Here is a 144,179-nt window from a genome sequence, read left to right on the forward strand (position 1 = left end):
TGGCCACATCATGCTTAATAAGGTCTCCAGTATAGATCGGCTGCTGTCCTAATGTGGTTAATGCAATAAAACAGAAAATATAATCTAAAAGAAAATGGTGTTAAAACCAATTCAACATTTATTCTTAATTAGCCTTTGTCTAAGGGAAGAAATAAATGTGTTGTGTTTGGGAAACTCACCTTCATTCAAGCTTCAAACTTTGATCTTCCTAATTTTGTTAATATTTATTTTGTCAATTTTCCCCCTCAAATTTACACTTGTTTCTCAGTCTGTGCTTTTCTCTGTGAATTAGGATCACTCTATTTTTATCACCAGGTTTTTGTTCTGTTATACAACTAAAAGGCAAGTTGTATTTTTTATCCCTTTCTTTTTAAACTCCAAAAATGCTTGGCTGTAATGACAAGAGCAATGATGATTTATCTGGTAGTTATTGAATGTCTAAGTTCTTAAAAAACATTCAGTAATCAAAAGAGTTCATCGGCAACCTTTGTATCCAATTTGTTTTCTTGGTACCCTCAATGATGCTGCCTCCAAATAGCTTTCTTTTCATACCATTTGGCTGTAGGCTGCCCAGGCAGAATATGAGGTGTTGTTCTTTTAGCTTGACTTCATCATGACAGTGAAGAAGGCCAAGGACAAATATGTCAGTGTGGGAATGGGAAGGGAAACTGAAATAAATACAATCAGTAGTTTAGGATGGCTGTTGGGAACAGAGCACAATCCCATAGATTTAACAACTGAATCTTGCTTTACAATTTTCAACAATGAGATTCTGTGACAATATACCTCGATCTTTTATCCACTTTACTCAACATAAAAGAAAATAAATCTCTAATGTAAGGTAAGTGTGATTAGAACCCAAATTGAAGATAACCTACTCCTCTCTTAAACACGAAGAAGTCTGCAGATGCTGAAAATCCAAAGCAACACATATAAAAAGCTAGAGGAATTCAACAGATCAGACAGCATCTATAGAAATGAATAAACAGTCAACGTTTTGGGTTGAGACACTTCTTCAGGACTGATAAGGAAGGAAGAAGATGCCAGGATAAAAAGGAGGGGAGGGGGCAGAAAGAGGATAGCTGGAAGGTGATAAGCAAAGTCAGGTGGGTATGAAAGGTAAAGGGCTGGAAAGGAAGGATTCTGAGAGGAGAAAGGGAAGGAGGAGGGGACCCATGGGGAGGTTTTAGGCAGATGAGAAGATCTAACAGGTCAGAGCAGGGAAAAGAAGAATAGGGGAGGGGGGGGGAAAAAGACTTTTCTCAGGAAGGAGAAATTGATATGCATGCCATCAGGTTGGAGACTACCCAAATAAAATATAAGGTGTTGCTCCTCCACCAATGTAAAGGTAGTTTCACCTATAGACTGACATGTGGAAACTGGAATTGGAATCGGGATTAAAAAGTTTGGCCATCGGGAAGTTCTGCTTTTGACGGATAGAGTGGAGGTGCTTGATGAAGCGGACCCCAATTTATGACATGTCTCACCAATGTGCAGGAGACTGTATCAGAAGACCTGAACACAATAGATTATGGTGAGGACAATATGAGTGAGGTTGATGTTCTGGAGCATGTTGATATTAAGGGAGAGGAGGTGTTGGAGTTGTTAAAATACATTAGGACAGATAAGTCCCCAGGGCCTGACAGAATATTCCCCAGGCTGCTCCACGAGGTGAGAGAAGAGATTGCTGAGCCTCTGGCTAGGATCTTTATGTCCTTGTTGTCCATGGGAATGGTACCGGAGGATTGGTGGGAGGCGAATGTTGGCCCCTTGTTCAAAAAAGGTAGTAGGGATAGTCCGGGTAATTATAAACCAGTGAGCCTTACGTCTGTGATGGGAAAGCTGTTGGAAAAGATTCTTAGAGATAAGATCTATAGGCATTTAGAGAATCATGGTCTGATCAGGGACAGTCAGCAATTTTGTGAAGGGCAGATCGTGTCCAACAAGCCTGATAGAGTTCTTTGAGGAGGTGACCAGGCATATAGATGAGGGTAGTGCAGTGGATGTGATCTATATGGATTTTAGTAAGGTAATCGACAAGGTTCCACACGGTAGGCTTATTCAGAAAGTTGGAAGGCATGGGATCCAGGGAAGTTTGGCCAGGTGGATTCAGAATTGGCTTGCCTGCAGAAGGCAGGGGGTGGTGGTGGAGCGAGTACATTCAGATTGGAGGATTGTGACTAGTGGTGTCCCACAAGGATCTGTTCTGGGACCTCTACTTTTCGTGATTTTTATTAACGACCTGGATGTTGGGGTAGAAGGGTGGGTTGGCAAGTTTGCAGATGACACATAGGTTGGTGGTGTTGTAGATAGTGTAGAGGATTGTCAAAGATTGCAGAGAGACATTGATAGGATGCAGAAGTGGGCTGAGAAGTGGTAGATGGAGTTCAACCCGGAGAAGTGTGAGGTGGTACACTTTGGAAGGACAAACTCCAAGGTAGAGTACAAAGTAAATGGCAGGATACTTGGTAGTGTGGAGGAGTAGAGGGATCTCAGGGTACATGTCCACAGATCCCTGAAAGTTGCCTCACAGGTGGATAGGGTAGTTAAGAAAGCTTATGGGGTGTTAGCTTTCATAAGTCAAGGGATAGAGTTTAAGAGTCGTGATGTAATGATGCAGCTCTATAAAACTCTGGTTAGGCCACACTTGGAGTACTGTGTCCAGTTCTGGTCACCGCACCATAGTAAGGATGTGGAAGCATTGGAAAGGGTACAGAGGAGATTTACCAGGATGCTGCCTGGTTTAGAAAGTATGCATTATGATCAGAGATTAAGGGAGCTAGGGCTTTACTCTTTGGTGAGCAGGACGATGAGAGGAGACATGATAGAGGTGTACAAGATAATAAGAGGAATAGATAGAGTGGATAGCCAGCGCCTCTTCCCCGGGGCACCACTGCCCAATACAAGAGGACATGGCTACATGGCTTTAAGGAAAGGGGTGGGAAGTTCAAGGGGGATATTAGAGGAAGGTTTTTTACTCAGAGAGTGGTTGGTGCATGGAATGCACCGCCTGAGTCAGTGGTGGAGGCAGATACACTAGTGAAATTTAAGAGACTACTAGACAGGTATATGGAGGAATTTAAGGTGGGGGCTTCTATGGGAGGCAGGGTTTGAGGGTCGGCACAACATTGTGGGCCGAAGTGCCTGTACTGTGCTGTACTATTCTATGTTCTACGTTCTATTACCTCAGTAGATTTACAGGTGAAGTGTTGCCTCACCTGGAAGGACTGTTTGAGTCCCTGAGGTGAGGGAGGATGTGAATGGACTGGCGTAGCAGTTGGGCCTCCTGCAGGGATGAGTGCGGGAGGGAGATTAGTGGGGAGGGACAACTGAACAAGGGAATCATGGAAGGAGCCATGGCTGTGAAAAGTGTAGAGAGTGGGGAGGTAAAGATCTGTTTGGTGGTAGGATTCCTTTGGAAATGGTGGAACTTGTGGAGGATGATGTTTTGGTCGCAGAGGTGGAGAGGGTGGTAGGTAAGGACAAGAGGAACTCTATTACTGTTAAGGCGGGAAGATGAGCCCTTTCTTTATCATCTGGCAAACACAAAATAGAGGTTGAAATGTAAACATGAATATTTCATTTATATTGAGGCCAGCATAAAATTGTGATGTCATAGATTCACTGAGAAATATAGTCTAGATCCAGGCCCTTTAGCTCACTAAGACTGTGCCAACTATCAAATACCCATGTTTACACAAATCCTACCCTAATTCATTTTACTCCCCCGTATTCACTTCAACTTCAACCCTCTCTGCCCCTGAGATTCTACCATTCGTCAACAAAGGATAATTTACAGCAGCCAATTAATCTTCTAAATGATTGGTTACTGGGATCAGGGAAGTTGCTGGAGCCCACACCCCAGGGAGAACCTACAGACTCTGCACTGATAACACCCAAGGTATGAAACTAAACCTTGGTCACTGGAGCAGTGAAACAGCAGCTCGACGAGCTACTTCACTGTGAATGTATGCATCCAGGATCACCTGTCATTGATGAGGAGCTGTGAACACAATTTGGAATATGCAAATCTGGAAGGACAGTAATGAAGTAACCAAAATCAATTATGTTAAATGTCGGGTGAGAGTAAAATGTTGGCCAGGCTTTCTGAGGAATTCTTTGTATAGTGCCATAGGCTATTCTGTATTTATCCAACAGGGCAGATAAAGTCCATTTTAACATACAGATGAAAAATAAGTCACTTTCAACAGTGCAGAATTCCTTTACTAGGTATCGACATGGCACCTTGGGTCATGTCACCACATCATCTAAATGGAATTGGAACTTGATTGAACTCCCAACTCGTTTATGGGAACACAAACTGGCGGTACGGAGACGTGATCCATTGTCGCTGCACAAGAACTTTCAGAAGCATAGTTCTCTTCTGATAACTCTGCAAACAAATATATCAAAACAGACGCCATAAATCCCAATGAAAAGCGAGCCAATAGAATTCAATAGTCAACTGAAGGAGTAGCTGATCAGGACAGAGGTAAGAAATTGGGGACTATATAAACGCAAATACTCCCAGAGAGAAAACCAACACCTGTATACTGAAGATGTCGCCTCTACTGGTGATGAAATTTCTGCAAGCTAAGTGCCAAGCTCGGAGGACACTGCAACATCAACTGGAACCTGATGTCTTTTGACTTTGCAAGTGATGCTGGTTTGCCATCTTACATTATTGCACGTTGACCTTGTGGCTTTCTTGAACTTCTGCACACTTTCTGCAAAGGTATTTCTCCTTCTATCTATTGAGGGAATACTTAGCATTTGCTTTGCGCTGACCCTTCCTGTGGCATTAAACTAGAATGGTTGGGGGGTGGGAATCAAAATAAAGAGGCTAGGCGAGAGGAGGTTAGTTCACTACAGGGGGATGGGAACCAGTGCAGAGAGACAGAGGGGTGTAAAGTGAGGGTAGAAGCAAAAAGTACTAAGGAGAAAAGTAAAAGTGGCAGGCCAACAAATCCTGGGCAAGCATTAAAAAGGGCCACTTTTCAGCATAATTGTATAAGGGCTAAGAGAGTTGTTAAAGAGCGCCTGAAGGCTTTGTGTGTCAATGCAAGGAGCATTCGTAATAAGGTGGATGAATTGAAAGTGCAGATTGTTATTAATGATTATGATATAGTTGGGATCACAGAGACATGGCTCCAGGGTGACCAGGGATGGGAGCTCAACGTTCAGGGATATTCAATATTCAGGAGGGATAGACATGAAGGAAGGGGAGGTGGGGTGGCGTTGCTGGTTAAAGAAGAGATTAACGCAATAGAAAGGAAGGACATAAGCCGGGAAGATGTGGAATCGATATGGGTAGAGCTGCGTAACACTAAGGGGCAGAAGACGCTGGTGGGAGTTGTGTACAGGCCACCTAACAGTAGTAGTGAGGTCGGAGATGGTATTAAACAGGACATTAGAAATGTGTGCGATAAAGGAACAGCAGTTATAATGGGTGACTTCAATCTACATGTAGATTGGGTGAACCAAATTGGTAAAGGTGCTGAGGAAGAGGGTTTCTTGGAATGTATGCAGGATGGTTTTTTGAACCAACATGTCGAGGAACCAACTAGAGAGCAGGCTATTCTGGACTGGGTTCTGAGCAATGAGGAAGGGTTAATTAGCAATCTTGTCGTGAGAGGCCCCTTGGGTAAGAGTGACCATAATATGGTGGAATTCTTCATTAAGATGGAGAGTGACATAGTTAATTCAGAAACAAAGGTTCTGAACTTAAAGAGGGGTAACTTTGAAGGTATGAGACATGAATTAGCTAAGATAGACTGGCAAATGACACTTAAAGGATTGACGGTGGATATGCAATGGCAAGCATTTAAAGGTTGCATGGATGAACTACAACAATTGTTCATCCCAGTTTGGCAAAAGAATAAATCAAGGAAGGTAGTGCACCCGTGGCTGACAAGAGAAATTAGGGATAGTATCAATTCCAAAGAAGAAGCATACAAAATAGCCAGAGAAAGTGGCTCACCTGAGGACTGGGAGAAATTCAGAGTTCAGCAGAGGAGGACAAAGGGCTTAATTAGGAAGGGGAAAAAAGATTATCAGAGAAAACCGGCAGGGAATATAAAAATGGACTGTAAAAGCTTTTATAGATATGTAAAAAGGAAAAGACTGGTAAAGACAAATGTAGGTCCCCTGCAGACAGAAACAGGTGAATTGATTATGGGGAGCAAGGACATGGCAGACCAATTGAATAATTACTTTGGTTCTGTCTTCACTAAGGAGGACATAAATAATCTTCCAGAAATAGTAGGGGACAGAGGGTCCAGTGAGATGGAGGAACTGAGCGAAATACATGTTAGTAGGGAAGTGGTGTTAGGTAAATTGAAGGGATTGAAGGCAGATAAATCCCCAAGGCCAGATGGTCTGCATCCTAGAGTGCTTAAGGAAGTAGCCCAAGAAATAGTGGATGCATTAGTGATAATTTTTCAAAACTCGTTAGATTCTGGACTAGTTCCTGAGGATTGGAGGGTGGCTAATGTAACCCCACTTTTTAAAAAAGGAGGGAGAGAGAAACCGGGGAATTATAGACCGGTTAGCCTAACGTCGGTGGTGGGGAAACTGCTGGAGTCAGTTATCAAGGATGTGATAACAGCACATTTGGAAAGCGGTGAAATGATCGGACAAAGTCAGCATGGATTTGTGAAAGGAAAATCATGTCTGACGAATCTCATAGAATTTTTTGAGGATGTAACTAGTAGAGTGGATAGGGGAGAACCAGTGGATGTGGTATATTTGGATTTTCAAAAGACTTTTGACAAGGTCCCACACAGGAGATTAGTGTGCAAACTTAAAGCACACGGTATTGGGGGTAAGGTATTGGTGTGGGTGGAGAATTGGTTAGCAGACAGGAAGCAAAGAGTGGGAATAAACGGGACCTTTTCAGAATGGCAGGCGGTGACTTGTGGGGTACTGCAAGGCTCAGTGCTGGGACCCCAGTTGTTTACAATATATATTAATGACTTGGATGAGGGAATTAAATGCAGCATCTCCAAGTTTGCGGATGACACGAAGCTGGGTGGCGCTGTTGGCTGTGAGGAGGATGCTAAGAGGATGCAGGGTGACTTGGATAGGTTGGGTGAGTGGGCAAATTCATGGCACATGCAATTTAATGTGGATAAATGTGAAGTTATCCACTTTGGTGGCAAAAATAGGAACACAGATTATTATCTGAATGGTGGTCGATTAGGAAAAGGGGAGGTGCAACGAGACCTGGGTGTCATTATACACCAGTCATTGAAAGTGGGCATGCAGGTACAGCAGGCGGTGAAAAAGGCGAATGGTATGCTGGCATTTATAGCGAGAGGATTCGAGTACAGGAGCAGGGAGGTACTACTGCAGTTGTACAAGGCCTTGGTGAGACCACACCTGGAGTATTGTGTGCAGTTTTGGTCCCCTAATCTGAGGAAAGACATCCTTGCCATAGAGGGAGTACAAAGAAGGTTCACCAGATTGATTCCTGGGATGGCAGGACTTTCATATGAAGAAAGACTGGATGAACTGGGCTTGTACTCGTTGGAATTTAGAAGATTGAGGGGGGATCTGATTGAAACGTATAAAATCCTAAAGGGATTGGACAGGCTAGATGCAGGAAGATTGTTCCCGATGTTGGGGAAGTCCAGAACGAGGGGCCACAGTTTGAGGATAGAGGGGAAGCCTTTTAGGACCGAGATTAGGAAAAACTTCTTCACACAGAGAGTGGTGAATCTGTGGAATTCTCTGCCACAGGAAACAGTTGAGGCCAGTTCATTGGCTATATTTAAGAGGGAGTTAGATATGGCCCTTGTGGCTATGGGGGTCAGGGGGTATGGAGGGAAGGCTGGGGCGGGGTTCTGAGTTGGATGATCAGCCATGATCATAATAAATGGCGGTGCAGGCTCAAAGGGCCGAATGGCCTACTCCTGCACCTATTTTCTATGTTTCTATGTTTCCATGTTACTTCAAACCCTTTCCAGCTACCCATTTCAAGCAAAAGAAAATCTGCAGATGCTGGAAATCCAAGCAATGCACTCACAATGCCGAAGGAACTCAGTAGGCCAGGCAGTGCTGCCGAAGTGTTTTGGCCTGAAACATTGACTGTACTCTTTTCCTAGATGCTGCCTGGCTGGCTGAGTTCTTCCAGCATTTTGTGTGTGTTGCCCAGCCACCAATTTTATCTCTCAAAAGGGATGGTCCCGGTTAGATACTTACCTTGTAGGTAAGTTAAAATCATTTGCTGCCCAATACAGTTAATACTTCGACAACATTTCCCTCTCTGTTTATTTGAATGCTATGAAGAAAAACACTGTGTGTAACTACTCCATTGATACTTGCACTAAGCTTAATTTCAGCTTTCACTAGTTCAATCTATTTTTTGAAGAATGCATTGCACGATGCTCTGAACACATTATGAGTGATGTATCAGGCCATCAGGTGTTTTGGGTCTTTCAACATCAGACACCCTCACTCAGGTGACCCAGATGTGCTTGATCAAGCCACGAATTATGTTCAGGTAGCATGTGCTGTAGATTCTCCAAGGAATTGCTCTCTTCACCGGGACCGGATGAGATGTACCCTAGGCTACAGTGGGAGGCGAGGGAGGAGATTGCAGAGCCTCTGCTGATGATCTTTGCATTATCAATGGGGACGGGAGAGGTTCTGGAGGATTGGAGGGTTGTAAATGTTGATCCATTATTCAAGAAAGAAAGTAGAGATAATCCAGGAAATTATAGACCACTGAGTCTTACTTCAGTGGTTGGTAAATTGATGGAGACGATTCTGAAAGGCAGGATTTATGAACATTTGGAGAGACATAATATGATTAGGAATAGTCAGCACGGCTTTGTCAAAGGCAGGTCATGCCTTACGAGCCTGATTGAATTTTTTGAGGATCTTACTAAACACATTGATGCAGGTAGAGCAGTAGATGTAGTGTATGTGGATTTCAGCAAGGTATTTGACAAGGTACCCCATGCAAGTCTTATTGAGAAAGTAAGGAGGCATGGGATCCAAGGGGACTTTGCTTTGTGGATCCAGAACTGGCTTGCCCACAGAAGGCAAAGGGTGGTTGTAGATGGGTCATATTCTGCATGGAGATCGGTGACCAGTGGTGTGCTTTAGGGATCTGTTCTGGGACCCCTTCTCTTCACAATTTTTATAAATAACCTGGATGAGGAAGTGGAGGGATGGGTTAGTAAATTTGCCGATGACACAAAGGTTTGAGATGTTGTGGATAGTGTGGAGGGCTCTCAGAGGTTACAGATGGACATTGATAGGATGCAAAACTGGGCTGAGAAGTGGCAGACAGAGTTCAACCCGGATGAGTGTGAGGTAGTTCATTTTGGGAGGTCAAATATGATGACAGAATATAGTATTAATGGTAAGACTCTTGGCAGTGTGGAGGATCAGAGGGATCTTGGGGTTTGAGTCCATAGGACATTCAAAGCTGCTGTGCAGGTTGACTCTGTAGTTAAGAAAGCATATGGTGCATTGGCCTTCATCCACTGTGGGATTGTGTTTAGTAGCTGAGAGGTAATGTTGCAGCTATGTAGGACCCTGGTCAGACCCCACTTGGAGTACTGTGCTCAGTTCTAGTCACCTCACTACAGGAAGGATGTGGAAGCCATAGAAATGGTGCAGAGGAAATTTCCAAGGATGCTGCCTGGATTGGGGAGCATGCCTTATGAGAATAGGTTGAGTAAACTTGGCCTTTTTCCCTTGGAGCAACAGAGGATGAGAGGTGACCTGACAGAGGTGTATAAGATGATGAGAGGCATTGATTGTGTGGATAGTCAGAGGCTTTTTCCCAGGGCTGAAATAGTTAGCACGAGAGGGCATAGTTTTAAGGTGCTTGGAAGCAGGTACAGAGTAGATGTCAGGGGCAAGCTTTTTACACAGAGAGTGGTGAGTGTGTGGAATGGACTGCCGGCAATGGTGGTGGAGGCGGATACAATAGGGTCTTTTAAGAGACTCCTGGATAGGTACATGGAGCTCAGAAAAATAGAGGGCTATGGGTAACCCTAGGTAACTTCTAAGGTAAGGACATGCTCGGCACCGCTTTGTGAGTCAAAGGGCCTGTATTGGGCTGCAGGTTTTCTGTGTTTCTCTGTTTCATCTACAGCCATATTGAGGCTTTCTCTGCTGCCTTGGTAATGCTGCCGATGGCCCTCTGCCTCCTTGTACCAGCAATGTCCAATGCACTGAGGGCTCTGTGAAGAGACTGTCTAGCGAAGCCATGGCAGCCCACTTCAGTGGGCACACACCTTGCTTCTATCCCTGCCTTTGACAGTCATTGACCAGTTCCTTGTATCTGGCAATCTTCCTCACATGGGCCTCCTCCTATTGTTCCTCCCATGGCACTATTTTTCATTTCCATGGTTCATTAACCATGGATTAGTCAGTTTGGGATGCTTATCCTCCTACCACCGCCCACCCCCCCAACCTCTGGGGCATATGCTTCCATTAGACGATCTGTGGCTTACTTTGGGTTTCTTCCTCACAGAAAATAAATGTACATTAACTTTTTATTTTCGTTGGTATATAAATCGACATTCTGACTACTTTTGGAACTGGCAAAAGAGTAAGAGCAACTTTTCTATCTTATACAGTACATAGAACTGATAAAATTAGGCTTGACAAAATCGATAGTTTATCTTCCAAAGTAACACTTGCTGATGTCTCTTATTTTTATCTCAAATTTCAAAGTTCAAAGTAAAATGTATGATCAGAGTACATGCAACCCTGGGATTCTTTTTTTCCTGCGGGCATACTCAGCAAATCTATAGAACAATAACTGTAAACAGGATCAATGAAAGACCAAGTAGAGCACACAGAAAATGACAAACTGTGTAAATGCAGATATAAGTAAATAGCAATAAATAACGAGAGCATGAAATAACAAGATAAAGAGGCCTTAAAATGAGATCATTGGTTGCGGGAACATCTCAGTAGATGAGTGTAGTTATCCCCTTTTGATCAAGAGCCTGATGGTTCAGGGGCAGTACCTGTTCTTGAACCTGGTGGCATGAGTCCTGAGACACCTGTACCTTCTACCTAATGGCAGCAGCGAGAAAAGAGCATGGCTTGCATGGTAAGGATCTTTGACGATGGATGCTGCTTTCCTGTAACAGTATTTCATGTAGATGTGCTCAATGGTTGAGAGGGCTTTGATGTACTGGGCCATCTCCACTACATTTTGTATGATTTTCCGTTCAAAAGCATTTGTGCTCCCATACCAGGCCATAGTGCAGCCAGTCAATACACTTTCTACTGCACATCCATAGAAGTTTGGCAAAGTATTTGATGTCATACTAAACCTCCACAGAATCTTACTTGGCACTTTATTAAATTTTACCAGAAACAATGAAATCCCACAATTTAACAGACTGCAATATTTATAGAACAAATAGCATTTCCGTATTTAAATTCATTTTCTTTTCATTATTGCTCTAATGTTTATAGGTGGAAGCTTGAAGTATTCTAGAGCAAGGAAAGGTGGTTTATTAAAACTTTAGTTGCTGGAAAGGTAAGGCGGGGTCATGGTTGGGGAAAGAGGAGCTGGGATTTGTACAACTTGTACCCTAGATCTTCCAGAAATAGAGGCAATGAATAGTATTTTCCACAAAACTTGCCCAATTACTAAACATTTCATTCACTTTCTGGGAATACGTTGACTACCTCTACGCATTTCAAAACGTCTTAGAAATCAGTAGTTGTTGATTAGTCTTTGTAACCCTGCGGCATGTGATATTTATTCTTCTGCAACACAGAGTGAAATTAAATCTGATATCTCCCCAATTCCAATCAACCAAAATAACAACGCTTTAGGTTAAATCAAGTGATTCAGAAACGGATGCCCATGAGTTACTTTTACTTATCAGTATACAACAAACATACCTAGACATTAAAATATATGTTTCACACATTAAAAAAATTGCAATTGCAAAAGTGAAAACATGGTGCAAAAATTGAAAATGTCTGGTTTCTCTGGATCTGATCTTATCACACAATTTTGCATTCTTATTAATTTCGTAAGCCAAAAGAAGATAATTATAGTAATTTTTGAAGCTACAAGGTGCTATTACCATACAGAACAGTGAGCGTGTGACATTATATAATTCTATTAGCTGAAATGTTACAATTGCATGAACTATTTACAAAGGTTGCACTTTCATTGCAGAACCTTACTCAGTTTTATTATAATTGAGCGGAAATGTCACTGTTTATTATTTACACAGTGAAACTTCTGTCAGACTGAATGTTCACAGGAACCACTTCAGCTCATGCAGATGAGTATTCAGATTTGGTACTAGTTATTATATTGCATCGGATCAGAAAAGGTCACAGCAATTCCTCATTGCTGTTATCAGCTCCATCGGCCTCAAAAAGCTGGAAAGTTTGTTACCATTGCGATTTGTGTTCTAATCTCTTGCATTCAAGCTTCTTCCCGAAGTACGATTGAGCTGGATCTGCCTGTTACCTCTCGGTGAACTTTCATGTTGGGATTTGGAGATACTACCTTAGTTGCTAGCATTATTGTTGCCAACTGTTTGACAATGATGTAGCCTGACCCTGATGAAAACAACTGCTCTCTTTTCTCTATCTCTCTGTTGCCAGATTAGAATGTCCAGGAGATACCACTAGGCTATATATTAATCAAAGCATTTAGGCATAGCATATAATGTGGAGCAAATTTGGAATTTCTTTTCTCTGTGAACTGGGCAGAGTTCATGTATGAAAAAGATAATTACAGGGATAAAAAGAAGTTTTTGTTGACTATACAAAGGAGGAAGAAGAGGAGGAGGAGGGGGAGAAGAAGGCAGCCTGACGCAGCGTGCAGTGGCCACTCCGGTGAATGATATCTGTAATCTGTCAAGTAGGGTGCTGAGCACAATCCTGATTTGATGGAGACAGACGTAAAAGTATGGAGGAACATCTGGGGAAACTTCTGAAATGCCTTCTTCGCTGCCGCTGCTACTGTGTGATCCAGAATCTCTGGAGATTCCTCCACATTGCTTGTTGCTCAGCGGCTGGGGCGGGGTCGAAGCACTCGGCAGAGATGGTGTTCGGTGCTCGACGTCGGAGGGCTGGTCGGAGAGTTGAAGTTTTCAGACGGACTTGGAGTCAGCTGTAGTCGGGTGCTTCCAATGCATTGGCAGTTTTCGGCACCTGGAGGTTTATGGCAGGGAGAGTTTCTCCCTTTTGCCGCTTGTTATCGGGACTATCGGGAGTCTATCGGAAATTTGAGACTTTTTTTTAACCATGCCCATGGTCTGCTCTTTATCAAATTATGGTATTGCTTTGCACTGCTGTAACTATATGTTATAATTATGTGGTCTAGTCAGTGTTAGTCTTTGGTTTGCCCTGTTTTTTTTGTGATATCACTCTGGAGGAACATTGTATCATTTCTTAATGCATGAATTTCTAAATGACAATAGACCAGGAAACGAGGACTGAGTGTCCTCATAATCTAATAATCTAATCTAATATAGTATCTACTGTGTCAAAGGTTACTCTAAGTGTGGAGGGGATTATTTGAAAATGTATTCCTACATCATGAATTCTGAAAGAAAATAAACATGTAATTTTACAAAGAGCAAACAATCTAGCCCTTCACAGAGTCATGGAGTCACAGAGCCTCATAAAATGGAAACAGGCTTTTGGGCCCTTTTCATCCATGCTAACTATGTTGGTCAGTGAGCTAGCTCCACCAGCCTGTGTTTGGTACAAAGCTCTCCAAATCTCCCTGCTCCATGCACTTATCTAGATGGCTTTTAAGTGTTGCTAATATGTCCACCTCAACAGCTATTTCTGGCAACTCATTCCAATCACAAATGACCCCTTGCATGAACAGGCTTCCCTTGGTGTCCCTTTGAAATCTCTGACCTCTGATCTTAAACCTCTGCCCTTGTGATTTTGGCACCTCCTCCCTGAGAAAAATATGTCCATTCACCCTGTGATCTGAGATACCTCCCTCAGTCTATCAGGTCACCCTTAAATCTTCATTGTTCTATGAAACGAATTGCTGGCTCTTTCAATGTCTGAAGAATTTTCCATGGAGATTTTTATTATTGAATTGGTGAAAGGCTAAAATTCTTAGCCAGAGCAACTAAGGTGTGTTCTGGATGTCAAGAAAATTCTGACAATCTTTTGCTGACATTTCTACAAAGCAGAAGTGACTGAAGTGACAAGATTGTGGAGCAACAGAAAACAATGTGACAGATCACTCAGTTAAGGGGAAGTTTTAATAGTGTTTAACTCTATCTCATCACTGCCCAAGTTACAAGACTTTGTAAATTATTCCACAGTGAAAAATCTAAGTGACTCACATCTTTCATTATACATTTAATCTACTTCGGTAATCAAATCTGGCATTGATTTGAATAATGAAATTTTATGTAAGAATTGCATGAGGAATTGTGGCACGTGCAATACTGCTGAGAGTTGAACTGAGAGCACAGGAAGCTGCCTTATTGTTAGGACCAGTGTCTCTTTTAAAGGGGAAGCATCGATATTGGTGAAACTTCATTTAACCTTTCTAACTTTGAGAGTTTGTGCTATCCCCATCTAGTTTGTGTAAACAATGTCTCTCCATTGACCAGATAGTTACCGATAACGTTAATGTTTATATCACCATGGCACTATCTGAACTGCAGGCTAGTATGCTCAAGAGCCTGTTACCTGGTGATGCTGTGGATAAGAATAATATAGCAGAACAGCAGTCTAGAGCAGAATGCTAATTGACATGCGTACTAAATTACTGGGTGAATTTTGAGGCTTGTGAAATGTCAAAGAACTGAGGGAGTCCATCTCTAACTTTTCATGTGTGGAATCTGCAAATCAACTTTTGGACAAAGGGACTTGGCCCAAAACGTCGACTGTACCTCTTCCCAGAGATGCTGCCTGGCCTACTGCGTTCACCAGCAATTTTTATGTGTGTTGATTGAAATTCCAGCATCTGCAGATTTCCTCATGTTCACATTTACTTTTGTTGTCTAATTTCCTTGTTATCTACATTGTTTGAACACCAAACATCATATGTGTGCCAGAAATCCTTGCAAATTCATTAGGAATGCTCAATTCGGAGTCAGTTTATTATGTCCTAATTTAGTTTCTTCTCTAGTAGAGAGAGAACAGAATCATGTGTGGCTAAGTATTTTCTTCAAGTTTTGTTTTCATTCTAAGCACAAGACATTCTCCAATAAGTAATTCAAATGCAGGATTGAATATAACCACGGCTCCTATTTTAATCTCAACACATTGTCTATTATCCCTCAATGTTGATTGGCAATTCTACTTTCACAGTATCTGTCTACAAGTGTAAAACAGCCACCAGCTAAGGGGACAGCTTCAATAAACTATAGATTTTTCTTCCTTTTATTTATAATGTGACTTAATTCTAAAGTAGCAACTGCTGAGTTTTAAGATCCTGCTCTATTTATGCTTGCATCTTTCCCAAAGGTCCAAGGAATTAATCAAATAAAATTGTGTAAAACACCTTGGAGGCAATTTAGCCATTTCATACTTCTGTGCACCAGGCAAACTAGAAAGAGAGGAAATCGTTTTCCACAATTTTACAATCATTATCAAGTTATGTTGTATAAATTTCTGATTTATACTTCTGATAAGGATGTCTTCCTGAGTTGAGATGTGTTTCTTAACATTACATCCAGTGACTATCACTGTCAGATCAGCAATTGTGACAGGGAATTGCTGTTTGGTGGAAGTGTAAATGGCACACTGAGATGGAACACTCAGAGTATGTCATTTCTTCGCTGGATGCAAATAAAGATGCAAATTATGGGAATCCCTATTTTACAAGACTTTGATAATGCCTTTGCCTTCTTCTCAAAGGTAATCAAAGATGGCAAATAAGTATTGGCTTTGTGAACAGTTCTGAAAAGAGGAGCATTTATTATGTAACTAAATTTAACCCTTTTTACTATTCCTAGTCAATCAAATAACTCAAAAAGATCTAAATTAATGTTGTTTGCCATTTTCACTGAAGAATTTAGATTTTTTGATAACATGATTATACAAATATACTAGATCATCTAGTCCATCCTTAAATAAAACATTTACCTTATTAAAATGAAGGCCTTCTAAGTCAATGTTGAAACACACAGCCCTCATTCAGTTGCCCTCAGGTTTCAAAAGTGCTAAATAAACTTATTATCAAAATACGTATACATCACCATATACTACCCTGAGATTGTTTTCTTGCAGGTACTTAAAATATTAAAATAAGCACACAAGAAAATAAAGAAATACAATATACTTTATTAACAACTATAAATAAAAAATTACTGAGACCATAATACATAGGAACAGAATTAGGCTATTAGGTCCATTGAGTCTGCTCCACCATTCCATCATGGTTGATTTATTATCCCATTCTCCGGTCTTCTTCCTGTAACCTTTGACACCTTGACTAATCAGGAACCTATCAACATCCGCTTTAAATATACTCAGTGACTAGGCTAATTCCAAAGATTCCCTATACTCTGGCTAAAGAAATTAATCCTCTCTGTTCTAAATGGATGTCTGTTAGACACGTGGGCTATGACCAATGGAAAAAATGGCTGGAGTCACTTGGCAAGGGTGCATATTAGATGTGTCAAAAAGCAAACTTACAAAAATTAATGAAAAGGGTGAAAAGAAAACTACCAATATTCACCAACAGATATCTACCATAATAATTGCTCTGTATAGTATAGTGTGAACTCCCAGCAGAGCCCCAATCTCTCTCTTCTCTCTCTCTCTACCTCTCCCCTCTCTCTCTCTCTCTCTCTCTCTCTCTCTCTCTCTCTCTCTCTCCCTCTCCCTCTCCCTCTCTCTCTCTCTCTCTCTCTCTCTCTCTCTCTCTCTCTTTCTCTCTTAATGAGCACAAAGCGCTTCTTTTTTATTAGGTGCTAGGACATACCATCTTTAATTACCAACAAAGTTAACTTAAGACTACACATAAATAAGAATATAATGCACTCCACAATGTAGTTACAATCATTATTACAAAATAATCAGAAGAATCGACAATGTACAAACAAGATGTACACATTTATGCATCAGCATCATGAAAGAAAATGAACATTCCACCGTGTATGGCAGGAAAGGTACCCTTAAGCCAGCCCCAGCGCACCAGCTCATTTTCGGTCCCATTATGAGAATATGATGGGAAGACATTGAAGTGCGTACACTCAGCATATTGAGAGCAGAATGGCAAGGCAATGTTTTTGTGTGTGTAAATGTAAATGTATAAGAAGTGCATTTATCGAGTGTTCTCCATTACAAAGTCCCCCTATTCTGAGGCTGTGCCCTCTGCTCCCACCATAGGAAATATCCTCTCCATATCCACTCTATCTAGGCCTTTCAATATTTGATAGGTTTCGATGACATCCCCCCCCCATTCTTCTAAACTCCAGCAAGTGTACACCCATAGCCATCAAACTACTCACGGATTAACCCTTTCATTTCAGGAATCATTCTCGTGAACCTCTTCTGAATTCTCTCCAATGCCAGCACATCATTTCCTAGATACAGAGTCCAAAACTACTCACAATACTCTAAAAGTGGTCTGACCAATCCCTCACAAAGCCACAGTGCAACGTCTTTGCTCTCATATCCTAGTCCTCTCCAAACAAATGTTAACATTGCATTTGTCTTCCTTACTACTCAATCCTGCAGTTAATCTTTAGGGAATCCTGCTCAGGGACTCCAAAGTCCTTTTGCACCAGTGGTTTTGGTATTTTCTTCCTGTTCAGAAAATAATCAGTATCTTTATTCCTCCTACCAAATTGCATGACCATCTACTTCCCTACTCTATAATCCAACTGCCATTTCTTTCCCATTCCCCCAATCTGTTTATTTGCTTCTGCAGACTCCCTACTTGAATAAGGCTCTCAATTCTGGCATCCAAACCATTGAGATATATTGTTAAACAAAGTGGCACCAACCCCGATTCCTGCGGGACAACACTGGTCACCAGTAGGCAACCAGGAAAGGCCCCACTTATTCCCATTCTTGGTCTCCTGCCAGTCAGCCAATCTTCTATCCATGCTACACACATAAAAGTTGCTGGTGAACGCAGCAGGCCAGGCAGCATCTCTAGGAAGAGGTACAGTCTCGGGCTGAAATGTTGACTGTACCTCTTCCTAAAGATCCCGCCTGCCCTGCTGCATTCACCAGCAACTTTGATGTGTGTTGCTTAAAAGTCCCACCTCTCTTTATTTTGATCATATGACAGCTCAAATTCATTTGAGGATCCAAAATGACACTGCTTTTGAAGAAATTATGGTGAGTTGAGGGACTGTCTGTGGCTGTGTGTCTAGGTATGATGTATTGCATTGTGAATCAGTATGTATGCTGATATCTGGGTGTTGGTATCAGTGTCTCTGGCTATTTCCTTTGAAATGAAGAAGGCTCAGGCAAGATCTGAAGGCGGTGTGTAAAATAATGTGAGGGCTTTGAGTGAGTAAATTGCAAGCACCTAATTCAGTTCAGGCAAAAAATTGTCAGGAAAGTAAAATTAAGATCAGATCATCCACGACCCTGTTGAAAGACAGGAAATTGTTGAAGGGATACATAGTCTACTCCTGTTCTACTTCCTGTTCCTAGAGGGATATATACATTTCTAGTGGATCATTAAGTATGAAGAGAAGTGCTTCCTTTCATTCTGGCACCTCTCTCTGGTAACAGATTAACAAACAGGAAAGGTTTAATTAAAGGATGCACAAGGCTCAGGCATCAGCTGGAAGGATTCCGCCTTACAAATGGATTCCTTTCTAAATTACAACAGCAGGATAGGTATAGTAGAACTTCACAATGAGGATAGTGGAACAGCGTTCTCAGAGAAAAGGAGCATTGTGAACTGCAGACTAAGTGCATGAGGTAACGTACAGATGAAACTGATGCCAAACCAGAAGCAAGAGGCAAAAGATCCGGTCTCATGTACTGTAACTGCAACTGCATGCCGTACAGTACATGATGGGTCATTATGATTTACACTGCATTCCAAAAATGAGTGCTCAAATATTAGAATGCACAATGTCTTGCCTGTGTTTAATCAAGAATAATCTGTCAGCAATAAGTGTGAATGTGGAGTCATTTCTGATTGAACAGTGCTAATTAACACAAATAAAAAGAATGCAATGATGGCAGGACAGTACATATTTATTCCTATAAGTTATTCAGTACAGATGAGATGAGTAGTAATAGTGATTTACTATATCAGAAATGGCAGGCTTGCCTGAATTCGAGTGTGCCAGTGATAAGGAATACAGAAAATTGTTTCCGACAGATAAGAAGGACGGAAAATTGTTTGTGACAGATTTAGCTCTGCTTTTGATCAATCTAGAAGGGATATCATATCCAAAGGTGGGCGAATAAATCCATAGTTAAATAACCCTGGGCAAAATCAAATTAGATAAGGGATATGGGTAGGCTGGTGTTAAACTAAGCAGTAGCCTGCGTCTGCATGTAGTGCGGTGGCAGAAATGATAACAAGTGCAGAAATGATGAAATAGAATGGGCTGAAGAATATCAGAAGCTAAAATTGACCAAAGAATGACAAACACTATGGAAGTATCTGTGAATTTATTTTAAAGATGGCACATAACCTGATTAAAAGGATGCTGGACTGTTACTTCTTGTGAGACTGTTAGAAAGGGCTGAAGGTTTGTGGCTTTTTATTTAAAAATCCATCTTTAGTTTTCCACACAATTGCTTTTATTGTCAATGTCACTTCCTGCTCAGTTCAGTGAGCTTAAACATTGTTTCACAAACTGATGCAGGAAATCCAAAGCAACACACACAAAATGCTGGAGGAAAATCAGCAGGCCAGGCAACATCTATGGAAAAGAGATGAACAATCCTCTTGTCCGTAGATGCTACTTGGCCTGCTGAGTTCCTCCAGCATTCTGTGTCTGTTGCTTTAAACATTGTTTAATGCTTTACAGTGCTGGCTGGTCTATCAGACAGGAATGATCCCTGCCGTCCAATATGTCTTGAAGATATTGTACCCCGAGGAAGCACTTCAATATACTGAGGAAGGTGTTACAAAACCCTCCAAAGTCACTGGAAGAATAAACGAACCATCACCCAGGTGAACACCTCTAATAATAAGACCCTTTAGCTACACTATATTCACCAAGTTGGGTACTCACACCAAGTTGCCTAACACTGGACTCTTAAAACTGACGCTGTTCTCAGTTCTATTATGACGTGATTAAAATGGAACTAAGCAAAAAGATTCAGGGAAGTGTTCAAAATTTCCATGAGGGAATTCAATTTCATATCTGACTCGTGGGAATGAGAGACTGTCAATGCTACAATGTGGAGAGACAAACAATCTTCTGCAGGAACTCACTGGGCCAAGCAGCAGCTATAGTGGTGGGTGTGGGGTATTGCTGAAGCTTTGGGTCGAAACCCTACGTCAGGACTCCAAAGCAGTCCAGCCAGGAGTGTAAAGCATTAAATAAAGTTTCCCCTCACGAACGGGAACAGAAAATAATGCTGGCAATAAAATCATCCAAATGCAGGAGCATTTGGGATGGTCCTGAGAATGTTACATCCATGATTCAAGAGCACGGATCAGCAGCAAAAGAAGTAGCCTACCTTAAAAGCCACTCAGGGGTCATCCCGTGAAATAACCATATGGCCGATGTTCGGAAGAGTCTGTAGTTGCCAGCTTCGCCATGTCAGAACCCTCAAAATTGGGGACAAAGAAGAGTAAAACCCAAGGCTGATTTTTGACTGGAAGTTTACGGGCCATTTCTCATCAGAGGATCAGAGGTGGAGAGGGTCAGCAACTTTAAATTCCTTGGTGTTATCAATTCAGTGGATCTGTCCTGGACTCAGCACATAAGTGCAATTACAATGAAAACACGGTAGCGCCTCTGCTTCCCACAGACTTTGCAAAGATTGTCATAGCATCGATAACTTTGACTAACTTCAATAGATGTGTGGTGGAGAGTACATTGACTGGATGTGTCACAGCCTGTTATGGAAACACCAATTTCTTTGAACAGAAAATCCTACAAAAAGTAATGGATACCACCCAGTCCATCACGGGTAAATCCCTCCCCAGTATTGAGCACATCTACATGAAGTGTTGTCACAGGAAAGCAGCATGCATTATAGGGGACCCCCACCACCCAGGTTATGCTTTCTTCTCAATGTTGTCACCAGAGGAGCCTCAGGACTCACTCCATCAGGTTAGTAACAGTTATTACCCCTCAACCATCAGTCTCCTAAACCAGAGGAGATAACTTGTTTTATCTGACTGTTGTGTAAATTTTTAAAGTCTATTATTCTTCCTCCTCCTTCTGTCCTAGGTAGCATTAATCTAAGCAAGTTTGAGTGTACACAGTGTTTTCTAAAATTTTCGTTCTTATTTTTCTTTACAAATGTTCCAGAGCAGTTTCAGACCAAGATATACCAAAAGACTATGTTAATATGGGCATAGTGAAAATGTTTATTGTTTTTGTTATATTTTTACTATTGATCTCTGTTTGGCAGATTTTCTTAAGCCCTTAAGTAAACTGTGTCAAAAGTTTTTCCTTTATCAGACTAAGACCTATTTTCTTTGCTCATTGATATCCTAGATACTTATAAGTTTCATATTCATCCATTGGTTTTATTGAATCCTGCTGCTCAGTTTTATATTCTACAAGCTCTATTGCACCTTTCTTTATGTTTTATATTTAATTTGAATGCCTGCCAGAAAATGAATCTCAGGGTTGTATATGGTAACATACATACACTTTGATAATAAATTGATTTTAAACTTAAATGTCCTGACTTTAATTTAGAAAGCAATTTATTGTATAAAGTAATTTCTGCAAGTCATTGCTGTTTTAAGCTGAATTCTTTTCTTACTTGCATAAATGGGCATTACTTGTGAGATACTTGAGGAATTTCTTTGGTTTTAATCTGATACAAACTTATATCTTGGGCTCAACACCTGAGAATACTATGCAGAAGATTGAATTCATAAGCTACTGGTTGTCCGTCAATTTTGATGATGATGATGGAAACTGTGGGAAAGCTTTTAAAGTGGAAAAACTATTGCACTGGGGAGATTACACTCTCTCAGGTGCAGAAACCCTATTTGTGTGGTATGACTGCTCATCACAGCAGGAGACCTCCTTAGTTGGAGCGAATGGCCATGATGTCTTCTGTGTGTCGCCATGCCTTTTGGTTTCCATAGAGCACTGTGGAACTGCATTTCTGGCCGTTGGATCTCACTGGTGATCTCATCCACCCAGTCCACCAGAACTGACTTTGCATACTAGGATAGGCATATCCCTATCTGCAGGGGTGGCGCTAAGGTGGTGCTAGCTCGTGCTATAGCCCCAGCAGAAATTGCAATAGCACCAGCGTAGCACCACCAAGAAATTAACTGAAATTTCACATACAAATTGCAGCTGCTTTGCTTTCTCTGTATAGTTTTGAATACAGCCTGTTTCTCCAGTTGATCTAGTGAAACAGTGCCCCCAGTTACCATAGCACCCACGCAGCAATAAAGTTTTAAACTCTGTCAGATCCACTCTACACTTCTGCTTATTCATTCATTGTCAATGTCTTGCCGTTGCTGTCCTCAGATCAGTTAAACTGATCTCAGGTTACTTAAGGTGGTGATGTCATTCACTCTCACTCACACGAGAGATTGATAGCATACATCCAAGCGCAGATCCATGGTCTTGCGAGACTAACGGATGCCACACGCACACACACACACATTGTGCTTTTACAACTTTTACAAGCTAGCGTCGACCTGGCACGTGCATTATTTTGGCGGCGTGAAAAATGGACCGATTTTTAGTGAGAAAACGACCTCATCCAGAGGAATCAGTGGTGTCTCAGCCGGAGCCTGTCTTAATTGAAAGTGACATGCAGAAAGAAGTAAGTGGGGATGAGGACGACAGCAGTTCATTGAAGGAGTGTGAGGGCGAAGTAGCGGAACAAGAAATTGAGTGAGATTTGGAAGAAAACGTGGGTGAAGCTGCTCTTAGTGCGAGTGGGAATACTGTTAGCGATGTTAGCCAGCAGCCTGAGGAAGGACCCTGTCGGCCAGCATTGAAAAAGTATCCTTCACTGCTCGCAACAGTTTGGCAATCAGCAAAGGAGTTTTATTTGTGGCTGGTTTGACTGACTGGAATATTCAATCACGAAAGATACTACGTTCTGCTTCACGTGCAGGCATTTCCTGTGTGGAGGACATGGGTTCCATTCTGAGTCTACCTTCACTGTCACCGGTTACTGCAACTGGCGGAAAGCTACAACAGCTTTCAAAACCCACCATGTAAGTGCAGCTCATCAGTTTGCTATGGAGATATGGCCGAATTCAGATTGAGAAAACAAAACGGTTCAAGATTGGGAAATATGCTTGATAAAGGACATGCAAAGATTGTCCAAGAAAATCGTGAGTATATGAGAGCTGTGGCTGAGTCTCTAGCAAGGACAGTCAGTGAATGACACAATGGAATTTCTAGCTCCAATGAGATCCTACCGTGATGCATTTATAGATTTATACAAACTAATTTGCATATCACTGACTCTGCCTGTGACATCTGCCTCATGCAAACGGAGTTTCTCTTGCCTCAGGTGCCTCAAAAACTACCTAAGGAATAGCAGCGGTGATGCTCGGAACAGCAACTTGGCTCTGTTGGCCATAAACAGCCAGAGGACCAAAGCACTTGACATCCAGAAAATCATTGATGCTTTCGCCACCAATTACAATAACAGATGGATTGTGCTTCTCTGAAAACATCAATGGTGAGTGCAGTTGATTTTTTTTTAAATTGGGCTAAGACTGATGCTGATTATTATTATTATTATTATGTGGTGGATACCCCATAGTCCTTATGTTTCCTGCAAATCCTAAACTATTACATTTACTGCTATTAAGCCTACTAGTTTTGCTTAGACTTCCAAGCGGTGATTCTGTTGATTTTTGTTTTACATTCAGTAGCCGAATTGAGGTATTACATGGTCAGAGTATGATTTGTCCAACTCCTCGTAAAGCCTTGCATCTGTTGTTTACCTTATTTGACTTTAATAACGGTGTATCTTTTGGCATTGTCTGTCTATGTAATGTGAATAGCAGTGGACATTGTGGGCTAGTGTTGTATTTTTCAGTTGAAAAGCACGCATTTGACGCTGATTGCGGGATTGGTGCGTGATTCACGTTGTGCACTGTGGGTCGGATGTTCTGTGGTTTGTTTGTTTATGCTCTGTGTAGCCCGGGTTGTCTTCGATGCTATTGACACTGTCACAGTTCACTTCTATATTATATTTATCAATTGCTGTTGCTTATGAATCAACAGAGGCATTTATAGTAGGCACATAATGCTTGAAACTGACTTTTGAACGCCATGCGTCTGGCCTTGCGAATGCATATTACCATAGGGTACATCCCTCAGTACCATCATTGAATAATTCAGCCCCACTGTAGCACCAGCAAGAAAAAATCTCTAGTGCCGCCACTGCCAATCTGGCCGGCATTTGAGGCAAACCGGGCTACCCTCAGTCTGGTTTAGCCTGCCTGTTGAAATGGTGCAACAGGGTGTCACATATCAACAGCTATTTGGAGTCACAGATGAGAGCTGAGTGTCAGCTGAGGATCAAAGGTGGATGAGCTGTCCTGAAGGACACACAATAAGCCCTTTCACAAGAGGTGCTACCCCTCCCTGGACACCACATTAACCTCCATAAGCTATTTCAAAGATCAACATTTCTGTGTTGTATACGTACGAATAAGTATTACAATTGCTATTAAGATTCTGCACTGAGATTTGAGATAAAATGGAATTAAAATTTAATTTGGAAACACTGATGTGGATTTAATTTTTTCTTCTAAACATTACCTTGATGCTGTGGAAAATACAAATAAGTTTACAAAAGAAAAAGGTCTGGGTTTTGAAGATTTACAAGTTATATTTACAGGATAGCATTAAGTTCAAATTGAATGATAATTCCAAAACATTCATTTTCATTTGAGTTGAAATAGAAATTGCTTGCTTTTGGGAGTTTGTCTCATAAATATGTGATCTTGTTTATAATCAATTAAAGCATTTCTAAACAACTTGATTCGTTTAGCTTTTATTTTCTTAGTTTAGTTACTTTAAGTTTGAAACCTGATGTTCTGATTAACTGCTTTCTCACCTGTTAAGAGCATGATTAGAAAGTAAATGCAATGTTCAAAGTATATTTATTATCAAAATATGTATGCAGTATAAAACCCTGAGATTTGTCTTCTCCATAGACAGCCACAAAACAAAAAAGAACCATGGAACCCATTCAAAGAAAAACAACAAATCTCCCCACCCACGCAGAAACAGCTACAAAAAAAAAACAAGTGAAAATACAGAATATAAAACACAAAACTGAAATGTAGTAGAGCTCTGGTAATCATGCATACTCACGAATTTGGTGATTTTCCTAAGTATCAGATGTTATATCTTAATAATATTCCAATACACTTCTGTAACTTTCTGTGGGAAGCAGACCTGCCTAAACTTCAAGGAAGCATGGTGAACATGAATTGCAACTGGGAACTAGCACCTCAGTTAGTGAAGGGGAGTGTAGTAACCAATGGCTGATTAACCAGATTTCCAATCATCAGGATTTCCAAATAGTTATATAGTGGATTTTCAATGTTTTACTGCTGTTAGAAGCTATGAGTAAGAAAGGATTTACCAACTTTAGAACTGAATAAGGAAGGAGAAAAGGGAAAATGCCTACCCTTTCCTTACTGCTGCAACTTGCTGGGGTAATTTTAGCTTTCAGTGTTTTTCAAACACCTGTGTAAATGATTTGGAGCCATCAACTGTGTCAGGATCTATTTATTTGACAAAGGACATTCGAAGTTTAGGTCAACCCTTCTCCACTTATATTCTACCATGTTATATTCACGTAGGAAGGTACTTGAACTAAGATGCAATTTCTGATATAGAATCAAAACCTAAGGGGTCAAAGTACATTTATTATTAAAGTATGTATACATTATACAACCTTGAGATTCGTCTCCTTACAGGCAGCCACAAAACAAAGAAACCCCAAAAGAACCTATTCTGAAAAAGACCGTTAAACACCCAATACGCAGAGGTCGAAATAAAATGTGCAACCAATTAAAATAAGCAAATAGCATCCAGAACTGGAGTTTATGAAAGACACAAAGCTAAGCATTACTGTAGCTGGCACAGGCCATAGCCCCAGTTCATTGCAGAGCTGAGTAAACCTTGCAGGGCCACAGGTGCAAAGCCAAGCATCATTGCAGCTGAAGCAGGCCACAACCTCAGTTCAGCACAGAGCTGATCAGAGCCAGGTGGACTTTGCCTATCCCTCTCCTCCAGTCCCAACACCCTGACCTTATTAGTCTGGCCCAGTGCTTAAGTCATCCAAACATCCGATTGTTCCTCACTCTCGGACAGGTCCGCGGCCTTGACCTCGCTTACTACATTTCGGCCCATACCTTACTTTTCCAATTTGACCTGCACTTAGATTGGCCAGATATTGGAACTTTCTTTGCTCCCGTCTCCGCTTGCCTCTGCCATGCCTCGCCTTCACCTTTGCTTTACCCTCCTCCTGCCTCTATTTGTCTAGCTTCACCTCTGCATGCCTTTCTATTGTTAACGGTGAACATTATTCATGAAATGTTAATAATAAACTGTTTAGTAGATTTGTTTATTTTGTATCTTACTGCCGACAAGTAGTTGCTAGTCAAAAACATATTTTTGACTCAATACAAATCCTGTGCTGTTAACGTCAGTGAGTATAAATCTGATCAAAATATTTTGAGTCAATAATATGGTTTTACTTTAGATTAATTTTCTCCCTTCTAAATTGTGCAGCAAAATACAGACCAACAAAATATTGATCTGAAGTAAGTCGAATGCTAACAATCAGTTTTATAACTGATGTTATATTTTTCTGACTATTACTTATAAAAATTTGCACTTTTCAAACTTCAAAGCTTTAAAGTAAACTTATTATTAAAATACATACATGTCACCATATATGACCCTGAGATTCATTTTCTTGTGGACATTCACAATAAATACAAAGAAACACAATAGAATCAATAAAAAATTACACACAAACAAACACAGACAAACAGCCATTGTGCAAATACAAAAGAAGTTGTTGAGAATTTAAGTTGTAGTCCTTCAAAGTAAGTCCACAGGTTGTGGAATCAGTTCAACATTGGGGTGAGTGAAGTTATCCACTCTGATTCAGGAACCTGTTGGTTAAAGTGTAATAAGTTAAGCTGCAAAATGCAGGATTTCCTGGTGGCCACCCATTTCAATTCTATTTCCCCTTCCAATTCCAACATGTCAGTCCGTGCCAGCCTCTACTGCCACAACGAGGCCACGCTCAGACTGGAGGAGCAACACCTTATATTCCATCTGGATAGCCTCTATCCTGATAGCGTGAACACTGATTTCTCAAACTTCCAGCAATTGCCCCTCCCCCTTCATCATTCCCCATTCTTGTTTCCTTCTCACACTTTCTCTTCTTACCTGACCATTACTTCTCTCTGGGGCTTCTCCCCTTTCCCTTTCTTCCATGGTCTTCTGTCCTCTGCTATCAGATTCTCCCTTGTCCAGCCCTTTATCTCTTTCACCAATCGACTTCTCAGCTCTCCACTTCTCCCCTCTCCCTTTTCCTGTCTCACCTATCACTTGCCATCTTGTACATCTTCTTCCCCCTACCCCACACTTCCTTATTCCGACTTTCCCTTCCTTCTAGTCTTGATGAAGATTCTCGGCCCAGAATTTTGACTATTTAGTCTTCCCCATAGATACTGCCTGGCTTGCTGAGTTCCTGCCACATTTTGTATGTGATAACAGTGACATGTGTTTTATCATTTATCATGGGTGGAGTGACCTGAAAGGAGAATATAGGGGGTTAGGAAGGGAGTTAAGAAAAAGGACCGCAAAGGTAGTAATCTCGGGATTACTGCCTGTGTCACGCGACAGTGAGAGTAGAAATGCATTGAGGTGGAGGATAAATGTGTGGCTGAGGGATTGGAGCCGGGGGCAGGGATTCAAGTTTTTGGATCATTGGGACCTCTTTTGGCGCAGGCGTGACCAGTACAAAAAGGACGGGTTACACTTGAATCCTAGGGGGGACCAAGATTCTGGCGGGGAGATTTGCGAGGGCTACTGAGGTGACTTTAAACTAGAATGGTTGGGGGGTGGGAATCAAATTAAAGAGACTAGGTGAGAGGAGGTTAGTTCACAACAGGGGGATGGGAACAAGTGCAGAGAGACAGAGGAGTGTAAAATGAGGGTAGAAGCAAAAAGTAGTAAGGCAAAAAGTAAAAGTGGCAGGCCGGCAAATCCAGGGCAAAAATCAAATAGGGCCACTTTTCAGCATAATTGTATAAGGGCTAAGAGTGTTGTAAAAGCGAGCCTGAAGGCTTTGTGTGTCAATGCAAGGAGCATTCGTAACAAGGTGGATGAATTAAAAGTGCAGATTGTTATTAATGAATATGATATAGTTGGGATCACAGAGACATGGCTCCAGGGTGACCAAGGATGGGAGCTCAACATTCAGGGATATTCAATATTAAGGAGAGATAGACATGAAAGAAAAGAGGTGGGGTGGCATTGCTGGTTAGAGAGGAGATTAATGCAATAGAAAGGAAGGACATTAACCAGGAGGATGTGGAATCGATATGGGTAGATCTGCATAACATTAAGGGGCAGAAGATGATGGTGGGAGTTGTGTACAGGCCACCTAACAGTAGTAGTAAAGTTGGGGATGGTGTTAAACAGAAAATTAGAAATGCATGCAATAAAGGAACAGCAATTAAAAAGGGTGACTTCAATCTACATATAGATTGGGTGAACGAAATTGGTAAGGGTGCTGAGAAAGAGGATTTCTTGGAATGTATGCAGGATGGTTTTTTGAACCAACATGTCAAGGAACCAACTGGAGAGCAGGCTATTCTAGACTGGGTATTGAGCAATGAGGAAGGGTTAATTAGCAATCTTGTCGTGAGAGTCCCCTTGGGTAAGAGTGACCATAATATGGTGGAATTCTTTATTAAGATGGAGAGTGACATAGTTAATTCAGAAACAAAGGTTCTGAACTTAAAGAAGGGTAACTTTGAAGGTATGAGACGTGAATTAGCTAAGATAGACTGGCAAATGACACTTAAAGGGTTGACAGTGGATATGCAATGGCAAGCATTTAAAGATCGCATGGATGAACTCCAACAATTGTTCATCCCAGTTTGGCAAAAGAATAAATCAAGGAAGGTAGTGCACCCGTGGCTGACAAGGGAAATTAGGGATAGTATCAATTCCAAAGAAGAAGCATACAAATTAGCCAGAAAAAGTAGCTCACCTGAGGACTGGGAGAAATTCAGAGTCCAGCAGAGGAGGACAAAGGGCTTAATTAGGAAAGGGAAAAAAGGTTGTGAGAGAAAACTGGCAGGGAATGTAAAAACTGACTGTAAAAGCTTTTATAGATATGTGAAAAGAAAAAGATTGGTTAAGACAAATGTAGGTCCCCTACAGACAGAAACAGGTGAATTGATTATGGGGAGCAAGGACATAGCAGACCAATTGAATAACTACTTTGGTTCTGTCTTCACTAAGGAGGACATAAATAATCTTCCGGAAATAGTAGGGGACAGAGGGTCCAGTGAGATGGAGGAACTGAGGGAAATGCATGTTAGTAGGGAAGTGGTGTTAGGTAAATTGAAGGGATTAAAGGCAGATAAATCCCCAGGGCTAGATGGTCTGCATTCCAGAGTGCTTAAGGAAGTAGCCCAAGAAATAGTGCATGCATTAGTGATAATTTTTCAAAACTCTTTAGATTCTGGACTAGTTCCTGAGGATTGGAGGGTGGCTAATGTAACCCCACTTTTTGAAAAAGGAGGGAGAGAGAAACCGGGGAATTATAGACCGGTTTGCCTAACATCGGTGGTGGGGAAAATGCTAGAATCAGTTATCAAAGATGTGATAACAGCACATTTGGAAAGCGGTGAAATCATCAAAGTCAGCATGGATTTGTGAAAGGAAAATCATGTCTGACGAATCTCATAGAATTTTTTGAGGATGTAACTAGTAGAGTGGATAGGGGAGAACCAGTGGATGTGGTATATTTGGATTTTCAAAAGGCTTTTGACAAGGTCCCACACAGGAGATTAGTGTGCAAACTTAAAGCACACGGTATTGGGGGTAAGGTATTGATGTGGATAGAGAATTGGTTGGTAGACAGGAAACAAAGAGTGGGAATAAATGGGAGCTTTTCAGAATGGCAGGCAGTGACTATTAGGGTACCGCAAGGCTTAGTGCTGGGACCCCAGTTGTTTACAATATATATTAATAACTTAGATGAGGGAATTAAATGCAGCATCTCCAAGTTTGCGGATGACACAAGCTGGGCGGCAGTGTTAGCTGTGAGGAGGATGCTAAGAGGATGCAGGGTGACTTGGATAGGTTAGGTGAGTGGGCAAATTCATGGTAGATGCAATTTAATGTGGATAAATGTGAGGTTATCCACTTTGGTGGCAAAAACAGGAAAACAGATTATTATCTTAATGGTGGCCGATGAGGAAAGGGGAGATGCAACGAGACCTGGGTGTCATTATACACCAGTCATTGAAAGTGGGCATGCAGGTACAGCAGGCAGTGAAAAAGGCGAATGGTATGCTGGCATTCATAACAAGAGGATTCGAGTACAGGAGCAGGGAGGTGCTACTGCAGTTGTACAAGGTCTTGGTGAGACCACATCTGGAGTATTGTGTGCAGTTTTGATCCCCTAATCTGAGGAAAGCCATCCTTGCCATAGAAGGAGTACAAAGAAGGTTCACCAGATTGATTCCTGGGATGGCAGGACTTTCACATGATGAAAGACTGGATCAACTAGGCTTATACTCGTTGGAATTTAGAAGATTGAGGGGGGATCTTATTGAAACATATAAAATCCTAAAGGGGTTGGACAGGCTAGGTGCAGGAAGATTGTTCCCGATGTTGGGAAAATCCAGAACGAGGGGTCACAGTTTGAGGATAAAGGGAAAGCCTTTTAGGACCGAGATTAGTTAAAACTTCTTCACACAGAGAGTGGTGAATCTGTGGAATTCTCTGCCACAGGAAACAGTTGAGGCCGGTTCATTGGCTATATTTAAGAGGGAGTTAGATATGGTCCTTGTGGCTAAAGGGATCAGGGGGTATGGAGGGAAGGCTGGTACGGGGTTCTGAGTTGGATGATCAGCCATGATCATACTGAATGGCGGTGCAGGCTCGAAGGGCCAAATGGCCTACTCCTGCACCTATTTTCTATGTTTCTATACTTGTCTGGTGTCTGCAAATGCAATTTGTTGCATGTGAAGCAACTAATGTGTAGAAATGCCGAGCAAAGATTTGTTGAAAAAATGCAAAATATTTTAAAGGAAGAAAAATGTAAACAAAAGACATTACAAGTACTCAGCAGATCAGGCATTATTTTTTGTAGAAATAAATTAATGTTTCAGTTCAATAACCTTTTGTCAGAACCTAGAAAAATTTGAGATAAAGCTGGTTTTAAAATCCAGAGAAAGGGAGGAAGAAAACAACAGAAGTGTAAATTAGAGAAAATGAGTAATATCTTTAGAAAATAAACTAGAATCACACTTGCTTCATTCAGTTTGGATGAAACCCTTACAGTTTATTCATTATTTTATGGCACTGCTACAGTTCAGTGACTTGGCTAATGAAACAACAAAAGCAACTAAATACTTTCCTATTCACACTTTTTCTGGTAAACAATCACTGCAAACAGTGGCTTGTGGCTTCCCTGTCAGAGTTAATCTGGATTATTTGTATGACCTGGCATTTTTGCGTATGGCTGGGATCTCCTCGAGGCTAGACAGTTACAGCATGTTTGAGCTGGAGTTACTGAAGCAGACCAGGAGGCAATTCAATGCAGCGGAGCCAAGGTGAGGTGAGGTGATGTCGAGGAAAGATCCGAGGTTTGACTGATTTAAGAGTAAGCCGAACTGGAAAGGTCGGGTACTGGCCAAATAGAAACGGTGGTGCCCGAACCTGAGGCTGTACTGAAGTGGCAGAGAGCAAGAAATGACATGAGGTTTGGATGATTTAAGCACCAGACCAGATTGAAATGGTCAAGGTGCTGGGGTTGAAGGCAAGGGACGATACAGTTTGGTTCCTCCTCTGCAGGATTTGCTCGTCTCTGTGCTGGACTGAGGCTGGGCTGTGGCCTGCAACTAGTGGACATCTGGATCAGCTGCCATGATGCCTGGCTTTGTGAACTTCAGCCCTAAATGCTATTTGCTTGTTTTATTGTTTACATGATTTGTTTTCTTTCTCTGCACACTGGAGTGCATTTTCTTGTAACACCAACCAGGGAAAAAAAAACAAATGTTACATCGTTAAAATGCTGATGCAATTACATAGCATATTTTCGATTAAATCCAGCAGTTAAGTCTTACCTGTTCTAAAATCACCAGATTTAAAGGCAGATCAATGTTGAATCATGTCAGACAATTGAATGATTAATGCCATAGATTGGATATATGGCAATCAACAACTAAGCAGTAAAGCAGTACATTTCAGTATCAGACACAGAGATGGTACAGTCCCCTTGAGAGCTACCTTTTTCTTTGAACTGACTAAATCTTGAGAGAGTAAACAAAGACACCCTACAGGAGTTTTCAGCTGAAACAAGTTGACTAATAGACCTTGTAAACTGTGTGCTTTAGTGCAATTGGGTTGTTACGTTACTTGAAGCAGATTGAGTACAGGGAATCATTGGACTAAATCGTTTTCTCTCATGATATACACGGTTTACTTTGTGTTCCAGTAGATTTATCTTTGATTCTTGTAATCTTTACGATCATTGTTCCAAAGACAGAACTTGGTGAGGGAAGCGGTCCCAGCTCACATGCATTAGAAAGACTGCCTGGCTGCTCACTGGTCTCCAGCTATTTTAATGATGACAAAAGATTATTTTTCTTGGCTTGCAGCACCATTCGCTTGTGTATTAATTGGTAAACTACATATTGCTGGTTTTGCTTCACTCTATCTTAATGGCTCTTTTGATATTCTGTTCCAGATATCAGTTATGAATATCATTTATGGATTTATGAAGTTCCCTGATCAAAAATACACAAACCTATAAACTATTTAGACCTCTGATATAGAATGCTCACAGTGATGATTAAAATTTGACATCAAGTTAACTTGCAGTTCTAACTTTGGCATCAACTCATCTAATTAAATGCCATAGCTTTTTTAGGAAAGCTTTGCTGCACTTAAAACCAACGATAAAAATCCAAAAGTTTTCCAACGGCAATTATTTCATTTATTGTCATGAAGAAAAAGCATTTTAAAAATAAACTCTTGAGTACTGTTTGAGTAGTTCTGCATTGAATAATGCAGCAAGGATCAATGTCACCCTATTGTTCTTGTGTGCTCTGTGTCAAAATATTCCAATTTATTCTAATACCTTTCTAATTTGCCAAGGCTTTCTTTATTGTTTTCTTTCAATTGTTTATCCAATTTGCTTGATTATTATCATTACATCGGCACACCTCAATGCTTGGAACCCTGATTTAGAGTCATAGAGTTATAGAGTATCACATCACTGAAACTGGCTCTTTGGGCTATCTAGTCTGAACTAAGCTGTTACTCTACCTCGATGTTATTCATCCATATATTACCCAAACTTCTCCCCCACTTTCTCTGGCAGCTCAATCCACACTTGCTGCACCCTGAAAGTGAAGAAAATCCTCCCTTATATTCCCGTTAAGTGTTTCACTTTTCACCCTTAACCTATGACCTCTAGATCTAGTCTCACCCAGCCTCAGTGGAAAAAGCCTCAAAGTTCAAAGTAAATTTTATTATCAAAGTATATATACCTCAACATATACAACTCTGAGATTCATTTTCTTGTGGGCATACTCAACAAATCTATAGAATAATAACTACACTGAATCAATGAGGGCATATAACTACGGCATTCCACCAGAGGGCAGAAGACAACAAACTGCGCAAATTCAGAAATAAAGAAACAATAATATATAAAATAAATAAACAATAAATAGCGAGATCATGAGATGAAAAATTCTTGAAAGTGAGTCCTGGGGTTATGCGAACCTTTCAATAACGGGACAAGAGCAGCTGAATGAAGTTATCCCTTTTGTTCAAGGGCCTGATAGTTGAAGGGTAGTAGCTTTTCCAGAACCTGGTGGTGTGAGTCTTGAGGCTCTTGTACCTTCTTCCTGATGGCAGCAGTGAGAAAAGAGCATGTCCTGGGTGATGCGGCTCCCTGATGATGTCCTACAACAGCATTCCACGTTGATGTGCTCAACGGTTGGGAGGTCTATACCCGTCATAGGCTGGGCCGTATCCGCTACTTTCTGTTGGATTTTCCATTTAAGGGCATTGGTGTTTCCATACCAGGCTGTGATACAGCCAGTCAATATATTCTCCACTGCACATCTATAGAAGTTTGTCAAAGTTTTAGATGGCATACTGAAACTCCACAAATCCCTAAGGAAGCAGAGACACTCCTGTGGTTTCTTTGTAATTGTACATGTGCTGGTCACTGGACAGGTCCTCCAAAATAATAACATCTAGGAATTTAAAGTTGCTAACCCCTGTCCACCTCTGATCCTCCAATGAGGACTTGGTCACGGATCTCTGGTTTCCTTCTCCTTATGTCTATAATTAGTTCCGTGATCTTGCTGACATTGAGTGAGAGGTAGTGGTTTGTGCTGGTTGAGATCATGGGGGAGATGTTGTTGTCAATCAAAATTGACTGGGGTCTGAAGTGAGAAAATCCATGATCCAATTGCGCAAGGAGTATTGAGGCCAAGATCTTGAAGCTTACTTATTAATTTTGAGGCGATGATGGTATTGAATGCTAAGCTGTAGTCAATAAAGAGCATCCTGATGTATGCACCTTTTCTGTCCAGATGTTCTAGGGTTGAGTGAAGAGCCAATGAGATGACAGCTACTGTGGATCTGTTGCTCCAGTATGCAAATTGGAATGGATCTATGTAACTTCTCAGGTATGAGTTGATATGTTTCATCACCAACCTCCCAAAGTACTTCATCACTGTGGTTGTAAAGTCATTGAGGCAGGTCACCATGCTCTTCTTGGTCACCAGTATAATTAAAGCCTGCTTGAAGCAGTGGGTACCACACACTGCCGAAGCAAGAGGTTAAAGATATCTGTGAACACATTGGCCAGTTGATCAGCATGGGCTTTAGCAGGTGGCCAGGCTTGCCATCTGGACTAGATGCTTTTCATGGAAGCTTGCAATGGTTCTTCCATGTTTTGATGGTCAAAGAGAGAATAGAGGCAATGAGCTCATCTGGAAGCAAAGCCCTGCTGTCTTCCATGTCATTTGTCTCACCCAGCCTCAGCGGAAAAATTTGCTTTCCCTATTTATACCCTCATACTTTTGTCTACAAAAACACTAAAACTTTAACACTAACAATTAAGTTATTATCTTATGTTAATTTCAACCTCTCCTTCCCTCTCTACTTACTAGTTTACTCTTTTGAAAACCAATATGATCACTTTACTTACTTCATTCATTCCACCTTTAATACCATGGTAGCAGCTCTTAAACACTGTAGTATCATTTAGAATTGGTCACTTCTAAGGAATAATCTATTTTTAAGCCCTGAAGAGATCAAAATCCCAAGGTAAGCTTAGTTTCAATTATGATGGGACCACATCAATATCTTCATGTCAATGTATATTGTAGCTTTACCACCTAGCAGAGTTTAATACAGTAAAAAAAATACAAAATGTGCACATTTCACAACACTGTTGAGTTAAGTGGTTACCAAAGAAAACTGTCATTTTGATTCAGAGAAGAATGTGCCTCAGAGACATATTTGTCTGCTCAATATTTCTTGCAATCTATTTCCACATTCCTTCCTTGAAGACATGATCTGCCATCTACTGAAATAATGTGATGCAGATTGGATGTATTTCATTGAAGTAAAATAAAATTTCAAAAATGAACTTCAGTTTTCAGCCTTATTGACAGCACTACCTATTTCAACAGCTTTGGAAGATTGATGAGCCCTCAGTATCTCAGCTGAGAAAGGCATCAATCCTATACATTATGCTTCAATGCCTTGGGATAAGTGACCTTTTATACTCTTACATCTTCACTCTGGCCAAGAAAGATGATGTAGCTCATTCAACATTCAAATCACGTAGTATTTTAGACTTTTATTATATCTTGAATACCCGGCAGGTCATTTCAAATTCTCCATACATGGTTTTTAACATTTAATCTAATTGAGTTGATGTGGCTCCTAACTACAGAGCTCAGTACAGGTAACCTCTAAATACCTATCAAGTTACGATCGGCCATGAATTTATCATCTATCACAGCACTTAAATTCTTGTCATTCAGAAGTAATCACCTTAGAGTCTGCTGGTCTTGTTGAAGCATGATCCTACACAGAAGCAGATAAGAGGAATTTCTTTGACAGAAGTAAGAAAAAAATCACTGCAGCCTTGGTCTGGAACTTGCTGTATTAACCAATTGCATCTCTGCTGTAGAGAAAATGAATAATGAAAGATATCTTAGATTTATTTTGAACAAATTTAGTCTCTATTTAAATAGGATTAAAAAGGTCATGAAAAGGTACAAAACAAGAAGATTTATGAATAGTTCACTGGAACTTAAAGATTATAATAAAAGGAATAATAAATCAGGCTATTACCTAGAAAAGGTAAGGGACATAGTTTCCTGGTGAATTCTTGAAAATATTTGATAGGCGTAGAAATTAGGAAATACAAGTCACAAGTATGCTTTAAAATATCTGCCAATAAATTGTATAGGCAGTTCAAGAGACATGTTTTTAACTGAGCGTATTTTATTCACAATGTGGAGCTTAAGGAAACCATATATAAGTTTATGAAGAAGAAAGGAACATAGACCTTTGCGAAAAAAGGATGGGGAAGAAACAGTTTTGGAGCAGTAAACATCTGTTCATCCAAATTCCCAGTTTATATACTGCAAATGCTCTATATTTCTGTTAACAATTTCCAAATGGCTCAATGATAAAAGCACAGTAATCATTATTTGTCACAGAAGGACTACAGTTCTGGATGGAGCAGTTTATTTGTCAGCATGAGATGAGAGTAAAGACTCCAACAAAGATTGCTTGCATTATCCTTTTAATATTACAAGCGGCACTAAATCAGAGATCGTCTTCACTGTTGCACGTTCAACTGCCAGTGAATGTATAACACTTTAACAAATCACAGCCACCAATCTGTCTTGAGGCATGCTTTTTAGTCTGCTTTAAAGAGGCACAATTTTAAAAGGAATTACAACTCTGAAACTCAATGTACCATTTACATTTTTCTGGACCTTATGTACAACAGGAAGGAGGCAACTTGATATTACAATTGTCTGGTGAGATCTACTGTAAATATCCCTAAACACAACTGATACAAGCAAAGGATTCAGAAAATCAAGCCTTTTTTTAATCAAATATAACCCATAATTTGAATTTACTGGCTTCAATAGTCAGAACATTCCATTTCCTGCAGATGCAATTTCTTCATGAAAATACAGTAGTGTACTGAGCAAATAGTATAAAATGTTATCTTCCATACCAACTTAAAAGGCTCAATTTCTTTTTGCAAATTCTTTTAGGAATCAAAGTATAGAGGGGTAAAGCAGGAAAATAGTCTGAGGTAAACAGAAGTTATCTGTGATTTTTTGAACCACTGGAGATGCTACTTCTAAAGTTCTTATTTTGCAAACATTTCTGCTGCAATACTTATTCTAATGTTCATATTTCTACTTTGTTTATCTATAACACAATTAAGCAGAATACAAGTAGGAAAAATAATTTAATCCAAAATTTCCATCAGAGTCCAGCTTCTTCTCAAAGAATAAAATATTGCCTAAAAATTCAAATAAACCACCCAGATCATCATGGGCTAGGTTTTGTTCACCTGAATTCCTAATCCATACTCTTGCTTGTGGTTACCTTGTCTAGATGCAGAAGGGCCCATGTTGCTGGGGTCCTCAAAATCCTGCACTCCATCAGCATGCTTTGGATGTGGGAAGATCTCAAAGCCAGAGGAATACGGGCTTCCCCGCCCCTCCCCGCAAGATAGTTCAGTTAAGTTGTAAATGTTTTTGTAAAATGTGCACTTATTTGAGTCTAATACTTTGAAGTATATGAAAACATTAAAACTGAATAATGAAAAGCCAAACATTTACAGAAGGAATAAAATTTTAAATGAAAGCAAATAAAACAGTTACAACTAATCAACAACTAGAGTAGCATCATTTAAAATGGAACATGCTATATCATTGCCTCCTAATTTATAGCTTTGCAGTGGCCATTCAAGTCAATAGACCACACAAGTTCCACCAGTTCTAACTGGTGCGGGATCTGCCAATTGCTTCCACAGCACAGGGACTGCAGAATTTCAATTCTATCAACTTCCACTGTTATTTTTCACATGGATTCCATGGCAGAGTGAACCAATAGATTCAGTGCTCCAAGTTTGACAATGCCTGTGCAGGAGTCACAAACGAATTGCTGTTTATTTGGCTAATGCTGGGGCAGGGCATTTCTGGATGGAAATGGTGACGATAGTTGACATGATATGATCTTATTTTAGGTCAGACTGTAAGAAAACAGTTTATGCACCAGTGAATGAAAGCCAGAATTATTCCAGGACTAAAGGGCAAAAAAAAAGAGGTGGGAAAATTAAGGAGTGTGAATCTGTTGGGCAGAGTGCAGGAGGTTTGCATGACTTTAAATAACATACATGAGATGTTAACATTGAATTGAAAAATGTTGGAAATACTCAACTATTAAGAGCATTTATAAAGAGAGAAGAAGAGTTAATGTTTTGGTTCTGTTCATCTCCATGGATGTTATCTAAACATTTCAGCTTTTTATAGAATTTAATGATCTACATTTAACTTCTGATGTAAGTTGGTTCTTATGTATTTCCTGTATTTTCCCTTTACAGATGAAAATACAAATTAGGAGGAGGAATAAACCTCTGAGGCTCATGAAGTTACAGGAATATTTAATAAGATCATGACTGAATGAATTGTAACACTGAATTTTGCATTCAACTCTAACTGCTTGTCACCCTTCACTCACTCACTGATCAAAAACCTATCTGCCTCTTCCAACTGTATGGGCAGACTCTGTTCCAACTCCATTTATGAATTTGCAGATGACACCAATATGATGGACAGAATCCCAAATTATGAAAAGATGAAATAAAGGAAGGGGATAAAGGGTGTTGAGTCATGGTGTCAAGGCAGCTTCCAATGTCTTTGGCAAAAGAGTCAATATAAACAAGGACCGTTCCACTCTCTTCTCAGCCCCCTCACTCCCCTTCAGGCAGAAGATAAAAAAGCCTGAGATTATGTTCCAACAGACTCAAGAACAGCTACTAACTATCCTGCCGTTCAAGGACTCTTCATTTCTTCATCTCTTAGTCTACCTCACCCTGACCTTTGCACTTTGTATGTCTATCTGCACTGCACTTTCTCTGTAACTGTAGCACTATATTTCTGTGTTCTGTTTTCACTGTGTCTTGGTACATTTGACAATAATACTCAATTTGTCATTTACCAAAATACTGAAGGCTATTCCTGCCAAACTCTGAGAAGAGATTCCCAGTGACTCACTACTTTGCATGTTATGTCTGTATAAATCATTGGCTAGTCACACTTAAAGCATTGTGTGCAACTCTGATCACCCAGTTACAGGAAGGATATAAGAATGATATAGAAGCAGAGTTAGGCTATTTGGCCCATTGAGGACGCATTGAAAAGTATTCTGAAAAGGTTTTATTGGGATGCTGCCTGAATTAGAGGCTAAAAGCTTAAAGGAGAGGTGGGACAAATTGGCTTGTTTTCTCTAGAGTGTCAGAAGCTGAGGGAGACCTGAAAGAGTTTTATAAGATCAAGAGAAACATAGCCAGTGTAGACAGTCTAAGTCTTTCTCCCAGAGTAGAAATGCCAAGTACTAGAGGCCCTCTGCTGATCGGGGTCGACCACGGGTGTTGAGTCCTAGCTGTCATACAGATGCCAGTATGAAGCCAGGGCAGTACGAAATGGAGAGCAAGCTGTTGCCCATGCAACAATCTCCCTGCTCCACACAGCTGATAAATCCGAAGCAATGGCCCACTGAGGACGTTAGCACCAGTTAGCACCAGTGACATTGCAGGAGTTGCCAATCAGCAATGAACTCAATGTAGGACTAACTTAGGGACTCCAACTCCAGATTTTTCTTCAGGATTTACTCCCGAAGCATTCCCCATGAGTGGGTTTAGTGGCAAGTTGGTAGAGGTTTGGGATCAGAGTTTTCCTTCTCCTAGATAAGCTGCCAACCATGGCTGATAAGTCTCATCTGCCTGATACAACTACTTTTAAGGTGACAGTTTGGTTCCGTCCGGCTTATACCTAAGCCACACAGGAAGACCAGGAGCTGGACTTGGTTGTCAGAGGCTCCTTGGGATGCGTGCTATTGGGTGCATTGAATAGATAGTGGGAGCTTATCTTCACTACATTCCCCAGCTATGACAACCTTAAGGAACCAAGTACTAGAGGACATACAATTAAGGTAAGGGGGGAAAATTTCAAGGAGACATGTGGGGCTGTATTTTTGCACAGAGAATTGTAGGTGCCTGGAACAGATTGTCGAATGGGAATGAGGGAAGCAGATATGCTAGTAGGGTTTATAAATGAACATTCAGGAAATGGAGAGATAAGGATCATGTGCAGGCAAAAAAGGATAAGTTTTATTTGGAATCATGTTCAGAGCAGGCATTGTGGGGCAGAGGACCTTTCCATGTACTCTATTGTTCTGTTATTTTATGTTCTACCTTAAATGGACCGCTGCCTATATTTAGACAGTGACTCCAAGTTCTCAAACTCCCCACAAGATGAAACATTCTCTTCATTTCCAAAGAGTCACAATCACTTACGTTTCACTATCACTCTTCAAAACTCAAGAGGATACAAGCCTATCTTGTGCAAACCTTCCTTAGAAGACAACTAATTTCTATCAAGTGTTGATTAAATCAATCTACTCTGAATTACTTGGCAATCTTCCTTGAATAAGAGTGTCAATACCGTCCACAGTATTCCGTAGTGCTCCAGGTGAAGTCTCACTTATACTCTATACAATAGAGGCAACTCCTCTCTATTTTTGTATTCAATCCTCCTCAAAATAAATATTAAAAGTGTGTTAATATTACTAATTACTTGCTGTACATGTATACTAAGCTTTTAGTGAATCATGCATGAGCACACCTATATCCTTCTGCAGCTCAGAGATTTGCAGTGTTTCTTCATTAAGATAATTTGCTCCCTTTGTACTATTCATGCCATCATGAACAATTTCACATTTTCCCACATTATACCAATTTGCCAGATCTTTGCCCTTTCAAGAAACCGGAAGTAATCTTGTTGTAGCTTCATTATTCCTTTTCATATTTATTTTTCTACTTCTCTTTGACGTATCAAAAATAATCTAACAATCGTAGTTTACACAAACACGAGAAAGTCTGCAGATGCTGGAAATCCAAAGCAACACATGTAAAATGCTGATAGAACTCAGCATGTCAGGCAGCATCTATAGAAAAGAGTAAATAATCAAGATTCTGGACTGGGCCCCTCCTTTAGGATTGAGAAGGAAGGAGGAAGATGCCTGAATAAAAAGGTGGGGGGGATGGGAAAGGGGCTAGCTGGAAGGTTATAGGTGAAGCTAGGTGAGTGGAAAGGGTCAAGGACTAGACAGGAAAGGATCTGATGGGAGAGGAGAGTGGACAATAGGAGAAAGGGAGCGAGGAGGGGACCCAGTGGGAAGTAATAGGCAGGTGAGAAGAAGAGAAAGGTCAAGAGTGGAGAATAGAGGAAGGGGGAGGAGAATTTGTTCACTGGAAGGAGAAATCAATATTCATGCCATCAGGTTGGAGGGTATCCAAATAGTACCCTCCTTGTTTTGATGCCTACATCTATGTGATTTACATGAGGTAAAAAGTTGAGACCTCAGCATCAGCCCTTGTGGCACACCAATCAATAAACTCGTCAACAAGAAAATGTCTATTTTATGTCTACCCTTCGATTGTTGGTTGCCAGCCAATCTTCTATCTCCTATAATCTACATGAGGAATTTTCTACAATAACTCCTTCTTTCTTGTTTCCAGCAACTGCAGTATATTGCTCTCCGAACTTAGAACCTTTTACCTTACATTAACTTCTCGACCCAAATATCCCATATTATTATCCAAACAGACAACTTGACATTTTACATTAATACTTCTGAGATGCCTTCCTTTGATTTTTGACTATTTTTTTCCATCTATTATTGTCCTTTGCAAAATATAGTGTAAAAAGTCATGAAGATTGTGTTTGGAGAAACCAAAAAGAAGCTACTCCTTATATAACCTTCTCCGCTAACATAAAACAGTTGCTACCCAAAAGATATAATTAGCAATGGTTTGATTGCACGATGATTTTATGGGTATCTCAACTGCAACCAGAATCTTAATAATTTGAATTCTCTTTTCCTTTTTTTTCAGGATGTGAGCATTTCAGACAAACAGATATAAAGGAAATGTTAATCAAAAACAGAAAATACTGTATGATGGTATTTGCTTCCTGGGCCAGGGGGCCTCTTATTTTTTGCCAACCCGGCATTCTGAACGCAGCTGCCACAGTTGTAAGTTAGGCTTCCAACTATATTCTTTTTTAGCATCTAGTTATAATTGGGAGCCAGTGTTCAGTGCTTAATGTAAATGGAAAGCAGAAAACAATTTGAAATTGAGAAAAAACAGTTTTGTAAACAGATGCACTGTATATAGTAGACTTACAGGCTCATAGCACCTCTGCTAACTGTTGAAGAGGAGCAGTATAAGATATTGTTTTTTTTTTAATTGGGCTTGTTTCATTGGCTAAGTTGCTTAGCTCAAGGAAATTTACAGACCAGATGGAGGTAATAACTTAGCACATCCATAACTGATCTATTAATGTGTTGGAAGGTTTATGTACTCAGGGAAGTTAGCTTCACAGATTTAATTGTGGGTATGTGGATCTATGACTCCCAGAAGATTTTAGACCATTTCTGTTAAAAGGTATCTGAAAGAGTATCACTCTATAAATGTAGCTAGCAGTCCAGACTTTTTAGGACTGGGGGAAGAAACATCAAGAAGCATGAAAGAAACATGGGGTAACTAGAGCTCATTTCTCTGCCTTCGATTTCTGTGATGGATGACTGCTTTGTCAGCATTATTGGTATGTCTTTTTAGCTTATAGGAATTGTTCCTGTGTTTTGGAAATCCTTTGTATTTTAGAAATGGTTTATAATTTGGAAGTATTTCCTAAGATATAATTTTTCTGTGAATTTTAAATTTTAAAATGTATTTTAAGGTTATTTGGATTTGAATGTGTTTTAAATGACTTTGTTAGTTGTAAATACCTTCTTCGTGGTAGGGAGGTGGACCCATTGCTCAAATTGTGGGTATTGGCAGCTAAAACTCATCATAGAAAATACACAGGGCAGTGAACTAGTCATTGAAGATTGGGTAGTTACAGTACTACCTCCCTTTACTGAGGGTACGCATGGCTATTTATATTGAATAGGGCTTAAGGTCTTCATTTGAGTTTAGAACTTCCTGGTCAACATACCCAATACTATCACAGCTGGAAGCACCCAACAGGTCAAGCAGCATATGTGGAGTGAAAAACAGAGTTAATGTTTTAGATCAAATATCTGTTGTTGGAAATAAGCTCAACCCACAATCAAGGACATTTACAAGATACAATGTCTCAGGAAGGCAACATTTGTCATCAGTAACCCCACCATCTGAACCATGCCTCTTCTCCATGCTATCATCAGGCAGGAAGAACAGGAGCCAGCAGACTCTACATTGAGATTCAACAACTTTGCCCCCCCCCCATCATTGCCATCAGGTTCTTGAATAAACTAGAAAAATCTGACACTATCTTGGACGACATTATTCTTCCTCTATGTCAGTCTTGCACTAGCGTTATCATTTTATTGTCTGTAAGTTATGTGTAATTTATGTTACATTGCTTGAGGCTGTGGTAGACCAAACTACCCTACAAAAAATCCCGGCAATTATGGACAATATTTCTCACCCTCTACATGCCACCTTTGCCGAACAGAGGAGCACTATCGTTAATAGACAACTGCTCTGCTCCAAAGAGCACTATATGAGGTCATTCTTACCCTCAGCTATTCGGCTCTGAGTCAACCCGCTCCTGTTAAACTATTTGGGGTAACTTATTCTTTATTCTTTCTTACTTCTCTTCTAATTTTAGTATTTTTGTATCTCTGTGCATTTGTAATGCTACTGTGACACTGTAGTTTCCTTTGGATCAATAAAGTATCTTATCTATCTATCTAAATTGTTTACGTGAACTTATCTTTATCCTCCTTTTGAAATAGACTGTGCTGTAACTGCAAGAAGTTAATTTTCAGAGCATTTATACTCTGTTTATCCCTGCTTATAACAATGATAAACTTGATTATCAGTCTGAAACATCGATTCAGTTTCTCTTTGTGCTGATGCAGTCTGTCCTGTTGTAAAGTTCATGTCTGTGTGACAGGAGAACACACCTCATAGTACAATAGTCTCTGTTTTATTATTTTGTACGTTATTATTGCACATTGGTAAACTATTATTGTGTATATTATTATTCTGTACTTTATTATTAGATAATAGTATTATTATTATTTATTAATATTGCTAAGTGCATTTTTAAATGTTGCTGCTGTAACAAAATAATTTCCCACTCAGGATCAATGAAGTACTTATTATTATTATTTTTTAATACTTCTGTTCTCCACCCCTGGGGTTGATGGTTCAACAAACCGATCTCCAAATCATTTGCACTAATGAGTTTTCAGCTAATGTGTAGACATTGGAGGTGACCTGAGTTACATCCAACTAACATCTACAATTTTGTCCCATCAGTGAGAGTTAGTTAAGCAACGCACACAAAATGCTGGAGAAACTCAGCAGTCCAGACAGCAGCTATGGAAAAAACAGTACAGCCGATGTTTTGGGCTGAGAACCTTCGGGAGGACACTCCTGCCGAAGAATGTCAGCTTGAAACATCAACTGTACTTTTTTTTCCCATAGATACTGCCTGGCCTGCTGAGTTCCTTCAGCATTTTGTGTGTGTTGCTTGGATTTCCACTATCTGCAGATTTTCTCTTGGAGTGAGAGTTAGTCTGTTACTTCCTGTGTGATGTTTCTTGCTTTGTAGCCTTTCTGACAAAGCATTAAATTGAAAAGAATTTCACTGAGAACAAATGGAGAAATGTAACATATGATGTGACTAATTTTAATCTGATCCTGTTAATGTCAATCAAGGATCTTCATTATAGCTAACCATAAACAATTCTGTTACACGAGGTCACACTGGCCAAACTCAAAGAAGGTGTACATCATTAAACAAAGTAAAGAAACTAAGGGCAATACACATCAGAAATTAATCTTCTCATCTTTGTTTATCCAACAGTAGACACTTTGCTTCATAAGTGATTTATTGCATGACCAAGATCTTGTCAACTTGACAATGCACAGATATTAATATTTGGTTGACTACTGAAGCTGTTATCTATCAAGTGTAGCTGTAGAATTTCCTTGCACATAGATCAAATATTTGATTGTCAATGAAACACTAAAATAAAGCAATTGAGGATAAATTAGATGCTGATACAGGATTTTAATATCATCAAGAATGAAATGTTTGACAAATAAAAATAAAACTGACAACTCCTTGGGTACAGTCATAAAAAGGCACAGGTAGGACATACACTTTTGCACTATTTGAAAGCAATGTTTAGTGAATGTCTATAATGTAAATTAGACAAATATATGCAGATTTTCAATTTTCTGAACCTAGAACACATTGAGGGATGGCAAGATTAACTTCCTGATAATTATGATGTCTAAACCATGTAATAAACCTCATTGGTAACTGGCACAGTCTGGAAATAAAACCACATGAACAGCTGCAGAAACTAAAGCAAGTACCTTTGGAAAATGAAGCTTGGAACACACATCTAATGGACAGAACAATCCCAGACAATATATATATACACAAACATAGAAACATAGAAAATAGGTGCAGGAGTAGGCCATTCGGCCCTTCAAGCCTGCACCGCCATTCAGTATGATCATGGCTGATCATTCAACTCAGAACCCTGTACCTGCCTTCTCTCCACACCCCCTGATCCCTTTAGCCACAAGCGCCATATCTAACACCCTCTTAAATATGGCCAATGAATTGGCCTCAACTGTTTCCTGTGGCAGAGAATTCCACAGATTCACCACTCTCTGTGTGAAGAAGTTTTTCCTCATCTCGGTCCTAAAATGCTTCCCCTTTATCCTTAAACTGTGACCCCTCATTCTGGATTCTCCAACATCGGGAACAATTTTCCTGCATCTAGCCTGTCCAATCCCTTTAGAATTTCATACGTTTCAATAAGATACCCCCTCAATCTTCTAACTTCCAGCGAGTATAAGCCTAGTCGATCTAGTCTTTCATCAGATGAAAGTCCTGCCATCCAAGGAATCAATCTGGTGAACGTTTTTTGTTCTCCCTCTATAGCAAGAATGTCTTTCCTCAGATTAGGGAACCAAAACTGCACACAATATTCCAGATGTGGTCTCACCAAGGCCTTGTACAACTGCAGTAGAACCTCCCTGCTCCTGTACTCGAATTCTCTTGCTATGAATGCCAGCATACCATTCGCCTTTTTCACCGCCTGCTGTACCTGCATGCCCACTTTCAATGACTGGTGTACAATGACACCCAGGTCTTTCCTAATCGGCCACCATTCAGATAATAATCTGTTTTCCTGTTCTTGCCACCAAAGTGAACAACCTCACATTTATCCACATTAAATTGCATTTGCCATGAATTTGCACACTCACCTAACCTATTCAAGTCACCCTGCATCCTCTTAGCATCCTCCTCACAGCTAACGCTGCCGCCCAGCTTCGTGTCATCTGCAAACTTTGAGATGCTGTAGTTAATTCCCTCATCTAAGTCATTAATACATATTGTAAACAATTGGGGTCCCAGCACTGAGCCTTGTGATATCCCAACAGTCACTGCCTGCCATTCTGATAAGGTCCCATTTATTCCTACTCTTTGCTTCCTGTCTGCCAACCAAGTCTCTATCCACATCAATACCATACCCCCAATACCATGTGCTTTAAGTTTGCACACTAATCTCATGTGTGGAACCTTGTCAAAAACCTTTTGAAAATCCAAATATACCACATCCACTGGTTCCTTCCCATCCACTCTACCAGTTACATCTTCAAAAAATTCTATGAGATTTGTCAGACATGATTTTCCTTTCATAAATCCATGCTGACTTTGTCCGATGATTTCACCGCTTTCCAAATGTGCTGTTATCACATCTTTGATAACTGATTCTAGCATTTTCCCCACCAACGATGTCAGGCTAACCAGTCTATAATTTCCTGGTTTCTCTCTCGCTCCTTTTTTAAAAAGTGGGGTTACATTAGCCACCCTCCAATCATCAGGAACTAATACAGAATCTAAAGAGTTTTGAAAAATTATCACTAATGCATCCACTATTTCTTGGGCTACTTCCTTAAGCACTCTGGGATGCAGACCATCTGATCCTGGGGTTTTATCTGCCTTTAATCCCTTCAATTTACCTAACACCACTTCCCTACTAAAATGTATTTCCCTCAGCTCCTCCATCTCATTGGACCCTCTGTCCCCTACTATTTCCGGAAGATTATTTATGTCCTCCTTAGTGAAGACAGAACCAAAGTAGTTATTCAATTGGTCCGCCATGTCCTTGTTCCCCATGATCAATTCACCTGTTTCTGACTGTAAGGGACCTACATTTGTCTTAACCAATCTTTTTCTTTTCACATATCTATAAAAGCTTTTAGTCAGTTTTTATGTTCCCTGCCAGCTTTCCCTCATAATCTTTTTTTCCCTTTCTTAATTAAGCCCTTTGTCTTCCTCTGCTGGACTCTGAATTTCTCTCAGTCGTCAGCTGTGCTGCTTTTTCTGGCTAATTTGTATGTTTCTTCTTTGGAATTGATACTATCCCATATTTCCCTTGTCAGCCACGGGTGCACTACCTTCCTTGACTTATTGTTTTGCCAAACTGGAATGAACAATTGTTGGAGTTCATCCATGTGATCTTTAAATGCTTGCCATTGCATGTCCACCGTCAACCCTTTAAGTATCATTTGCCAGTCTATCTTAGCTAATTCACGTCTCATACCTTCAAAGTTATCCTTCTTTAAGTTCAGAACCTTTGTTTCTGAATTAACTATGTCACTCTCCATCTTAATGAAGAATTCCACCATATTATAGTCACTTTTACCCAAGGGGCCTCACACGACAAGATTGCTAACTAACCCTTCCTCATTGCTCAATACCCAGTCTAGAATGGCCTGCTCTTAGTTGGTTCCTCGACATGTTGGTTCAGAAAACCATCCCGCATACATTCCAAAAAATCCTCTTCCTCAGCACCCTTACCAATTTGATTCACCCAATCTACATGTAGATTGAAGTCACTCATTATAACTGCTGTTCCTTTATTGCACACATTTCTAATTTCCTGTTTAACACCATCCCCAACTTCGCTACTACTGTTAGGTGGCCTGTACAGAACTCCCACCAGCGTTTTAGAACATAGAACATAGAATAGTACAGCACAGTACAGGCCCTTCGGCCCACAATGTTGTGCCGACCCTCAAACCCTGCTCCCATATAAGCCCCCACCTTAAATTCCTCCATATACCTGTCTAGTAGTCTCTTAAATTTCACTAGTGTATCTGCCTCCACCACTGACTCAGGCAGTGCATTCCAAGCACCAACCACTCTCTGAGTAAAAAACCTTCCTCTAATATCCCCCTGGAACTTCCCACCCCTTACCTTAAAGCCATGTCCTCTTGTATTGAGTAGTGGTGCCCTGGCGAAGAGGCGCTGGCTATCCACTCTATCTATTCCTCTTATTATCTTGTACACCTCTATCATGTCTCCTCTCATCCTCCTTCTCTCCAAAGAGTAAAGCCCTAATTTCCTTAATCTCTGATCATAATCCATACTTTCTAAACCAGGCAGCATCCTGGTAATTCTCCTCTGTACCCTTTCCAATGCTTCTACATCCTTCCTAGAGTGAGGCGACCAGAACTGGACACAGTATTCCAAGAGTGGCCTAACCAGAGTTTCATAGAACTGCATCATTACATCGCGACTCTTAAACTCTATCCCTCGACTTATGAAAGCTAACACCCCATAAGCTTTCTTAAGTACCCTATCCACCTGTGAGGCAACTTTCAGGGATCTGTTGACATGTACCCTGAGATCTCTCTGCTCCTCCACACTACCAAGTATCCTGCCATTTATTTTGTACTCTGCCTTGGAGTTGTCCTTCCAAAGTGTACCACCTCACACTTCTCTGGGTTGAACTCCATCTGCCACTTCTCAGCCCACTTCTGCATCCTATCAATGTCTCTCTGCAATCTTTGACAATGCTCTACACTATCTACAACACCACCAACCTTTGTGTTGTCTGCAAACTTGCCAACCCACCCTTCTACCCCTACATCCAGGTTGTTAATAAAAATCACGAAAAGTAGAGGTCCCAGAACAGATCATTGTGGGACACCACTAGTCACAATCCTCCAATCTGAATGTACTCCCTCCACCACCACCCTCTGCCTTCTGCAGGCAAGCCAATTCTGAATCCACCTGGCCAAACTTCCCTGGATCCCATGCCTTCTAACTTTCTGAATAAGCCTACCGTGTGGAAGCTTGTCAAATGCCTTACTAAAATCCATATAGATCACATCCACTGCACTACTCTCATCTATATGCCTGGTCACCTCCTCAAAGAACTCTATCAGGCTTGTTAGACACGATCTGCCCTTCACAAAGCCTTGCTGACTGTCCCTGATCAGACCATGATTCTCTAAATGCCTACAGATCCTATCTCTAAGAATCTTTTCCAACAGCTTTCCCACCACAGACGTAAGACTCACTGGTCTATAATTACCCGGACTATCCCTACTACCTTTTTTGAACAAGGGGACAACATTCGCCTCCCTCCAATCCGCCATGACCATTCCCGTGGACAATGAGGATATAAGGATCCTAGCCAGAGGCTCAGCAATCTCTTCTCTCGCCTCGTGGAGCAGCCTGGAGAATATTCCGTCAGGCCCCGGGGACTTATCTGTCCTAATGTATTTTAACAACTCCAACACCTCCTCTCCCTTAATATCAACATGCTCCAGAACATCAAACTCACTCATATTGTCCTCACCATCATCAAGTTCCCTCTCATTGGAGAATACCGAAGAGAAGTATTCATTGAGGACCTCCCTCACTTCCACAGCCTCCAGGCACATCTTCCCACCTTTATCTCAAATCGGTCCTACCTTCACTCCTGTCATCCTTTTTTTCTTCACATAATTGAAGAATGCCTTGGGTTTTTCCTTTACCCTACTTGCCAAGGCCTTCTCATGTCCCCTTCTTGCTCTTCTCAGCCCCTTCTTAAGCTCCTTTCTTGCTTCCCTATATTCCTCAGTAGACCCATCTGATCCTTGCTTCCTAAACCTCATGTATGCTGCCTTCTTCCACCTGACTAGATTTTCCACCTCACTTGTCACCCATGGTTCCTTCACCCTACCATTCTTTATCTTCCTCACCGGGACAAATTTATCCCTAACATCCCGCAAGAGATCTCTGAACATCGACCACATGTCCATAGTACATTTCCCTGCAAAAACATCATCCCAATTCACACCCGCAAGTTCTAGCCTTATAGCCTCATAATTTGCCTTTCCCCAATTAAAAATTTTCCTGTGCTCTCTGATTCTATCCTTTTCCATGATAATGCTAAATGCCAGGGAGAGGTGGTCACTGTCCCCCAGATGCTCACCCACTGAGAGGTCTATGACCTGACCCGGTTCATTACCTAGTACTGGATCTAGTATGGCATTCCCCCTGGTCGGCCTGTCCACATACTGTGACAGGAATCCGTCCTGGACACACTTAACAAACTCTGCCCCATCTAAACCCTTGGAACTAATCAGGTGCCAATCAATATTAGGGAAGTTAAAGTCATCCATGATAACAACCCTGTTATTTTTGCACCTTTCCAAAATCTGCCTCCCAATCTGCTCCTCTGTATCTCTGCTGCTACCAGGGGGCCTATAGAATACCCCCAATAGAGTAACTGCTCCCTTCCTGTTCCTGACTTCCACCCATATTGACTCAAAAGAGGATCCTGCTACATTACCCACCCTTTCTGTAGCTGTAATAGTATCCCTGACCAGTAATGCCACCCCTCCTTCCCTTTTTCCACCCTCCCTATCCCTTTTAAAGCACTGAAATCCAGGAATATTGAGGATTCATTCCTGCCCTGGTGCCAGCCAAGTCTCTGTAATGGCCACTACATCATAATTCCATGTATGTATCCAAGCTCTCAGTTCATCACCTTTGTTCCTGATGCTTCTTGCATTGAGGTACACACATTTCAGCCCTTCTACCTTACTGTCTTTACACTGTTTATTCTGTTTCTCTTTCCTCAAAGCCTCTCTGTATGTTAGATCTGGCTTTACTCCATGCACTTCTTTCACTGCTCTATTGCTCTGGGTCCCATCCCCCTTGCAAATTAGTTTAAACCCTCCCGAACCACACTAGCAAACCTACCTGCAAGGATATTGCTCCCCCTCGAGTTCAGGTGCAAGCCATCCAATCTGTACAGGTCCCACCTTCCCCAGAAGAGTTCCCAATGATCTAAAAATCTAAAACCTTGCTCCCTGCACCAACTCCTCAGTCACGCATTCAACTGCCATCTCCTCCAATTCTTACCATCACTGTCACGTAGCACTGGCAGCAATCCTGAGAACGCCACCCTTGAGGTCCTGTTCTTTAGCCTTCTGCCTAGTTCCCGAAACTCACGCTTCAGGACCTCATCCTTCTTCCTGCCTATGTCGTTGGTCCCAACATGTATCACGACTTCTGGTTGCTTTCCCTCTCGTACCAGGATGTCGTGCACCCGGTCAGAGACATCCGGGACCCTGGCACCCGGGAGGCAACAAACCATGCGGGTGTCCTTCTCACGTCCACAAAATCTCCTTTCTGCTCCCCTGACTATAGAGTCTCCAAAGACGACAGCTCTCCTCTTCTCCGTCCCACCCTTCTGCACCACAGGGTCAGACTCAGTGCTGGAGGCCTTGCCACCGTGGCTCACACCTGGTCGGTTGTCCCCGCCAACAGTATCCAGGACGGTAAACTTATTATTCAGGGGAATGGCTACAGGGGTGCTCTGCACTATCTGTCTGCTCACCTTCACTTTCCCCCCTCTGACTGTTACCCAACGACCTGCTTCTGACAGCCTAGGTGTGACTACCTCCTGGTAGCTCTCATCTATGACTGCCTCATTCTTCCTTATGAGTCGAAGGTCATCCAGCTGCAGCTCTAGATTCCTTAGACGGTCTTCCAGATCGCCCAGCCGTATGCACTTCTGGCAGATGTGACTCTGCGGGAGAGGGGAGTTCCCCCAAGACTGCCACAGCTCACATGAGAGGCACATCGCCATCTCAGGAGACATTGTAAAAACTAACTGGGAACAAGCTCGTCCTCCGTCTCTTCTCGTCGAAGCCTCTCGAGTCAAAGCCTCAAAGCTCCACTCCTTCACTGGCCCACTCACGCACTGGCCGCTTTCCCCTCACGCACTGGCCGCTTTCCTCATGCACTGGCCGTTTTCTGCCCCTTAGTGTTATGCAGCTCTACCCATAACGATTCCACATCCTCCAGGCTAATGTCCTTCCTTTCTATTGCGTTAATCTCCTCTCTAACCACCAATGCTACTCCACCTCCTTTTCTTTCATGTCTATCCCTCCTGAATATTGAATATCCCTGAATGTTGAGCTCCCATCCTTGGTCACCCTGCAGCCATGTCTCTGTGATCCCAACTATATCATATTCATTAATAACTATTTGCACATTCAATTCATCCACCTTGTTACGAATGCTCCTTGCATTGATACACAAAGCCTTCAGGCTTGTTTTTACAACACCCTTAGCTCTTATACAATTATGTTGAAAAGTGGCTCTTCTTGATTTTTGCCCTGGATTTGCCTGCCTGCCACTTTTACTTTTAACAGACATGATACGTACAAAACTAATCATACCCTCATCTTGGCCTCTCTGACCACATCGCCATCATTTTAATCCCAGCATACAGACCACTGCTGAAGATGGAGACACCCGCCAAGAGGACCGTCAGACAATGGCCGAATGAGGCAACCTCTATGCTTCAGGATTGTTTTGAATGGACTAACTAACAGATGCTCAAGGAGGCTACCATAAACGGAGAAGAGACAGACCTTGAGGAATATATCTCATCAGCCATAAGCTACATCAGTAAGTGTGTAGATGATGTTACGTCAGAAACGGTCACCTCATACCCGAACCAGAAGCTCTGGCTGAGGTGCGCTCCCTACCAAAAGCCCATGGCATTGCCTTCAAGTCTGTTGACAGAATAGCTCTCAAAGCAGCCAGGATAAACCTCATCTTGGGCGTCAAGGGGGCTAACACTGCCTAAGTTCACAAAGTTCAGGAACACCTGTACTTTAACAATTGCTGGTGTATGTGATTGGGCATAAAGGGCATTACAGACTATGCAAGGAAAAGCAGCATTGACTGTACCAATGATGCCTCCCTCCCTGATGCTCTAAGCAACTTTCATGCACTCTTCAAGGCACGCGACACAACACCAGCCGTGAAAGCTATCCCTTTCCCAGCTGAACAGTCACGCTCTGCAAATGCAGCAATCATGAGAAGGACTCTACAGAGTCAATTCCTGTAAGGTGGCCGGCCTTACAGCTTTCTTGGCCAAATACTCAGGTGTGTGCACACCAGCTCACTGATGCCTTCACAGATATCTTCAACACTGTTGTCCCCACCTGCTTCAAATCAGCTACCATCATCCCTGAAGCACTGAACTGTATACCTTCAGAACAAATTGACTACTCTCTGGTGGCACTGACACCAATCATCATGAAGTGCTTTGATTGACAGTTAATGGCACATATCAAAAACTCTATTCCTGCCACATTGGGCACTCACAAATACAGTTACCGACAGAACTGCTTAACCACAGATGATATCGCACCTGTCAAGCACCTTGACACAGCTAGAAAACACGGACACTTATGTCAGAATACTGCTTCTGGATTTCATTTGGGCTTTCAACACTATTGCCCCACAGACCTTGGTGAACACATCCTATTCTCCAGACTAAATACATCACTAGGCACCCAAATGTCGGACTTCTTAACAAACAGACCTCAGATCCTTTCAGGGCTGTGTGCTGAGCCCATTGCTGTACACTCTGCTCACACATGACTGCATGGCCAAATCACGCTGTCAAGTTCACTAATGACATGACAGTGGTGGGACTTATCACTAACAAAGAGGAGAGGGTCTACAGAGAGGAGGTGGAAGAACTCAAGGCCTGATGCCAGGCAGATTACCTCTTCCTCAATATCCACAAGACAAGGTGCCCCACACAAGGCTGCTTACCAAGTTAAGAGCCCATGGCATTCCAGGAAAGTTATTGGTATGGTTAGAGCATTAGCTGATTGGTAGAAGGCAGTGAATGTGAGTAAAAGGATCCTTTTCTGGTTGGCTGCCTGTGACTAGTGGTGTTCCGCAGGGGCTGGTGTTGGGACCACTTCTTTTTATCCTGTATATCAATAATTTAAATGATGGAATAGATGGCTTTGTTGCCAAGTTTGCAATTGATACAAAGATTGCTGGAGAGGCAGGTGGTGTTATCAAAATAGGAAGGCTGCAGAAGGATTTAGACAGATAGGGAAAAAGGGCAAGAAAGTGGCAAATGAAATACAATGTGGGAAAATGCACGGACATGCACTTTGGTACTCGAAATAAATGTGTAGGCTATTCACTAAGCAGGGAGAAAATCCAAAAATCTGAGATGCAAGGGGACTTGGGAGGCCTTATGCAGAACACCCTAAAGGTTAACTTGCAGGTTGAGTCGGTGGTGAGGAAGGCAAGCGCAGTGCTAACATTCGTTTCAAGAAGTCTAGAATACAAGAGCAGAGATGTGATTCTGAGGCTTTATAAGGCACTAGCGAAGCCTCACCTTGAGTATTGTAAACAGTTTTGGGCTCCTCATCCAAGAAAAGGTGTGCCGTCATTGGAGAGGGTTCAGAGAAGGTTCACAAGGATGATTCCGGGAATGAAAGGGTATCATACAAGGAACGTTTGATAGCTCTGGGTCTGTACTCACTGGAACTTAGAAGGATGAGAGGGGATCTCTTTGAAACTTCTCAAATGTTGAAAAGGCCTAGACAGAATGGATGTGGAAAGGATGTTTCCCATAGTGGGGGAGTCTGGAACAAGAGGGCACAGCCTCAGGATAGAGGGGCATCTATTTAAAACAGAGATGTAGAGAAATATTTTTGGCCAGAGGGCGGTGAATTTATAGAATTTATTACTACAGGCATCTGTGGAGGCCAGGTCAATTGGTGTATTTAAGGCAGAGCTTGCTACCTTCTTGATTGGACACAGCATAAAAGGTTATGGGGAGGTGGCTAGGGAGCGGGGCTAAAGAGGGGAAAAAAGGATCAGCCATGATTGAATGGCTGAGCAGACTCAATGGGTCAAATGGCCTAATTCTGCTCCTATGTCTTATGGTCTTATGGTCTTTAGTAGGAATGGTTAATAACAGAGGACATCATTATAAAGTGAGTGGGGAAGGTTTAGGGGAGATGTCAGAGTCAGGTTTTTATACAGAGAGCGGTACATATCTGGAGTGCACTGCTGGGCTAGTGGTTCAGGCAGGTACATTAGGGGCTGCTAGATAAGCACATAGGTGAAAGAATAATAGATTATGGGCTTTGTTGGAGGGAAGGATTAGATTGTTTGTGGTGTAGGTTGAAATGATGGCACAGCATTATGGGCAAAGAACAATAACATGATCTATGTTCTATATTCTGTGTTCTATATTCTATGTTCCAATTACAATCTTTTAATAATGTTCAGCACAGCTGAATGCAAATCCCACATAATATGCAGCAAGCTCTGGTCACCACAAGTGTCAACTGTCGGTCCTGCACTGTTGACCCTGAGACAGAATGTTCTGTGTTGAAGTCCCATTCGAAATTTCCATACGAAATCAGTGTTAGCACTTGAGTCATACTGAGGGAAGGCAAAACAATCAGTGGTGCAATTTTCAGATGAGATGTTAAACTTAGGTAAGTAGTTAAGCTCCTTTGCACTATTTCAAAGAAGAGCAGGATATGCTCCCTGGTTTCCTGTCCACATTAGTGTAATGGTTAGCACGATGTTACTACAGTTCAGGGCATGCTGGAGTTTGGAGTTCAGTTCCACTGCCGTCTGGTGTCTTAGCACATCCTACCCGGAGAATATGTGGGTTTTCTTCAGGTCCTCTGCTTTCCTCCCACAGTCCAAAGACATACCTGTTAGGTTTATTCATCATTGTAACTTCTCCCATGATTAGATTAGGATTTATTGGGTTTGTCAGGGGTTGCTAGGGCCATATGGCTTGAAGGGCTGGAAGGGCCTACTTTGCACTGTATCACTAAATAAATATAACAAAACAATATCTACTCTTCATCACACATCAATTAAACTGATCGTTGAGTCAATATAGCATCACAAAGTACAGAACTTTGTAGAGCACATATTGGCTGGCATATTTTCTGAATATTAACAATAATATTTAGATATTTAAATGAAAGAAAAAGTACTTTTTAATGTCCAGGATTTATGGAAGGGAGGGAAACAATGTGTTTTTTAATTTTTTTTGTAATATCTATAGTAACTTCTACTTTGAAAAAGGCACACTCGACAACTTCATGCCAAAGAAGCAACTTTATCTCGAACTTGAAAACCGTTATGTATATACAAAGGCTTTCACAACCCGTACAGCATGGCAGGAATACTCTATACAAAGCCCACCAGAAATAAAAAGAACGGAAGTAAAACCCCCCATTATCCTAATTGGTATTAACTTACTTTTAATAATGCTCACTTTACAACACTTCTCCCCTTTCAAAATCCCACATCCCCAAATGTAAAAAAACTAGGAAATAAAAACAGTGGTGTTATTAACTTGCGTACCCCTGAAAACTTACCAGTATCTGAGCAACAGTTTCTCAATACAAAACATCTGGAAAACATGACAGATTCAACATTCAATTTAACAACAACAAAAAAGAACTGTCCCGTCAGAGATTCAGGCCGTCAGGAGATTTACGAGTGCGCTGTGATCTGTGCACTACCCCCGGTGACCCAGCAGGCACCGCTGGTCAAGGGTGTTTTGGGTGGATCTAGATTTGGGGCTTGGAACCTCCTTAATAGCTCTCACTTTGTCCTCCACAGGGCAAAGCCCCTCAGCTGTTATCCTGTGTCCCAGGTAAGTCACACTTGATGCCAGGAACACACATTTTCCGCGTTTCAACCACAGCCCTGCGTCAAAGAGCCTCTTCAGCACCCGTTCTAAGTTAACCAGATGCTCCACCTCTGCAGCTCCCGTGATCAAAATATTACCAAGGTACACTACTACGTGTGGAATCCCCTGCAGCAAAGTGTCCAGTGTCCTTTGGAAAATGGCAGGGCTGGATGCCACTCCAAACACCAGGCGATTGTACTTGAATAATCCCTTGTGCGTATTAATTGTGACGTACTCCTTTGAATCCTTGTCGAGCAGCAGCTGTTGGTAGGTGTGGCTCATGTCCAGCTTTGTGAACAGCTTACCTCCTGACAGGGTCGCAAACAGGCCATCCACCCGTGGGAATTGGTACTCCTCCAGTTTAGAGACCTGATTCACTGTAAATTTATAATCCCCACATATCCTCACCATTTTGTCTGCCTTCAAAACTAAACAATGGAAGCCAGCTACCTTGAAAACTGGGCGGGCTCAATAATGCCCAGCCTCTGTAGACATTCCAGCTCCTCCTCAACTTTGCCTTTCATGGCATAAGGCACCGACCTGGGCTTAAAAAAACCTGGTGCAGCCTCAGGGTCGACATGAAGTTTCACAGTCACGCCCTTCAGTGTTCCCAGCTCGTCCCTGAAAATGTCACTGTATCGCTGCAGAATGTCCTCCGTTGTGTGTGCACACTTAATTTCATGCCAGTTGAGCCGGATTTTGTGAAGCCAATCACGACCCAAAAGACTGGGCTCCCTAACCTTAGCTATCACTAGCCTTCTGAACCCCGGCTGAAATGTCCACATATACCCATAAATGAGGTATGGGCTGCCCTGTATAAGTCCTAAGTTTGAGCTTTGACGGTTTAATGGGAGGCAGGTTGGACCCCCATGTCCTCCTGTAGGTCTCCTCAATAATGACCGATGCAGTAGCCCCTGAGTCAATCTCAAACGTAATGTCCTTTCCCCCGACAGTGACTGTGGCATAATATGCTTCAGGTGGTTCCTCATCTGTTTCCACTCCAAACATGTTGTAGGCACACACTGCCTCTTCATCTGCTTCTTCTAGATGGTGTGTGGCTGTCTGAGCCTGTTGAGCTTTCCCCTGCCCAGGCTTAATCTTACCCTTTGAACTTCTGCACTTTTTAGATAAACGTCCCTTTTTGCTACAAGTATGGCAGACAGTGTCTTTGAATTTGCAATCATTTGCATAGTACGTCCCTCCACACCGAAAACATTCCACCCGCTTTGCCTGTTTACCAGTCTCCCTCCTGACTTGGTGCACTGCCGCCGACTGTGACCACCCCATGTCCTTTCTGGATATTCTTGACATTATTAGCAGCCATCTTCATGCCTTAGGCAATCTCTAAGGCTTTCTTAAAAGTCAGCAGTGGGGTTTCCCCTAACAGGCGGCGTTGTATGCCGTCATTATTAATGAAGCATACCAATCGATCATGGAGCATGTCTTCCAACACCGCTCCGAAATCACAATGCTCCAGCAGTTGCTGAAGCTCGGCCACGAAATTGGCCACAGACTGACTTGGTTTCCTGAAACGGCTGTGAAACTTACACCATTGGACTATCACCGAAGGTTTGGGATTGTAGTGGTTCCCCACGAGCTTGACCAGTTCGTCATATGGAATGTCTCCCGGTTTCCGCGGTGTGGCTAAATTCATTATTAGCTTGTAAGTCTTCGCCCCCCCACACACTCAGGAGAATAGAGTGCTTTTTAGCCTCCTCCGTAATTCCACTAACACAGAAAAAGTGTCCCAACCTTTCCTCATACTCCAGCCAGTCCTCCGTCACGTCCACAAAATCAACGATTGTTCCAAACGTCATTATCTGAAATGCGGAGCTCCCGTTCGAAAAATGTGTCGATACGTTCACAAAACCAGTTCACCTTGTCGCCAAAAATATGTAGTAACTTCTACTTTGAAAAAGGCACGCTCGACAACTTCATGCCAAAGAAACAACTTTATCTCGAACTTCAAAACCGTTATGTATATACAGAGGCTTTCACAACCCGTACAGCATGGCAGAAACACTATATACAAAGCTCACTGGAAGTAAAAAGAACAGAAGTAGAACCCTCCATTATCCTAATTAGTACTAACTTATTTTAATTATGCTCACATTACAGCAATATCTATCTATATAATTCTATCCGTCTATATAATTCACAATAAAAATGGAAACATCAGAATTTAAGACTTTAAGAGCTGGAATAGACTAGTTATTTGAGCCTGCTTCACCACATTGTGGCTGATCATTTACATCAGTGATACTTCCCAGCACTGTCTCCATTTCACGCCATCCAGTTCAATGCAGGAAAGAGATAAGTAGAGCATTTTGAAAACGCTGATGACAGCAAAATGTTGATAGTTAAATGTCCTTGTACGCAAACCATTGAAAAATGTCATGCTTGGTATTCAGGATGTCCAGGGGAATTTCTAGTCAAGGCAACACACACAAAATGCTGGAGAAATTCAGCAGGCCAGGCAGCATCTATGGAAAAGAGTAAACAGTTGGGTGTCTGGGCCCGAGACCCTTCATCAGGACTGGAAAGGAAGGGGGAAAATCACAGTAAAGAGCTAGGGGGCAGGGAGGAATAACTACAATGTGACATGTGATAGGTGAGACCAGGAGAGGGGGAGAGGGTGAAGTGAAGAGCTGAGAAATTGATTGGTGAAAGAGATAAAGGGCTGGAGAAGGGGGAATCTGAAAGGAGAGGGCAGAAGACCATGGAAGAAGGAAAAGGGGAGGAGCACCAGAGGGAGGTGATGGGCAGGTAATTGAGATTCTACTCAATCTCTCCTCCCATGGTAAACACACTATATCTGGAACCTGCACAGTGAATATTTGTTGCCATTTCCTCTTTGACAAACACCATACTTTCTTCAGTAAGATGAACAAATCTATACTCAACAATCCCACCTACAGTAAGCAAGCAAGCAAGCATTTATTCATACAGCACTTTTCAAACACAGGACAGTTCAAAGTGCTTTACATAGAAAAATATTTTAAAAAATCAAACATCAAATTTCAGACAATATATAAAAAAATAAAATCACATTAAAATAAATATGATAAATAGAAGTTACATTGCAGGAGATTCTAATTAAAAGCTACAGCTAAAAGGAAAGTTTTAAAGAGCGTAATGTTGGGGCAGACTTCAGATCCTCTGGAAGGTTTCACCAGATGTGTGGAGTATAGTAACTAAAAGCTGCTACATCATGTTTAATTTTGACCCTGGGGATGGTAAGAAAACATGCCCCTGATGACCTGAGAGCTTGGGAAGTTTCATAACGCAGCAAGAGATCAGAGATGTATTTTGGCCCTGGACCCTTCAGTGTTTTATAAACCAGTAGTGATATTTTAAAGTCAATCCTCCAATGGACAGGAAGCTAGTGTGGTGATCTGAGAACTGGAGTGATGTGTTCTACTTTCTTGGTCTTAGTGAGGACTCTAGCAGCAGTGTTCTGAATGAGCTGCAGCTGTCTGAGAGATCTTTTACACAGACCTGTGAAAACGCCATTACAGTAGTCAAGTCTACTAAAAATAAATGCATGGATGAGTTTTTCTAGATCTTGCTGAGATATAAGCCCTTTAACTCTCGCTATATTTTAAGATGGTAATCGGCTGACTTTGTAAGTGTCTTAACGTGGCAGTTAAAATTTACGCCAGAGTCCATCACAACAGCAAGGTTCCTGGCTTGGTACGTGGTCTGTAACGACAGGGATACTAAGTGAGCACTGACTTTTAATTGTTCTTTTTTGGCACAAAACAATTATTTCAGTGATCTCTTTGTTTATCTGGAGGAAATTTTGGCTCATCCAATCTGTGATTTGTTCAATGCAGTTTTTCAGCAATTGTATGGGACCATAGTCACTTGATGACACTGTTATATAAATCTGAGTGTCATCTGCATAATTAGGGTAAGATATTCTATTGCTTACCATGATTTGAGCTACAGGGAGCATGTATATGTTAAACATAAGAGGCCCTAGTGTGGACTCTTAAGGCACTCTGCATGTCATTTTTGTTCGGTCAGATCTGCAGCTAGCAATCAGTACAAAATAGTCCCTGTCCTGCAAATGCGATTTAAATCACTTTAGCACCAGAAAGTTCCACCCAGTTTTCCAGGCTGTGATTAACTGTGTCAAAAGCAGCACTAAGATCCAGTAAAACTGAAACTGAAATTTCATCTTCATCATCATCATGGTTTAAGTGGATGTCATTTAAAACCTTGACCAGAGCAGTCTCAGTGCTGTCGACGTCCAGACAGTTGCTTAGTGCCAAAAACTATTGAGTTGCTGATAAACAACCTTTTCAATGATTTTACTCAAACATGGTAAGTTTGATATAGGCCCATAGTTATTAATTACTGAGGCATCTAGGTCATTCCTTTTTAAAAGAGGCTTAATAACTGCAATTTTCAGGGCTTTTGGGAAGCAGCCTGATAGAAGGGAAGAGCAGAATGTTTGGTGCCATGCAATTAAAAAACATTTTAAAAAGGTTGTGGGCAAAATGCCAAGGTAACAGGAGGAGGATTTCAAGTGTAGCACTATTTCTTCTAGTTTTATCGTCAATAGATCTGAATTGTACCATCTTAACTAAACTAGTTCTTAGTGAGTGAAATGGTGACACTGACTTCTGATCTGATGCAGAGATACTGACAGCATGTCTAATCTTCTAAATATTGTCAGTAAAAAAAGCACGCAAGGTCATTACATGACTTTGTAGATAGAAGTTCAGCTGTTATTGATGCATGAGGACGTGTAAGCCTATTAACTGTAGCAAATAAGGCATGTGCATTATTACTGTTTTTGTTTATAATATCAGGGAAGGATTGCCTTGCACGTCTCAACTCTAAATTATAAATTATAGATACCGTATAATTATAGTAGGGTATTTTTCATCAATATAGGTAAATCTTCTTGCATTAAAAATTATAACACTATTTGATGTCTTAATTGCTCACTACATATATGTAACATATTTCAGTTATTTCTATTAGGTACAACCTAATATCAAATTTTTGCAAGCAGAAAATAAGATGCTGGAGGATCCTAGCAGGCCAGGCAGTGTCTGTGGAGAAATACAGACAGTCACAAACAAGAGAACACCTGTAGATGCTGGAAATCCAAGCAACACACACAAAATTCTGGAAGAACTCAGAAAGCCAAGCAGCATCTATGGAAAAGAGTACAATCAACGTTTTGGGCCAAGACCCTTCAGCAGGACTGGGACATTTTGGGTGGAGACACTTCAGCTTCATTGCGGATTACTGAAAGTGACTGGCGATTGTGAATAGCTGGGAACAGTCCACATGGAGGGTCCCAACCTGAAACTTCTATAGATTCTGCCTGACCCACTGAATTCCTCCAGGAGCTTATCTTTTTGGCACAGTAGCATAGCAGTTAATGCTATTACAACATCAGCTCTAAGATCAGGGTACAATTCCACCGCTGTCCGTAAAGGATTTGTATGTTCTCCCTGTGACTATGTGGGTTTCCACCAGGTGCTTTGGTTTCCTCTCCATTTCAAAGACTTACGGTTAGGGTTAGTGAGTTGTTGGGATGCTATATTGGAGCCAGAAAAATGGCGACTGTCACAGCTTGCCCAGTGCAACCTTTGCTGATTTGATTTAATATTTTCTTTTTGGTCCTGATTCCAGTGCCGGCAGATCTGTCAGCATTTTAAATTCTCAGCTTTTCTAATTCTTGTGCCAAATAAATGACCTCACATTTTTTTGTGGCATATTCCATCTGCTTCATCTTGTCCAGTCAGCCTGTCAGTAACTTTTTAAAGCCTATATGCATTCTGCTCTCTACTCAAAATACCACCAGATATAGACATGAGACCATTAGGACTCTGAGCCAAATCATTGATATACTGTAAATTGTAAATAGCTGGGATGCAAGCACCAGCCCCTGCAGGACCCCAATGCTGATCGACTTGAAGGAGATAAGTTTATATCTACTCTTTGCTTTCTCTCTATTAACCAATTCCCAATCCATATCAGCAGATGGACTTCCTCAACAGGTCATCGGTGATTCATATAGTGTCAAGCCTGCCTCACACATTGAAATTACTTGGATTACAATGATAATCCAAGCCACGATTGTGCCAGTGAGAAAGAAGCATGAAATATACTATATAGCTTAGGGGGGAGGGAACATCAACTCAGACCATGAGAGGCCTGTGTCGGGCATTTTCATGCCTTACAAGGCACATGTTGGAAGTCCATGTGGGGCACCACTCCTCGCATAGACTAGAGCAATGTGTGATTAAGTGCCTTGCTCAAGGGCACAAACACGCTGTCACAGCTGAGGCTTGAACTAGCGACCTTGAGGTAACTAGACGAACGCCTTAATCACTTGGCCACGTGCCCAACCTTAGATACTAAAAAACAATGGATGAAATTTTCTAAAAAGGAGGCACGCAGAGATGCAACAGCTTCTCTGGTTCCCAATAATGGTGCCAGTTTTAATCTAGAAAGCCGCACACATTTAAAAGAAAACATCTTGGCAGCTAAGGTATTTTACAGCATTGAAACACAGATGGGGGATACAACAGTCTTAATGCAGGATCTCAACTGAAAACGTTGATCATCTCTTCACCTCCACAGATGCAACTTGATGCTCTTGAGTTCTTTGAACTCTTTGTTCCCTTGTTGCTGGGTATATGATAGATGAAGGGGGTGCTGTCCCTCAGACTCATGCATGAAAGCATGGGTGGTTCCAGAATGACCAAGTTGATGCAGCAGATATAATCATGGTCAATATTGAAGACTCCTAATCACTTGCATGCATGATGCACGGAAGAGAAGATGGCGGCGCGAAGCAGCGCGCAGCGCCCACTCCGGAATGAATATCTGTTATTTGTTAAGTAGGATGCCATGCACAATCCTGATTTGATGGAGACAGACGTGAGAAGCACGGAGGAACATCTGGTGAAACTTCTGAAATGCCTGTTTCGCTGCCGCTGCTACTGTGCGATCCAGAATCTCCAGAGGGGAAGGCCCCGAATCCTTGGCTTTGCCTGTTGCTTGGCCGCTAGGGCAGGGTCGAAGCGCTCGGCAGAGATGGTGCTCGGTGTCGGAGAGCTGGTCGGAGGCTCAAAGTTTTCGGTCGGACTCAGAGTCGGCTGTGGTTGGGTGCTTCCAGGGTGCTGCATTGGCAAGTTTGTGGCGCTGGAGGTTCATGGCAGGGAGAGTTTTTCTTCTTTCTACCATCTGCGTGAGATGATGGAGCTATCGGGACTTTGAGACTTTTTTTTTACCATGCCCATGGTCTGCTCTTTATCAAATTATTGCTTTGCACTGTTGTAACAATATGTTATAATTATGCAGTTTTTGTCAGTTTTTCAGTCTTGGTTTGTCTTGTGTTTCTGTGATATCATACAGGAGGAACATTGTATCATCTCTTAATGCATGCATTACTAAATGACAATAAACAAGGACTGAGTGTCCTCGTAATCTAATCTAATCTAATAATTGAAGCTACAAAGTGTAAATCTTCGTTTATTTGAGTTTTTGTCTTGTGAGCATCTGCGGCTTGCCATAAATCATTGATCTTCTATGTGTCTTGAGCAGCTGTATTTGCTTAACGACAGCCGCTGAGCTCTTGTGCTTTCGGTTCAATCTTGTCAAGTTAATTGTGATTGGTACATGTTTCCCGCATTCTCATTTAGTGCCTCAGTGGAGTCATTGTGTCGTGGTGAGTGCTTGCAGGACTGAATCCCTGCAGAGGAATGGCCGGCTTTCTCTGTCACGGCGGTTGCTGGCACCACTTCAGGCTAGGCATGGTGGATGGCAGGCTTGTGCCTCAACCCAGGAGTGAAGGAAAGGCAGAATCTCCATGAAGACATGGAAATGAGGTTAGACCTGAGAATACCAACACAGCCTTAGAGGAACGACTAAACGACATTGTGCGACAAATCATACTCTCCAACACAGTGATTCCACTAATGCACTGACTGAGAGTCTTTTTTAAATGATCATAGAATACGGGAACTCATGCAAGTCACAATTAACTTGACAACATTAAACTGAAAGCACAAGGGCTTAACAATCTAGTTAAGTTAACAGTTAGCAAATACAGGTGCTCGAAAAACATGGAAGATCAATGATCTCTAGCAAACTGCAGATGCCTGCAGGGCTCATGACAGTTTTCGGGAGATTCTTCCAGCTGGTCTCCCCCATGTTGAACTTTACTGAATAAAGGTTTACTCTGTCTATCATTCTGGACCTGCATGGCTTTTCAGCTACAACTGCTCCCCACTTGCACATTTGGTGAGGATTGCCTGGGACTGTCTCTGAACTCTTCACAATCTCTAAGAAGCCTTTTCACACTTTTTCAGATTAAATGTGACATTTTTTTTAAAAATCTTATTTCAGTGCTTAGAAACTGCTGGCACTGTTTTTCAACACCCCCTTCACAAGAGAGAAAGAAGAAAATTAGAAAAAGAGAGCCAAATAAAAATTTTCAAGAAGTTGGCTCTGGTACAAACATAGTACTGCCAGAGCATCTGCTACAGCATGAAGCAAACTCTCCTGGGTAGAACCAGCTAGGTGAGATAACAACTGAGTTTCAGCAGACAGTTCAGCACAGTTATAGAGCTGTATCACACAGAAATGCTTGACTTATGAAGCAAAGTATGCAATGTGCCTTCTTCAATACCCTATCTGCCTCTGGTGCCACTTTCAGGGAGCTTTCAATGTGAACTCCCTCTATTCATAAACATCCCTTTGCATCCTACCTTTTACAGTAAATTTCCAATCCGTATTTGACTTCCCAAAATGCAACCGAGGTTACTTATGTATCTCTTTCAGGTGTTGAAGTTCAGTGTCCTCTCTGCCACTATCGAGAGACAAAGAAAAATAAATAAAACCTGTAAACGAAGACATGCTGACAAGTTAATTGAGATCAAGCTGAGTATACACAATAATAATTGAGGCTTGTTTGGTATTCAGGTTGACTGACAAGAGGCAGGGGTACAAAAAGGGGAGGAGGGGAGTGACAATCCCAGGCCACAGGTGCATCTTGGTCAAACATTTATGTTTGTGGTTAGTGGTGCCATATTATGCTTGCCCTACCATTTGTTTACAGATCAAAGAAATACAACAATGAAAATGAAAATTTCTATTCCCAGGGAATAGAAATAGTCTCAGCAAAAGATCTTGGCAAATTATTTGATAGATTCTACTCCTTTCACTGTGAACAACAAACAATCTGCTGGAGGAACTTAGCGGATCATGAAGTACTTGGGGGAGGTGGGAGAAAAGGGATTGGTGATATCTTGGGTTGAATCAGTCCTGCTGTAGTATTTTGACCCTGAAGCATCATCAGTTCTCTCCCACCCCCTAGATGATACTTCACCCACAGAATTCCTCCAGCAGTCTGTTTATTGGTCCAGGTTTCAGCATTCAGATTCTCTTGTGTTTCCTTTCGTTGTGAGATCTGACTACCTGAAGGTGCTGGGGAAGTGGCACGGAGGAGTGGGGGCACTTGCAAGGAAGTGATGCAGCATATTGTCAAGTTGCGGCTGAAACTGAATTTCTGGGACCTGTATAGCCTCATATTTGTGAGAAGAAAAGAAGAAGCTGGTCATCAGGCTGAGTTGCTGACAGCATGGCTGAGGCCTACACATTGTTCCTGTGCTGCAGCCAACCCATTTTCCATTTCTGTAGATTAAGATATCCTATAGAAATGTGATCGGGGGTGGGGGTGGGGGGGGAGGAGAGAGAGAGAGAGAGAGAGAGAGAGAGAGAGAGAGAGAGAGAGAGAGAGAGAGAGAGAGAGAGACACAGACAGACAGACAGACAGACAGACAGACACTTACATAACAGGCCCCTCATCCTGCTCTCTGAAACCATGGATACACAAACATAAGGTATCATTATGTGCTGAGGTTCCACCTTTTGCCAGTGTTGTGAAGGATTGATCTGGATATATTGGTCTTAGGGGGCACAGAAATGCAGCTGATCGAGCTACCTCTTCACAGTTTCAGTGGTCTGGGTGTGACCTGGATCGCCGACACTCTATCTTGTTCTAGTTAAGTTGTAGAACTTGGAGGGGGTTAATGGGACTGTAATTAAGATTAGTGTAAATGAGTGCTCAGTGATTGGTTTAGACCCAGGGGATGATGCATCCATTTCCACGCTGGGTGACACAATGACATAAAATGTTCCATTCAGTCAGATCATGTCATACCACTTGTCTCATGTAGAAAGGTATGTACATAAGAACAAAAGAATTAGGTAGTCTTGAGGCAGTGAGGAAGAATGATATGGCGGAGGGTCATTTCGGACGGTTCCTCAAGTACACTATCAAAATTATTTGGCAGAATGCTTATCAGGGAATTTCAAACAGGCACCAAGAACTTGCATGGCTGCTAGTGAGAAAGACCCTTCCCCTCTTAGCCAGATCCTCCATCATTCCTTGAAGACAATTGCAACAAGGCTGTGATCATCTTTCACCTAAATGTGTTTGTTAAGATTGCCTGGACAAGAATGCAGCGGTGGTTTTTGAGGTTCATCCAGAATGGTTGTGCAATGGAGGGCTCCATGTTCTACAAGCTGTTCCCAGCCACAAAGACTGAGGAAAAAAACATCTATTGCTGGCAGATGCACAATTCAAAGAGTTGTCCAAAGTCCAGACTACATAGTAGGAGTTGTACTGGAGTCTGGTGCACCAGTACAAAAGTTCAATAAGAAAACTATGCACATTAAATTGCTGGCACATAAGCAATCACACAAACCCTCGCCCCAACTTCCATCATCAAAATTACCTGCAGAAAAAGTGATATGTAATGTAAACTTCCTATGCAAATGGATTGATATATCTTGTGCAGTCTATAACTCTACTGAAACATATACAGTATTTGCAAGATTTAATCGCAGGCCTCTGCAGAGAGTGTGCAGACAGCCCAGTGCATCTGTAGTTGTGAACTTCCCAGGATTCAGGACATTTACAAGCACAGCTGTGTAAAAAGGGCCCGTAGAATCATTGGGAACTCAAGTCGTCCCAACCACAATCTATTCCACCTGCTTCCATCTGGGAAGCAGTACGGCAGCATAAAAGCCAGGACCAACAGGCTTTGGGACAGCTTCTTCCACCAGGCCATCAGACTGATGAACTCACGCTGATTAAGTGTACTCTATATTACATTGACTGTTCTATTTATTATAAGTTATTATAAATTGCTATGATTGCACATGGTATGTATAGATAGAGACATAACATAAAGATATTTACTCATGTATGTGAAGGATGCTGGAAGTAAAGTCAATTCAATTCAATTTATGAATTAAATACAGTATATTTTTTAGAAAATAAACTTGCCTTGGGAAGCAGAATAAACAGTTGGAAGAACATCCAAACTCCTTTAAAATTCATGTTAAAATGTCATTCATAATTGTCACCAAGAAGTAGAGGTCAGTATCTATTTAAGTAATGATGTTAAAGTACTTGATAGGTGAATCTGACTTTCATGGAAAAAGCCTGAAAATCAGAAGAGGGAATGCAAAGAGGAGGTCAAGGTTTGAAACGGCAAAACTAAACAATATCAGACACTTGTTGAAACATATTCCAAGGTACTTCATCGAGTTGTATTCAAATAACAGAATAGATCATAGATGATGTTATGTTAAGAACTGTCTGGTCATAATGGAAATTCACAGAAGGTTGCAGGTTGAGAGGGAGAAGCTGAGACACTTACTGAACAGTTCTGTGAGTAAGAAACAATAGGGTCCAAGTAGGCATGACAGTGAATAGTGTTAGAAGGACAAAATACAATAAGGCATATTTCTTCATAAAATGTACATTTTGCCAGAAAGGTTGACAATATATTGTCCTTCCTTAATTGATCTCTGAATTAATTAGTTTGCTGGACCGCTTTAAAGGGCAATTATGATTCATCCACTTTGGTGGGGTTGGAGAACGTTTTTGATAAATCAAATTATGATGGTATTTATGTACTTCCCAGAGGCACATCAGTGACCCAGATATGTTTTACAACTATCAGGCATCTTCACTGAGAGAAGAAAACTAGATTTGTTCTATTATAGCATTGGATTCACAGGCTGTCCTGGGTGTGATTTGTGGATGTTGAGGTGGATGGTATGATTTAAAAGTGGACTGAGAAAGTTCAAATGTGTAGTTCTGAGAAATTAATTTTTATAATGAAAAGGTGAGTGATTAATCACTTAGGAAAATATTTAAAATGGAAGTTTATTGATATGGAGAATATAAAATGACAAGAGAATATGTGAATAGTCAGGTCTGGGGGCTCAGAAAAGGTTTCTTAGCATCAATTAAGATGAAATAGTGATGGAAGCTGAATTAAATCAGCTGAAGCAATCTAATCACCTGGAGAGATAGGAGGAGATATGGAGCCATAGGGAAAGCTACAGAACCTGACACAATCATAGTTAGTTTTGTTCATCACTACCACTACCTGGATGAAATTGCAGCTTACCCTAAAGAGCATCTTTGGCCAACAATTTGACAGAACATGAGCAACAAAAAGATCAAGAGATAGGGAGGAGAATTAAAGATTTATCATTCTGCATTCTTTCTTGCGTTTACTTTATACTCTACCATCTGAAATGCCTCTGCTTCTCCACCCCATTTTTACAATCCTCATTGAATCCTTGTTCGTACTAGATGGTCAATTGGACTTCCGAACATCTCATGTTCTAGCATTCTGTTATTTGATTTTTTTATGAAGTACCTTGGAATATATTTTAACTGTAAATATCCTTTATTTCTATTCCTATAGTTTAAAATCATGGCCATCAAATTTCATTTAACTTTCTGATTTGATTTTAAATTTTTTTCAAGTAAGTTTAGATGTCTTATGTAACAAAACACATTTGCAAATATAGAACTTGAATGAATTTCATGCAAGACTAAAAGCTAATCATGGCACTAGGGGAGCAGATAGACAAGGGAATACATCAAGAACATATCTGGAGATCTTATTGTAAGAAGTGTAAAAGTCTTCCTGTCAGAAATGCACTGGCTATATCTGGATAGTATGAGAAGAACAGAGAGCTTGGAGGAGATTAGTGAGATTGACTATTTCCAAGGCAGCAGAAAAGGCATGCCAAGAAATGCTGTCTGTAGTTTTGGTTAGGATCACTGTAGAGGCAGCAGAAGAAAGTCTCTGTATCAGTTGACAAAGGAAGAGATGGGCATTAATTGTTGAAGATAGGAAGGTTGGAGCTAAGGCGGCAGTTTACCAGGAGAGAGGGTACGTGTGAGGTTTGCTGTCTTCAAAATTATCGATGAAGCTGATTTTTAAAGTGAGCAGTATAGTACTGAAGAACCGACTGATGACCAGAAAATAGACAGATAGATAGATACTTTATTAATCCCAAAGGAAAGTGATGATGGACAGTACACAATTTAGTGGGAAGAGTGAAGAGGTTCAGGACCAATTATTTTTACATTGCCAGCTTGCCTTCAGTAATCTTTTAGTTCTAGTTTTTAATTAAGATACTGCACAAAAAAAATCACACCATTTATCTCTGAATTAGATCTTGGATTGAGACTTGCTTAAGTGCCAGATTCACAATAATGGACAGTGAGAATCTTTCAATTGTTGCTCAGTGCAGTGTAATAGAATATGTCTGGAAAAAATGAAGTTTTAAAAATTTATCATTTTTTCACAAAACTCTTTCTAGCAATCATGTATGCTACAATGAATTGAGTAAGTACATGAGGGGAGAAAAATGATTTTTTTCCAAAAGATAAAAGAGGCCCATCATGTTGATATGTTCAGCTTAATAATTGTCAATAATTCCCTTTTCTATACATACATTTCTTTTGCTTCAGGTCTCCCAAAAATGGAAGCTGTGCCAACCACAAGCATTTCATTTCCGAAAGTTGACATAGGTTCTTGACTTCGTACAAAACACTGGCTTGTGCCATTCAAAAGCATCAATGATATATTAGATATATAATATACAGTAAATTCAATTACAATAGTTGATCAGGAACTGTTGTGTTACTTAAAGCCCTGTTGTAGTGATGTTAGTTAAAATGCAACAAGAGTTTTCAATGTTTACTTTGATCATGATTACGATTACCATCGGGCACCAGTTTATATTAACTGATTCCATGCCATATATTATCTGCATCAAATCCCTCCAGATTAGACGATAAGATATAGGAGCAGAATCAGGCCATTTTGTCTGTCGAGTTTGCTCCTCCATTTCATCATGGCTGATCCATTTTCCCTCTCAGCTTCAATCTCCTGCCTTCTCCACATATCCCTTCATGCTTTGACCAATCAAGAATCTATCAATCTCTGCCTAAAGTATACATAAAGACTTGGCTTCCACAGCCGCCTGTGGCAATGATTCACCAGATTCACTACTCTCTGGCTAAAAAAATTCTTTCTCATCTCCTTTCTAAAAGGCGCCCCTCTATTCTGTGGCTGTGTCTTCTGGTCCTATACTCTCCCACCATAGGTAACATCCTCTCCACATCCACTTTATCGAAGCTTTTCAACATTCAGTAAGTTTCAATTAGGTCACCCCTCATTCTTCTGAATTGCAGCGAATACAGGCCCAGAGTCATAAAACACTCCTCATATGACAAGCCATTCAATCCTGGAATCATTTTCGTGAAACTCCTTTGAACCTTCTCCAGAGTCAGCACACCATTTCTAAGATAACGGGCCCAAAACTGCTCACAATACTCCAAGTGAGGCCTCACCAGTGCTTTATAAAGCCTCAATGTTACATCTTTGCTTTTATATTCTAGTACTCTTGAAATGAATGTTAGTGTCTCATTTATCATTTTGTGTTAACTTACAATTCTATCACTCACCAACACACTAGGCACTGTTTAAAACAGCAAGTTTAGTGACCAATCTGCAAATGTTTTGGATATGGGAGGAAGCCGGAATAGCCAAAGGAAACCCATACGGTCACAGTGACAATTTACAAATTCTACACAGACTGAGCAGGAGGTCAGGATCGAACCCAGGTCACAGGAACTCTACTAGCTATGCCACTGTGGCATCCCAAAAGTTTAGAGTATAAAAATCTCTTCCAAATCCATATTTCCTAACACTCTCCAGAATAACACTGTGTGCTCAGCTGTGAATTATTTGTCAGGGATGGTTAAGTGTAGATTTAGCAAAGGCAAGTGACTTGCAGTTTCTTGATAGAGGAAAAAAAATTCTTCACAAAGCAAATTATTAACATCTGGGAAGTTGGAAGCAGAATGAAGAGGAGAAATTTGTACTGCTCTCAGGAGAAGTGGAGGTGTGGAACTAATTGGAGAGCAGTGTGTAAAGCTGGCAGAGGCATGATGGACTAAAAAGATTCCTTCTATGCTCTCTGATTCTAAAACTGTGAACCCAGAGAGTCATTATCAGGAAGTATTCATCCGCATAAAGCTTCACAGCTGATGCTCATACAGTCCTTACTCAGAATCCATGCTCAAACCCCATAAATGGGGCCATTATTCAGCTACCAAGGATTGTACATTGGCAGACTGGCTCGGTCACCCTTGGGGAAAAAAAGATTCCTTTCTGCAAATCCCACTAACCAAGATCAGGAAACTCAGCACTAAACGTACAAGGCTCTTCATTCAGGGCTGCCTACTAGAGTAAATGGGTGATCCTATTTTTGTTCAAAACTATATTAATTTAATTTAATTTTACATTTATATTTCCTGAAGCTTATAATTCTAATCTGTTGGGATGTAAAATAGTAAACAGATAGCCTTTAGTCCCCCAGATAATTGGTGATCAGTCAGAAATGATAATGGAAGTAAGGTAGTAACAAAGCTATTGATATCTGTGAAACTATTGTGTGCTTCCAGTGAGAAACTATATCACTGAATATAGTACCCACTGAGTGTGGATTTTGGTGAATAAAGAGAGATTGACTATAACAGATCTACATAGATGGTTTAAGTTAAATAAGTAGATTTATGACCAGCATGGAAAGGGCTATTGATGTGCTGCAACTGTAGTGTGTGGAAGTTCTCAGAAACCATCAGAAGACTTTGCTTCAGGAGCCCATCCCAATTTTGTATCAAGTTCTGGAGAGCTGGTCAGTCAAGAGGAACAGGCAAGTGTGATGGTGGGCTACAGGGCCTATTTCCACGCTGTGTCTCTTCATAACGCTATGAGAATAAGTGAGGCATTTATGAAGATCAGGAAGGGAGTATTGAAACAGACTCTCCTCTTGAATTTGTCCAACAGGTGTGATATTTCTGCACCTAAAGAGCAAAGACTGCAGGACAGATGACCAAATTGACTATATCGCCATAATGGAAGTGTGATGGATATTCATTGTCCAAGACAAGGGGGGCTTTTTTTTGCCAAACTCAGCTTTCTAACACAGCAGCTGACACTTTTGTAGAACAAGGAGCAACACACACAAAATGCTGAAGGAACTGAGTAGTTCAAGTAGATCAAAGAGTTGTTCTTTCGGTAAATTAAACTTCCAAACAATATTCTTTGTTCAACTTCTTTTCGTAAGAGGCAGCCAGTCTTCAGATCTTAATGTAAATGGAAAACAATAATCAGTAAGAAGTGAAAGGGATAGCTTTGCAAACAAATATCACTGTCTATACAGCACAAACTGCTGGCCCACAGCAGGAGGCGAGTTGCAGTGTGTAAGGCAGTGAGGTTATGTCAGTTGGGCATGCATCAAAGCACACACACTGACAAAGTTACTTAGTTTAAAGAAGCTTGCAGACCAGGTTGATCCTACCACATAGAACATTAAATATCTGGTCTATCAATAGTTGGAGGATTTGTGTACTTAGAGAGTCAGCATTCACAGCACCAATTTTGGAAGTGTGTGATATCAGTCCCCAGAACCTTCCAGACCATCCATGTGAAAAAGTACCGTATCTGAAAAAAACACGTGTGAAATCACTCGTGGCAAAAAAACAGTATAAATGTAAGAGAACGGTCAGGCTTGTTTGGACTGATCAAGGATAAGATTTGTACTACCAAACGCATGTAACAGTTCACCGGTTGATAAAAAGTTAAGAAATCCAACTAAAACATCCCTAAAAGTACTTTTCTGAAGTAAATGGTGTTAAATTATCACCGTAAACAGTGAAGTGGCGAGCAATGGTGATGCAAGTTCTAGAGATGAGCCAAAATGAGGTGTTGCAGAATCATTTCAGATGGAGTTCCGATGCCTGCATAACTGGCCCAGCTGCAGGGATGGATCGTTCTGTGTGCCAACTGAAGAAGTCAGGACCTGGGTAGAGGAGTTCTGATGCCCGTACAACTGGCTTGGGTGTGAGGTTGGATCAATCTTGGTGTCAAGCTAATTTGAAGAGCTTGAGAGTGGCTTTGGGCTGGGCGGCAAAACCTGGGCCTGCAGTGAATCACTAGGTGGCGTGGTCTAGGCCTCAAGTCCTTCGCAGTAGCCAGGTCCTAGTGCGGGGTAAGATCTGCTGTTCAGACAATTTAAACACCAGTCCTGATTGGAGGTGAGAGTTGATATCCCCCCAATGTACACTTCTTTCTCCAAGGTACCAGAGCCTTTTACTGTCCTGTCGCTTGGTCAATTTAAACACTGGCCCAGGTAGACTGAAAAGACAGGATGTCGGGATCAGAGGCAAGAATTGATTTTGCTCGTTCTCCATGATGGTCTCTCCTCTCTCCATGGTGCTGAGGCTATGAAGACAACCTTGACTGCTGTCCTACATGCCCACTAATATGATGAACTGATAAGTGAGGCTTTGGGCCTACTTCAGGCTGCTCTGGGGTTCAGATCTAATTTGCTTTGGAATGTTCACTTCAATTGTTTACATGGTTGTGTTTTATTTTTCTTTCTCTTGCACATCAGGTGTTGGACTTCAATTTATATTCTTCAATTTTTAATTGGGTTCTTCAGGGTTTCTCGCGTTGTGGCTACCTGTGAGCAAACAAATTTCAAGGTTGTGTAACTTATACTGTGGTAACTTCTACTTTGAAAAAGTCACACTCGACAACTTCATGCCGAAGAAACAACTTTATCTCGAACTTCAAAACGTCATGTATATACAGAGAGTTTTACAACCCGTACAGCATGGCGGGGACACTATGTACCAAGGGCCAATGGGCGAACAAAAACGGAAGTAGACCCCCCCCCCGATATAATAATCAGTATTAACTTACTTTTAATTACACTCACACTACAACACCTCTCCCCATTTAAAATCCAACATCCCCAAATGTAAAAAACTAGGAAATAAAAAAGAGTGGTGTTATTAACTTGCATGCCCCTGAAAACTTATACTAGTACCTCAGCAACACACATCAAAGTTGCTGGTGAATGAAGCAGGCCAGGCAGCATCTGTAGGAAGAGGTGCAGTCGACGTTTCAGGCCGAGACCCTTCGTCAGGACGTCCTGACGAAGGGTCTCGGCCTGAAACGTCGACTGCACCTCTTCCTACAGATGCTGCCTGGCCTGCTGCGTTCACCAGCAACTTTGATGTGTGTTGCTTGAATTTCCAGCATCTGCAGAATTCCTGTTGTTTGCTAGTACCTCAGCAACAGTTTACCAATACAAAACATCTGGAAAACGTGACAGATTCAATATTCAATCTAACAACACAAAATCAACTGTCCCAACAAAGATTCAGTCTGTCAGGAGGTTTACGAGTGCGCTGTGATCTGCGCACTACCCCCGGTGACCCAGCAGGCAACGCTGGCAAGGGTGTTTTGGGGGAATGAGAGGGGTCTGTGTGTCTGCGTGAGAATGTCCATCCTCTTCAGAGGACCCCGACCCCTCTGCCAGCATCTCGCCCTCTGGCAAAGTCACTGGTGGACATGCTTCCACCGTAGTCTGACTCACAAATGGAAACTCTGTGGAGCTGTCTGCTGGTTCTGAGCCGGTATCATGATGCAGACGCACATGGTCCTGATGTCTGTGGAAAACATGCCCATTAGTCAGCTTAACAACATAGGAGACGGGACCACTCTGCTTAAGAATAACCTAGGCAGCCATTGCTTATTGTTTCTCACACAGACATTGTCCTCCGGATTTAACTGCCTCTCTTGCATATGCTGATCATGTCCCACCTTCTGCTTTTCCTGCTTTCTTTCCACTTTCGCCTTCATGTCCGGGCGCAACAGGTTCAATCTTGACTTGGGCCTACGCCACATCAACATCTCTGCTGGAGTGCGGGCAGTTGTAGTCTGTGGTGTGAGGCGGTATTTAAACAGGTAATGTGAAAGCCGCATGCTAAGGGAGTCCCCTGTCATCCGCTTCAGACTTGCCTTCACTGTCTGAACAGCCTGCTCAGCCAAACCATTTGAGGGTGGGTAGAAAGGGGCCATCTGAATGTGATGAATGCTATTCTGTTGCATGAACTCTCTGAACAGTTCACTAGTGAACATCAGGCCATTATCTGTGACCAGCGTGTCAGGCAGCCCGTGCACCACAAACACTTGCCTGAGTTTGTCTATGGTTGTCATGGTCTGGTCCGTGAAGTCCTCATTCCTGTTCATGGTCCGGTCCATCGACCCTTGTTCCAGGTTTTCCTGTCTACCCTGTTTCTGTTCCTGTTGAGCACTAATTGAAGCAGCTGATTCTCGTTGGGGCTGGCTGCATAAATACCTCCAGAGACCAGGGTGTGGCTGCTGGGTTGTTCTTGTCCTTACTCCTTGTATCTCTTCCCCTGCCTTCTGCTTCCTCACCTGAAGCCCTGCCCTGCCAGTAACTCTTGCCTCACCTCGCCTGTAGTCTTGTCTTGGAGCCACCCTGTACCTAGCTCCCTTCCTGTCCCTTGCCTCCGCTGGGTAAGCCAGACCATCTTGCTGTTACCCTATGGTTGGTTCTGTCCCTTCCTATCCCTTGCCTCCAGTGGGTGGAGATCCGCGGTGGAGCTTCTAGACCCCAAGCCTTGAGCTGCGCCCCAAGCCAAGCTTCAAGACCCCAAGCCTCAAGTCTCCAGCCAAGCCTTGCCTCAGGTCTCCAGCCTTGCCTCACCTCAAGCCTGAAGACTCCAGCCTCGTCCTGCCTGCTAGCCAAGTCATGTCCTTGCCTAGTTCTGGGGTCCGAGCCAGAGGCAAGACCCAGATTCTGGGTCCTTGTCCAGTCTCTGGCTCGGAGTCCAAGCCTGGGCTCCTTGCTCTCTTGTCCAGTCCTGTTCCGGGTTCCGGTTTTTGTCTCCATGTCCTAGTTCTTACCCTGTATCCTAGTCCTGTCCCTAGTACTTCAGTGTCTGTGTCTTGCACTTGGGTCTGCTTCCCAAGTGACAATGGTTGAGGGGTCTGTGATGTTGTTCATGATGTGAGCTTTGATCCATTTAGAATGCGCATCTACCATGACAAGAAACATCTGCCCCATAAAAGGGCCAGCAAAGTCCAAATATAGCCTAGACCAGGGGTGGTCTGGCCACTCCCACGGGTGCAAAGGAGGTGGTGGTGTAGCCTCAGGGTCGACATGGAGTTTCACTGTCATGCCCTTCAGTGTTCCCAGCTTGTCCCTGAAAATGTCACTGTACTGCTGCAGAATGTCCTCCGTCATGTGTGCATACTTAATTTCATGCCAGTTTAGCAGGATTTTGCGAAGCCAGTCGTGACCCAAAAGACTGGGTCCCCTGCCCTTAGCTATCACTAGCCTGGCTTCAGCCTTCTGACCCCCAGCTGAAATGTCCACATATAACACCCCTAAATGAGGTATGGGCTGCCTGGTATAGGTCCTGAGTTTGAGCTTTGACAGTCTAATGGGAGGCAGGTTGGACCCCCATGTCCTCCTGTAGGTCTCCTCACTGATGACCGGTACAGTAGCCCCTGAATCAATCTCAAACTTAATGTCCTTTCCCTGGCAGTGACTGTGGCATAATATGGTTCAGGTGGTTCCTCATCTGTTTCCACTCCAAACATGTTGTAGGCACACACTGCCTCTTCATCTGCTTCTTCTAGATGGTGTGTAGCTGCCTGAGCCTGTTGAGCTTTCCCCTGCCCAGGCTTAATCTTACCCTTTGAACCTCAGCACCTTCTAGCTAAATGTCCCTTTTTGCTACAAGCATGGCAGACAGTGTCTTTGAATTTGCAATCATTTGCATAGTGCGTCCCTCCACATCGGAAACATTCCACCCGTTTTGCCTGTTTACCAGTCTCCCTTTTCTGGATATCCTTGACATTATTAGCAGCCATCTCCATGCCTTGGGCAATCTCTAAGGCTTTCTTGAAAATCAGCGGTGGGGTTTCCCCTAACAGGTGGCGTTGTATTTCGGCATTATTAATGCCGCATACTAATCGATCACGGAGCATATCATTCAACACGGCTCCGAAATCACAATGCTCCGACAGCTGCCGAAGCTCAGCCACAAAATTGGCCACAGACTGATCTGGCTTCCTGAAACGGCTGTGAAACTTACACCATTGGACTATCACAGAAGGTTTTGGATTTAAGTGGTTCCCCACGCGTTTCACCAGTTCGTCAAATGGAATTTCCGCCGGTTTCCGCGGTGCAGCTAAATTCCTTATTAGCTTGTAAGTCTTTGCCCCACACGCACTCAGGAGAATAGAGCGCTTCTTAGCCTCCTCCGTAATTCCATTAGCACAGAAAAAGTGTCCCAACCTTTCCTCATACTCCAGCCGGTCCTCGGCTTCTTCCAGAAATTCACTGATAGTTCGAAACGTCGCCATCTGAAACGCGAAGCTCCCGTTCGGAAAACGTGCCCACACGTTCACAAAATCAGTTCACCTCGTCGCCAAAAACATGTGGTAACTTCTACTTCGAAAAAAGGCACACTCCACAACTTAATGCCAAAGAAACAACTTTATCTCGAACTTCAAAATGTTACGTACGTACAGAGGGTTTCACAACCCGTACAGCATAGCGAGCACACTATGTACCAAGAGCCACCGGAAGAACAAAAATGGAAGTAGCCTCCCCCATCCTAATTAGCACTAACTTACTTTTAATTACACTCACATTACAACATATACATTCGTTGACAATAAACGTACTTTGAATGTTGAATGTTTGAAATTGATCTACAATAAATCGGAACATCACGAAGAATGACAGCCAGGCAAACAAAATGAACTAGAATCCATTCCTCTGCCTTCATTTTCTGAGATAGATGATTTGTTTATCTGCAACTTGTTGGTAAGTCTTTTTAACTTATAAGAATTGTGCCTATGTATTATAAATCCATTGTGTTTTAGTAATAATTTGTAATTTGGAGAACTTTTTTAGGATAAAAAATCAATGATTATTAAATTTGTTTTGAGACTGTTATTGAAATTTAAATGCGTATAACTAAAATACATGAACTGTGTTACATTGTTGGCTGGAAGTATATTCTACGTGGTGGGGGGGGCATTGCTCAAATAGTGGGTATTGGCTGAATTCGCCATGGAGTATAAACAGGGAATTAAACTAGCCTTTGAAGAGTAGGTGGCTGCAGTAGAATCACAAACAAGAGAAAATCTGCAGATGCTGGAAATCCAAGCAACACACACACAATGCTGGAGCAACTCAAGCAGGTCAGACAGCATCTATGGAAAAGAATACAGTCAATGTTTCAGGCCGAGACCCTTCATCAAGACTGGAGAAAAAAAAGATGAGGAGTCAGAGTAAGAAAGTGGTGGGAGGCAAGGAAGAAACACATGGTGATAAATGAAACTGGAGGGGGGAGGGATGAAGTAAAGAGCTGAGAAGTTGAGTGGTGAAAAAAATACAGAGCTAGAGAAAAGGGAAGCTAATATGAGAGGACAGAAGGCCATGGAAGAAAGAAATGGGGGAGGAGCACCAGAGGGAGGTGATGTGCAGGTTAGGAGATAGGGTGAAAAAGTGAAACAGGAATGGGAAAGGGGACATTTCCAGAAGTTCGACAAAATTATGTTCATGCCATCAGTTTGGAGACTACACAGAAGGAATACAAGAGTTGTTCCCTCAAGCTGTGGCTGCAGTATAACCTGCCTTTAGTGAGATTACCTGCAGTTATCTAAATGATATAGGGCTTAAGATCTTCTTTGAGTTTAGAACTTCATGGACAGCAAACTCAATATTGTCACAAAAGGTTGTGCTTCAATTGAGGGAAATGAAAAGTGGTAATATGGAACAGAAGAGTGAGGGGATAGATAATATGCTCTGTAGTCCTTAGTGTGGGCCCCCAAGGCTGGATTTTATACCCAGAGCTAGCATTGAAGTAAACTTCAGAGGGCTATATAAGAAGTGAGAAGGAAAAATCCAGTTTTTTGATAAACATGGGGACCAAAGATTATGGTTGTGTGATCATTAATGTAAATCACCTCTTCTGATTTTATGATCCGAAAATGACTGGGCTGAAGACATTGCCTTGAAGAACTTTTCCACTGAGGCACGAAGATTTGAAAAGCAACCACAATCATTCTTTCTCTACTGAATCTCTCTAACCATTGGGATGCTTTCCCTTTCACTGGCTTATTTATGTCAGTTTTATGAGAGCTTCCTGATGCCACACTATGTCAAAAGCTCACACATAACCTCTGTAAATTTGCCATTTTCATCCACGCTCGGATCAAAGTTTTGATGAGTTTTGAAGCCAAATGGTTCTGGAGAAACCTAAACAAGGCAATGATGTGAAGGATTTTGGGGAACAAATTCTGCTTAATAGCACTGTTGTCAATAGCTATCACCATTTTGCAGATGATTGAGCATTCAGTGATTGGGCAGTCATTTGCTGGATTGAAATATTCTTGCTCTGTGTGAACACGATGTACCTGAACAATTTTCCATGCAATTGAATAAGATGACTGTGGCATTGTCTTATCTGATGCTGTCTAGCTAGGAAACTTTGAATGTAATATGATTAAAAAATGTAAGGATTTGATTATGAATCCTGTTGAAACTGGGGTTTTAAATAGAAATACAGTAAACAAAGAAAACCAGGAGTGTGAGCTAGCTATGGTAGATCCAGATACCACATGTAAAGGAACGATGGTACATAATCGCAATGGCTAACCTTTATAGAATTAATACATAGTTTACAGGCAACATAATGTATGTCTCTCAAAATCAACAGGAAAAGTTGTTCAGTCATAGCCTTCAGTAGAAGTTAAAAATTGTCTTAGATTAAAGAAGGCATTTTATGGTGTTGCCAAGGGAAACAATAAACCCAAGGATTGCAGAAAAATCGGAACTCATCAAAAAGGATGAAAGCACTGATGAGAAAAAGAAAAGTAGAACAGATGAGTGGATGAGGAAGAACCATCGAGCCTGACTGAAAGTTATGCAAAAGGAAAATTACAGGGAGAACATAAGAACATAAGAAGTAGGAGCAGGAGTCGGCCATCTGGCCCGTTGAACCTGCTCCGCCGTTCAATAAGATCATGGCTGATCTGACCATGGACTCAGCTCCTACCTGCCTGAAGGTTAATGGGGATCATTTAAAGACAGAAAGAAGGGAAATAGTTTTGGGGAGTAAGGCAGATAAACTGAAAGGTTATTTTGTGCTTATTTTCACAAAAGACAGAAAACCTTATGGTTCTGGAACGCTTTATACTTTATACTTTATTGTCACCAAACAATTGGTACTAGAACGTACAATCATCACAGCGATATTTGACTCTGCGCTTCGCACTCCCTGGATTACAAATATTAAATATTAAAAATATTAAAAATAGTAAAAATTAGTAAATATTAAAAAATTAAATTATAAATCATAAATAGAAAATAGAAAAATAGAAAGTAAGGTAGTGCAAATACCGAAAGGCAGGTCCGGATATTTGGAGGGTACGGCACAGATCCAGGTCAGGATCCGTTCAGCAGTCTTATCACAGTTGGAAAGAAGCTGTTCCCAAATCTGGTTGTACGAGTCTTCAAGCTCCTGAGCCTTTTCTCGGAGGGAAGAGGGACGAAAAGTGTGTTGGCTGGATGGGTCGTGTCCTTGATTCACATAAATAGAAAAATTAGAATTGGAATAATTAGTGGGATGGAAATCTAATAAACCCCAGGACCTGATGACTTGCCATCTAGGGATTTGAAGGCAGTGGCCATGGAGATCATGGATGACTGGTTGCCACCATCCAAAATGTTACAGGTTCTGGATGGATCTTTGATTGGAAGAGAGGAAATGTAACCATGTCATTAAAAAAGAGAGGATGAAAGAAAACAGATGCAGAGCAAATGCTGAAATTATTATTGCATACCTACTAATTAGGATTAGCAATGCTAATAGGCAAGGGAAATCATGTTAGAGTTAGTTGACATTGTAACATTAAGTAGAATGGGAGAACCGGTGGATATGATATATTTGTAAGGCCTCAAAAGATTACTAAACAAGATTAGAATGCATGATACCAGGGGTAATAAAATGCCACCAATTAATGACTAGTGAACAGACCGAAAACAAGGAGTAAGAATGCATGGGCAATGTACAGACGTGCACGCTTGGACTAATGAGTTCTGTGTAAATCAGTGCTGGAATCCAAGCTGTATCTGGCTCAGTGATTTGGATGAGTTCAACAGGTATAGTAAAGATAACACTACTGTTGCAATAAAAGTTAGCTGGAAATGTGGGATGTGAGGGGGATGCAGCAAGGCTTCAGGGAGATATTAAAAAGCTAAGTAAACAGGGAAACACATGGCAGAAATTGTGGAAACACTTGGGTCATCCAGAAAGTCATATGGCATAGAAACAGGACCTTTAATGACCCATTTGTCATTTGTATCTCTTTTTATAATGTCAGTTACTTTCATTAGGTCTACATTTTCCAAGCCTTACTTGTGTAAATGGTTCTTAAAGGTTGTGAAAGGACCTGCCTCCACAGGTTCCACATGCGGTGTGTTCTAGACTCAAACCACTCTCTCTGTTGAACAGTTTGCCATGGATCCCTTCTGAATCTCCTACCTCTCACCTCTTGTATCCACCTTGGGATAAACCTTCCTACTGTCTACCTTGTCTAATTCCCTCATAATTATGAATACTTCTATCGGGTCATCATCAGCCTTCACTGTGCCAGGGGTAACAAATTCTTAAAACAGAAATACACAAATCCAGATTTAAATAAAGCAATGTGATCAATTCTTAAATGTTGAGAAATTGAAATGTGTTGGAGGTCAGAGGAACTTGGTGTCTTGTACGCAAATCATTACACATGCAAATACTGTGAGAAATTAAGATAGTAAATGATACAGAATCTGGAATTGCTGGAGAAACTAATCAGGTCAAGAAGTTCCTGTGGAAAGAGAAATAGTTAGCATTTCAAGCTGAAGAACCTTCCCTGGGTAAATTCTATATTGGCTTTGATAGCAAGGGGTTCCGAGTGCAAGAGAAGAAGTGTTGTGATCAACTTATACAGAGTACTGGTGAAACTGCACCAATTATATTGTGTACAGGTACACATTCACTCTATGAGGAAGCATATACTTGCATGCAGGAAGAGAGGGGAAGACAACAGCCACTGAAATAATTTCCAATGTCGTGTGTCTGAAATATGAAGCATAATTAAGCAGACTGGGATTATATACTTGGAACTTAAGAAAGCAAAAAGTAATCATGCTTAAAATACAAAAAAAAACATAAGAGACTTCTTATTTTAAAATAAAATGCTGAAAATAAGAAAGATCAATCGGGCTCTGCAAAGAGAGGCAGCTGTCTCCTGCTTCCAGTCTCAGATCAAGTCTTCAATCTGAATCTTTACAGGTGCCCTGTGCACTGAAAGGACATTTTTTGTCTTTAATCAGTTGTTTTTGCTGACATTTATTTTGCCTTGCAAATTTAATTACCCAGTGCATCAATGCATCATGTATCCAATCAAAATTAATGTGGTGCCAGAGTTCTGCCCTGATATGAGAAATTACAGGTCTGATGATGAGTATTTCAGTGTCTGATTAGATTTTTCTTTGCAGGGCTGTGTTCTGGCTTTTTCTATCAATTTGTAGCATTGCTCTCCTGCTTAAATTTATCACTTGTGATGTTTAGATTGTAGAAGAATCTTGGTCTATTCATTGAGTTATCAAATAAATTTCCATTGTTTCTTGTTGGTTGAAATAAATATAGTACCAAGATTGAACTTAATACTTAATACTTCACTTTATTGTCGCCAAACAATTGATACTAGAACATACAATCATCACAGCGATATTTGATTCTGCGCTTTGCGCTCCCTGGAGTACAAATCGATAGTAAATAGTAAAAATTTAAATTATAAATCATAAATAGAAAATAGGAAAGGGAACGTAAGGTAGTGCAAAAAAACCGAGAGGCAGGTCCGGATATTTGGAGGGTACAGCCCAGATCCGGGTCAGGATCCGTTCAGCGGTCTTATCACAGTTGGAAAGAAGCTGTTCCCAAATCTGGCCGTACGAGTCTTCAGGCTCCTGAGCCTTCTCCCTCCGTAAACTGTGTTGGCTGGGTGGGTCGTGTCCTTGATTATCCTGGCAGCACTGCTTCAACAGTGTGCGGTGTAAAGTGAGTCCAAGGATGGAAGATTGGTTTGTGTGATGTGCTGGGCTGTGTTCATGATCTTCTGCAGCTTCTTCTGGTCTTGGACAGGACAACTTCCGTACCAGGTTGTGATACACCCTAGAAGAATGCTTTCTACGGTGCATCTATAAAAATTAGTGAGGCTTTTAGAGGACAGGCCAAATTTCTTTAGCTTTCTCAGGAAGTAAAGGCACTGGTGGGTCTTCTTGGCAGTGGACACTGCTTGGTTGGACCAAGTCAGGTCATTTGTGATATTGAACTGTTATAGATATTGGAGGACTCAGATAAAAAAATACAAAATATTGGAAGTACTTATGAGGGCAGGCAGCACCCACTGAAGGAGAACAATGTCTGCTTCTCTCTCCACGGATATTGCTTGACCTGCCCCATATCTCCATTTCATCTTGTAAAGGTGATCACATAGAAAGGTTGCTATCAAGAACATGAAACATGAAAGCATCTTAGTTGCTAATTCAATAATCTTATTATAGATTACTCCATAACTTCATGAACTGTTTTTGTTGACCAACCATCAACTGGTTTGAGTTTGGCAATTCACTACCCAACTCTTAATCAAAACTTGCACTTTATTGTCTCTGCACAAACAACAACATAACCATGTTGACCCCTGGCCAATAACTTAAAACATGAATTCTACTGTTCCCTTTGTACCAATACAAGAAATTAGACCATTTCTCAAATTTATAACTCTGAAATAAAATCTCCTGTTGGCCAGACGATTAATCCATTCTTCTCCCAGCCCCTGGCATGGGGGTTCTTTGTGATAGTTAATCTCTGGAATTGCATTTGCATTTGAAGCCCTTTATTCTTATACTCTTCCCTTATCAGTTCAAATGTTGCACTTCAATCTTGCTGGCTCGAAGTCATCTGACTAACCTGTGTCAGATTCCCATTGGCTGTAGTCAAAGGCAACACAATTTTGTGCTTTGGGTGATTTCATTTGTTCTGTTTGACTCTGGTTCAAACAAGTCAAACCAGGTCACCCAGACACTGGGCGAGATAACAAGATGGCTTCTGCAAACCTGCCGTTATGCGCAATATATAGTTCACCTGGAAATGGTCCCATGTTTAGTAGATTATCAGCAGAAACTCCTTGATTTCTCATTCAATTGCTCTGATTAGTTTATCCCAGAGCTAGAATCAGTTCATCAAACAGTTCACAAAACTGAAGTTACAGTATAGCTTCACAAAATGGCACCTTCATTGACCTGGCAAGAACAAAGACATCTGGTTTGTCTACTTCCATTGTTCTTGACCCATTTGAGTTCAGTGTTTCCTCCCATATTTTAATTCCTTTATGGCTAATAGAACAGATTGCAATGGCTCAAAATGATGGAGATCTAATATCTGTGCAAAATTATATATTCTGGGGTATTATGTTGATTTTTGCTTACCTGCCTCAGGAGTGATTTTGAAAAACTAAGAGTATTTTGTTGTTTGTAAAATTAGTTGCAGAATTATAAATACTTTTTGTTGTACTGCTGCATATACTTCACTATTAATAGCAGAATGCCTCAGGCCACCTACCACTCCATTGAACTGCTGGGTGTTTAGATAGATTATCCCAATGAAAAATGGATGAGCCAATAAAACTGCTCTCCATTGCATTTTTCAGACAACTCATATGGTTGTGCACCAATAATGTTGAAAATATTTTCATTTTGGAATACCAGCAGGGATTTAGTTGACTTCGGAACATGAGTGCTCTGATTCTTGCATTATGGTATAGAAAAAGTAGAGAAATCTCATTCAGGATGGCAGTTTCAATTGGTTGCTCAGCCTATTAATTCTGAGGCCAGAAGATGAAGAAGGTCAAACACTTGACATCCCACCCCCTTACTGTCTTGGAGGAAGATAACAGCAGGATGAAAATTGCTCACAAAAATTTATCTCCATCTTATACTTGTTCCATAATGACATGCTACAATGATGCATTCTGCCTCCAGCAAATGTTCTATGAGGATGTTGTTTATTTTCAAATCTAATAGGAAGCCATTCTACCTACAGCCTCTAAACTTCAGAACCCTGGTGACAAAAACCTCAGTAGTCATGCCACAGTTTGCAAAAAGCACCTGTATTTTCACAAGGCTTGAATTCTGAGCCATCATCATGCTTGACTGAGGGAGATGAGAAAGCAGATCTTATGCTCAACTTTTATAAAACAATGATACTCTCCCAACATGCCTTCATTGCAGTGTATGGCCCTCTGAAAATACAGGTTCATGGCAGGGCCCTGGAAAATGAATATTTCCCAGACCTCCGGAACTACCTCTCACCGAAGGCAGGCATCAATGTTAAAACACATTACTGCCTGTACAACACCAACAAAGCTCAATTTGAAAATTGAAACCCAATAAAGTGAAAAACTGCCCACAATAAGTGAAGTTCAGTCTAACTAATTACTCCCAGGTCAGTTGACTCCCAATTTTTCTCAATGATGGAAGGTACTACTGACATACTATCAAGTAGCAAATATTCATCTGTCCCACAGTTTAGATTTTATAATGTATCCTCTTCACCAGACTTTACAATCTTGATCCAGGCATGAACCAAAGACAGGTGAGGTTAGGTGACCACTCCACTTGGCAGTAAGATGGCATTTGACTGAAGGTTGTATGAGGGAGCTGGTAAAAGTGATGTTAGCAGTAACCAAGGGGAAAACATTTCTGTGGTTGTATTCATGTCTTCCATAAAATAAATTGGAAGTAGTTTCGGTAGTCAAACATCCAATCCCATTGCAGGAGTTTCAGAGGGATCCCCTCCAAGCTGATCACCAAACTTCACCAGCTTGGTATCAGCTCATCCCTCTGCAACTGGACCTTGGACTTTCTGACTAACAGACCCCGATCAGTTAAGTTAGACATCCTCTCTTCCTCCATTCTCACCCTGAACACCGGCATGCCTCAAGGCTGTGTGCTGAGTCCTCTTCTGTACTCTCTTTTCACCTATGACTGCATTCCTGTACATGGTTCTAACTCCATAATCAAGTTTGCAGATGACACCATGGTGGTTGGCCTGATCAGAGGGGGATGACAAGATGGCCTACAGCGACGAGTTTCAGCACCTGGTTGCGTGGTGTGCCGACAAAAACCTGGCCCTTAACACACAGAAGACCAAAGAGATCATTGTGGACTTCAGGCATGCTAGGAGCCACATTCACCTCCCCATCTACATCAACAGAGCTGTAGTGGAGTGTGTATCAAGCTTCAAATTCCTTGGTGTCCACATTTCCGAGGATCTCACCTGGTCCCTGAACTCCTCCATCCTGATCAAACAGGCACAACAGCACCTTTATTTCCTGTGGAGCATCAAGAGATCTCACCTCTGTCCCAGGATACTGATGGACTTTTATCGCTGTACCATTGAGAGCATACTCACCAACTGCATCTCAGTGTGGTATGGCAATTATCCCGTATCAGACCGCAAAGCACACCAGCGGGTGGTGAAAACTGCCCAGTGGATTATCGGCACCCAATTGCCCACCATTGAGTACATCTACCATAAACTCTGCCTGGGCAGTGGGAAAAGCATTATCAAGGATGCATCTCACCCTAACCATGGACTTTTTACTCTCCTCCCATCCGGTAGGCGCTACAGGAGCCTCCGCTCCCGCATGAGCAGGCACAGGAAGAGCTTCTTCCCTGAGGCTGTGACCCGGCTGAACCTCACATCACAGCAGTAAGCAGTATTGCACCCATATTGTACTGTCTCACTACTTCTATATTTGTGTGCGGTAGCACTTATTTTATTCGCAATTATTTTGTAAATAACACTATTCTTTGCATTTCTGGTCAGATGCTAACTGCATATCATTGGCTTTGTATCTGTACTCATCACAATGACAATAAAATCTAATCTAATCTAATCTAAAATTGTCCTCTGCCAAGTGTCTTCAGCTGCTTCATCAAACCTTTCCTTCTTCCATTTGTCTGGAGGTGGGTATTTGTTGATCATTACAACTATTCAATTCTATTCACAATTCGTCAGAAAATGAAGCCACCAATGCAGCAAAACCTAGACATTGTCCAGACATCAGCAGATAAATGGTGGACAACATTCATGACAGAAAAGTGCCAAAGACCATCCCCTACTTGAGGGAGTCTAATCACACTGCCTGATATTCAGTGACATTATCGTTGTTATTGAAATCAAATTCACGGTGCTCATTAGAAGACTTTATACTTTATTGTCGCCAAACAATTGGTACTAGAACATACAATCATCACAGCGATATTTGCTTCTGCGCTTCCCACTCCCTGGATTACAAATATTAAATATTAAAAATAGTTAAAATTAGTAAATATTAAAAAATTAAATTATAACTCATAGATAGAAAATAGAAAAATGGCAAGTAAAGTAGTGCAAAAAAAAAAACCGAGAGGCAGGTCCGGATATTTGGAGGGTACGGCCCAGATCTGGGTCAGGATCCGTTCAGCAGTCTTATCACAGTTGGAAAGAAGCTGTTCCCAAATCTGCCCGTACAAGTCTTCAAGCTCCCGGAGGGAAGAGGGATGAAAAGTCTGTTAGCTGGGTGGGTCGTGTCCTTGATTATCCTGGCAGCACTGCTCCAACAGCGTGCGGTGTAAAGTGAGTCCATGGACGGAAGATTGGTTTGTGTGATGTGCTGTGCCGTGTTCACGATCTTCTGCAGCTTCTTTCGGTCTTGGACAGGACAACTTCCATACCAGGTTGTGATGCACCCTAGAAGAATGCTTTCTACGGTGCATGTATAAAAATTAGTGAGGGTGTTAGGGGACAGGCCAAATTTCTTTAGTTTTCTCAGGAAGTAAAGGCGCTGGTGGGCCTTCTTGGCAGTGAACTCTGCTTGGTTGGACCAATTCAGGTCATTTATGATATTGACCCCGAGGAACTTAAAGCTTTTGGCCTGTTCCACTTGCGCACCACCGATGTAAATTGGGTTGTGCGGTCCGCTACTCCTTCTGAAGTCAACAACAAATTCCTTCATCTTGCTGACGTTGAGGGATAGGTTATTATCTTTGCACCATGCCACCAGGTTCTTAATTTCCTCTCTGTACTCAAATGCCTCATTACCCGAGATACGGCCTACAATTGTGTCATCAGCAAACTTATATATTGAGTTCGATGGAAACTTCACTACACAATCATGGGTGTACAGTGAGTACAGCAGGGGCTGGGTATACAGACTTGTGGGGCACTGGTGCTCAGAGTGATTGTAGAGGAGAGCTTGTCCCCTATTTTTACAGCCTGGGTCTTGTCTGTGAGGAAGTTGAAGATCCAGCTGCAGATGTGAGTGCTAAGGCCCAGGTTCCGGAGCTTAGGAATCATGAATTGAATTGAATTCATGTCTCTAAATCATGAGCTATGCAAATGGATTACTCACTCAGTAACATAATAACAATACTACTGTACAGCACTGGATTAGTTAATGATGTTCCACAATCTGCTGGAACTTCCCATTTGAAACACAGTGATGCCTTACTGGCAGCAAACAAATTTACTAATTACTCAATTAAGCACACCTTTTTTTTTCTGGACAATGAATACTGAAATCAGTGCCTGTACCTTCCCTTTTGGAGTTGAGCTTCTGAACCACCCTGCATGACCCAGTATTTTTGTGGAGTAAAATGATGTCTCAAAGATACGGAATGATTGTGGCGTTGTGTGTATGTGCTGAATCAAGGTGGTGAGGTCATAGCTCAAGAGGAAGGAATGAGCCAATGTTTGGTCATTGCTGGAGTGGACCTGGAGCCTATTCTAAGTGGCAGATCTGAGGCGAAGTGAGGCAGAATTGAGACGGCATGGCCCGTGTCCGAAAGCGAGGAAAGAGCTGATGCTTTACCGATTTAACCACTGAGCCAGTTTGGAAAGGTCAGGTATAGGCCAAATTGAGGTGGTAGGGTCTGGGTCTTAGAGCATATCAAAGCAGCAGGGCATGAGTCCGGGAGCTGATGTTTGTCCAATTCAAGTGCCGGGCTAGATGGCAAAATTCAGAGTGTCAGAGCCAAAGGTGAGGGATGGACAGGTGTTCAGTTAGTGCTCGGTGAGACTTACTCATCTCTGCACTGAACTTAGGCTGTGGCCTGCAACTAATGAGCTCCTGGACCAGCTGCAGACTTGACTGGCTTTGTGGCTTTGAACTCATTTTAGTGAGATTAAGTTCTGAATGTTATCTGCTTACTTTCTATTGTTCTTGTTTTGCAAATTGGGTGTGTGATGGTCTTCTTTTTCATAGTTTTTATTGTGTTTCTTTTTTTTATGGCTGCCTGTAAGGGGAGGAATCTCAAGGTTATATGTAGTATACAGAACTGTCCAAAAGTCTTAGGCACATATATACGTGCGGCAGGTGGCAAAGGTGCCGGGGCAGGCCAGGTGGAGCAGGTGCAGACACAAACAGCCCTGAGACACCTGACAAGATAATTTGATTCCAAACAATTGATTTATTGATCATTACAGAAGGTCTGCTGGTTCTTCCTGCTCCGTCCACTCTCCCTTCCCCTTTTCCCAACCATGTTACCCCTCTTCCTGTCCCCTTCCCATTCTCAGTCTTCAATAGAGTCCCAAATCAGAATCAGGTTTATCATCACTCACATATGTCATGGAATTAGATTTTTTTGAGGCAGCAGTACAGTGCAAGACATAAAATTGCAAAAGTCTTCAGCTCCCTAGCTATAAAAATATTGCTGGATACAGGAACTTGAGTCACATCTCTCATTCTGTTTAATTTCTCTGTGTATACAGACCCACCTCTTTTCATATCTGTGGAGAAACAGGATAAGGTTTCCTGAAGTACGTTAAATGTACACATGGTACTGTTTCAATCAATTTTACTCCTATGATAAAATATTCCCATAATTTTAGGCACCTAAATATCCACTGAATTAATAAAATGAGTTTATATTATGTGCATCATTATTTTTAGAATTCAATTTTCATTGCAAATCCTAGTATATCTCAGGAACGAATTTAAATACATTTTTTCCATTCTAATTCATATCCCTTGCAAGATGAATTTCAAGAAATCAATTTGCTAAACAGCTATGTGCATATCCCAAAGACTGAAACAGTTACTTAGCATTTAAAACCTTAAATCAAGAAAGATGATACTTTACTAATACTACCAAAAGCCCTATGATATACAGTATAATCACGCTTCTGGAAAGAAAATGGAATGACACAAACTTAATAAGTTGACCTATACTAAGAACTGCATTCCTTTGAAAAGTCAGCTCTGTATAAGCCTGTGTCTGTTATCAGTAGGAGTTAATTTCCACAGTTTACAATACATTGCAATCCAGAAAAGGTTCAACATGGCTTGCAAAATTTTACATTTCTGTATTTGAAATTTGATCCTCTTAGTCAATGAGACAACTCAGAATAAGTTTTGTTATGTTTGTGGTACTGGGAAGCTGGGTGGCTGTGAATAACACACATGAGAGATGGAAAGGTGAGGAACAATGCTTCTGTTTATTTTACTTGTAAGTCATCTACCTAGACTACCCTCTCATCTATACAGAATGACCTCTCACATTACCGTCAGTATGTAGCAGCGACCTGTAAGTGTCAAAATAGGCATGGATACGTAACATATCTCTCCTCCTTATTTTAAGAGTTTCTCCCCCCTCCCACCTGCTGAACTATTCGACCAACAACAAAAAACACTTATTTCTAAACTAGGGAAAGAGAGACTGGACTGCCTCTATACCCAGACATAACCCTGGGGATTATTCTGCCCTTGTACTGAGGATTAGTCGCTAAACTAAAGATTCAATCTGCCTGGAGGCTGCCTGTTCCTGTGAGGGTACTGATGACTTGGGGATGATACCAATGTCATTTTTTTTCTTGGTGGAGTATATATAGATCTTGGCTTTGGTACTGTATTATCAGTAGGGGACATTTCAGAAAGCACAGGTGATGGGGGAGCACCGGATGTATAATTTGATCTTAAGGGAGGTTCTGAAGTTGTCTTATTTCTGCAATTGGATTTGGATTGGTGAGTTTGTGTTGGCTTTCTGTAGCCTCAGTAGTGGGCAACAGCTGATCAACATGTCTTCTCCAGATGATGTGGTTTCCACTGTATATGACGCAGGACCAGTTTGTGCCACTACAATCACAGGTATCCACTTTCTTCCAGAGATGCAGTTCTGGGTAAGTACTCTCGCTCCTACCATGAAACCCCGTACTTCACTTTGGCACATCTCCCTGCATGGGCTATTTGTTCATTTAGCACAATCTGTTTTGTGTTTGGGAGTCTAAGCAGGTCAATCTGCTTGTGAAGCAGTCTTTTCATCAGTGCAGTTGCTGGAGCCATTTTGGTGATCGCATGAGGTGTGTTGCGGTATGCCAGCAAGAAAGTGCTGAGAGACTGGTTGACATTTCCCACTGACATCCTGAAGGCTTGTTTTGTTGTTTATATGAATCATTCAGCAAAATCATCAGTACCTGGATGATCTGGTGCTGACTACTATTTGCTTCCATAAATGCTTTGAACTCTTCAGACAGGAGTTATGGGCCATTGTTACTTACAAGCAGCTGAATCCTCTTCAGGTCATTCCCATGGATGCAAGGTGCAAATTGAGGAACATTGCTCACTAGCTGACAATGTGGGCATGCTTTTAGTCTTCTCTTCAATGGTACACTCAGTACTGGCCACCTAAAGTATCTGTGTACCCACAGTGCCAATGTGTCCTGCATGCAACTCATCAAGCACTTGCTTTCTTAATGCTAGAGGATTAAAAACATGGTAGCCCCACAGTAAACATCCTGTTTGGACTGTGAGCTCCTTCCATCGAGCCAGTCAGGTTTCAAATCTATGGCTGGCTCTCCTTTCCATTCATGAGTTGCCACTTTAGAAAGTTTCCAGACCTGTGCCTCAGTTATCAGAGTTGTAGGAACTTCCTTGAAGTATAAGATTTCCTTCCGAGATGACCCTGAGTATAGTGGCCTACTCCCGTTGTAGTTTAAAGAAAATTGAACATGTTTTTAAATATACAGAAGACAAATCTGGGCTTATGCTTCTTGTAATCTTTTGCCTTAAGTGCTCAAACAATTTTTACAACACACAGACTGAGGCCCACTGGGTTTTTATGAGGCTTAAGAATAGATAAAACTGAAATAGATGTTTGAAATCCTGTCAAAAGAAAGACTTAAGTACAATACAGATAGAACAACACAGAAACAAGAAAAAGAAAATGTTGTGAGAGACAAAAAATAGAAATTGAAAAGAAAATTAAGGAAATATTTCATAAATGTAAACTTTAGTTGTTGGAAAACCTCTTGGTACAACTTGAGTCTTCCATGCAAGAATTTCTATCATGTTACTCTGTCAAAGACGTTTACTGGCTTTGCAGGGCACTAATCTCCAACTTAAAAGACTTTTAAGTACCAGTTCTTTCTAGTTACATTTTAACAGCGGGAAACAAGCAAATCTTTTGCCACACCACATAAAATTGTGCATGACCTCCTAGTTTCACAAGGCTAATAGCAGAGCACATGGATCCCTGGTACTTGTAAGACAACACAGTTTACACTGCCTCTCTCCCTCATCGCAAATTATTGTGTCCACCCAGAGTTATTGATAATGTGCGTATTAAGGATTCACAACAAAGTCTTGACGTGGATTTGATGATCGACTTAGTTATGATTATTCAATCTATTGCTCTTTGAAAGGGTAGGGTGTTAGAATAGAGGAACATGCTTACAGCCACAATAAGAAGATGCCCTCAAATGAAAAATTCTACAAAGGTAATGGATACGTCCCAGCCCATCATGGGTGAAACCCTCCCAACCATTGACCACACCTACATAAAACACTGTTGCAGGAAAGTAGCATCCATCATCAGGGAACCCCACCACACAGGACATGCTTTCTTCTCGGTGCTGCCATCAGGAAGAAGGTACAGGATAATCACAGTCGATTTAATTTGGCTTTTTTGACACTGATCAAAAGAAAAAAAATCTTTCATGTCACATCTCAAAGGGAAAACAGATCTCGACAGAGTGATCTAAGTGAATAACAAATACAAAACACAATATAATTGATTGCATAAGTATTCACCTCCATTTAATATGACACACCAAATTATCGCTGGTGCAGCCAATTGGTTTTAGAAGTCACATAATCAGTTACTTGGAGATCACTTGTGTGTATTCAAGGTGTTACAACTACACCTGTATCTGGAGGGTCCAGCTGCTGGTGAGTCAGTATCCTGGCAAAAACTACACCATTAAGACAAAAGAATACTCCAAGCAACTCCACAAAAAGGCCACTGAATATCCCTTGGAGTATAGTTAAGTCAATCATCAAGAAATGGAAAGAATGTGGCACAGCTGTAAATCTGCCGAGAGCAGGCTGTCCTCAAAAACCATGCAAGAAGTGGACTAGTGAGGGAGCCACAAAGAGACCAACAGCTCTGAAGGAGTTACAAGCTTCAGTAGCTGAGATGAGAGAAACTGCGCATACAACAACTGTTGCCCGGGTGCTTCACCAGTTGCAGCTTTATGAGAAAGTGGCAAAGAGAAAGCCATGGTTGAAAAGAAACTCACATGAAATCTTAGCTAGAGTTTCCCAGAACGCATGAGGGATGCTTTGAATTCAGCTGGAAGAAGTGTTATGGTTTGATGAAACCAAAATTGAACTTTTTGGCGATTGGACTAAACGCTATGTTTGGAATAAGCCAAACACCACACATCATTGAAAACACACCATCCCTTTCATGAAGTGTGGTGGTGGCTGCATAATGCTGTGGGGATGCTTTGCTGCAGAAGGTTTGTGAAGGTAGAGGGTAAAATGAATGCTGCAAAATAGGGGGAGTTCCTGGAGGAAAACCTGATTCAGTCTGCAACAGAACTGCAACTTCGGAGAAGATTTGTTTACCAGGAAGGCAATGACCCCAAGCATAACGCTAAAGCTACACAGGAATGGCTTAAAAACAGGAGTGGCCAAGTCAGAGTCCAGACCTCAATCCAAATGAGAATTTGTGGCTGAACTTGAAAAGGAATATTCATTCAAGATCCCCAAGCAATCTGAGAGAGCTTGAGCAGCTTTGTAAAGAAGAATGGGGAAAAATTGTAGTATCCAGATATGCAAAGCTGATAGAGACCTATCCACACAGACTCAAGACTGTAATTGCTGCCAAAGGTCCATCTACTAAATACTGACTTGAAGGGGGTGAGTAATTGTGCAATCAATTATTTTTGTGTTTAATAATTGTAATACATTTAGACCACTTTTTTGAACTTTGTTTTAACTTTTACACAATAGAGTCCTTTCTGTTAATGTGTCAAAAAAGCCATATTAAATCCACTGTGATTCGATGTTGTAAAACAATAAATCATGAAATCTTCCAGGTAAGGGTTAATAGTTTTTATAGGCACTGCAGATAATAGTTAAATATAGTGGTCACCATATGAGTCTGTGTTAACTTGCCTATTCCTTAAAAAAAATCTTTGTGGTTTACAATTATGACTATTCTTGACTCCCTTTCAAGACTTAAGATAAATCATCTGGTGTTACTGGATTGATTCCAGCTAGTTAACCACAGTTTGAAAGCAGGGCATAGAAACCAGACTGCACCTGAGTCTCAGAGTGCAGCTAATTACTTATTGTAGAAACTAGGTGAATAAATAACAAGTCCCTACAAAACATACCAGCCTACATACCAAATGATCAATCTCTTTGTACCCGTTTCTCTTGCTGATTAGTAGAAGCAAATTGAAAGATCAGACAGAGTTGGTGTTTGAAATAAAGGGTGATTTATTTAAAAAACTGGTGCACACCATGAGACTGGTCAAAGCTGGTCTACCTGAGCATGAATTTGGTATAGTTTTCACGTTCTCAATTGACCAGTAAAGCTACATTTTGATAGCAGAATGGGGACTACAGAAAGATTTAATGAAATAGCAGACTAGGTCCTGATTACAGAATAAGATGATTATCCACAGGTCTAACAGCAAATTCAATTTTCTATTGCAACTACAGGTGCACACTATTACACAACATATGAAGTTCTTAAAAGCTGGATGTAGTCACTGCTCCACTCTATGTCTTTTCTTTTGACTGTGGCTCCTCATTACCACGTTAGTACAATCCACGTCACCATTTAGTAGTTATTAGCCGTCAATATTCTTTTCCCTACAATACAAAAAAAAATTTATTTCAGATATCAAACTTGGATCCCTTCTGCTCTCCAGCATAAATTATAAAAACTTGTGGCTTTATTTTGAAGGAGGGCTGTTGAGTTTACTTTGGTATCACAGTAGGTATTTATGCACTCTACATCACTTTTAAAAGAAAGTCTGGTTATTATCATGCACAAATTGGCTGCCGTATCCATCGTTTTTCAACCGTACAGGGGTGGCATGGTAGCATAGTGGTTGGCACAATGCTTCAACAGTCCAGTGAACTGGGTTCGATTTCCGCTGCTGCCTAAAAGGAGTATGTACGTATTCCCCCTGACCGCATTGGTTTCCTCCAGGTGCTTCGCTTGTCTCCCACAATCCAAAGATGTATCAGTTGGTAGGTCATTATAAATTGTCCTGTGATTAGGCCAGAGTTAAATCAGGAGTTGCTGAGCAGCATGACATAAAGGTCCGAAAGGACTTATTTTGCTCTGTAAATCAATAAAATAAAAAAAAGTATCCACATATACTGTGCTTGTCAGTTAAACATTGAGAGGTTCTAGGATTATTAAAGGTGTTAATTAAATATCAGCTTTAGAGAGTTTTTTTTTTGGCTTTTGATCACATTTGAGCTTCTTTGATTATTTAACAATGCCCTGAATTTTTTGGAGCTTTAATCAGGACTTAATCTTGTAGTAATTAATATACAAAGGAGGGGGAAAAAAGGCTTTCATTAAGGATCATTCCAGATTCATAGCTAAAAATTGGAACATGCTTTTGAATGTATTTTATTATGATGGTTTATATTTCCCCAGGCAGTAAGGTTTATTAGAAAAACTGAATCCACATGAAAAGCAGCTTTTTCATTTGCCATTGCATTAGCAGCAGTTCAGTTTTAATGATTGCAAAGGGCGGATTCATTACACTTTAGCTCATATTAGAAACACAAATGGGAAATGATTCCAGGAACAGGATCATGCTTCAGGAACTGCCTAATGTTAGTGAACTTTTGAGGAATGAAATGGAATGCATGAGAAGGTTCTCAATCTAGACAACAATGTTGGCTTTAAAAGTTGTGAAATATTAATAAATGAATCAGAGTCCGGTTTAATATCACTGGCATAGGTCGTAAAATGTGTGAACTTCATGGCAGCAGTACAATGAAATACCTGATTAATAAATCTAGAGAAAAAGACTGAATTACAGTAAATACATATAATAAAGTTAAAGTAAGTAATGCAAAAAGAAACAGAAATAAAAAGAAGTAGTGAGGTAGTGTTAATGGGTTTGATATCCATTCAGAAATCAGATGGTAGTGGGGGAAGAAGCCATTCCTGAATGGCTGAGTGTGTGCTTTCAGGATTCTGTACCTCCTTCCTGACGGTAACAATGAGAAGCATCGTTCTGGGTGGTGGGGATCCTTAATGATGGATGCCGCCTTCCTAAGACACCGCTCCTTGAAGATGTCTTGGATATTACAGAGACTAGTACTCATGATAGAGCTGAAATATTGATAAATGCTTCAAAGAATTGTGAGGTAAGTTGTGAATAGACGTTATTTCAGCGGCATCTAAGTGTTAAGAATAACATATAAGTTTTTGATGTACCAGGGAGAAGAAATCATATTATCAATATTGTACAGCTATGATCTTAGAATTATTCCCTGCATTAATGGGGGAAGCAGACTTCAAAAGTAATTGCTAATCACTGTGGTTTGAAGATAGATTGGATGGGTTCATTGGACTAACAGATTTGGATAAAGATTTATTTATTGATTACAGGTACATCAAAACACAAAGTGATATGTGCCATTTGTATTAATAACTAACGCAACCTTAGGATGTGCTGGAGACAGCCCGCAAATGCTGCCGCACATTTTGGCGCCAACATAGCATGCTTAGCAGAAACAACATAGAACACAAAAGAGAACATAACTGTAACCAGGTAACTGTTGAATATCATATTTTTATTGTTGAAGTGCACTTGTGTATTCACCTTGCTAATGCTAAAATGCTGCCTGTGCCTTTAAGAGACAACGGAGATGTCATTTTGCATGGGTGGAGTAGAACGAAGAGTTACCATGTTCTAGAAAGGACGATGTTCGAATCCTTTTCCCAGGTTTGTTGAGGAAAGATTTTTGCGAGTAAGTTGAACAGCATTGGATAGCGTGATTGCGAAGTTTCGTAATTGGCCTACTAGCGTGAGTGAGGAGAACTTATTTCAAAGTCTAGCCTATATGTGTTTGGAAGTTAAGCACATGTGTGCCAAATGTGAGTGTATCCCTTAATCAGGATGATGTGTATTTATTCATATTTTCGATGTTGTGTATAAGGTATAGGGCTGGTGGGATTCTAACATCGTTTGTATTTTTTTTAGAATTGCCACTACCGTATTAGTTTTGTATATTTTGTTTTAGTTATTTTAATACTGCATATGTAACAAGGGTGTGGATTGTAGTAGCGGGAACTGCTTTTTATTTTTGTCGCTTTTATTTTGATACCCTCTTTCTGCAATAAAACATCTAAACCAATTAAAGGAATTTAAGATCCAAAAAAGTATTTGTTGTCCTACATGTATATTTTCCCCAGGCTATAATATAGCAATCAACAAAATAATGACAGACAATCAAAGACATAACAAGCATAAATATGAGAAAACCTGCAGATGCTGGAAATCCAAAGCCATACGCATAAAAAGTTGGAAGAAATCAGCAAGTCAGGCAGCATCCTGAGAAATGAACAAACAGTTGACCTGTCAGGGTGAGGCCCTTCTTCTAGCTTCAAATCAAACCCCTTTCCTCCTTCCCTCGAACCACACACATTGACAGTCCTCCAACTCTAGGACAGGTCTCCATGTCTTCAGGTTCCTGTCATCAGGCTTCAGCCATTGGGCTTCAACTTCCAGACTTCTGACTGACCTTTGAGATTCAATCTTTGACACGAAGCACCAGGGCTAGCCAATGATGGGGCCCTGAGCTCTGGGCTCGCCGGTTTATCAGGCCTTGTACTTCTTGCTTGCATGGACATCTGATCCTGGGACAGCTGATATCCAGGGACATCCATTGTCACCCATCCACGTTGCTGGCCTTCAAATGTGGAGCAGAGGCTGAGACTCAGGATGCCCTTCCTCCCACGTGATATTTTTATTTGTCAAGTTCATGAGGTAGCCTGTTGTGACAAGTTCAAAGAAAACACACATGGACTGCTTCCATTCCTCAAAGGAAGCCTGGAATATTCAGACTTTCACGAACTGTCCCAATTGCAACAAACCAGAGGTTGCTCTTCTATCATTGGTTGGGAGACTTGATACCTTGACATTGACATCATTGCAATGTATGAGGTGCTATAGGTTGGTGTAGCTAGCACAAAGGACAAGGAAGAGCTACACTTTTTCAAAGGGAAAATTGTCTTGGGAAAACTGACACTACAGAAGAGCTTTGCTACCAAGAATGAGCTAGTCTGGTGTCTCAACAAATTCCCTCGGGAATAAGTAAGTCTCTTATGGCTTCTCGTTCACTAATGCAGAACTCATAATCTGTGATCGTCAATGCATACCCCTACTCTGGACCTTAAAGATATGGCCAGTGAGGAATTAAACTCCCAGCATTAGAAAAACCTTGACCTATGTCCCAGAGGGAGACAAATTCATCTTTCCTATGGAAGACACAAGCCTTTGACAAGACGTAATAGGCAAGGAGGGAATAGGGAATGCTAACTCCATCTGAGCCCCCAGTGAATACATTGATTGGCCTTGTGATAATCAATTCAATACAAAAAAAAACAAGCATAATACCTCATGATGATATCCCTAGCCAAGCACTGCCATACCTAGAGCTCAGAACCAAGTGTAAGGGGTGAATGCATCATCTAGGGAGCTGCAGTTGGCACTCTCCCACATGGTTGAGCATTGCTTTTGAAAAAAAAAACTTCGGGCAGTAGGTGAAACAACTGGGATCTGGTTAACCAGATCATGCACATGGACCCTGACATTGAGTAAGAAATTCAGTCCTTGCGGCAGATATCAAGAAAACAGAAATCTATCTTCTGCTCCCAACTTGCTGTGGAGTGGATTCCATGTCGATTAAGCTGGAGCTCTCCAGGTGAATATGTTCTGATGACAACTGATGTTTCTTGGGAGCAAAACAAGCAAAATGCTGGAGGAGCTCAGCAGGTTCAAAGTTCAAAGTAAAAAGTAAAATTTATTATCACCGTGCATACATGGCACTACACACAACACTGAGATTCTTTTTCCTGTGGGCATACTTAGCAAATCTATAGAACAGTAAATGTAAGCAGGAGAGTAGAGCCGCTGAGGTGACCTGCACCTTAGTCGTTTCTGAAGCTGAAGTATGCAGGTGCCTCCAATGGGTGGACAGTCGCAAGGCTGGGGGACCGGATGGCATCCCAGGGTGGGTACTCAGAGTGTGCACAGCACATCTGGCAGGTGTGTTTACAGGCATTTTTAAACTCTCCTTCTCCCAGTGTAGAGTGCCCTCCTGCTTCATTATCCCTTCATTATCCCTGCTTCATTATCCCACCGTTATCCCTGTACCTATAAAGAGCAAGCTGACATGTCTGAACGACTGGTGTCCTGTCACACTCACCTCAATATTAAGTAAATGTTTTGACAGGCTGGTCAAGGACTACATCTGCAGCATGCTACCACCCACACTGGACCCCCTACCGACACAACCAATCAACAGATGACGCAATAGCCACAGCTCTACGCATCATCCTTACATATCTGGAGAAGAAGGATGCTTATGTGAGAATGCTGTTCTTGGACTACGGTTCAGCATTCAACACAATAATTCCCTCCAGGCTCGACAAGAAGCCCAGAGACCTTGGCCTTCACCCTGCCTTGTGCAGATGGATTCTGAACTTCCTGACAGATCATCGGCAGGTGGTAAGAGTGGACTCCCTCACCTCTGCCCCTCTGACCCTCAACACAGGTGCCCCTCAAGGCTGTGTCCTAAGCCCCTTCATTTGCTCTCTGTATACTCGTGACTGTGACAGCACCAATCTGATAGTTAAATTTGCTGATGATACTACATTGATTAGCCTTTTCTCAAATAATAACAAGGCAGCCTACAGAGAAGAAGTCATCACCCTGACACAGAAAACAACCTCTCCCTCAATGTCACAAAAACAAAGGGGTTGCTTGTGGACTACAGGAGGAATGGAAACAGACTAACCCCTATTGACAACAATGGATCTGGGGTTGAGAGGGCGAACAGATTTAAGTTCCCTGGCATACACATCACCAAGGATCTCAAGTGGTCTGTACATACTAGCTGTGTGGTGGAAAAAACACAACACCTCTTTCACCGCAGACGGTTAAAGAAGTTTGGCATGAGTCCCCAGGTCCTAAGGATTTTCTACAGGGGCACAATTGAGAGTATCCTGACTGGCTGCATCACTGCCTGGCATGGGAACTGTACTTCCCTTAATCATAAGACCCTGCAGAGAGTGGTGCAGACAGCCCAGTGCATCTGTTGATGTGAACCTCCCACTATTCAGGATATTTATAGAGACAGGTGTGTAAAAAGGACCCAAAGAATCATTGGGGACCTGAATCACCCCAACCACAAACTGTTCCAGTTGTTACCATCCGGGAAATGGTACCATAGCATAAAGGCCAGGAGCAACAGGCCATCAGACTGATTAATTCATGCTGATACAATTGTGTTTCTATGCTATATTGACTGTCCTGTTTTATATACTATTTATTACAAATTCTATAAATTGCACATTGCACATAGACAGAGACGAAGATAAAGATTTTTACTCTTCATGTATGTGAAGTATGTAAGAAAGTCAATTCAATTCAATATCATTGCCTCTTATTCTCCTACATTTTAAAGAATAAAAATATAGCCCGCTATAACTCAGGCCCTCCATTCCTGGTAAGATCCTCATAAATCTTATCTGCATTCTTTCCAATTCATCCATGTCTGTCCGATAACAAAATGACTATTACAGTACATGGTGCTCCAAGCATAGGCTCCTCAATATCCTGTAATACTGCAACATAGTGTCCCAACTTTTCATCAGTCAATGCACTGAGTAGAAGGCCAGCATGCTAAAAGCTTTTTCACTACTGTGTCTACCTGTGATGCCAATCTTAATAAGCTATGCACTTGAACTCCTAGGTTCTTCTATTCCATTGTGATCCCCAGTGCCCTACCATTCACGCTATAAGTGTTGTGTTCGTTATTGAGGGATAGTACAGAGACACCTGGATGCCAGCCTTGCAGGATATTCAACAGATCTTTATTGATAACTCTGCTTGAATACAATGTGAACTCCCATTTAGGAGTGGCTATTTAAGCAGCATGGGAATACAGCTATTAGCTTCCACGACATCTCCGATTCTTGAGTAAAAAGAAAAAGTAGTGATGTTCTTCTTGTCTATAGAACTTCAGTGAAATTATAGTCACTGAAATTGAGCAATTCAGTTCACTTTACCCATAGCACAAAACTTAGGCTCCTCACATAAACATTAACAAAATTGCCAACATTATAACTGTCTTTCTCTTCATTTTCCCCCCTTTTTTCACCAATTCCTTTTTTTTTTAAGAACAGTCTCAGTGTGTGAAATGTTTCAACATTAGAAATCATTTAAAAACATTAAATTTAATGGAGGTCAGGGTCAATTACTTGAACACTCTGGCAGAGAGAAGATTGTTCTGCCTCTTTAGTCATTTGCCCTAAGCTAGAAGGCTGTGGAATATATCTCTGTGGTGCGACAGATAAATGACCCGATCTGGTATAGGTTCCTAGAACTATAGGAGCGGATAAAGATTTTTAAACAGGTGCGTCCATCTAAGGCAAGTGGTTTTTGTTATGAGGACCAAGCCACTATTTCTTTCTCTACCTTTTGTGGACTTTGAAGGCACCTGAGCGCATGTCTGTTCCACCTGCTTTTACCTTGTGATGTTCTGATTACAAACAATTGTGTTGCATACTGCCAGATTATTGTTCCCTTGGTGAATTGGTCTGAAACTCAAACAGCTTCACCACTCCTGAGCAGCAACAAAGATTTTGCCCTGTATCTGAGGTCATGCGTGCTCTTCATTATCTCATGCTATGTTCTCTCAACATTTCTCACTTTGTTTAAGTCCAGCCTGTGAGGTTGGAGAAAGGAAGGTTTCAATAGGTACATTTAATGTCAGAGAAATGTATACAATATACATCCTGAAAGTATTTTTCTTTGCAAACATCCACAAAAACTGAGGAGTGCCCCAAAGAATGAATGACAGTTGAATGTTAGAACCCCAAAGATCCCCCCAGCTCCCCCCTCCCACACATAAGCAGAAGCAAAGCAAATACCCCCCTTTGCCCACCAGCAAAACAGCATCGGCATCCCCCACCAAGCACTCAAGCGTGCAGCAAAGCATCAATAAAGACACAGACTTGCAGTACCCCAAAGACTACTCGTTCACCCGATAATTCGACATACCACAGGCTCTCTCTCTCCGTAATAAGGGAAAAAAGAGGCGTCCCCATTTCACAGTGAGAGGGGAGACGTAACAAATCAACTCGCTGATTTATGATGATAAAAGTCTGTTGCGTTGCTTCTTCCAAGCTCTGTGTCCAAAGAACTCGGGTCTCTGAGCACACAGCCAGCAGCCAGCTCGCTGCTTTCGATCTTCCATCTCTCATGACACACCAGTCTTCTGCAGCGGCACTGACCTCATATCTGCCTGCCTCCAGAGCCACGAAACTCTGGCACCCTGAAAGCGCACTAGTCTTCCAGGCCGCGTCCTTGGCATATCGAATAGTGGCTGGTCGTGAGACCCCCGAGAGTGGGCCCCGTTTCCACAAAGAACCAAAGTCAGTGTGTAACTCCTGGTCAGAGTCCCGGTCAGAATCAGTTTGAGTACAGAGAGGAAATTAAGAACCTGGTGGCATGGTGCGCAGACAATAACCTATCCCTCAGCAAGACGAAGGAATTGGTTGTTGACTTCAGAAGGTGTAGCGAACCACACGGCCCAATTTACATCGGTGGTGCGCAAGTGGAACAGGTCAAAAGCGTTAAGTTCCTCGGGGGCAATATCATAAATGACCTGACTTGGTCCAACCAAGCAGAGTTCTCTGCCAAGAAGGCCCACCAGTGCCTTTACTTGCTGAGAAAACTAAAGAAATTTGGCCTGCCCCCTAAAACCCTCACTAATTTTTATAGATGCACCGTAGAAAACATTCTTCTAGGGTGCATCACAACCTGGTATGGAAATTGTCCTGTCCAAGACCGGAAGAAGCTGCAGAAGGTCGTGAACATGGTGCAGTACATCACACAAACCAATCTTCCATCCTTGGACTCACTTTACACCAGATGCTGTCGGAGCAGTGCCGCCAGGATAATCAAGGACATGACCCACCCAGCCAACACACTTTTCGTCCCTCTTCCCTCCAGGAGAAGGCTCAGGAGCTTGAAGACTCACACGGCCAGATTTTGGAACAGCTTTTTCCAACTGTGATAGGACTGCTAAACAGATCCTGACCCAGATCTGAGCCGTACCCTCCAAAGATCCGGACCTGCCTCGCGGTTTTTTTGCACTACCGTACTTTTCATTTTCTATTTTCTATTTATGCTTTATAATTTAAATTTTTAATATTTACTATCGATTTGTACTCCAGGGAGTGGGAAGCGCAGACTCAAACATTGCTGTGATGATTGTACGTTCTAGTATCAATTGTTTGGCGACAATAAAGTATAAAGTATATAAAGTATAAAGTATAAAGAGTCTTCAAAAGAACCCTGAAAGGGAAAAATAGAGATATTTAATATAGAAATAGAGATGTTTCTGAAGATGCAAACAAAGGAGTCGCTGTTAGGCACCATTGTCCTCCTAAGCTCCACCCTTTTTTCTCAGCCTCCAGCCCATTGACAGCTCTGATGGACTGTAGCCATTTGCAAGAGATGTGGAGCAAGAAGCTAGCTGTGCTTTGTAGGGGGTCTTTTGCCTTCAGTAAGAGACTCTTATCATTTGCACTGCTCTTTCTGCTTCCCCATTTGCCTGTGAGTACTGTGGACTGCTTGTCTGGTGTTTGAGCTCATCGTCCCTAGCAAAGGCTTTGAATTCTGAGCAGCTGAATTGTGGACTGTTGTCTGACACAATGTCTCTGGTATTCCGTGGTGAATGAATACAGCTTCCAGGTGCTGTATAATTGCGGCCGAGGATGTGGAGGACAGCTTGGACACCTCAACATGAGTAGTAATCCACCGTGAGAAGACATTTGCCTCTTTTTAAGGCCAGGGAAGTTTATTTGTACAGCACTTTTAGAACACAAGGCAGTTCTAAGTGCTTTATAAAACAAGATATAAAAATCAAACATCAAATTTCAGACAATATAAAGAGAATAAATTCACTCATAAAAATAAAAGAATAATAGTTACAGTGCAGGAGACTCTAATTAGAAGGTACAGCATGAAGACAAGTTTTAAGCCTTGATGTAAAAGAGCTTAAAGTTCAGCTCGAAAATTTCTCATGGAAAGTCTGGGAATTCTGAGGGTCAGAGAGGTTCAGTATGATTTTGCTTGCAACCTGAGTGAGATTGCTTGTAACCTTAAATCTCTCAAAGCGCCTGAGCCATCTCGAAATGTCCCCTGGTTTACAGAAATCAAATGCCTCGGGGTGGCGGGGGGAAGGGTATGGGTTCATTAGGTAAGTAGATGTAGGTACTGCAGATATTTGCTCCATTTTCCTGTTTGTTTGTTTATTCATTCTTTTATTTATTTGTTCTACAAAACTCTTCTCTTTTTCTCTTCCTGAGAGTATAACTGACTTCTCTGTTGTGTCTGGATCTCTGTGCACGTCTCCAGGCTAATGGCCCACAGATTATTACAATGCATCCAGTTTTGGGTGCAGCTAGAAGGCATTGTTTATCAACCCTGACCAGTTCTCAGCTCATGCAATGCATACAAACTACAAACTAGCAAACTAGCATAGGCAGCTTAGGTTGATAAGTCTTTAGATTTTTTTAATAGATACTATATATGCAAACAAAAACAGTCTTACCACAAGTTCTTTCTTGTTGGGTATCTCACTTGGTCTTAGCATCAATTCATCAATGATCAACCACTTCTGACACTATGTAATGTTAATATAGAGGGATTGGGCACAGAGACACCCAGATGCCAGCCTTGCAGGATATTCAACTGAACTTTATTGATAACTCTGCTTGTACGCTATGTGAGCTCCTCCCATGCGGGAGTGGCTAACTGAGTGACACAGGAATATCACTATTAACCACCACAGCATAAGTCCTTTGCTAATACGTCTTTCCAAAATGTATCACCTCATACTGTGAAGTCCATTTGCTACTCTTTGGCTTACTTCCCTCCCCTCCCTCATCTACATTTTAGGTTATCTCTTCAAAAATCACTAAAAGATTCTTCAAGCGTATGTTTCCATGTACAAAACCATGTCAGTGCCTTCTAATAAGACTCTGTCTATCTGGGGTAAATGCCGGTAGTTCCCGTCCGGCAAATTCCCTCCAGTAACCTTCCCACTGCTAATGGCAGGCTGACCTGTCTGAAGTTCCCTGGCTTGTTTTTGCTACCCTTCTCAAACGATTGTGCAATATTAGCCACCTTCCAATCTTTGGAAACATCACTAGCGATTAGTGCTGAAGCAACCATCTCGGCAAGGGCCCCTGCAATTTCCTCTCAAGTACCCCCAAAAGGTTAGACATGCATATTTATCCAACTTAGCATGCTGTAAATCTGAAAATACCTGTTTCCTGGTAATATGAATTTTCTCCAAAACATCTCCACTTGTTTCTCTTATCTCTTGAGCAACAACAATTTCTTCTTCAGTAAGTACTGAGGAGCAATACAATATTTGTTAAAATCCCTGCCCATCTCCTGCAGCTTGAGATATAGGTGGCCCTGCTGATATCTAAGGGGCCTTCTTTCTTCCTAGCCACCCTTTTACTCTTAATTTAGCTGGGAACTTTTGGGATTTTCTTTCACCAGGTCCGTTGAATATCATCTCTTTGCCCTTCTGGTTTCCCTCTTAAGAGCATTCTGAATGTTTATATAATCGTCAAGGGATTCATTTGCCTCTAACCTAAGCACAGGTATGCTTGTTTCTATTTCTTGACCAGATCCTCAATATCTTTCATCAGCCAAGGCTCCCAAAACTTCCCAGGTTTACCCTTCACCTAAACATGAACGTGCTCCTCCTCAACTCTTGATATCATGCACTGAAAGGTCTCCCATGTGCGATTTCTTGCTTTCCTTTCAAACAGGCACACCCAATGGACCCCTGCTGGATCCTGCCTATTTCCCCCAAAATTAGCTCTGCTCTAGTTTAGGACCCAAACCTATAGGTCTGTTATATTCTTTTCCATCATTGTGTTAAAACCAATAGATTATAATTAATAGAGCCAAAAGTGCTCTCTGACTGTTATTTCTGCTACTTGTCCTTCCTCATACCTTAAGAGGAGATATAATATAGCACCCAACTGAGTAGAGCTTTCTATATATAGACTCGGATATCTTTCTTCGACACATTTCACAAATTACACCTAGGTCATGCCCTTAAAACTTGGGATGGCACAATTAATAATGGGGAAATTAAAATCTCCCACTAATGCAGCCCTATTATTCTTACAACAATGAGCAATTTCTCTACACACCTGCTTCTCAAACTCCCACTTTCAATTTGGGGTCTATAATAGAGCCCCACTAGCATAACCCTCTCTTTCATGTTTCTAAGTTCCACCCATGTGGTCTCAATAGATGATCACCCAAGAATGTCACCTCTGAGTTCTATTGTTATATCTTCCTTTATTGCAAAGGCAACATCTCTTCTTCTTAACTGTACCTCTATCATGCCCTGAAGAATCGGTACCCTGGAATGCTGAGCTGCCAGTCCTGCCCTTCTCTCAGACATATTTCTGTTACAGCTGTACCATCCCAGTCCTCAGAGCCAATCCATACTCTGAATTCATGTGCCCTTAACATGAAATAAATGCAGTTTAACTGATTATTCTGTTCCCTCTGTTTACTGTCTTGACTATTAAACTTGTTCTCACTTTCTACAGCTTTATCCCGTTACTTGCTCCTTCGCAAAGTCCTATGCCCCTGCCAATCTTGCTAAATCCTCCAATGTAAGATTAACAAATTTCTCTGCAGGGATATTGGTCCCTCTCTGTTTCAAATGCAAACCATCACTCTTGTACAGGTCACCTTCATTCCAGAAGAGATCCCAATGATACAAGAACCTGAATCCCTGCCCACCAGCTTCTAAGCTGGAAAGTCATCTCACCTATCTTTCTACTTCTGAGCTCACTAGCACGTGGCATTGCGGGTAATCAGAGATCACTGTCCTCAGAGTGCTGCTTCTTAATTTCTTACCAAACTCTGTATACTCATCCTGCAGGACCTAATATCTTGTTCTACATGTGTAGTTTGAATTAACATGTACAACGACCTCTAGCTGTTTTTGCCCTCCTGCTGAAGGATTTGCCGCAACTGCTCATCAAGCCCGGCACCCAAGAGGTAACTCCTCATCTTGGCATCTCTTCTGCCACCATAGAATCTTCAGTCTATCCTCCTCACTATTGAGAGCACATATTCCATGAATTAACATGGTATAAATCACACAGCATTCACCCTTTCCATTCTTCTAATGGATTAGTAGAAAAATCTGCTTAAATTATTTTGAAACTACAGGAGGGCTGAATTGAAACCAAAAAGTTACCATGTGACATTGTGGTCAACAAGAGTTGGCAAGTAAATTGAACTCAACTTTAGATCTCTTCATTCCCATCTGAAAATATTTTTTTTAAAACAGCCAAAATGAAGGCACACTGTGTGGAGACAGCAACTCTAAGGAATTTCTTACCTTGTAATGCAGTCTGGTGTTCCTTATGTTGCAATGCCAAAACCCTGGAATTCCCAAGCACACAGCTTGAGCACAGTTCCACTGCAAAGATTGAGGGAGGATAAGGCAACAGTTCCCTACATTCTACAATGGATGAAAAAGGGACATTTGTTGCCAGTGTTACCAACGACCACAAAAGATCATGAATGGATTAACAGTCATGTAGTGATAGGTTCTGTGAACAGTTTGCCTTAGGATTAATAAAGTGCCCAAGAGAAATGGCATTCTGAATTCAGATTTTTGTCACAATTCCAATCTGTACAATGTGCTCCAACTTTTATGTCCTACAGCAATTTATGTCACGAAACAGAGAAATGGAAACTCATTGAAATCCTTTTCATTTAGCAAGTGCGTGAACTCCTCCAGATCTGAAAGTTATCAAAGCTTTGTATTTGCAAAAACAAATGGTTCTGGGGAATCAACAGTTTTCTCTGTTCATTCAAAGACCTATCTTCGATGCAAGAGCTAATCTTGAGAAAACCAAACACTTGTAAGGAGCACTGAATTACTCTCTCAATGAACTCTGGTACAACCAACGCACAAACGTTGACAGAATTACCAAAATGGATCCCACTTTTATGGATAACAAGAAATGTTGGATGATTTATTGTTCTTCATTTTGCTTTTTAAAGTAATAATTTCCAATTCAAATGAGGATACTAAATTGATTTTCCTTCAAAGTATCAAGCTGGCATATCATTTTCCCTGAAGCAGTTTTTTTTGTTTTTTTTTAAATATTGAGGACTTACTCTCTCATTTGAAAACTAGTTTTTTTTTTCGATTGCACCGACCTGAATTTTACTAGTTTCTTGCCAGTTTCCTGCATAATTATTCTCACGCCAATCTGTTGTACCAAGCAAAACTGCTATCACACACACACAAACTTCAACTTTTTGATGCATATTTTGATACATATTTGAAACATATTTCATACAGTCAAGAATGACAAGCAAAACAGGTCCCAGCAGACTCGTGCTACTTCTGACGGATCATGTACAGTTTGCACTACATGGTTTCAATATAATTTACCTGCTTTCTTGAAGGAGTTTCATACGTGTGAATTTTGGGAAATCTTCAAAAATTCCTTCTTGATGGTCATAATAACACTGAAAGTAAGTCAAAGCAATCCACGGGAAACTTATTCAACTTTCAAAATCGAAACAATAGCCATTCAGATCAATTCCTCATCTCAGGTGGCAGGAATACATTTTATAATCCTTTGAAATACTCTTCAATCACATTGACCCAGATTTTCAACTAACAAGGCACCAAAGCTCACTAGGTTCCTGCACACTAAGTCACATAGAGTGGGTTCTTTTGCATGAATTTCAACAGCAAATCCCTATCTCCCTGCTGACTAGTGAGATATTGATAAGTGTAAATAATTTCTTATCCATCAGCAAACTTGCTCCAGAATTACTTTGACAACCTTTTGCTTTCCAACCTGCAAAAATATAAAGATATCTAAAAATTACACAATCATAAGTACTCCAAAATCAGGAGCTCTATTAAATTAAACAGAGTATTGGAACATCTTAAAATCATCAAATTTCAATTCATTGAGTTAATAAAATTATGAATTTAAATTGAAATTGTGTTCTTCCTTTGCAGCCCTTTTCATACATTAAGATGGATTGTTTTGCTGGACTTGTCTGAGTTCATGGTGGACAGTTTTCCCAATGGGAGTACTCAGAAACTGGGAAAGCTTTGTATTTCCTGTGGTAAAAGAGTATCGCTGGAATTTCAATGCAATAATTTGGCTCATTCTCCCTGTTCGAATCAATTAATGCATGAGTTACTTTTGTATAAAATGTAAATATAATCCAGAGATTACAAGGAAGAAACATCTATTCTTTAGTTCTGTAATTGCAGCCTCAGTTAAATAAGCTGGATAGATCTAATTGTTTGACGGGATCAATATTTAAGGAACAACAAACATAAGCTTCTTCATGTTCCTTATCACTAAACTTGCTTTTAATCCATTGCTTCCCATTTCTGTATAAATTCATATCTTGTTGAAAGAATTAACCTCGTAGCTCTTGTTCAATTATAATCAAAAAGATTAAAAATTTTTCATCTTAGATCAGTGGCCATCCGCATAAGAACTTCTTAATTGTTAAAGTATTTATAAATGACAGATAATCACATAAAATCTTTTTTGTGCAGCTTTAGGATTGTCAAATGGGCATTTCCAAAAATAAGTTTACATTTATCTACTGTTCGTGTACCTTATTCATGATTGCACTCTCTTTTATGGTGTTCATGATGTGACAAAATTCAGATCAAGTTTGATATTTACATGCAGTATATAAGAAGTGTATCTTTTAGGAGATTGGGAAGAGGTGCCTTTGAAATTGCATCTTTCACCAGACCCAGAAAAATCCTTTCTCCTTTGTCATTCAAGTTCAAGTTGATTTTCAATGCTCCATTGGTTTCATATAGCCTAGTGTTAACAAGTACCTTGAATTCTTCCAGTTTGTCTGAGCACCAGGGTAAATTTCCCATGAGATATACAAAACTGCCATTATCTCTTAAGAAATTACTAGTTCTTCTATTTGACTAAATCACACCACACTTCCATCAAGTTAGATCAGTTTTCATCTGAAAATAAGTATTATGACAAATTCTGAAATGTATTATTTCATTTTATAAAAAAGAGCAAGCATACCAGCAATTCAAATATTACAATATTTATAGGGCACACATTTGGAAGCAATCCCTTTGACACACCAAGACCATATTGACAATTAAACACCCTTTTACATCAAAGCTGACCTCCCTTTATCGTCTCGACATTTGCATCAACCTCCTTTATATTCTAACATTCAGTTACACACAAAAGGCTATCTATAGTGTCCAATTAACGTGATAACCTTCATCTCTTCACGAGGACCTGGGGAAACGTGCAAACTCCATACCAGTAGTAATGGACATCAGGATTGAATGGGGATCACTGGTGTTCCGAGCACTGACTCTACCACTGAAATTACTTATCAGCGTTTATTGTCCATCTCTGCTTGTAAATATTAATGCACAGTATTGTGCACAATTGGATAGTAATTAGTATTGGGTGGTAGATTTAAGTGGGTGGTTTTACAATTAAGATTCAGCTGTCTGTTATCTCTGTTGAAGTCAGTGGAGGTGGCTTTCAATTATGGAGGGCAATGGGATGGTGTAGAGAAAGTACTGCCCATGGAAGATGTTTCTCAAAGGTTCTTCACTCTGTTTTGTTGAGGTCTTTTTCCAGCAAAATAATCCTCAGCATTAGTATGACTGAATATAGGATTATACAACAGTGGACTGGCCATTTGGCTTATGATGTTGTTTGTTTCTTGATGCGGATTTATACTGTGTGTGTATCATGAATATCCTTCCTTTTCCTTCATATTCAGATATCTATCTAAAAACCTCTTAAAGTACAGCAGACTGCCTGCTTCCATTCAAGGTTCAAAGTAAATTTATTATCAAAGTACATGTATGTTACCATATACAACCTTGAGATTCACTTTTGTGTAGGCATACTCAATAAATCTAAGAACAGTAATAGAATCAATGAAAGACCACACCCAACAGAGCAGACGTAAAACAAATATGCAAAAGACAACAAACTGTGCAAGTACTTTACAAAGGAGAATAATAATAATAATAATAATAGATAAAAATGCAATAAATATTGAGAACATGAAATGAAGAGTCCTAAAAGTGAACTGTGGGTACAGTTCAGTGATGGGGCAAGTGAAGTTATCCCCACTGGTTCGAGAGCCTGAAAATTGAGGGGTAACAACTGTTCCTGAACCTGGTAGTGTGAGACCTGAGGCTCCTGTACTTTCTTCATGATGGCAGCAGTGAGAACAGAGCATGACCTGGGTGATGTGGGTCCCTGATGATGGATGCTCAACGGTAGGGAGGGCTTTGATGGACTGGGTCATATTCACTATTATATTACTATTTCTGGTACCCTATTCCAGTCTCAGAGACCTGCCAGTGTCTGCATAAAAATCTTGCCCCTCGGTTCACCTTTACATTTACCCTTTTTAACTTTAAAAGTACGTCCATTGGTATTTGACATTTCTACCTTAGGGAAAAGACTGCTTACTAACTGAAGTGAAATCCGCTTGAATTTCTCAGAAGGATGATTCCAGAAGGTCTTTTTTTAGCATTCTTCCGTTCAGTATAATCTCAGTTCAGGTCACCAGAGAAATCAGGTTTTTTTTTATCCTGTTGTCAATCTACATTTCTTGTAGTTCTCAGTTTATGCTCATGTAAACTTGGATGAATTCTCTGACCAAAGCCAGCTTCTATTACTGTGAGCAGATCGATTCTTTGCTCTGCTTTCTGCTGCTCTCCTCATCTCACTTCAATAACAACTTATTTGAAAATAAAATCATATGCCTGTCATAAGAGCTGTGGTCTAGCTATTTTATAGCACATATGTGAAAATTAATGCATCGCTAACAACTGTTTCTCTATCTGCAATTTTGTTCTTTATAGAACAATATAAAGATGTAGACACGAGACAGTCTGCAGATGCTGGAAATCCAAAGCATCACACACAAAATGCTGAAGGAACTCAGCAGGTCAGGCACGATCTATGGAAATTAATAAGTAGTCGACGTTTTGAGCTGAGGCCCTTCTTCAGGACTGAGAAGGAAGGGGCGGAAGACAACAGAGTAAAAAGGTGGGGAAAGGGGAATGACGTGTGAAGAGTCAGAGGGCATCAGAGATCACAGAGCGGATGTAGTGAGAGAGGATTTCACTGAAATTCTGTTGAAGAAAAGATTTGAACTTCCTCAAGGTAGGCATCTCTCAAAGAGTCTTCGAGTGGAACAGTAAATCATAGACATCAGAAAATCTGTAAATGCTGAAAATCCAAAGCAACACACACAAAGTACTAGAGGAATTCAGCAAGTCAGGCAGCAGCTATGGAATCTTCCCCCTTCCTCCCTGGTCCTGAAGAAGGGTCTCAGCACGAAACATCGACTGCTATTTCATTTCCATAGATGCTGCTTAACCTGCTGAGTTCCTCCATCATTTTGTGAATGTAAAGGTATACTCACAATGATTTAATAAGAACCAAATATCCTCTTCTATTTTCTCAGCAGTGTATATCATAATCACAAACTCAGATGTCCTGCCCTCACTGAGACAGAATGCTCAGGATCCAACCCACTGCCTGAAGTAACCTTCTTCAGCACTCACCTGTCTGCACTAACCTGGATACAGAGTATCCACCAATCAGACCCTGCAACCCTTCCAACGACCTGCAAGTTGACCCATATCCAGAGATCCTGCCTGTGGAACATTCTGTTGGCTTCTGAAATCTTACTGCTATTAAATTCACTTGGAACTTTTTCTAATTTCTCAGAAAGTCAAAGGCACGTTGATATATGTAGATTTAAAGTATTAAAAAGATTTAAAAATAAATATAGTATAATAAAACTAATTTAAAGCAACATTATAGCAACAAAATAAAAGAACTTAACCAATGTATGAATTAGGAGTAGATGTAAGTCACTTGGCTTCTTCAGCTTGCTTCCCCATTTGATAACATCACTGTTGATTTGACTGTAACCTCTTCTTCACATTTCCCAACCCGCTGATAATCTCTCAGCCCTTTAGTTATCACCTCTGTCAGAAGAGCAACTCAGCCTCCACCACACTGGAGAAAAAGAGTTCCAAAGATGCATGAACTTCTGAACAGTTAAAAAGTCACCACATGTCTATCTTAAATGAATGACCTTTTATTTTTAAAACAGTGACTCTTAGATGTAAATCTCATATGAGAACATGATCTCATACTCACCAGGATCTTATTTTTGACACTCATTCTCTTAATAGAAAATAAATCAACCAATTACTGTTTTAAATAGTGGAATGGAGGAGAGTGTCATGGTAGTGAAGTGGTTAGCACAATGCTTTACAGTACAGGTGACCTGGGTTCAATTCCCGCTGCTGCCTTTAAGGAGTTTGTACGTTCTCCCGGTGACCATGTGTGTTTCCTCCAGGTGCTTCAGAGTCCTCCACATTCCAAAGACATACTGGATGGTAGGTTAATTGGTCATTTAAATTGTCCCATGTTTAGACTAGCATTAAATTGGGGGATTGCTGGGTGGAGCAGTTCAAAGGGCTGGAAGGGTCTCCTCTGTGCTGTACCTCAATAAATAAATAGATAGATAGATAGATCAATGTTGTTGCTGAAAAGATTAGGGATTACACTTTGCATAAAAGCTAGCAGTTGTGATAAAGCTGAATTAATGGATGTGAATTAATGGATTTGTGGCTACCTGTAAGCAAACAAATCTCAAGGTTGTATAATTTATACATTCTTTGATAATAAATGTACTTTGAATCTTTTAATCTTTGAAATGTGAGTCAATGTATAGCAGCTGGGTTTGGTATCTGTACTCCAACCTTTACAGGTTTTGGGATATGTAATATGGTGGGGATGTTGAAGCATGGGGAGCTAATATGTCACAATTAGGTTGATGTTTTCTGCATAACTAGAGTGGATACAGACAACCTGCGGTCTTTAATTGCTGAATTTATGTGCATTAGGAAACACCCTAAATGATGCTATCACAAGCTTTTTAAAACCAAATAAGAGCAAGTTTACAGTGAGTGAAAGCTACAAATAAAGTGAATTATTAGACAAGAAATTAGTTGTATTTCATAGCAGTAAATTAAAATGAAAAAAATACACAAGGTTATTAACATTTTGATTAACCTGGCAACCAGCAAGCCCTTGATATTAACGAGCTAACTGTTTTGCATCATTATCCATTTCTTTGTTGCAATTTAAGGTTCCACAAATTCTGCAGAGATGGCAAGTTTTACCAGCCCTGCCTAATGTACAATCAGATTTTTATTTTAATTGAAGTATAGTTCATACTTTACATAACAATTCCATTTTATTCCCATGAGTGGAATGTTTTATATTGTCCTGCTTGTGTGGAGTCAGTTCCTGGAAGTGAACAAGGTTTAATCACCTGGATAAAACTAGAGGATTAAAAAAGTTAATTAACTAGCCTATAAATGTAAAACATGGGTACACTGTAGGACAAGCTTAATAAAACACAATCATTATTTTGCTAAACCCAACTGTGAATGGATATTCCCAGTCTGAAATGTAAATTTAATAAAAACAATATATTCAGCAACATGATACACAAAAATGTGAGAAATCATATTATCTAAGCAATATCTTGTGACAGATAACAAGAAAAATAAACCTAAAGAGAAGGAAAACAAAAGGTGGAAGAGTGAAGAAAATTCAGAATTAAGAATAGACAGATAGATGAATAGATAGATATATAGAGAGGGAGAGAAGACTGATAGAAAGAGAAAACATAAGAGGATATAGAGAATATAAGAGGATATAGAGAAAAAGAAAATGGAATTTAAAGGGAGAGAAACAGACATAAGAGTAAAGAAATGGGATAAAATGGAAATAGGGAGACCAAACAAGTGAACAGAAGAGGAATAAGGTGAAAAAGTTATAAAAATGAAGAGCAAAGTGAGGAAAGGAATGAAAGAGGTAGATGATGTGGACAAAATCTCTGAGAGTAAGGGTGCTGAGTATTTAATATTTTAGAAATATTTGAGTAAAATTGTAAATATATTGTTTAAATAAGTATCCTTGTTTGTCTGAATAATTCATCATGGTTATATGTAATAGGTATGTGAGTGGCATATGTCATCATGCTGCTATGTCATATCTGCGCTTGAAGTAAAAACCAAACCAAGACATGAATTCTGGACTCTCCACATTTTTCTTTCAATCAGTTTAATCTTTTGGAGTTACAAAACATAACAAAGGACAAATCAAGCAAGAGCAAGAGGAGTGAAAGAAGGCAAAAAGGAAAGTATGAGGACAATGTTGATGAACAAAACAAAGCAACGATATAGAAAAGGAAGAGTGCAAGAGGGAAAGTGAAGTGAAAGCATGAGAAGCCAAAGGTTTTGAAATCTAGAAAGAGGAAGGAAAATAGAAGGGAGATGGACATTTGTATGGAGAGAGTTACTAAATAGGAAGAGAAATAAAATGGTGGGAGCAATGAAGAAGTAAAGATAAAACTGGAAATAAGAGAGAAGTGAAAAGGGGAAAAGAGCAAATAAGCAAAAAGACAGTAAAGGAGATGGGACAGCTAATCAGAGAGAGAAAAATAAGAAGCATTAAAAAGATAAAGAAAGATGGAGGAAACTGTGAGGGAAGGGGTGAAAGAGTACTTCATGAAAACACTGGCAATATTTAGAAATTAAAGGTAAAATGAAATTCTCTGACAGTGAGCAATTTGCTCCAAAGCAGTAAAAATACTTAAAGACTTTCAATGCAGGTTACATGAATTCTCCACAGCCTTAATTTCAAGATATCACATTAGAACTTGACAGGTTTATATTGCTACCCACATGCATTGGTTCATGTATCATGTTGTGATTGTTCAAATAAAGTTGAGGATAAAATTTGCTTTGAAAAACTAGAGTAACCTGTGCTGACCTCCTGTTGAGATTTTTAATTATTCTCTCAATGGAAACTCTGACCCCCCCCCCCCCACCAAAACCTGGAAAGGTGAGAAGAAAGAACATGCATCTTTGATCTTTGCAGAATATCCAAAACACTTTGTACCCAATTGAATAATTCTAAATTTATTCACTTTGATTCCAAGCCCAGCAGCCAGTAAGATCCAAAGCTGTTGACTGCCATGACGACTGCTGAAAAAAGTGCATAACAAACAACATATGAGATCCACTTGCTTCTCAAACTATCTTAGACACTGACTTCAATATATTTAATAATTAGTACCCGTGGTGATGCAATTATTTCTTGGCGGTATCATGCAGATTTTTTATTAAACAGGATTTTTTTATTATGTGGAAGCTCAAGGAGCCCACTATTTCTTCCTTTATCCTCTATCATTAATTGGCATTCAGAGTTCACAATGGAGCTAACTTGGAGCGAAAGAGAATTTACTACAATGCTGGAAATGGGAATAGCTGATTACAACTTCACAGCATTTTCTGAGAATATCGCCAGCCAACAAGCATTTCATCCTCACCAGCTGAAAATTGTGATGACAATGTGCCTTTACAAATGAGATAAAAGGATGCAGAGAAGCAAAATAATTTTGACTGGAGACACAAGAGACCGAAGATGTTGGAATCTGGGGTAACAAACAAACTGCTGGTGAACTCAACGGGTCAAGCAAAATCAGTGTTGAAGGGGAAAGGAATTTGCAATGTTTTAGGTCCTGAGGCAGGATTTAGACCCAAAATATTGAAAATTCCTTTCCTCCACCAGGGGCTGCTGAGCTCTTCCAGCAGATTGCTTGTAACTTTTTAGACTGATTTGTGGATATTGTCATTGTTTGATCGATAGGTTTTTAAATGCTAAAGGAATCAAGGGATATTTATTTACTTATTGAGACACAGCACGGAATATGCCCTTCCGGGCCTTCGAATCACAACACCCATCAATCCCCAGATTTAACCCTAGCCCTAATCATAGGACAATTTACAATTAACTTACCAACCAGCATGCCTTTGACTACGGGACGAAAGTAGTCATGGGGAGAATGTATAAACTCCTTACAGGCAGTGGTGGGAATTGAACTCAGGTGGTTTGGATATCAGTGAAATGCAGGAAAGTGGTGCTGAGGTAATATCGTGCATAATTTTATTCCATGGCAGAAGGGGCATGGGGAACTGAATGGGATACGCCTGCTTCTATTTCTTACGCTTTGAGAAATCAAATGAATTATCACAGATGCTTCGTAATTTAATGCTGTTACTGTATCACTGATGATGATCAAGAGACCAATGCAAATGAATGTTTAGGTGTAGCTGATCTCCAAGCAAGAAAGTATGTGTCGCATGATTTATCTGTCGCAATTCACTCTACCAAAACCATGTTAGTACAGCATTGTCTGACATTCAATAACAGGCTTTAATGATAGAACTGAAAATATACAGTGATCTCAAGCATTTCAGTTGAGAGATCTAACTTCCAAGAGAACAACAAATACTATGAGTTTACCTGAATTATTCTGTGTCACAATTTAGAGATTTCTGCCAAATTATAAACCTCCAGGGTGATTATCCAAGGGGTTATACTTCCAGTTCAATCATTTTACATAATGACTATTGTTAGTTCCCTTTTTATACAGAGAACTGATGATAATTTGGATTGACGGAATCCAAATTGACTTGAATCAGTTCCAGGAACAGCTACTAGAATCCATTAATTCACTGGCAAGTCCCATTGTCATAACCTAATAATGCATAAACCATGACACAGGTATAATGACTGTAGAAGTGTATTGTATCCATAGGCTCAATCAGTGCCTTACTCCCTGGACGAGCTGACAAGCTCCATCCGTTCCTTTGGGTCGGGTAAGACTCCTGGAAGCGACGGCTTACCGGCTGAGTTGTACTCGGCTCTGTGGAACTGGATGGGCCCAGACCTGCTGGAAGTGTACAACGCTATGCTTCTGGCCGGCAGTATGTCTGAGTCCATGAGGAAGGGCATCATCACCCTCATCTACAAGCAGAAGGGGGAAAGGGAGGACATTAGGAATTGGAGACCCATCTCTCTCCTGAATGTGGACTACAAGATCCTGTCCAAGGCTATCGCCAACAGGGTCAAGTCTACTCTGGGACAGGTGATCCACCCGGACCAAACCTGTGCTGTACCGGGCAGGAAGATCTCAGACAGCCTCGCGCTGCTGAGGGACACCATCGCCTACGTGCAGGACAGGGAGGTGGACGCCTGCCTGGTCAGCTTGGACCAGGAGAAAGCCTTCGACAGGATATCGCACACGTACATGGCGGACGTGCTCTCCAAAATGGGATTTGGGGAGGGAATCCGAAATTGGATCAGACTGCTCTACACAGACATCCGTAGTGCAGTCCAGGTCAACGGGTGGGAAACAGACAGCTTCCCCATCAGGTCTGGAGTCAGGCAGGGCTGCCCCCTCTCCCCTGTCTTGTTTGTCTGCTGCATAGAACCCTTTGTGGAAGCCATCAGGAGGGATCGGGGCATAAGAGGGGTGACGCTGCCAGGCAGTGGAGGGACCCAAGTGAAAACCTCCCTGTACATGGACGACGTCACCGTCTTCTGCTCTGATCCGAGGTCAGTTCGCAGGTTGATTGGCACCTGCGAACAGTTCGAGCTAGCGTCGGGGGCCAGGGTCAACCGCACAAAGAGCGAAGCCATGCTCTTTGGCAACTGGCCCGACCGATCCAGCGTCCCCTTCACCATCAGGTCTGACCACGTGAAGGTGTTGGGGATCTGGTTCGGAGGGGCTGAGGCGTGCAACAAGAACTGGCAGGAGCGGACTGCCAAGGTGAAACAGAAACTGGGACTGTGGGGAGGGCGCTCCCTGTCGATAACGGGCAAGAACCTGGTCATCAGGTGTGAGGTGCTCTCAGGGCTGCTGTACTTGGCACAGGTCTGGCCCGTCCCCCGCTCCTACAGCTCGGAAATCACCCGAGCTGTCTTCAGATTCGTCTGGGGATCCAAGATGGAGCGGGTGAGACGGACCGCCATGCACAAGTCCCTGGACAACGGGGGCAAGAACGTCCCCAATGTCGCCCTCACCCTGATGGCCAGCTTCGTATGTGGCTGCATCAGGTTGTGTGTAGAGCCCAGGTATGTGGGCACCAAGTACCACTATGTGCCCAGGTTCTACTTGTCGCCCTGGCTACGAAGGATGGGTCTGGCCCCACTCCCGCGCAATGCCCCAGTCAGCTGGTCGTTGCCGGCATACCTATCCCACGTAGCAAAGTTCTTCCAGGAGAACGCCTTTGACCACAAGGCCATCAGGCAGTGGTCGGCACGAAGTGTCCTGCAGGCACTGCAGGAGAAGGACGTGATGGACACAGTGGGGTGGTTCCCTGAGCAGACTGTCCAGTTCATCTGGCAAAATGCCTCATCGCCAGATCTCACCAACAGGCACCAAGACCTCGCCTGGCTGGCGGCGAGAGGGGCCCTCCCAGTCAGAGCCTTCCTGTACGCCCGGAACATCATCTCCGCACCCCACTGCCCACGGGAGGACTGCAGTGAGGAGGAGTCTGTGACCCACCTCTTTGCACACTGCCAGTTCGCAAAGAGGGTGTGGAGGAGGATGGACGGGCTAGTGTCACGTTTCATCCCCAGCAGCTGCGTGACAGAGGACTCTCTGATCTACGGGCTGTTCCCGGGGACGCACACGGAGACCAACATCCGGTGCTGCTGGCAGATCATCAACTCGGTGAAAGACGCTCTTTGGTCAGCCCGAAACTTGATGATCTACCAGCACATGGAGATGTGCGTGGGAGAATGCTGCCGACTGGCACACTCTCGGCTGCAGGAGTACGTGCTGAGGGACGCACTGAAACTTGGTGCAGCCACCGCAAGGGCCCGGTGGGGAAGGACCACAGTATAGGTTTCTCCACCCGTGGGAGTGGGAGGGGTCGGTGGGAGGGGAGTATACCCCTCAACAATGAGATGCTAAGCTGAACTACTGGAGTGCCACGTGGGTGGCTATAAACACGGGTATTTTACTGAGTATAATGGAAACGTATGTAAAGGATGAAAAGTTATTGAATGGTTTATTGTATATATTTATTTTTGAATAAAGTATATTTTGAAATTAAAAAAAAAATTAAAAGAGAAGGCAAACAGCAGTTTCTTGCATAACATGAAAAATGCTAATACAAGTGTTCAACAGATCACATTCACTGATTTGGGTCCAATATTTCCAAAGTATTGAATCAGTTTATGATCAATAAGCAAATCTGATGCAGAAAAATGATAAGGGATTACTGGGCAGTAAAAATCAGATTCAGGTTTAATATCACTGGCATATGTCATGAAATTTGTTAACTTTGTGGCAGCAGTACAATAAAGGGAAAATAACTGTGAATTACTATATGAAATAGTCAAATTAAATAAATAGTGCAAAAATATAGAAATAAAGAAGCAGTGAGATAGTGTTCATTGGTTCAATGTCCATTCAGAAATCTGATGGCAGAGGGGAAGAAGCTATTTCTGAATAATTGAGTGTGTTCCTTCAGGCTCCTGTACCTCCCCCCCGATGGTAGCAATGAGAACAAGGCATGACCTGGGTGATGGGGTCCTTAGTGAGGCATTGCTCCTCGAGGATATCCTGGATGCTGGGGAGGATAGTGCCCATGACAGAGCTGCATGAGTTTACAACTTTCTGCAGTTATTTTGATCCTGTGCAGTGCCCCCCCCCCCATACTAGACGGTAATGCAGCCTATCAGAATGCTCCCCATGGTACATCTGTAGAAATTTGTGAGTGTTTTTGATGACATACCAAATCTCCTCAAAATCCTAATGAAATATAGCCGCTGCCTTGCTTTCTTTGTAACTACATCTATATAACTTTAAATTATAATAAGAAGCACATACTTAAAGAAAATTAAATTAAATGAGTTGAGCAAAAAGAGAGGAAAAAATACTGAGGTAGTGTTCACGGGTTCATTGTCCATTCAGGAACCTGATGACAAAGGGAAAGAAGCTGTTCCTGAAACTTTGAGTGTGTGTTGTCGGGCTTCTATACCTCCTCCTTGATGGTAGCAACGAGAAGAGGGCATGTCCTGGGTGATGTAACGATGGACGATGGACGCTACCTTTTTGAGCCACCTCTCCTTGAAGATATCCTGGATACTATGAAGTTACAGGCAATTTAAATTGGATATATATGAAAATTACAATAGAGAAATATATAATATAATATAAAAGAGAAATATATAATTTTAATAATCTTATTCTATTGTGAAGCATATATTCCAGTTACTTTCAGGTATTACATTCTCCACCCAATGCCCTCACTCTTCCCCATACATGTCACCTTGCACTTTTTTTTTACTTTATCCAATTGTACAATCAAAATTTGAGCAATGACTTGTTCTGAATAAATATTGACCCTGGATGGAATGCTTGCTTCTTCCACAGTCAGACAAAGTCAAGCCCATTCATTTGTCTAATCCATTCACAATATTGCATTTTGCATTGTAGTTTTCATGGACAGAAAAATCAATTCAAATCTGCATTCAGCAGGCCAGGCAATGTCTATGGAAAAAAGGAAATAGTCAATATTTTGAGCCAAGCCCCTTCATCAGTTTGAGGGATGCCTATCTAAAGAAATTTAAATCTTCTCTTCGATGGAAGTTCAGTGAAACCCTCTCTCACTACTGCCCTTCTGTGATCTCTGCTTCCTTCCGATGTTTCATACCTTCTAGCTAGCCTCCTTCCCCCCCACATCTTTTTAGTCTGACATCTTCTCCCTCTCTTCTCAGTCCTGAAGAAGGGCCTTGGTCCGAGATGTTGACTGTTCCTTCATTTCCATAGATGCTGCCTGACTTGTTGAGTTTCTGCAGCTTTTTTTTTTGTGTATTGCTTTGAATTTCCAGCATCTACAGATTTTCTCATGTTTCAAATATACATTGCCTTATCTGTGGACTGGGTGGCTTGCCACTAAATACATACTTAACCTTATATCAATATCCTTCTTATAGTGTGGAGTTAAATCCTACACAAAGGCTCAAATTGCTTATATTAACATTTATATTTGGTTACTTCCATTTATCTTTTCTACATGATTTTGATTAATGCTTTAAATTCCACTGCCTTTGTCTGGTTAAACAATCATGTCAAATAAAAAAAACAAGAGCCCTGTGAACATCCCTATCTCATAAGTTCAGGAATCCACCGAGACAACTTAATTCAGAAAGGTACTCTTATTTACTCCAAAATTCATGCCACACTTAGTTAGCTGCATTGCATATCCATTGGGAAATTTTTAGCGCATTCTGCCATCTCATCACTATCATTCTCCAGCTTCTTTTGGTTTCTTTTAACATTAGTGTTCCCCCTTATTTTGGTTTTAACAACAATTTACCATTGCTTTTCTTTGCCTGAGGTTGATTTAAACAGTGAGGAAAAAGGGACCTGGAACCAAATACAATTGAACAAAATCAAATGAGAGATGAACATGCTAGTGAGTGTATTAGGGAAAATCCCATGGTATGATTCAGAGAAGAGCAAAGCTTTCTGCACGTGTCCTGTCCAACATTCATCTCTCAGATCATCTGCTTTTTGTGAGGTATTGTTGCATACAAATTGTCTGCTGCATCTGGTACTATGACAACTGAACAGCTTGAAATATAATTCTTTGACAGTAAAGCAGTGCAGGGCAACCTGCTAAGGTGCCAAACTTACGCTTAAATTCTTTACATCTGATCAGGTGCAAAGATTAAGCAAGATAGAAACTCTCACAAAGATCCATGTCCCATGGAAAATTATAATTATGGTTGTGGATGTGGTGGGAGGTAGGAGGATGGTTTCTTCAGATTGCTGAGATCAGTTAAGTTGCAAATACATTTACCAGCAACAGGTTTAAGAATTTGTACATGCAGCAACTTCCACTAAAAAAAAATTACTGGAAATGGCTCCAGCAGCAAGTTTTACTATGCACCGAGTAAGCCAAGGTAGTGACTAGTTAATGACGCCAAGAAAATTCATTAGCATAATCAGTTCTGAGGAACAAAGTAGCAGAATGTAAGCAGCATTTCCTGGTAATTTTAAACTTTGTCCTAGTGCTGACCAGTACCCGCATCAGCAGAAAGAAATAAAAATAAATATATGATTAAGTTGGTTGTTCAGCATGGATGAGTTGAGCCAAAGAGCCTGGTTCTGTACTATATTAATCGATGATTATATGGCAATGAGTCTGCTCCACCCTCCTCCTTTAAACAGAAACTATGCCACAAAAAATTGCTTATATGTCCTAAATTTCCTTGATACAAGCTCTTTCCCTATCAAATTTTTTTTAAATTCAGGTAGTTTTCAGCTTTCATGAATTCTATTCAACCTATAAGGTTAAGTTGATAGAAGGATGTTTCGTGGATCTTCGATTTTAGATCATGACACACTTCCCCACAAGTTCTCCCTCCATATTAAGCAAAGTCAAAGCCAGCCTTGTCAGAGGTGGGCAGCACTGAATTCACAGACGATGGTCTGAATCTTCCTAGCATTAGCAAATGTTTCTGAAGGGAATTGCTGGTGCTTAGCCATGGAAGTAAATCCTGGATTTACTCAGATCTACATTAAGTCAAGACCCACATTAAAACCAAGATTTAGTTGTTACTGAGCTCTGTTGCTGGATTCCATAAGCACTGTGGTGCTGTGAATCACCTCTCCTGTTTTAAATCAGATAAGAGGTGGCTCCAGTTAGAAATCCTAATCAATTTGAATGATCATTGACCTGTGGAAAAGAAATTTGCAATAATTTTATTTTAGGACAAAATAAAGATTGTAATTTGGTGATGGATATTCACTTTCCAGAGGTTATTGTTAACCCCAGCTTTATAAAACAGCAGCATGACCTTTCTAAAGGGTCAGAGTTATTTGTGACAAAGTTAAACTTCGAAGCAATATTCCTTGCTCAGCTTCTAGCTGCAAACAAGAATCAGTCTTCAGTTCTTAATGTAAATTGCAAGCAGCAATCAATCTGAAATTAGAAGGAAAGCTTTGCAAACAAACAGCATTGATGGGTTGTTTCCACCATTATGATTGAGTTCAAATAAGTTTGCAAACCTAATCTATTTGCCACTTAGCACATCAAACATGGCCATAGGTCTGATTTAAAAAAGAGCAAGATGGCACCAGGGACCGACACAACTAACAGCAATGTCCTGCGGAGAGTTCATGAAACTATTTTTTTCTTCTACTTCTTTTAAATATGCTTCTGCTACTAATCTGTGTGAGAGTGAAGCCTACGATCATGAGTTTTTGTGTCACATGGGGTGCTGGGAACAGACCCAAATACAAGACACAGACACTGAAGTACAAGGAACAGGACTTGACTGGAGTAGGGACGTGATAGGATTCAGGCAAGGAGCAGGGACAAGAACGCAGAGTTGGGCTAGGGAAAGCGGGACCTGGACTAGGAACCATGGACTAGGAGACAAGGCTTGGACTCCGAGCCCGAGACTGGACAAGGACCCAGAACCTGGGTCTTGCCTCGGGCTCGGACCCTGGAACCAGGAGAGGACATGAGGCTGGGGTCTTGGGTCCCGAGGCTTGGCCTGAGGCTGGGGTCTTGGGTCCCGAGGCTTGGCCTGAGGCTGGGGTCTTGGGTCCCGAGGCTTGGGATCCATGAGGCTTGGGGTCTTGTGTCTTGAGCTTGGCTGGAGATCCTCCAGGCTTGGGGTCTTGGGTCTTGGGTCTTGAGCTTGGCTGGGGATCCTCCAGGCTTGGGGTCTTGGGTCTTGAGCTTGGCTGGGGATCCTCCAGGCTTGAGGTCTTGGGTCTTGAGCTTGGCTTGGGATCCTCGAGGCTTGGGGTCTTGGGTGTTGAGCTTGGCTTGGGATCCTCGAGGCTTGGGGTCTTGAGCTTGGCTGCAGGCTGGGGTCTTGGTCTTGAAATGCGGAGGCTGATAACTCGGAGACTGAAGCTGAGAGATAGACTGGGAACTGAACATCAACATAGAGCCGCGACTTGTCCTTCGACAAGCCAGGACTCATTTTTAACACAACACTAACATGAGACAGGACAGAACATAGACATAAAGCCAGGACTTATCCTACAACAAGCCGGGACTTCATCTCCACACCAAGGTGGGACACGTCCAGCTGTTGGATAATAGCAGGACGGCCAGACTTACCCAACAGAGGCAAGGAAAAGACAAGACAGGTCCCCCCGCAGGGCAACGGCCAAATGGCCTGGCTTACCCCCCACAGAGGCAAGGACAAGAAGAGACAAACACCAAAGAATGACAGACAGTTCCATTTCTGCTCCGGGAAAGCTCCGAGTCTCAGTTCGGCTAGCAACCTCAACTGGCTACGGAAACATCCAGATCCCTACCTAGCTTGGAGTGGCTGGCAGCCACTCAGCTGGCCCAGGAAACAGCTGAATCCATACCGCAAAGACCACCCCAATGAGTGGCAACAAGGCTCCATGAAGCAGTGGTCCTCCAATCAGGCCTAGAGATCACAAATGGTCTCACTAGCCTTCCATCAGCAGGTTGCTCTAAGGGGGACTAACGAGACAAACCAGCAGCCCACACTCAATCCCAAGGCTACTTATATTGCAAGCCCAAAGATGGGAATCAGGTGCCTTTGATTATTCAAACAAGGGACAGCTGGAAGACCTGGAGTCCTGAGTCCATGGACCGAACCGTGAACCGGAATGCGGACATTACGGACCGGACCTTGACATTTTAGGCCAAATGTACACTCTGGCGCTGTTGCTATCCCCAAGGGAATTCAGCATGGTTGAGAGTGAGGGAGAGAACAAAGCATGCGGGTGTGATCGGCTCCAATTCTTAACCAACTGACTGATTAAAGCATTGAGCAAGAGGATAAGAGCGGATGTGGGTGTTCAGCGCTGTCTGACAGTGTTTTACTAGGTTTTCCTCTCACATGCTGCTGCCAGAGGAAGGAGTAAGAGCATTGTGTCCCGAGCACAGTTTGTGGACTAGACTCATTTTCAGAGGACTTTGTAGTTCATGTTATATGTGTTTCTGGTTTGTAGTAATGTTTGAAAACCCACACAAAGTTTGTCTTTGTTAAAGAATAAACATATACTTATACCTCATTTATGTCAAAGTTTCACTGATTCTCTATCCTCTGGGACTCTCCCGAAAACTTTTTATGAAGCTTCAATCTCTTTAATTCCTAAAAAAGATAAAGATTTATCTGAATGTGCCTCTCAATTTCTCTATTGAATGTGGATTTTAAAATTCTCTCTAAGATCTTGACTAATAGACTTGAGAATGTTTTACCTACTGTTATTTCCAATGACCAAACTGGATTTATTTAAAATATTGACATTTTAACATCCAAAGGTTATTAAACATTATTCACTCTTATCCACCTAAAGAATCTGAATGTGTTGTTTCTCTTGATGCAGAGAAAGCCTTTGACAGGGTGGAGTGGTCTTACTTATTTGAGGTTTTGGAAAGATTTAATCTTGACCCGGGATTTATTTCCTGGATTAAATTGATTTATCATGTTCCTATGGCTGCTGTTATAACTAATAATCAAAAACCTCCCTATTTTAGATAATATAGGGGTACTTGACAGGGATGCCCTGTTAGCCCTTTATTATTTAATTTGGCCTTAGAACTCCTTGCTATTGCTGTTAGAGATTCTAATACTGTTCAGGGTATTAAGAGAGGGGACAAAATACGCAAGGTCTTGTTATATGCAGATGACCTGTTAGTTTATATTTCAGATCCTATGAAATCTATTCCTTCTATATTATCTATATTTGCCGAATTCAGTAGTTTTTCTGGGTATAAATTAAATTTACATAAAAGTGAGTTATTTCCTATTAATAATTACTTGGATCCAAATCATCAAGTACCTTTTAGTATTGCTAAAAATTACTTTACCTACCTACGTTGCATGGGGTGACTGAGGGGAACCCAAGTGCAGGACACTGGCATGTTGACTGAGTTGGGGATGCTGGCGTAGCCGTGAACATGGAACAGCAAACCAGAGGAATCTTGACAAGGAGATGGGATTTATAGGGACTATCTTGAAACTAGAGCTGAACTTAGAACTAATGGTTCTAATCGGACAAGAGAATGAAGTATTACACGAGAATAGACCAACAAACTGGCAACCTGTGATAGTGACACCATCGTACTTATTTCAGTCTCTGATGAAAATCAGGTGTACTATAATTAAGTAAACTAGCAGCAATTGGAAATCTAATGACTGAAATTAGGGCATAATCAGGGAGAAAGGAGCGTTAAAGGGGATCAGCCAAATGAAACCATGACAATCTTGGTATTAAAATTACTAAAAATTTTAAGGATCTCTATACATATAATTTTTTTCCATTAATCGGCTACACCAAACAAATGCTTTCTAAATGGTTGTCTATGACATTATCATTAATAGGTCGAATTAATGCTATTAAGATGATAGTTTTACCAAAATTTTTATATATATTTCAGGCAATTCCTTCCTTTGTTCCTAAAAAGTTCTTTGACAGAACAGATTCTATAATCTTATCTTATATTTGCAACAATAAAGATCCTAGTATGATTAAGCCCTTATTGCAGAGATTAAAAAAGGATGGTGGTATGGCTTTGCCTAACTTTAGAATGTATTATAGGGCAGTTAATATTTGATATATCACTTTTTGGATTCACTATTCAGATATACATGAATGCCTTTCATAGTTGGATTTGGAGGAAAACTCGGTGTAAGGATTCTCTTTGACCTCTTTACTGGGAACTCCTCTTCCCTTTTTGTTTCCTAAGATTAGTAGACAAATTTTAATCCCATTATTAGACATACATTAAGAATTTGGTTTCAGTTTCATAGATTTTTTGAGTTAAATAATATTCTTTTTAGTAATATCCATCTCAATTATTTTTTAAACCATCAATATTGGATTAGGCCTTTTTAATTTGGAAAAACCAAGGGAATAATAATTTTTTCAGATTTGCTTTAGGGGACTGCTTAATGTCTTTTTCTCAGTTAGTGGATAAATATGATTTGCTGTGTACATACATCTATTGATGCTTCTGGACACACCTTCAGTGATGTTCCTGGAATCATCGGGTGCTTTGGGTCTTTCAACATCATACAACCTCCTCCAGGTGACCCAGCTGGGGCTGATCAGACCCCAGCTTGTGTCCAGATGGCTAGCTACTTATGACTCCATGGCTCCCCTCTTTTGAGCCACAGCCATCTTGAGGCCCTCTCTGCTGCATCGGTGGTACTGCGGATGGCTCTCCTCTTCCTCTCTCCCTCGATGCCCAAAATGCTGAAGGCCCTAACTAAAGAACGGGCTACGAATCCCCTACAACCAACCTCCACTGGGAGGCACCTTGCTCTCCATCCAGCCTGCTGACAGTTGCCGACCAGTCCTGCGTACTTGGAGAGCTTCCTTTCAAAGGCCTCCTCCAAGCTATCTTCCAATGGGACTGCCAGCTCCAGCAGCACCACTTGCTTAGTCGACTCAGACACTAGGACAATGTCTGGTCGCAGGGTGGTGGCTGCGATATGGCTGCCCTTCGAGATCCACCAACAGCTGCCAGTCCCTTGCAGAGGTCAAAATGCCTGCAGATGTTCTTTTGGCAGGTATTGGCTGCTCCCCAGCTCTGACAAAGGCAATGGTCTGCTTGGAGGGTCGAGACCACTTTGCCCACTCAACTCCTGTGCTGACGACTTCAGCGATGGTCTTCAGAAGCTGATCACGCTTCCACCTGTACTGTCCCTCACCAAGTGCCCTTGCACAGCTGCTGAGGATGTGCTCCAGGATCCCTCGCTTGGAGCACAGTGGGCACGCAGATGACTCTGCCTTGCCCCATGTGTGCAGGTTTGATGGGCTTGGAAGCACATCGTACACTGCCTGGATGAGAAATTGGATGCGGTGTGGTTCGGCTTTCCAAAGATCAGCCCAGGTCACTTTCCTCTCAACCGCATTCTCCCATCTTGTCCAAGCTCCCTGTTGCTTCATTCCCACCACCTTGCAGGCTCTCATCTCCTCCACTACTGCTCTCACCTCCTCCTGAACTAGACGACGCCTTTCCTTCCCTCTGGTGTCCATTTGGGGAGTTGGAAAGGATCCTAGCCCAGCTCGGCCTCGTGTTTACACTCCCACCAGTCTCCTGTGACGCAGCCTTGCCTCTGCCTCCTGAACAGCTTCCTCTGCCCTCCACTTCCTGCCAGTACTTACTCGGATCCCTGCTCTAGCCACCTTCGGGTCACTTGAGTCCCTATACTGTAGCACTTCTCTGGCTCTTGTTACCTTGAATTCTTCCTCCAAGGATTTGAACGGCAGTTGCAGTTTGTTGTGGTGTCCATAGAGTGCGATGCTGCTCAGGCTCTTTGGCAGCCCCTGCCATCTCCTGAGGTGGTTGCTAACCCTCCTCTCTATGGTTTCGACTGTCGAGATCGGAACTGCATAGACGTGGAGGGGCCACAGGATTCTGGGAAGAATGCCATGCTGATACACCCAGGCTTTAAACTTCCCAGATAGGCCAGACTTGTCCACAGATTTCAGCCAGCCATCCAACTCGGTGCAGGTTGCCTGAATGGATGTTGTGCCCTTTAAAGAGCTGTCAAAAACTTTGCCTAAGATCTTGACTGGCTTTTCTGTGATGGTTGGGATGGCTGTGCCTGCGATGCTGAACCGGAACTTGTTTTCCACCTTCCCTTTCCTCAGCAACATCGATCTTGATTTGGCAGGTTTGAAACGCATCCGGGCCCACTCCACCAGCTTTTCGAGCCCTTGCAGAATCCTCCGGCAGCCTAGGACTGATTCTGTGGTGACTGTGTTTAAATGGTGTACATTTTTTTAGATATTTACAAATTAGGAATTTTTTACGTGGTTTTTTGCCAAATAACCCTTCTGCTTATCCACCTAATATGATGGATGCTCTCTTTCAGTTTAAACCATTTCAAAAATGGTTGATAGCTATAATCTATAAACGGTTATTGAACTCACGAATGATATCTAATGATAAAATTAAACGCGCTTGGGAATTGGACTTTCAAGAGTCATTTTCAGATAATCAACGGAGTAAAATTTTTCATTTGTTTAACAACTCACCTATTTGTGCCTGTCATTCCTTGATACAGTTCAAGGTAGTGCATCGGGCCCGTATGTCAAAGGATAAACTAGCGTGTATTTTCTCCAATATCAATCCTATTTGTGACAGATTTAATACTGAACTGGCCATTTTAACTCAGATGTATTCATTTCGTATAAAGCTAGATATCTTTTGGAGAATCCTGACGAAGGGTCTCGGCCTGAAACGTCGACTGCACCTCTTCTTAGAGATGCTGCCTGGCCTGCTGCATTCACCAGCAACTTTGAAGTGTGTTGCTTGAATTTCCAGCATCTGCAGAATTCCTGTTGTTTAACTTTTGGAGAGATGTTTTTAAAATACTATCAGAAGTCTTGGATCTGGATCTACAACCTAAATTGCTTATGGCAATTTTTAGGATTATCCCATCGGAAGCAGGAAATATTCCTGTTTCCGCTCAACGTATGATTGCCTTTTCATCCTCACTGGCTAGGAGAACCATTTTATTGAAGTGGAAGGATTCTAATCCACCAACGGTCTTTTATTGGCTCTCCTCCATTATGCCCTGTTTAAGTTTTGACCAAATCTGGCAACCTTTTATCCAATATTTTCATTTAATTTGATTTATTACTCTTCCAATCTTTTTTTTCGAAATTTTAGATTTGATCAGAAAGTCTTATTTCTTTTTTTTTTGGTCGTATCCTCAAAATGGACTGCCCAGTCCCCCCTTTTTTTGTTTCTTTTTTTTATATAATGTAGTGTTTTTTCTTTTTTCTCTCCAGTTAAAACTCAATGTTTTTTCTTTCCTCTTCATGAACTGCTAAGAGGAGAATTGCTGTTTTCATTTTTATTATATATTTTATACTAACTTAACAATATGTATGATTGTGACAATGTCTATCTTAATCTCGGTTTGTATTATTACTGATATATGTATATTTGAGATAATTCTCCTCTTGATTGTATTTATGCTCCTTTTAAATCAATAAAAAGATTAGTAAAGCAAGAAAGAACAAACTTAACACCACTCAGTCAAATTTTCAATCTCCCTCCTGTATGATAGTTCATCACCACCTTTGATATATCCCACAACATTGGTGTCATCAGTGAACTTGAATACGGCCTTGGACCTGTACTTAGCCACACAGTCGTAGGTATAAAGTGCGTAGAGCAGTGCATTATTTCAAATAATGGGTATTGGCAGCAGGACCTCATCAGAGAGACTAGAGAGGAAAATAAGCTAGTCTTTAAAGAGTAGGTTGATACAGTATAACCTCCCTACAGTAAAGTTACCCATAGATACCTTTAATGGTCAGGGCTTAAAAATCTCTTTTCTGCATTTAGAGCTTTGCGGATAGGAACTCAATACCATAATAATTTAAATGAACATTGTATTTCTAAAGTAATCAATACTTTCTCAATTTAAAATTATTTACATAGCTTTTAATGTTTTTTAAGTGTTTTGGTATGTCATAGATATTTAAAATAGGTTGAAACTCCGCCCAGAAGCTGTCAAGTGTGCTAGTGGTGGGGTCTCATGACTGTGCTGCATGAAACCCATCAGCTCTCTGGGACTTGTCTGTCTCCTGTGGCAGAGACACTCAGCAAGATCAGTCATCTTTATCCAACACAGAATGGTTACAGAGAGCCAGGGGCCACACTTGCCAATTTCAGACTCCAGGTAGACTTGGCCCAATCAAACATGCAACTCTATTATAAACCATAGGGAATACAGTAGTAAAATTAAAGTACATTTAAACTACACCCAATAAACTGAAATAGTTATGAATGACTTGACAGCCTGTTATTTTAAAAATGCATTGTTACAAAAAAAGTGAAACTGAAATCCATTTCACCTATAAAATATTTTTACTGATGGCGGTTGGAAATGTGGTCATGAATTACAATCCAATTCAATCTTTTTTTTTTGACTACAGCATACTCAAAATTGCCTTTTGGAGGTCAATTAATGAAGTAAAATTATTTCGGCATTGCTTTTTACTTCAAGTCATACATCCTATTTAAAGAGTTGGCATCTACAAGTTGTAGGATAAAATAAATGTAACAACCTCGGGCAGAATAATATGTATAAAAGTACTTCTATCTCCCCACAAATGTGTATTCATGTAGGGACATAAGTTGCATTTCTCAAATCACTATGTTAAGACATAAATTGTGAATGGAACTCAGGCAAACACAAATATTTCCTGGTCCCTTTCTATCCACTAATTTTATTTTGCTTTTATTATCAATGTAGCTGGCTGGTGGTGTAGTGCCATCTACACTGGACTTCGACGTGAATGCTCCGAGTTCGAATCCGGCTGGCTCCTTGCACACTTTACATACGCGCTGGATTGAGAATTGAGCTAGCAAATGCTAAAGAAACAGCAAGGTTGCTGCCCGACGCACTACAAGGTGAGGAAAGGAACAGCAGCAATTACCAATGTACAAAATGTTTAAGAAAGTCAAATAATTAATACTTGGCTTATGTGAAAGTCGTGTCAAAGAACTGCAAGTAATCAGAGGTGCTTGCACTTCAAGTATTTCATTCAGAAGGACTAGTTCTTTAAGTTAGGCTCGTGATTTCCTACTGGAGCAAGCCCTGACATTAATGTTAACAGTTACAAAATAAATTTTGTATGAAGAGTGAAACAATACTGTTAGGTAAGAGTTTTGCCTGCACCTACTTACTTTTGCAATGGGGTTGAAAGACCATTGGTGGTACAAGAATCCAAAGCAGGAGTTTAATGAATAATAATGTATTGGAATTTCTTATTCTGCTTTGACTTATACCTTTACTTGAGTTAAGAGACAACAATGTCTAATTCTACTGACTGATGGTACATTATTTAAATTGTGAATTTAACCCTATGTAGTCACAATAGCCCTAAAGAGCAGGGAGATTGGACTACTTAGATAGCTCTAACAGCTAGTGTGTCTGAAATGTAGGTGGTGTGATAGTATTGAGTTTACTTTCTGTAAAGCCCAAAATTCAAAAGGAGATTTTAAGCCTTTGCCAAAGCAGGTATCTATGGGTAATCTCATTAGAAGGCGGTTATATTGTATCAATCTACTCTTATTTGCCTGTGGAGAAAAATTGCTATTAACAAATATTTACACCTGATAGAGGATTTCTAATTTATTTTTAAAAATTCCAAATTACAAATCACTTATAAACTGCAAAAGGTTTCCAAGCACAGGTACAATGATTCTTACAAACTAAGGGAACATACCAATGAGTTGTCTAGAACAGAAACTAAAGATGACGAATGAATTCTAGTTCTTCTTTCTGTCATTCTCTTTTTCATTCCTAACAATCTGTAACAGTTTCTAACATTTGCACTGCTTTGCTACTAGTTGACATAATCTGCATATGATTTTTTTTCAAATACTTTTGCTGGGACAAAGTCTGATAGTCTATAAGTTTCTGGGAACAGAGATCCCAGACATCCAAAATTAAGGCTATGAAAGCTGACTCTCTGAATACACAAATATCCAAACCATTGATAGATGAACTATACCTGTGACCATGTTCCATGTGCTAAGTGACAAAATCTCTCTGGTCTGCAAGCTTCCTTGAACTCAGTTACAATGATGCAAATAACTTAACCAAGTGTTGTCTGATCTGATGCAGGCCAATTAACATAACTCCATTGTCTTACATTGACCCCAATGTTTATTTGTTTACAACAAGAAACTGAGCAAGGAATATTTGTTACAAGTTGATCTTTGTCAGAAATAACTTTAACCCTTTAGAAATATCATTCTGCTGTGTTAGATAGCTGAGGTTACCGATAAGCCTCTTGGGTCTTGGAAAGTGAGCATCCATCACAGCGGAAACATATTTTTTATGGTGAAATAATAGCAAAACTTGTTAGAAAGACCCAGTAGCATAGGCAGCATCTGTGGATAGCTGAAGAGCAAAGATATAATTTGATGATCTTTTGTAGGAACTGGATAAATTCGGAGGCAAACAGGTAAGTAATCAGAGGTGCAAGGAGGGGTTCTTGACAAAGCGAAAGTCAGGAGCACTTAGTTCATAAAATTCACTTTTCTCTATCATTTCTTTTGTCATTTTACCTCTCTTACCACAGGTCATAACCCTTACTCTGCATTTCATAAACTAGTTAAAATATTGCAGTTAAATAATGACCTGAAACTTTACTTTTTTTTGTAATTTATTTTTTATTGAATTTCATCATCAAACATTTCCATAAGATATATTTCAGATACTGTACAGATATATCATATAATCATCTTTGTCACAAATCTCCACATAATATTTATCTGAGGTATACACCCATAGAAAGGAGAGGAAAGAAAGAACAATCAAAAGAAGAAAACTATGTACAGAGTAGGGAGTGATCTTTTATTTTACAACATATTCATTGACTTGTGAGAATAAAATCAGGCCTATGAACTATTATATAGTTAAACCATTTTTTCTTTCCAGTATGAATAAAATTGTTCCAACTTATGATTAACAGATGCTGTTATCTTCTTCATTTTGTAAATGTCCATTGTAATTTCCATCCATACATTTAAAGTTGGGCTCTCCTGTGATAACCATTTCCTGGTAAGGGTCTTTTTACCAGCCACCATATCTCTCAATAGAGATACTGCCTGATGTTCCGAATATTTCTACTGTTTTCTGATTTTAATTCAGATTTCTAGGTCTGCAGTTTTTTTATCTTTTTAACCATATCATTCAATGTGATCAGAAAGATCATAATCCAATGGCAATTTTATTTTAATCATTTTTTTCAGGTAATCATGAATATTTATTACAGAATATTGTCACCAAATTCTCAAGTTATTTGGTGGGTGATAAATGTTAGGAATAGCTCTTTGCCTAGTTATCCCAATTGATTTTCAACATTAGAATCATAGAGTCATAAAAAAAAGTACAACGTAGAAACAGGCCCTTCAGCCCATCTAGTCTATTCTAAAACTTTTTAAACTGCCTAAACCCATTGACCGGCACCAGGACCATAGCCCATAGAGTCATAGAAATTGTTTATTTCCGTAACATATTACAGTCTTCCTTCACTTCTCTGCCAGATTTCACTCACTTTCCCACTGTGAATCTATTGCTCTGAGATTTCACCTCATTAACTTCTCAACCTGACATGTGTCATGTCATAACTACAAGACCGCCTTCTTTCAATGGCATCAACTGTATATTGCTATGTTTAAAAAATTAAGTAGTGACACACAGAACATAAATTGCATCTCATTTCCTTTATTTACATGCCTCCACTTATCATTTTCCCATCAGCACCAAATGGATAGCAATACTCAATAAAACACGTTCATTCTCAATTAATTCCAGGAAAGTAGGTGTTGCATTAACATGGCCCCAACCCTCTGCTAAGGGTTCCCGTCAGACAAAGTATTTTAAAATTAGCTGCACCTTTGACATTCACATACATGAGAACTGCACAGAGCTGAATAAACATTGATGATTTCACAAAATCTGAAGTGAGAAATACCATTTTTTTTTTGTTTTTACACGAAGGACAATTATTTTTAAGAAGTGATATAGAACAGCAGTCCACCTAGCTGGAAATGAAAGAGATTGGTATGCCAACAAATTATAGTTTGAATCTACATCATTATTTTAAGATGATTTGCATCACTTTAGCTTCTAGCTAGGCAGAACTGTCAGCAGAGTCCGATTAAAGCCTGCTATAGAGACAGTTGAACATTGCATCCTTAAAATTACTTGTCAAATAAAGTAGTTGCAACTGCAATATTAACACTCAGTATTTGTAGGATGTTAAGCTTGAATAAAGCATGTTTAATGTTCAAATTCTAATGAGTCTGCGTTTGACTGTGCTGAAGCTTAGCATCTGGCAATGAAAAATACCAACCATGAATTAGAAGACAGCAGCGGAATGTACTCAAGATGTCCTGTCTCATTTTAATTGGGAAGTCTGGTGTTAAAAGTACAACTGGCTGATAGAAGGTAATGATCAAAGGTTTTGAGCTTAAACAAAACTGGACAGGTCTTGCAATTCAATAAGAGCTACTTCATGTATGAAATATGGGTGCATAACAATGAGCTACAACTGGGAGCAAGCATATTAGATCAGTAGAAATTGGATAGCTTTCTCCACTCAACTCTGACGCAGTGACCGTCTTTAATAATCTGTTTTGCATAAGCTCACCCCATATGAACCTACATAGTCCTGAATAAATCACAGTGTGTTACAATCAGACTCAAGTGGTGAGGGATTGTGATGCAGTTGTGAAAATTGCATACTATTTCAAAATACAAAGTACAAAGTAAATTTATTATCAAAATACATACATCACCACATACAACCCTGATATTAATTTTCTTATGGGCATTCTTAACAAATCCAATAGCTATAATAGAGTCAATGAATGACCAAACCAATTGGACGTACAACCAGTATGCAAAAGACAACAAACTGTGCAAATACAAAAAAGTAAAAAATAATAATGCAAGTAAATAAATAAATAAACAAACAAACAAACAAACAAGCAAGCAAGCAAGCAAGCAATAAATATCAAGAACATGAGATGATGAGACCTTGCCCGCAAGCCCATAGGTTGTGGAAACGTTTCAGTGTGGGGCAAGTGAAGTTGAGTGAAGTTGTCCTCTGTTTCAAGAGCCTGATGGTTGAGAAGTAATAACTGCTCCTGAACATGGCAGTGTGAGTCCTCAGGCTCCGGTACTTTCTTCCTGATGGCAGCAGTGAGGAGCGAGCATGACCTGGGTGGTGGGGTCCCTGATGATGGATGCTACTTTCCTGTGACACATTTCCCATGTTAATATTCTCTATGGTGGTGAGGGCTTTATCCATGATGACCTGGATTTTCCATTCAAGGGCATTGGTTTTACCAGGCTGTGATGCAGCCAAACAACATACTCTACACCACACATCACATTGGTTAAAGTTTTGGATGCTATACTCAATCTTTGCAAACTTCTATGGAATTAGAGGTACTTTCATGCTTCACTATTTGAAGTTCTGTGGGGAGTACTTGAAAGGAAACTTGTTAGAGGACACAGAAGTAAGATTAAACTATACAATCCCTTGTGTCTGCTTTACCTCTCAACAAGAACATGACCAGTCATTTCCTTCAACACAGTACTTTCTGGTACTCAACCCACAACTACTGACTCCACTAATATCCAAAAACCTATAGAGTTCTATTTGAGTTCAACAAGGTATTGACAGCCTCCTCAAAGAGATAATCCTAAATGCCAAGCAACACCTTGGTGAAGAAACCCTTCCCAGTCTATGTGATGGATATTCATTTTCCAGCGTCAGGACTCTTTTTCTAAACTCAGCTTTTTTAGCACAGCAAGAGTAACTGTTCAGTGTTCAAGATGTTTATTGTTAATTTTAATTAATATTATTCAGCCAATCTCTTAAGAAACAATACCATACAAGTTCAGGAAACTTATTGCTGATTTAACTGAGACTGCAAACTTATGAGAAGAAACAACATTGTTTGTTAACCTAAGGGTCTTGCCATCTGACTTAATGCAGTTGTGAAACCATCTCATGAAAGTGAGGTTATCACTAACTGACTGTGAAAAAGAAGACATAAATATCAAATAACAGTAAGGTTGGGGAAGTGTAACACAACGAAGACAGAGCAGACTCAACCCAAGAAGTATCGTTTCTTGGAGGTTTTTTTTGCAAAAGAGAACATGTTTGTTTGTAACTCATTGGTATGTTTTCCAGTTTGTAAGAATTGTACTTGTGGCTGGAAAACCTTTGGGAATTATTCCTCAAAATAAACGTGTCCCATTTAATATCTAACATCTAAGTTTAATCAGCTTTATTTGCCAGAATGATCTCCACCTTGGATGGGAATGGGACTCATGGTTTGAAATTGTAATTATTGGCATCTATACCTCTTCAGAAAAGAGACTATAGTGGATAAGAAAATTATACTTTGCATTATAGAGTGAAACAGATAAATAGATAGACTAGATGGATAGATAGACAGATAGCTAGCTAGAAAGAAAAGAGGGTAATAAGGCAGTGGTTCATGGCTACATGGTCTGTTCAGAAATTTGATGGCAGGGGAAAGGAGCTGTTCCTAAAACATTGAGTGTGGGTCTTCAGGCCTTTGTACCTCCTCCCTAATGGTAGTAATGTGAAGCGGGTTTGTCCCAGATGATGAGGGTTCCTAATGATAGATGCTGCCTCCTTGAGACACCATCTTTTGAAGATGTTCTTGCTGGTGCAGTGGGCTGTACCTATGATGGAACTGGCTGTGTTTACATTCCTCAACAGCCCAGTTTGATCTTGCACATTGGAGCTTCCATATAAGATGTGATGCAACCAGTCAGAACGCTCTCCACCGGATATTTGCATAAGTTTAAAAGAATCTTTGGTGACGTACCAAATCTCCTCAAGTTCCTAATGAATTCAAGCCACTGACATGCCTTCCTGTGAAATGTTGATGCCCAGAAAACGAAAACAGCTCACCCTTCTTAAGGCTATCCCTCAGTGAGGACTGATGTCTGTTCTCTCAGCTTCCCCTTCCTGAAGTGCACTATCAATTCCTTGGTCTTGCTGATGTTCTGTGAAAAGCTGTTGTTGTGACACGACTCAACCAGGCGATCTATTTCAGTTCTGTATACCTTCTTGTTGTGATCAGATTTTCTGACAACATTGGTATCATAGGCCAATTTATAGATGGTGTTTGAGCTGTACTTGGACACTCATGACTGTAAGACTTAGGTTTTGGCTTAAGTTTAGGACTCTAGAATGTCTATACTTCATATCATTACTGATCTCTCCCATCCCATACTCCAGATTACTACACTTGGATACAGACAGCACAGCCATATACAACATTACTTCCACATCCATGCTCTCATGCACTGTAGGACACCACATTTCAATGAGATCATCTCTCGTTCCTCAAAACTTCACAGACTACAGGTCCGGTCTGTTCAATCTCTCCCAGTGGGTGTACTATCCTTTTACAAGTGTAATGACAGCAATCACCTACCCCCGTGCCTACAGTCCATAGCTCTTGTTACACTCCCTGTATAACATGTAAAACATTCTTTTGGCTTGAAGGAGTGGAATGAAAATTTAAACAAACTTAAAATAATGCAGCACAAAGAAGTTCATTCAGATCATTTACCCAGTGACCGGAGTTAGAAGTCTGCACATTTTCTTTCTTCAAGAAATTATCTAATTCCCTTGAGAAAGTTATTATTCAATCTCCTTCTAAGCAATCTTTCAGGCAGAGCATAATCATGCTATTTTTAAAAGTTTTCTAGGTGACCTTTAAGTTTTGCAATGGTGTCCTGTGCATTTGAAGTCAGGTACTAAATGCTAGCAGTACCAATAAGGCCAGAGTCCACCAGAATGATAATAGTCCAAGTTAGTGATATATGTTGTTTCAAAACCTACCGCTCTGGAACCTATTTTATACTCCCTTCCGCTCTAAATAAGATTCACATGATAGTTCTCAGCTTTATGTCCCTTAGCCAATTATGTATTAATTCAAACTCTTCTGCTTTAATCTCACAAGTTCATTTTCACTAACTAGTCTTTTATGCAGTACTTAATCAAAACCCTGATGAAAGTCAAATATTATACATCAGCCACAGTATCCTCATCAACACTCTCAATTACTTCAACAATAAACCCAAATCATTTTTTGTCTAATGCAATTTTCCTTCAATAAGTCCCAAAGGCTTTTGTTTATGATACTGTGGCCTACTAATTCATTAGAGCAATGCTGCTAAAACACGTGTCACTCAGATAAAAAATAATGCATTCGGTTGTTTAACGAATCTGCGTGGTTCTGGAGAGAGTTAATGCAAATTGCTGATGTGATTTGGTCTCTTCGGTGTGCCAATCTCTCGTTGCCTATTGCTGATTTGCAGACCTTCTGTGAATGGTGTCGACAGAAGTTCAATTCCCAAAAGCTGCCTCAAGTGAGATATTCAACCACATTAGACCTAATCATGACTCAAAGAGGAACCAGCTTGTAATAATACCGAAGGCTCCACAATATTATTATTTGAAGTGACAGATACATTTCTCCTGCTTTCATTGCTACAAATTTCTGCAATGTAAATCTCAAATAACCTGTGCTTAACTGGATTCCAGCTACTAAACCAAAAGGGAGGGAAAAAACATCTGATGATGGAGGAGACACCCAGTACTTCATTGCTTTATACTTTATACATCCAGGCTTCCCGGTAGCCACCTGATTAGCACATCTATACATTCACTTCACTTTCCCCCTCACCTCTGAAAACCTTTTCCTTCTTCGGCTATCCCTCAAAGTTGAGGATGACTTGCCTCTCCTCAAATTCAGAGCAGTAGAGGATGCCGCTATGTGAAGTCTTTTTAACATGGGATATCTGTGCATATGAACTACCACATGGGATATCTGTGTATAGAAACTACCACATGGACTTGACATGTGAGTTTCAAATCCAAAGGCAAAGAGATTCTAGACAGTTCAAAGTTTCAAAGTTCGAAGTACATTTATTATCAAAGTATGTATGCAGTGTACAACCCTGAGATTTGTCTCCTCACAGACAGTCACAAAGCAAAGAAAACCATGAAATCCATTCAAAGTAAAATATCAAACCCCCAGTGCACAAAAAAGAAAAAAAAATTACAAACGGCAAAAATAAATGAGTGAAAAACACAGAATATGAAACATCAAACCACAAAGTCAATGAGACAGTCCAGGAGTATTTAGTTTCAGCTTAGTTCAGTTCAAGCTAGCACTGTGTTGTTCGTTGCCAGCAGGTCACAGAGCCAGTCTGCCCCGATCAAAATCGCTCAAAAATTGGAACAGATATAGCACACCTATGCATGCCAGCACAAGAGTGTACACAGTCAGAGTGCACACACTCATCCTGACCACTGTAGATGGTTAATTACTTGATTAAGGACTACGTTGATTTTTTTAGGATTGTGTGCAATGCAATTGCTATTGTCTTCACTCTTTTTCACCACAAAGCTCTCTCTCTTCATTCACCCTCTTCCAACTCATGTTCCTGTCCCCAATCCCCCACGCCACAATCATCTCCCTCAGCTTTATTCATTTTGTCCCTTTATTGTCTTTAATTTGGATGACTGGATAGTAACTGATAGATATACATTGCTCTGTTTTTATAAAGCAGAGCATAACATTTGTAATCCTCTTGGACACCGATACCAATTCCAGTTCTAAAGGACTACGGGGAGATGGCATGGCGAGTTGTGGATACAGCTTAGCATATCAAGAAAAATAGTTTACCTTCTATGGACTCTGTCTATTCTTCTCACTGCCTTGGAAAGGCAGTCACATAATCAAAGACCCCGTCCCACCTCGGACACTCTTGCTGCTCCCCCCTTCCATTGGGTAGAAGGTACAAAAACCTGAAAACATGCACCACCAGACCCAAGGTAAGTTTGTGTCCCACTGATACACGTCTTGTATGATCAGGTGAACTCTTGATCTCACAATCTACCTTATCATGGTCTTGCACCCTTTTGTCTTCTTGCATTGCACTTTGAAGGACTTTTTATAACTCACATTCTCAGTATTTTTTTTTATTTGAATAATTTGTTTCCTTTGTTTTCTTCAATCAGCCATGATAGAATGGCAGAGCAGACTCGATGGTCTGAATTGCCTAATTCTCCTCCTATGTCTTATGGTCGAAAATGAATTTCAAGGTACTGTAGTGTGTGGTAACATACAT

At 41.0% G+C, this 144,179-nt stretch overlaps 1 long non-coding RNA gene across 2 annotated transcripts; it reads right to left on the reverse strand.

The window, feature by feature from the left end:
• Window positions 1-27,147: 27,147 nt before the first annotated feature.
• Window positions 27,148-79,325, reverse strand: LOC140186354 (uncharacterized). Of its 2 annotated transcripts, XR_011882847.1 has the most exons (5): window positions 79,059-79,325; window positions 68,842-69,000; window positions 66,257-66,357; window positions 36,393-36,525; window positions 27,148-27,226 (listed from the first exon to the last, which is right to left on the reverse strand). It is a non-coding gene; the product is annotated as an uncharacterized lncRNA (long non-coding RNA). The 2 variants fall into 2 exon arrangements; XR_011882846.1 differs by lacking the exon at window positions 27,148-27,226 and having other exon boundaries at window positions 36,221-36,525.
• Between the last annotated feature and the right edge of the window lie 64,854 nt (window positions 79,326-144,179).

Source organism: Mobula birostris, chromosome 22 (assembly GCF_030028105.1).
Source record: "Mobula birostris isolate sMobBir1 chromosome 22, sMobBir1.hap1, whole genome shotgun sequence".
Taxonomy (NCBI): Eukaryota; Metazoa; Chordata; class Chondrichthyes; order Myliobatiformes; family Myliobatidae; genus Mobula; species Mobula birostris.